We start from the raw sequence: 144179 nt of genomic DNA, 5'->3' as shown, positions 1-144179 counted from the left end.
AAAAAATATTTATAAAGCCTGAATATCAATGGTTAAATAAAACATTATTTTATAATTAATTGAAGATTTCTTATGGATTAGTACTTGTGATTTGGTTTTAGTACTATTGAATAACACTATTATAGTTGGAATTAATATGGTTGTGTCGCCTACTGTTCATTGGAAATCGACTCTGATTTACAGTGATTTGTGGAAGAATTTATAATTTTTGATGCATCTCGTATATCATTGAGAATACCTACTGTTATATTTGGTAGATGAATGTGTACCACGGTTATATTCATAAGAAGAAACCCCGGCCAACAATAGTAAACCATAAGGGCTAAAGATCCCTTGGGATGTTACATCCACAGTTTGTTGCACCTGTTACATCATTAGATAACAAGAAACATAGATAATAGAGCATGTGTGCATGTTCTTGCATAACACTTGACATGCTTGTAATTGCATAGTATATGCTTGTAGTACATTATCTTGCATAATTTCCATTTGCTAGAACAATGAAAATTCTTTTGTCACATGAACATCAAGAATATTTCTAGTCAAGAAATCCAGAGGTATCTTGAATGAATACTTTAAGGTAAAGACAAATGCAATTTCCTCTTATAAAATATCTATTAGAGGCATACTTGTTGTAGGGAAAAGTATCCGATTCGGATGACCCTATCCCACTCTAAGGGTGATAGTACCTCAGCAACAACTGTAAATAAAACTACTTAAGGTTTACTTCTTTATGAAAGCAAGAGAGAATGAAGAAATGCACTAACCGTTGCCTTGCGCTTAATATTTGCTCCAATCTCTTCTCTTTGCTGCTTGCTCCTAGCTCTTTGCTTTTTTGCTGGCCCAGCTACAATGAGATCCTGCAAAATAACAAAGGAGGAAACTACAAGAAGCATGCAATCATAACTGATTCAAGGATTAGCATAAATCAAATATACAATCATCACAATACATCATTGAAACAAGTGCATATAGAAGAACCTCAATAGCTTTTATTAATGGAAGAAGTAAAGTTCTGAGAAGGTTACAACCATTGAAGGCCCCAATCCAGCAACACCTCCCAGCAGAAAGAATTTCTCCTCTTCACCTCCTTCAAGCAATCACCCAATAGTTCTATAGTGAAACCAACAGCATATCATTACTTTGCACAAAATTCCAGCCTCCTGAGCTCATAGGAGAGAGCTCAATATATAGATGAATTGAGAAAGGATGAGTCAGCTTGCAACTGATGTGTAGCTGCCTTGTGTCCTCTCTCTCTTCAGTTGATCTTCAGTTCTTGAGTCCACTTGGAGAACCTTGCTTCCACTTGGAGAAACAGAGCCTCTGACTCATCACAAGGCGAAATCCCTGATCCAAGTGTCATTTTTGGAAGATTCCAGAGCAATGACTCAGTGTGCCACTTGTCCCATCTCGCTCAGCGCAGGTGGCCTTTGTTCTACCTGCTTTGCAACGCAGGTACACCATGGAGGAGTTGAGTTTCAGCGCAGAAGCCTAGTGGAGCACCTGCTTTGATTTCATGATTGCTTGTTTTTGAGTGTTTTCAGGTGGAGAACTGATCTGAGAGCTGTTGGTTTGCTGACCTTGTTCCTCTAGGGGCAGGAACATCATGTTTAGGGACTTTGGATCCCTTGGATTATTGACAATTCATGCCTGATGCTGCAAGGCACAAAATTGTCTATAACAGATGCCCTCTAAAGTATGAGGTCGTTTATCGGGTGAAATGCTTTATTAGGAGGCTCCGAAGTTCATTCAATCTGCTGAGAAGTGTCCTGTAATAAGATACAATACAATACATTATTTTTCATTCTTTTTCATGATCTAGCTGAGGCGGGCATTCCCATGCTCAGCTTTATAAATTCATTTTGGTACATAGCACAGACGATCGTCTGATGATAGACTGATAATTCTCTGCTGAAATTATCATCCTTTGAGAAGGATGATCATCTGCTGCAATGATGTACATATCAAATGTCTTTATATCCTGAATATATATCGCAGCCCGGATGGATGAAACTAGATCCGGGGTCTTCAATCTCTTCCGATCTTCACTCGATGTACAAGTCGATCCATGTGAGAATTTCTTGAAGTCGAACATGGAAAGACATCGCTTGATTACCGGTCAATGATGTAAACCGTTAACAAGCGCGAGAGGAATCACCGATAAGGATGATGACCCTCAAGGTACAGCAGTACAATTCACATGGTGGGAATAAAGGACTTGGCGTTGACCACCATGCAAAATCTTCTGGTCGAAGGTCATTGATGTATACCTGTCGCCGGAAGTGAGAAACTTGCCATTGAGGCATGCAAGCTTCAAAGTACTGAAGGGGTTGTTCCTAGATCAACTCCTTGGATAATGAGCTGATGTCGACAAGGAGCGATCCGTCAAAGGAGGGCCTTAATGAATCCCACATCAGTGACACAGAACGGAGCTAGTGATTGTGATGAGGTGAAAAACAAACTGTGATGTATGATTCAGGGTGGCGGTCATGAATTGGATGAAGGACAATGTATGGCAGTGGATGGGACACGGTTGACTCTTTGCAGAACAACATCTCTTGAACATATAACGACACTGATGTGATGGATTGGTAGCATTACCCCAAATGTGGATGGTGTGGCGAGGACCATGGTGATGAGACCGGTGAATGAAACAACCCAACCCGATGTGATACGGAGGACAAAGTGTCATGTTCAAGAGCGACTTGCTACCATTAAAGCTGTGAGGTTCTCCCAATTTTTCCCCAGTCATTGCTGACCAGTACCTCTTTATTTTTATCAAGCTTGAGGAGGATAACATATGCTTGTTCTATAACCTGCCCTTCGGGCAAGCCCATCGCTATGTTTTAACGAGCCTAGCGATAGGGAAACTCGTTCTCGTCTAAAGACAAGTTTGTCGCTATTTAATGAATTTAACGAGTCTAATGACAAGGATAACTCGGTCCTTTTCATTTTTAGAGAGTCTGAAAAGGTACATAAAGTCAACTCCAGAATTCCTTTTTCGTCATCTAATCCCTTAAGTCCGAAAAAGTATAAAACAATACAGAAGGGATGAATTTTCAATTGCTTTAACGAGCCGAAAAAAACAAGCGCTCGATCTTTTTGTGCAATAATCCCTCAGGTCCAAAAAGATTAAAATCTAGAGGAGGGATAGCTCTTCCGGTCGTTTAACGAGCTGGAAGGCCAAAACTCAGCAAACTTTTCATATTTTACGAGTCAGGAGAAAAGAGCTCAAAGAAGACTCGTCTTTTGAGGAACGAGTGATAAACAGGGATAGCAGCAGATTCCAGGTACAGGTTGGAATATTCCAATCACGACAGTGTCACAAGGATGGCTAAGTGAAATCACTCTTCGCAGCTGTTCCTCAAAATGGGTAAACAAACATATGGAGATGAACGATTGGCCAAATGAACGGATGGAGGTGAGACTGCAAGAACACGACCAAGGGCTTTAATATGGCTGTCAAAGGTTACATTTACCAAGGTTATTTACCGGTTCATTTTTTCTGGGTGAGCTTGAACTCTAGGGGAAGATTGCTCACAACTTATGTTTATTTTTTAACGAGCATGAACTATGTGCGAAAACTGCTCGGATCTTGCGTTTATTTTTTAACGAGCATGAACTGTGTGCTAAAACTGCTCGAATATACCAGTCATAATACAAGAAACGCCTCAGGTGAGATAGCTATTTTTTAAGGAGCTTTATCTCACGAAGCTGTGCTCCTATTTGGCAAGTTTTGACTTTTGCCCCACATCCTTTCTTTATGCAAGCTGGAAACGGCTAATCCTACGAGTTTAACGGGTTAGACCTACAGGTTTAAAGGGAGGACCTAAAAATTTAAAAAATAAATAGTCGTCCCGTGCTTGCACTCCAAAAGGTTCGCATGCCCCCAGGTATAAAGTATAATTTCAAGGCGCTGCCTCTTTCTTACTATCCGAAAAATGGTTATGTTCGCTGCCGCAAACTAAACTCTTTTTCCCGGCAATGTCTATCATTAGGTTGCTAAGGATGGTGACTACTTGTTGCAGCAATTTCATCTCTTTCTTTGGAGGCTGCCCCTACTTATCCTTCAAAACATATGTTTTAATGGGTGAGGCTTGCCTTCAAAGATGGTGGCTACTTGCCGCCACAAATGGATCTCCTCCCTCAGGAGAGCCTACTTTTTAGACAAAGGGAGTGAGAAGCTGATTATCTCACTCACATAACTTTGACAAAAGAACTTTATCCTAGAACAGCCCTCTCTTCCTTCTTTCGGACGGGGTACGGACTAGTCCCATTCTTCTGCGGAAATTAACTTTATACCCAAGGTTTCCTCTGCCCAAGGCAGGCCAGGGTGCATGCCCCCTAGGTCCCAATTACATCTTTCTGAATCACTCGCATTCATCGGGAAGTAGAACCGGGGTGGAGGCATTACTTGAGTGAATAAACCGTTAAGGGATGGTATTTGACTATTTGCGATGCGTGATCCTGGAAATGAAAGTTGGTCTACGAGCTTGACCATTCTTCCTTCGTGCGGAAAACACATAACTCTGAAGAGTGAGGACACTATCGCCTCCATGCAATATATATAGTCTCGTCCAAGGAGTAAGTTATACACCAAGGGTCCTTGGACGACCATGACGTTCATATGAACTGTCTTCCCCTTCAATGTAACGGGAACATTGGGGAGAATCCCTAACGGGCGACTGGTTCCTTTATCAAAACCTGATAGATTTCTCATCTCAGGTAAAAGCGCCGGGGAACCTAGTGCTTTCCAAGCAATAGAAAAAAGGATACTCACAGATGCCCCTTCATCAATGATAGTTCCAGCCATTACCATTCTATAGATTTGGACGATGATTCTGAATGGGATACTGGCTGGTAACCGGGGTCTGCCTAGTTGATTCCAATCAAAGGACACAACCAGGTTGCTTGGTGGTGGGACCGAATACACGGCCGGATACGACCCTGACGATGTTCCTTCCTGCGATAAAGGAATGGGTGTGTTGCCCTGATGCTCATCAGAGTCTGTGTTGATGAAAAGAATCTGGATGGTGTCATCCTTATTCTCTTCAGTGAGGGTGTCATTCGAAGATGAATCTTCAACGACGGTGTCATTTGAGGATGAAACCTCTGAAGGAAGAACCGGGTCAACTGCCGTTTCGACCTTTAGACTTTCGTCTGGTCTGGATTCAGTAGGTTCATTCTCAATGACCGACACTTCAGCTGACCACTTGATCGGGCCAGCTGGATTTTCAACTATCGAGGGACTTGGCACGAGTTTTTGGTATCCAGGAGGAAGTCGTAACGGTGAAACCGGACGATCTTCCAAAACTCTCTTCGCCTCATCTAAGAATGGACAACGGTGGATGGCGTGATCGCCTTCACACAGTCTGCAGGGTGATCTTGGTCTCCCTCTTTGTCCTTCACTCTCGCTAGTTGACGGAATGCAATCAACATGTCTATCAGAGGTTGATGCTACCGGATTGTGCAACCTGGGGGACCAGTCCCTTAGTATCCGGGGAATACAAGGACAATCATGGTGGAAGTGGGTCCCTTTGCAAATGACACATGGCGATTTAGGCCCGGTCGGTGCAGTGTGTGGATTTTTGTCAGATGTCTTTTGCTTGCCCCCAGTCGCCTTCGCCATAGGCCCCTTCTGTTTCTTTTCTCTCTTCTTCTTTTCCTTCTTCTCCATGGGAGGCTGACTTTTGCCGGCTCTACCTTGCGAAGATGAAGGATCAGAGGAAGAATTGTAAGAAGTGGAAGGCTGGTGGGTAGCTCTAGACTGGTCTGACTGTTGATTCGACTGCTCAGGATTTGTGGTGGTCTGAACTACATTAGTTGAAAAGAGCCATACAGGTAGGCCAATTGTCAATCCTGGAAGTGACAATGTGGCCATATGGGGCGCACCAACATCTCCCCAAGAGGAGAAGGGACTGGGACTTCCGCCAAGGTGACTTCCTTGGTTGGTGGGCTCCATACTTTTCAACTGAAAGATCAACGCGGGAATAATAGGTGATTATGTTCCGTTTAAAATAAATTTTATTAACGACGCTTTAGACACAACTTTGCTTTTTCATGTTTTAAGAGTCGAGAAAAAGCTAAAGATGACTCTAGTCTCCTTCGATGTTTTAACGAGCCCGAAGTGACAAATGCTCGGATGGACTTTTTCAGTTATAGAGTTTGAAAAAGGCCAAAAGAAACTGCTCTGGAGTTCTAGGCAGAGGGTGTGCCAAACTTTTCGCGAAACCACAGAATACGTTTTACGGTACGGGTGGTCGATCTTCGTGAATGCTGTGTTCACTGCATCGCGATCAGCAGGGCGGCCAACACGGCTTCCTATGGATAAAGGCTTTGTTCCTATAGGGGTCTCCCAATATATACGCGACGGTACGTGGGAGCACAAGTCCGTATTAGTGCCACCGACTCTCAGGAGGAATCACCCACCTTCGTAGAGATCGACAGTCACTACGTTTAACGACGCCGGAACACGTCTCTACCTAGACCTCTATGTGTTTGTGTTATGTTTCAAAGCATTGTTAAGTAAATTGGATTTATTTTAATGTTGATCTTGCTTAGCAGTTTGCCTTTAAGGATCACCACGAGATGTATGTAACAAATTCCTGAATGCAGTCTAAGATGAGAAGCAAACTTTTCAATCTTTCAACTTTGAAAATCTTAACTACTGAGGAGAAGAAAGGCAAATCTTTTCACACAGATCATAGAGCACACACTAATGCAAAATTTCCTAAATCAGCATGCAAACAGTCAAATGCAAAATGCACAATGCATGTATTTTCTTTTCCCTTTCTTAATGTTGATGTATTACAAAAAGAAAGTTGTTATATAACTTTGATTTCGATTTAAAGCGAAAACAAACAAGCTTGTCCAAAATCAAAAGACACCTTAAGATTTACTTGTTTAATCACTGGAAATACATGAGATCAAACCATAATGACGAAAGTAAAAAGACTAATCAGCTACGGACAACAAACAAGCTAACTCTTTAGACCAGCAAAATGCCTAACACAGGTTCAGATCTAAGAGGCCAAAGCAAGACTAGTTCACTTTCGTTATGGGAAATTGTAAATGATGTAAGAAATACAAAAGAACAAGTACAATTTCGTTATATAACAGAGGCGGAATGATGGAAAGTAAGGTTGGTTTCAGAACAGGTACAAGACTGGTAACTGGCTGCAAAATCTATAGTGAAAACAGGCAAGAAAAAGGGAGGAAACCCCAAATGCACAAGGCAAAATTGGGCCAACGCAGGTGCTGCACAGCCAGTCTGGCTCTCAGCGCAGGTAGCCCCTTCGGGACCTGCGTTGCAAAGCAGGTAGCCTGTGTACTACCTGCTTTGGAAAACGAAAGTTGCGTTTTCTCAGTTTCCGGGTCACAATTTTCTAAAAAATTCACAGTTTTTGCTCAAATCAGAAGCTATCAGTCAAGCACACACTAAGGGATGACAAGGAAGATGAAAAGCTATCACTAAGAGCTTACAAGGATCCTTGTAGATCAGCTCTTCAAATCATGAACATGCTCAGAAATGAGCTAGAGTAGCTGCCCTCTACTTCGCTTTTGATATAGTCAAAAGCTTTTCGATTTGGTACTCTTTTGTTCAGGAAATGAATAGCAAAATACTACAAACAATCAAACAGATACGATCCCCAGCGGAGTCGCCAGTTTGTTGTAGGGAAAAGTATCCGATTCGGATGACCCTATCCCACTCTAAGGGTGATAGTACCTCAGCAACAACTGTAAATAAAACTACTTAAGGTTTACTTCTTTATGAAAGCAAGAGAGAATGAAGAAATGCACTAACCGTTGCCTTGCGCTTAATATTTGCTCCAATCTCTTCTCTTTGCTGCTTGCTCCTAGCTCTTTGCTTTTTTGCTGGCCCAGCTACAATGAGATCCTGCAAAATAACAAAGGAGGAAACTACAAGAAGCATGCAATCATAACTGATTCAAGGATTAGCATAAATCAAATATACAATCATCACAATACATCATTGAAACAAGTGCATATAGAAGAACCTCAATAGCTTTTATTAATGGAAGAAGTAAAGTTCTGAGAAGGTTACAACCATTGAAGGCCCCAATCCAGCAACACCTCCCAGCAGAAAGAATTTCTCCTCTTCACCTCCTTCAAGCAATCACCCAATAGTTCTATAGTGAAACCAACAGCATATCATTACTTTGCACAAAATTCCAGCCTCCTAAGCTCATAGGAGAGAGCTCAATATATAGATGAATTGAGAAAGGATGAATCAGCTTGCAACTGATGTGTAGCTACCTTGTGTCCTCTCTCTCTTCATTTGATCTTCAGTTCTTGAGTCCACTTGGAGAACCTTGCTTCCACTTGGAGAAACAGAGCCTCTGACTCATCACAAGGCGAAATCCCTGATCCAAGTGTCATTTTTGGAAGATTCCAGAGCAATGACTCAGTGTGCCACTTGTCCCATCTCGCTCAGCGCAGGTGGCCTTTGTTCTACCTGCTTTGCAACGCAGGTACACCATGGAGGAGTTGAGTTTCAGCGCAGAAGCCTAGTGGAGCACCTGCTTTGATTTCAGGATTGCTTGTTTTTGAGTGTTTTTAGGTGGAGAACTGATCTGAGAGCTGTTGGTTTGCTGACCTTGTTCCTCTAGGGGCAGGAACATCATGTTTAGGGACTTTGGATCCCTTGGATTATTGACAATTCATGCCTGATGCTGCAAGGCACAAAATTGTCTATAACAATACTTCATCAACATATTTGTATCTAGCAAGGCTAGTTCCTACACCCTAAGCTATGGAGACATAAGTAAAACAAAGGTCAAAATGGTAGTCGAGAAATCAGATGGGGCATCCAGTTCGGATGAATACCACCATATCAAGGCAAGTAAATCTTCTAAACATTTCTTGATAGTGAGTCTTGTAGAAGGAGAGAAACCTACATACACTCTACCCTATCCTCTTCAAGGCCAAGTCAAGCATAAGGACAAACTAGGCCCAAATGTAACACTATGAACTTCTTAGAATTGAATCATATTAACAAATGACAAATTCTCATACAACAAAGAGAACAAGGAAGCCACATAGCATATATTAATGTAACAAAGAAACTTAATTGACCATGAGAATTACAAAAACAAGAAGATAAAATTAGCATGCCAAAAGAAAAGAGAAGAGGGTCAAACTACTAATTTTATTGACATCGAATCCCAAGAACAAATTACAAGTAAAAAGGAGAATAAAACCCCACGATCAAACCTATTTCTCTATATTTGAAGACTAATTAAATAAATGTACCTTCCTTTTAAGTAATGCCCCGTTACCACTCAACTTCTCGCTACATTGAAAATTCTAAAGCTACCATAATCACAAGATCCTAGACGCAACTACTAGGAAAGCAACCTGCTTTGAGCTCAGCAACCTCACCTAGAAATTTGTCTCTATGCTCTTACATTTATGGTTTAGAGTCTAGACTTATAAACATGGTGAGAGTTTCAGCAATAACAAAGCCCCACTCTTCACCAAGAATAGTCATGCATGCTCACTCTGACTGAACCTTGAACATAGTTTCTTATGCAAGACAGAATAATCTGTGTAAGTGGATAACACTATATGCAAGGCACACTTAAATGTAACTAGATAGATAAGATTAAGTTTGAAATAAACTACACATATCCACCTTGACCAGTGTGCCCTCTTGGATATGAGAATTCATTTACCATAAATAATTTCCAACCAATCATCACCCTGCAAGTATGATGCCATGTAACACCTATTTGATTTCTAACTTATTGTACATTTAGATTTTGCATCAATAAATGTAAATTCTAGGTTTGTCACGAGAAATTTTGTTCCCACGAGGAGGTTGGACTTGGTACAATTGAGTATAGATTCTATAACTTTAAGATTAAAGAAAGAAGGTTAGAAGTATCTAGTTGTGTTTATGGGATTCTTAGTTTTTCCAAGTTGTGTCAATGGCTAAAGAGGCAGCCAAGTATGCAACATTGTAGCAAGATTTTGTCCAATAGCCACAAGATGCATAACATTATAAACACTCATTCATGTGTGCATTTTGAATCAACTAAGACTTTTACTTTTGAGGCTCCTAACCAAAATTCCTATTGGCAAGGGAATTCTTAGGTGTTTGTATTCACTCTTGATGTGCTTTGGTTTCATATATTAATTTTATTCTTTCTTACCACAAAAATGTCCCTTTTACTACTACAATCCTTTTTTGCGTTCTATTTATTTTATCTATTTTATGTTGACTATCTTAAACTAATGACATCTACAATCATCAAATCGTGTATCCTCACCCTCGTAATCAAAATCAGAGAAACAAAGACGTGAATTAAAATTTAATTGACATGGACAAAATGCCACATTGTAATGTGACCCGTGGAAAGATACCAAGAACTTACATTAGGAAAACCTAACCACCAGCAACACGCTATCTTCATGGAAAAAAGGGCACCAGAGAAGATGGGCCTAGGTGGAGTTCATTTAGTCAAGTTCAGGGGAAGGAAGTGATCCAATCTAGCTCGACACCATGAACTGAAGACCATGAAAACTCATTAGAAGAAAGGACCATTGTCAAACGAGTGAAGCTCGTCTTGGGTTTCATTATTCATGTGAATAGAAAATGTTGATTTGTAAGATGCTAAGAATGTAATCCCAGAGAATTTTTCACCCCAAGAAATTTTTTGTCCAGTTTTAAAACATTTATTTCCAAATTATAGTGTGAGTCGATTATTAGCTAGCTCATTTACTGCATAGTGGTCATATACTGTAACTGTTAGATGCATGTTGTAGTAGAGTATTTTGCATAAAAGCAGGGGTAGAAGTAATTTAATTGTTGTTCTTAATTATTTTAGTTTGTTTCTCATTCTATTCGTTGTTTATTTTTAGTTTCTCCAGAACACATCTATTGAATCCAACAAGGTTGTGCTTTGAAACCAGAGCCATATTGCAACAATTCAAGAGCGATTTATCCACTGTGTTTTTCAAAATTCTTGTTTTTTCTGGAGAATTTCGAACCAAACTCAGAGACATGAAAACAAAACCTTGAAAACACCCAAATGACCAGAAATGAATGAAATGCATGCTAAGCAAACAGAATAGTTAACGAAATGTATGTGTTTTTATCATGGAAACAGGGGCATTTCCAACATGTTCTGATTTGCAAAGCATATAGAGGTGTGGACAAAAGAAGTATCCTAAATTGTATTAACATATTTAACTGTAGATGCATAAATATTATTAATAAACAAGGAATTGAATAACTCTTGAGAAACAATTATCTATCCATATCTGCACAATGATGTTTCTCATATTGAGAAGATTGGCTAACGTGCAGTTTTCCTTCAAATCTAAATTCCAAGAATGCATATGATTCATCAAATAATTGATCATGCAAGGAAGGAAGTATTGAATCTATGAAATGAGTGGTCATAGAGTAGTTTGTAAAGGACAAAGATCTGGTGTAATATCGATTCCCAAAAACCATCAGATCGGTTTCCATTAATCTCAACCAATTATACTGAAAAAGTTGATAAACAAGGGCACAAAGGGATGTTTCTCCCCAAAATTGGTCAATTTCAAAGGAGGGTCATCAAGAATAAAATACATTAAGGCCAGTAGGTAACTACTTCATTTCGTTTGGGGCATATTGCATTGATTTGGTTCTCCCTAAATAGTAAAGATCGAAAGCTTGATTCAATACCACATTCATTAAGATTCATTTTCGAATAGAAACAAAGAGAAATAATTGAAATTTCATATACCCTAATAATTAGAATTACATTTTCATTGTCGAGGATTTAGAGGAGTGTACATACATGGTCAAACTTGAAGTTAACAATAGCGATGTCCTAGGACGAACCAAAAGTAAAAGCAATTGAGGAACCAGAGCTATGGAAGAAGAAAAATCCCCAATAGAAGAAATTGTGAGCCTTCTTCACACAATCATCCAGCTAGGTGACTCTGAGGGCACCATCAATAGTTGGCCACTATATAATGACCATGTAATGACTCTGCTTGCCAAGTGATTCATCATACATGTAATTTCTTGCCATTCGATGTCAGGGTCGAGTTGAGCTTGTGCTAGTTGGGTTAAGCCTGGAAGACCTCTTGGCCATCATTGTTATTAAATATTTGACCAAATACCCAAAGTAGGTCCACTTGCAAAGAGCTTAATATAATGAATCTCATTCAACGAACTTGCACAACTGATATCATTGAGATAAAAACCTAGACATGAAAGCACAATGATACAACTAAAAATGGAGTAGTTTACAAGTCATTTTTCTAGATAAATTAATTGATTTCTTGCTTGCGGGAATCATAGGGCAGGACATGGTGATGAAAATGAATATGATATGGAAATCTGACTAAGGGGTACAATGAGATTTGATTCGACGTATATTACCTACTCAAATCTATCAAATCTATCATGTATTTATTCAAATATTCAAATTAAGAATATGACACATTAAATTATGAAACACCATGGAACAACTTACTTTAGAACTTATTGCCAAAGCATCTAAGAGTTGGAATAGAGTGCTTAAGTGATCACAATAAAAATAATACACATTGGAGATGTTATATACACATGGATCAATATGTCAAACTAAATGTGGTAGCTAAAGCAACCTTTTCTACACCTAGTTTATTAGATGGGCAAGGCAAGGTGCCATCAAACCAATGATACTTCCATGAATTACATATAGATTCATATATCTTAGTTGGAAAATGATCAATGTCACAAGAATCACAAGGGTTGAAATGACAATAAAAATTTAAAAATATCCTTTAAAAACTCATATAGTAATTTTGGTAATAGGTCCTATGACATCCAACCTAAAATTTGTAATGGGAAATCCTCAAAAGTCTCTCTAAAGAAATATGTCCCATTGAGGGGGTCAAGAAGAGGTATGAGGCCCCACCAATTTGATAGTTGAAGAAGTTTGAATCTTGGTTTGTCAATTTTGGCCCTAAGTAGGAAAGGCAACATGGAAGCAGGTGACCCCCTTGGAAGAGTTCAAAAGGGGAAGGCCACATAAGGATTTATATAAAGATCTAAATCCAAGGACCTCCCTCATAAAAAGAGCTAGACATGTATTGAAAGAATGTAGACAATGACCCATCTAAATATTGATAAAGAAAATAGAACATCCCTTTAATCCCATAATAAATGGGGCATCTACAGATAAGGTGATCCTCTAGCTCTATTTCATGTATATGGAAAAGCTAGTTGATGTTATTGAGAAGCAGAATATCATGATGATTAGTTTCAACTTAACACTAATGTAAACCCACTTTGAACCCACCAAGGGGGATCTAAAGGGAAGCATCTAGTGCTCTTGTGTGTATGTGGGTTAAACAATAAGGCCCCCTCTCATTTGCATGAAGTGTTCCTAGTACAAATCCATCTTAGAGTCGAGGCCATGAAAAGATGAACTCCAAGTACATTGAATTTTTGTCTATAAATAACCTCTTTGACAACCTAACACAAACATATAATGATTTCATCTACATTGGAGGTGTATGTCACTTGAATTGTGTTACAACTTTAATCGTTCCCCCACAAAAATGTGTTATGCTCCCTTGTCATGATGCATCAACCCTAATGGAGAACAAACTTGTGAAGTAAAAGGAATTTAAACATTATGTAACTTTAATAGTGCCCCACATTCACCCTTTAGCTCACCACTAATGGAAAATGTGAAGTTATTTCAAGCATTGATGTGGATAATATCATTTTATTTTCTCTTATGTATAGTATTCTACTTTGACATAATTGCGTTTTTTTAGCAAACAAAATATTTGTATTGAGGGTTAAATCCTTTTGCATTAGAACTAGATGTAGAAATTCTGCAAATTCTCTACAAATCCCGTTCTAAGACCATGTAGAAAATCTGACTGTACATTAACCTGATAATGCAATATAACCAAAGCAAAATACTATAATCTACTTCTACTATCAATTTGCGGAAGCTTAAAGATCGAGTTGAATCAGAGTTGAACACATATAACCAGAACAAGAAGAATCAATGCATAATACACATGAAATGCTTGGGGAAAGCCTTCGCTAAAAAGCCCCACTATATGTATTATCATACAAGGTGGAAATACATCAGAATTATACAAAGCCTTAGCTCTCACAACTAGCCAGCTCTCAGTACAATCCTCCTGGATGCTCACAGGTAATCAAAGCTTCTCACAAGCCTTCCTCTCTGCCCTCCAAGCTCCTATTTCCTTGCACAGTTCCTCTGGGATGATCTCCTTCACCCAGTGGAACACTGTCAGAACTGCGCAATCCTCAAGGAACCTTACCTTGATTGCATGCATGAGTTTCCTTTATAGGAAAACACATGCAACTGATAGTACACTGTCCTTGACATTTAGCTCAACTGGGTCTTTCTCAGAATAGACATGCATGAGTTTCTGATGAGGGAATCTTCAGTTATCTGGAGTACACTGGTTGAGTGCATGCATGCATCAACTGACTGATAACTCACAATTAGTTCCTCAAACAATTTGGAACTAACTTGACTTAACTCAGTAAACTGAGTTACCTATTACAACTCAAATATAACTCAATCTTATCTCCTTAATTAAGGGATAATCTCCTTAATTTAAGGGATAACTGTTGCATGACTTCAGAAAGACTTCTAACTTGAATTTCTCCAGCTAATTAATCCATAATGAATTAATTAATTATTTCCAAGCAGTTGGTGAGACTAAATTTGATTTTAATTCAAGGACAAATTAAAATTGGAATATTCTGGATTCTATTTTTATCATTTCTTGTTGCTATTTTCAACACTCCCTCTCAACAAGAAAGGAATTCAACTCGATCCCGATCGTGAACCTTTGGAATTTTATGCATGCAACACTCCTCTCTAGTGTTGTTGCTCCAACAACTCCAGAAACAAAAGAAAATATCCAACCTGAATCAGTATGATGCATAGGTCATCAAAGTCTCTGACTGCTATTGCCTCTATCAACTGAAAACTTTGCGCTTCAGCTGACTCTAACTTTCTGCACTGTTGTCAATCCTTCTTTGTGCTCTTCAGTATTTGACTGCTCTAGCCTCTGTCACTTTGATCTCTGACTACATCAATCCCACTGATTCCTCCCTCTACTATGTACTTTGGGCTCCCGTAGCAAGGTACGATCCATGAGATAAAGCCTCTCGATGGATCCTGCCCAATTTCAGCCTTCTTGGGACTATCACTTCACATCGCCCCACCTCACACCTGGAGGTATGGCTGCATGTGATCCCTCTGCCCACTTCTCCAATTGTGGCTCCTCCATAATTGTCTGAGACTTCTTCTGGGGCTGCATGTTGAGAGGTAATTTACTCTCCCTCTCAACCACCAAGTCTCTAACATTTTCCTTGCTCCTCAAGGCTTTGCATGCATCTTGAACCTTAAGATAATACAGGTTCTTAACTCGTGAATCGATCTGTTTCACCTGTCTCGTGGTGATGTGTCTAAGGAACGCCTTTCCTTTACTGAAGACAACATCGTAGCCTTTGTCCTCCAACATCGCGACTGATACCAAGTTCTTCTTCAGTCCAGGAACATACTTCACATCTGTCAAGGTGATAGGAGGTCCAAGCTCCCTCTGAAAAGCAACCGTGCCCACTCCTGAAACACTCTACTTTCCGTCGTCACCCATCTCTATGCGCGTCTTGAGGTCTTTCTCCTCCAAGGCACTGAATAAAATTTTATCGCCAGTCATGTGGAATGAGGCTCCATTGTCAAGATACCAAACACAACCCATCATTAATGACACCATGCATGCGATAAGGGTGAAGTCCATTTCAAACTGAGAGGCTAAAACCTCACCTTCCAATCCTTCCGAGGATCCCTTCTTGGACTTCTTTGATGGGCAATTAGTCGCATACTGTCCCATCTCAATTGAAGTATGATATGAATTCGATTTGCACTTGCAACCCCGAACTTCAAACTTCGAATTCTCTTCTCCGTATACTGTTCACAGCTCTGATAAACTTGGCTCTGATACCATGTAGAAATTTCTCTATAGATCAGTCAGCTCCGATACCATGTAGAAATTTTGCAAATTATCTACTAATCTCGTTCTAAGACCATGTAGAAAATTTGACTGTAGATTAACCTGATAATGCAATATAACCAAAGAAAAATACTATAATCTACTTCTACTATCAATTTGCGGAAGCTTAAAGATCGAGCTGAATCAGAGCTGAACACATATAACCAGAAGAAGAAGAATCAATGCACAATACACATGAAAATACTTTGGGGAAAGCCTTAGCTAAAAAACCCCACTATCTGTATTATCATACAAGTTGGAAATACATCAGAATTATACAGAGCCTTAGCTCTCACAGCTAGCCAGCGCTCAGTACAATCCTCCTGGATGCTCATAGGAAATCAAAGCTTCTCACAAGGCTTCCTCTCTACCCTCCAAGCTCCTATTTCCTTGTGCAGTTCCTCTGGGATGATCTACTTCACCCAGTGGAACACTGCTCTCACACACTGCTCTAACACGCTGCCAGAACTGCGCAATCCTCAAGGAACCTTACCTTGACTGCATGCATGAGTTTCCTTTATAGTACAACACATGCAACTAATAGTACATTGTCCTTGACATTTAGCTCAACTGGGTCTTTCTCAGAATAGACATGCATGAGTTTCTGATGAGGGAATCTTTAGTTATCTAGAGTACACTGGTTGAGTGCATGCATGCATCAACTGACTAATAACTCACAATTAGTTCCTCAAATAGTTTGGAACTAATTTAACTGGACTTAACTCAGTAAATTGAGTTAACTAATTACAACTCAAATATAACTCAATCTTATCTCCTTAATTAAGGGATAATTGTTGCATGACTTCAAAAAGACTTCTAACTTGAATTTCTCCAACTAATTAATCCATAATGAATTAATTAATTATTTCCAAGCAGCTGGTGAGACTAAATTCGATTTTAATTCAAGGACAAATTAAAAATGGAATATTCTGGATTCTATTTTTATCATTTCTTGCTGCTATTTTCAACACTATAGAGGCCTTGTCATTAGGAGTGATCTATTCATTTCCAACTCCCTGTGTGGGAGAGTACTACAAGCTCCATCTCAACATGAAGTGTAGATATTGTGAGCAATTATGATTGAGGTTTTGCAAATTACCCAATTGTTCTAATTTAGTATACATTGTAATAAGGGTATTACCTACAAACACATGCTCTCAAGATCAATACCTAGTTATCTAAAATCAAATGGTGCCAATATTCTTAGTTAGAGATGAAGGATTCTCCTAGGATGTTAGTTTGTTGGTTTGAGGTGTTGTTTTTAGCATTGGATGTTAAGTGGTTACAGGCTTCAGGAGTTAATGGTTAAGGACCAAGGTCTTGGGGGTCAAGGGATTTAGGGGTTAAGGGCTTAAGGGTTTGGGGATTTAGGTGTTAGGGGTTAAGGTTTAATGGTCATGGGTTAAGAGGATAAGGGGTAAAGGCTTAGGTGGTTCATGGATTCTAGGTTAGGAGTTAGTGGCTTAAGGTTTAATGGGTAAAGGGGTTGATGAGTTGTGTGTTATGAGTGTAGGGGTTAAAGGATTATGGCTTGGGGGTTAAGAGGATAGGGAATTTAGTATAAACTTCTTATTTACTTTGTCATAGAGATGATATGCTTTGGAGGTATTTGAGTACCTCGAGAAGATACACTTTTGACTCCTTGCACCAAGTTTGTTTCTCCTTTCCTTAGGAATGAAGGTATAGCAGGTGGAACCAAAGATCCTGAGATGCCTCACTAAAGGAATGTGGCCATACCACATTTCATAAGGATTCTTGCTTTTGAGAGCATGAGATGGGAATTTGTTTTTAATATACACTGCACATAGAACTACATCAACCCAGAACATCAACTTTACATTTTTTAAAAACATCATTGAACAAACCATATTTAAGATTGTCATGAGTCTACCTTCATCTACACCATTCTATTGAGCATTATAAGGCATAGTGGTTTGATGTTGAATCCCATTCTAGCGAAGATAGTTTTCAAATTCATTTGAAGTATATTCTTTTCCATTATTAATACAAATAGAGCCAATATGATATTATGTGTCATTTTCAATCCACGCATGAAAGTTTTCAAAAGTTTCAAAAGATTCAAATTTATTCTTCAACAGATATACCCAACACATTCTGGTGTAGTCATCAATAAAAGTCATCATATATTTATTTCCATTTGTAGAAGGAGCAGGCCTAGGGCCACACAAGTTAGAATGAATCAGTTCAATATTTTTATGTGCTCTAGAAACATAATCATGAAATGGTTGTTTGTTATGTTTTCGTAAGATATAAGCATCACATTGCTTCAGTTTCCTAGGAATGGTTGGCAAACTAGTAACAATACCATTTCTCTTCAATAAACGAAGATTTTCATAGTTCAGATGTCCAAATCTTGCATGCCATAAAATACTAGATGGAAATGTACCTTCATTATACTAAGAGTTATATGCATAGTTCTTTGCACAAGCAGACATTCCTTGCAACTTCAAGAGTCTTCCTTCTTCTATTCCTGTCATGACAAGTGAGTTGTCTGATGGTTTTCTCACTTCAACTTTGCCATCAAACATGTGAATGGAGTGTCCTTATTGGTAGATATGAACCAAGGAAAACAAGTTTCTTTGCAACTATGGGAGGTAGAGAACATCATGCAGAAGAAAGTCAGGGAGTCTAGGTAGTTTGAGCTTGATGGTACCAATTCTGGATGGCTTGAGTTTTGACTTTTTCACAAAGTAGACTGCTCCATCTACATTGTCACTGAAATCTTAAAAGAAACATTTGTGAAAAGTCATGTGGCAGGTTGCACCTGTCTCAAGAAACCATTCATATTTCCACAAAGCAAATGAATTATTAAAGATGTCTTCAGTTACTCCAATATTGCAATGTTCCACAATATAATGAGTAGATTCAGGTGCTTTACCTTTCCTTGGATCTAGTGTTTTACCTTTCTCTTCATTTCCTTATTGCTTGGTTCTATCCTAAGAGAGCTTGCATGTGGATGCATCATGCCCATTTCTATTGCAGCATATACAATGAATATCAGGTCTTCCTCCTTGGTAATGTTTGTCCCCCTTGCCTCTGTTATTCTTCTTTCCATGTCCTCTTTTTCCACCTCTTCCTCTAGAAGAATATTGTGTCTGATTCTTCTCTTTCTGTGCAAGGCACACAACTTCTTCAGAAGACTGAGCAATTATCTTCCTCTTCCCAAAATCTTTCTCTCTTTCTACAAACTTCTCCACAAGAGTGTCAAAAGTAATCTCTTTAAGTTGGCCACTAACTTGTAATGATTTAAGATAGTGAGAATATGTGGGATATATTGCCTTCAAAAAATTTATGAGAGGAACATCCATTTTAACTCTAGTGGCTTCTACATCATGCATACTAGCTTTGATTTCAGAGGTTAGGGCAATGGCTGATGGGATCATCATCTTTCAATTATAGATTGAAAAGTTTGATCATTAGTTGGGCTACCTCAAGATTAAAGTGTGAGTCATATAAATCTTTCAACATATTAAAAGCATTGGACGTAATTGGTGCAATGTGACGACTCACCTCTTCATTTATTGATGCAACAATCAAGGCATAGGCATTGTTGTTCTTGTTCTCGCATATGGCGAGCTCTTTATCTGATGTGGGTTTTGTTGGTAGATTTTCATCTTCTCCTTCACATACTCCTTTCCATAATTCATTGAAAATGAGGGTATGCTTTATCTTCTGGACCATTCATGGTAATTCTCTTTGCCAGTGAAAACTACTCCAACAACGGAGATGAGTGAAAGCATCTCTGAAAAATTCTAAGTTGGGCCCTGAATAGTCAAAATACTTGCAACAATAGTCTTTGATAAAAAAAATTCTAATATATATCTACAAACAATAGAGACTCATCATTCAACTTGGTTCCATTTCTCTTTAATCAAAATAACCCAAAAAAAATGATGCAGACTCTCAATCTCAAATAACCACTTTGATGTAAACCAACTCTCATATAAAATAAATCAACTCAATACACCAATGAGTATTCAACGCATATATAAATGGACCAACACCAAAGTTACAACTACCATAAAAAAACATATATATCCTCAAAATAGCTATGATCATTGGGGATTTTTTTTTTGTCTCTTGCGGGCATCTAGAGATGAAGATTCAATACTTTGATGAGGTTTATCCTTCTTCATTACTTCTCATGATATTATAATATAAAACAATGTATTCTTCCATTCAAAAATATGAAAATATATACAGATTACATATGTTTTCAACGTTATATTATTTTATGAAACTATGGAACGACCATCACTGCATAAATGAATGGACCAATTCTTAATTATAATTCAACGAAATGAAACATATATTATTAGTGATACCTACACAATGATTCATGGTAAAGGAAGTTGTGATATTGAGGGACTCTTCAAATCATCACTAGAGATCACCTTATGTGATTTGCATCATTCACATTACACTTAACAAACTTCACAACACCAATGCCAATGCCAACACTCAATACCAATCCCAACATTAACCAATAATTGCAGTGAAATGTAGGGATGTGTAAACACAAGTAAACGTAGGTTTATTTGCAGTACCACCATGGCCTTTCAAGATGGAACTAAGCGATGAAATGTTGTTTGCAACCTTGTTACAACATCCACAATGTGTATCAATTGAAGGAGGGCCTCGACCAATGTGCATAGTGCGTAAAATGATTGCAGAAACGTTATACTCGGGCAAAAGAAGGAGAATTTGTTAAGGTCGATGTGGATGAATTTCATTTTTCCACAACACAAATAGTTCTACCAAGGCAAGGAATGGAAGAAGGACATGTTAGACTAATGGAAAAGGAGTTGCAAAGGAAAAATGACACTAAATTTGGGACCTGCAGACCTGCGCTCTAATACCATGTCAAGCCAGGTATATGGTAACTCTAGAATATTTAAATTTTCTATTAAGAAGACATTAATATATATACATAAGAGAGAGACCCTTGGTATTCACATTCCAAGGTCTCTTCATTTTCTTATTTTTTATTTACATATTTACACCATATTTGGCCAATCTCGGAGGATTAGGTGTTAACAATATATTAAGAACTAAAATCCAAACATAGAAATACATCATAGTATAAATTGAACCCCTAATCTATGTGCACATTTGTTTCATGAAAACCACGACCCAAGGTAAAAGGGTGATGTGCCATCTTAATCATGTATAGAATGTGGGAAGGGTGCTATAATGCCATGTGATATATCATATGATATATGTCCAACAACTATATTAGATCAAAAGGAGTCATATAGTATGAGTAAGTTATCAGACCATATATGCCTAACATAAATAAACTAAGCTGTTTTGGTTAAACATCAAAAAGTCAAATGGAGAATCACCTTTTTTCGAATAAGAGGAGATGTATAGCATGTAGCATGAAGCAAAAGGAAAACTTGTTAGAAGGACATGTTGAGGACCATGAAATATCAGCAGGGGATTAGGAAAAAACAAGAAATAAGCCATGTATTACCCAACCGGAGAGTGATTATTGTCCACTGTATTACAAAAGATTTTTTTTGTACATAAATTGAGGTATATGAAAATTGTGTGTAATACGTATGCAAAAGATGGTGTTGAAACTAGTAAATTCATGAATCCATAAGGCTGTAATGTCATTGGCATCATCATAATCATTGTCATCGTCTTCATTATCATCATCAACATCACCATCATTGTTATCACTATTGTCATCATTAACATTATCATCATAATCACCATTCATGTCATCATCATCATCTTCATCATTGTCATCATCATGATTATTGACATTGTCATCAATTGTTCATAATTATCGGTGTCGTAAGAAATATCATCAACCCAAAAAATGTGATGAGTGTTAGAAAATGGTTGTTTACGACACATGTGATATATGCATGAGAAATAACAACTCTATAGATGATGATGATGATCATCACCACCATTATCATCATCATTATCATTGTCATCATCCCCATCATCATCATTAATGTAATTTCTATCATCATTGTTGTCATCATCGTCATGGACATCATCATCATTGGCATTGTCATCATCATTCATGCCATTATTGTTATTGATGATGACCTAGATGAAAATGATAATAATGATGATCATATGATGGTGACTTTGATGATAATGATTATGATTATGACAATGACAACATTTAAAAATTGGGAAGATTTTCCATGGTCATTAGCTTTTCATCATCATAATCATTGTCATCATCATCATCATCATCATTGTCATTGTCATTGTAACCACCATCGTCTTTATCATCATTGTCATTATCATCATAATCACCATTCATGTCATCATCATCATCTTCATTATCATCTTCATCATGATTATTGGCATTGTCATCAATTGTTCATAAATGTCAATGTCATAAGAAATATCATCAATGCAAAAAATTTGATGAGTGTTGGAAAATGGATGCAAAAGAAGACGCAAAAATGGGTGCAACAATGGATGTAAAATTGGCTACAAAAGTGGATGCAAAAATAGATGCAATAGTCAATACAAATTTCAACACAAAATACAATGCAAACACGGATGCAAAAGTGGAAGAAAACATGGGTGCAATAATAGGTGCAAATTGTGGTGAAACAAAAGTGGATGCAACAACGAACAGAAACTTGGATGCAAAAAGGAGGCAAACTTGGATGCAAAATAAGAAGCAAAAAATGACGTAAACATGGATGAAAACATGGGTGCAACAATGGACACAAAATTAGATGCAAAAGTGGATGCAATAGAAGTAGGTGCAAAAGTAGGTGTAAAATTAGATGCAAAACCTGATGTAAAAGTGGATGCAAAAGCATACACAATATTTGATGTAAACTTGGACACAAAAGAGGATGCAAATGTGAACGCAAAAGTAGAACCAAATGTGGGTGCAACTGTAGGCACAAAACATGGCACAAATCGTGGCGCAACAAAAGTGGATGCAAAAGTAAATGCAATAGTAGACAAAAAAAGATGCAAACTTGGATGCAAAACAAGATGCAAAAAAGGACCACAATTGGTGCAAAGGATGGCGCAAAAACTTGGTGCAAAACCTAGCACAAAATTGGTGCAAAGGATGGCGCAAAACTTGGTGCAAAACCTGGTGCAAAAATCAGTACAAATTTTGCATCATGTTTTGCACCATATTTGATAAATGGATGCAAATAGCACCAAAAATGGGCTCTAGATGCAAAAAAGGAAGGAAAAAGGGATGCTAATCACAGGGTTTTGTTGTAGTGGCCCTCCTTTCCTTATCTGCTTGCACCTGACTCCTCCTTTCCTTTTTTTGCGATCAAATCTTGAGTGAGTTTTTATTTTCTTTCAAGTTTCTTGAACTTTGTTTATGTTTGGCAAAGAACTAATTAATATTTGAATGTGATGGTTGGGATAATGTATATCATCCTTGGATTTTGGCCAACATAAGAATGGATAGGGATTCTAGCTCCACCGTTAACAAAAACATCGTTCCTACCACCACATGAACTGCTAGCGAACAAATCGTTGGCATTGTGAATACATGTCAGGAGGACTCACCAAATGATGGTCTATAAAGACAGTAAAACAAGATTGCCTACCTCATATTATATCACAACGTATTGTAATTTAGTTACAAGTCAAGTCAATTCTATAGTGGCTCCCAGTTCTACTATTCCATACAATGTTCAATGTGTCGTTATGTGCTATTCCATACAATTTTCAATGTGCACGTTGTTGAAAGACATTGAAAGAACATATACTTTTTGTATTTTGGTATCTTTATATACATGTGGGTGTAAATCATTAACTAAATTGTCTTATTAAATGAATTGTTCCACTTTGAGAAATATAGAGGTAATTAAAAAATGTAATAGTTAGCTAAATTATTATTTTACATTACTTAGATTACATACTTTTTAATCTATGGGTTCTTGAAATACCCCTTTTCACTTGGAAAGATTTTAATGATATTTTTTCAAAGTCAACTATATAGTGGTTAGTTAAATTATTATTTTATATTCTTTAAATGACATTTTTAATATCAATTTTCCCAAATACTTTAATCATTCTGAAAGGTCATAAGGTAGTCAATGCAAATGTAATTTTTTATATCTTTTGATAATACATTGGAATATAGTTATGTAAGTGATGGTCAAATTGCTATTAGTCAATTTTGCCTAAGATCAAATATAAAATAATTGAAATATTTTCAAATCATTATGCAATATGCATTCAAAAATACATTATAAAATTTTAAAAATCACAATTTTGTTAAAAATTATAGCACCTAAAATTAATAATGTAATTGTGTCTTTATTACATAAAGCATTACAACATCAACATTTTCTTAATTTATTAGTTCGGTTATTGTGCTTGATAAAAATCTCTTCTTGAACATTTGTTTCACTTGTGTAGAACATATACTTTTTGTTCACGTTTAGTATATATATATATATATAGCTTGAGTGGGCCTAATGGTTAAGATCATGTGTTTCCTCTTAAGAGGTCATAGATTCAAAACCAGAGGGGGTTAAAGTATGTATGTCTTTGTAGGCTTAATAATCAAATCATTGTTTCTGTAGACTTAATAGTCAAATCATTGTGGTAGATTATGCATGCCTTTTAATAGTCAAATCATTGTGGTAGAGTATGTATGCCTTTGTAGACTTAACAATCAAATCATATATTTTTTTCATTTGGAAGTCATTATGGTAGAGTATGTATGCCTTTGTAGACTTAACAATCAAATCATATATTTTTTTTTGTTTGGAAGTCACTGTGGTAGAGTATGTATGCATTTGTAGACTTAACCATTATGTATGCCTTTTAACAGTCAAATCATTGTGGTAGAGTATGTATGCCTTAGTAGACTTAACAATCAAATCATATATATATATATATATATATATATATATATATATATATATATATATTTATTTATTTTTTTATTTTATTTTATTTTTTTGGTTTGGAAGTCACTGTGGTAGAGTATGTATGCCTTTGTAGAATTAATTGTCAAATCATATATATATATTTTCGTTTGGAAGTCACTATGTTAGAGTATGTATGCATTTGTAGACTTAACAGTCAAATCAGGAAAGAGCTAACTAGCCATATATTGGGTATTTAATGCCCTCAGAGCAGCACGCGACTTAACGCGATAACACGGGGCAAATTCGGCATTAAATAATATTTGCCCGCTCCCGTGTTATCGGGCTAAGTGGCGTGCTGCTCGGAGGGCATTAAATACCCAATATATGGTTGGTTAGCTCCAGCCGTCAAATCATATTTATTTTTTTATTTTTTATTTTTTATTTATTTATTTTATTTTTATTTTCTTTTCTTTTATTTTATTTTTTTAATTTTATTTTATTTTTATTTTTTTGTTTTTATTTTTATTTTTTTATTTTTCGTTTGGAAGTCATTGTGGTAAAGTATGTATATATATATTTTTTTTGTTTGGAATCACTGTGGTAGATTATGTATGACTTTTAACAGTCAAATCACTTTGGTAGAGTATGTATGCCTTTGTAGACTTAAGCATCAAATCATATATTTTTTTTCGTTTGGAAATCACTATGTTAGAATATGTATGCATTTGCAGACTTAACAGTCAAATCATATATTTTTTTCGTTTGGAAGTATAGTTTTACAATTTCTGTATGCCTTTGTAGAGTTAACCGTCAAATCATATATTTTTTTTCATTTGGAAGTCACTATGTTGGAGTATGTATGCATTTGCAGAGTTAACAGTCAAATCATATATTTTTTTTCGTTTGGAAGTATAGTTTTACAATTTTGGTTCCATCATCCAAAAAACACTTTATTTATACATTTATGTATGCTTTCATTGTTTTTACTCTAATTTAATTATATTTAAATAAGCAAAAATATCTACAATATAATCTTGAAATATAACAATTAATTCATACTTTTCAAAATTTAATAATTTAATTTCAAATAAAATAATAATATTAAATATGATTTAAATATAATAATTAATTCATACTTTTCAAAATTAAATAATTTAATTTTGAATAAAAAATAACATTAAATATTTGTAAGAAAGTAAAAAATAAGAAGACAAAATAAAAGAATCTTCTAATACGAAATTTGAAAATGAGTGGCCTCCTTGAAGACCAAAAATGTTTGATGTGATGGAGCATTGAAAAGGGTTGGTGCATGTGATTTGAAAGGTTGCTTTTATTGGTAGACTGTACATCTATTTTCATCACGTTGTAAAACACGCAGCAACACTCCCTCCACAAACGTTAAAATGCAGCACCACATACCATACATTATATGCCTTTCATTGTTTATTTATTTATTAAGGTCCTGTTCCCAAGTCACACACATGAAAGCTGCTTGAATTGCACATTGTATCTTATTTTATGTTGCCATATTCATGCAAAGGAATATTCATAAAATATCCTTCCCATTGTCCTTTTTTATTAATACGGTAGTAAATTAAATGTGTGTATATATATATTAATTTTTAAAAAAAGTTATTAGTTATGGAGGTTGCATACTGTAAATGAAAAATAATTTTATAAAATACTAAATTTAATTGGATATAGGAAAATATAATTTAAATAATTAAAAATGGTAATTTTATTAATTATTTTATAATTAAATGGTTAAATTTAAAATTTAAACTATATAATTTTGAAATTTTACCATTTAACCATGTGTATGAGCAATTTTTATTTTTTTTAAACTACAACTTAAATAATAAAAAATTATAATTTTATTTTCAAATTTCAAAAATAAAATATTTATAAAACATTTTAAATATAATATTTAAATTTTTTTATTTAGAATTCCAAATATAAAATTTATTTTAAAATAGTCACAGCTCGTGAAAAATAATCTTTATTATAGAAAATATTTTATTTTATTTTATATAGAAAAAAGAAAAATAATTAAATTATAACTATTAATTAAAATAATAATAATTTACTTTTATTTCAAACTTTATAAATATTTATAGAAAATAATAATTAAATTTATTATTTTTGAAGTTTGAACAAATTTTTAGAAAATTCTATTACAATGATAAATACATAGTTGATTTTAATGAATTTATTCATTCAAAATTTTAAAAATAATGAATAATTTATTCATTAGAGATTTTGATATTTTTATGAAAGTTCCTTTTACCAAGAATAATGAATAATTTATTATTAAAGGTTTTGAAAAAAAGAATAATGAATAATTTATTATTAAAGGTTTTGAAAAAAAGAATAATGAATAATTTATTATTAAAGGTTTTGAAAAAAAAAATATTAGATAACATTAGCGATTAAGATTGTATAATTCAAATGTAATAATTTTTTTTGTGATATTAAATATATTTATATATCGAAAAATATATAATTTAAATGGTGTAAAATTGTAATTTCATTAATAATTATATATTTCAGTTTTAATGATAATTGTTAATTGTTGACAAAAATTAATAATTTTTTTTGAAGTATTAAATATATTTATATATTTAAAATATAATTCGAAACTTGTGGATAAAGGTTTTCTACATGTGATTTCGCCGAAATTCTTCTTATAATAATTATATATTCAAGTTTTAATAACAAAGTTTAGAAAATTTTAAAAATAAAATGTTATAGTTTCAATTCAAAAGCACAATTTAAATGGTAAAAAAAATTGCAAATTTACTAATAATTACCTAGACAACTTCAATGATAATTATTAGAAAAATTACAATATTATAAAAAAATAATAATTGTAAGCTTGTTAGGACCTTTCCATTAATTTTCAATAAAAAAGCATGTTACATCCATATATCTAAAGGTTAGGTGGTCTCAACCTGTCCTGAGGGAAACCAGGTCTATTGGCCACCTAATACGAAAATAAGCCATCTAGAAACAAAAAGTAATAAGTCTTACTAGCCACGCTATATATGTCTAAGAGTCTTTGTTCTTCCTACTAGCTAGAAACATATAAACATAACTGATAATATGCCTAAAAATTTGAAAATGCTTCATACAAAACTATAACTAGGGGTGCACTGTCACTCTACTCATCATTAACTGAATCAACCAGAGTAGGGTCCTTCACAATAGAACCTGGCATCTCCGTGTGGGGAATACATGGGATGTGCTGCTCAATGCGGCTGAGGCGTCCATTTTGCTATTGCAATTGAAATTGAAACTTTTGAAACTCTTTAGTATAATCTGAGTGTCCATGGGAGGACAAATGCATGTCAGGTGGAGAGTGCTCCAAGGCTTTAGCCAGAAGGCTCTTCATCATCCAATATAAGTGGATCATTGCTTATATTGAGTGGATCTTCCACGGGTATGGCCAAGGTCAGGAATCAAAGTTTGCCACTCATCCAAATCAATTTCCAAACTTTCCTTTGTTTGTTTAATCTCTTCTTCTCAATTTGCTATGAGCTGCTTGAATGGGGTCAAACTGCCCAAATGATATGCTTGAGCAGCTTCCTGGATAATCTGAGATGTTGATTTACACCCACGCTCAGTCCCCCTGGATGAGCTAGGTTGATGAACAAAGCACACAAACTAATTTAGCAAGCACAATGGAGGATGAACTCACCTTCTCGACTAGCTTAATGCCTTTGCCACCATCCGGGTAGGCATTTAACCCTCGCATGCAGACCGCCACCTCTCTAAGTGATGCATGCATGCGGAGGGTGTCCTTAGATTTCCTTGGGATTTGCATTAGTCAGTGGGCCAGAATGTACCCATTGGGTCTAGCTCACACCCAGATCAAGGAATTATAATTTAAATTATGAAATTCGTTTACAAATATTTCCTAATATATATATTATTGTTATTTTTGTATCTAGAGGAATCAACAGCGTGGATGGTCTCATACTCATGTGACATGGAGTCATTCCAACCACTATCACTATACTTTTAAGTACCTACATATGACATAGTATCTATTCCAACCCCTACTACTCTAGGTGCCTACATATGCTCTCTCCACTATAACTCTTAGATGCCTACCTATGACATAGGTGGATTCCAACCACCAACACTATAACCCTTAGGTGCCTAAGTATGACATAAGTAGATTCCAACCTCTAGGTGCCTAAGTATGCTCTTTCCACTATAACCTTTAGGTGCCTATGTATGACATAGGTGGATTCCCACTATAACCTTATGGTGCCTAAGATGACATAAGTAGTAGATTCCAAGAACTACCACTATAACCTTTAAATGTTTAAATATGCCTTTTTCACGACATGTAAATTAGAAAATTTGAACCAGCAACCTTCACATACATAAAACTAGGTTTACATAGCTCCCAAACTTTAAAAAAATATTATTAAATTTTATATAAAAAGCGGAAGATTAAATTAAAGTGAAAAATATATTGTTTGAAACTAGGAAATAATCTATTTTTATTTTAAAAAACACGGAGATATGTAAAATTTTTAGTAGGATTCGATGAGTGCGAAATTTTGAGCAGGCTTTCCGAAAGGGTTCAGACTGGTCGATTTTAATGAACAAAGGTTTTGAGTAGATGTACCAACTCTGGAATAATTGAAAAGTAGGTGGCTAACGGCATGTTCCATGTAATGAATTAGTTAAGTGGAATGCTTCGCTATGACCACGTGCGTGGCGTTGCCCTTTAACTCAAAATAGCCACCACACTAAAGTGTTCCCAGGGCAAAAGGCCCGATTACCCAGGGCAAAAGGCTGCCACCTAGGAAGTCAGCACTGGCGTGACGTGGATTATAACAGATAGAACAATTAAATAATTAAAAAAGGACGGGGGAACAAATTATTGCATAGAGTTTACCTTTTTCCTATGCAGATTCCCCCTGTATTTGCAGGGTCAACTGTCCAAAAAAAGCACATATCGAGAGCGTCGACATATACAACAACCCACCACCGCCGGTGGAACCACCGACTTTTCCAGAACGGAGGCGGCGCCGGTTGTGGTTAGTCAGTCGTGACGGCAGAGGGGCCAGGGCTCTTCGCTCCCCTTCGAAACGGCGTGCCGGGGCATGGTACTTCACGCTTCATTTTGTCCGTCGTTATATTTAGAGGCACCGTTGTTGCCGGTGGCAATTTAGCGGTTCACCCAAATCGGTAGCCATCCAGAGTTCCATTTTTTTCTTTGCTTGAACCATCTGTTTTTTTCTTTGCTCGAACAATCTGGAGTAAGCAAAGGCAAAGAAAACAGAGAGAGACAGTCGGAAATGCCGTCGGCAGTCAGGGAAGCGAAAGGGAATGGCACTAAAAGTAATCAGAATGGAAGTATCACAGCAAGGAAAACGATGATTGACGAGAGGGACGTGTTCATTTCATGGATTCGAGGTGAATTTGCAGCGGCCAATGCGATAATTGATGCGCTGTGTAATCATCTGCGGAGTGTGGGGGAGGCAGGGGAGTATGAGTCGGTTATGGCGTGCATTCAGCAGCGGCGTTATAACTGGATCTCCATTCTTCAAATGCAGCACTATTACTCTGTCGCCGATGTAGCTCTCGCGCTTCAGCAGGTCACTTCGGCCAAAAAACACAGAAAGCGTAACAAGAACGGTGCTCTCCGCAGCTCTCAAGCTCCTCTTCAGTTAAATAATGCGTCGCCTGATGTTGATCCGCCCGAAATCCAATCCGGCGGAGAGAAAGATTTGCTTAATAATGGCGTTTTCGTCGATGCCAGTGAGAATAGCCAATCGACAAATGATCAATCAAGTACGGATGCCACAGAGAATCTCGATGGTAAGTCAGTGAGTTGCTTTATTACTCTTACTTGGAAATGTATAGTCCGCTGCTCACGAGTTCAATTCTCCTCACATACTGTGTGACACATGTAAATTGTTTTCCGATTTTTTCGAAAAGTGATGATGATTTTATTGTAAATCCTCTAATATTGTAAATTCCAGTCTTCGTGTAAATGGAGTGATTTTCTAGTATTTTATTGAATTGGTTGGAAAATAAGAAATGTTTGGACTTATTGGAAAGCTTTTACAATTGTTGGCGGAAAATAACGCCAGTAAATAATCATTTTCCAAAACTTCTGCCGTATGTTAACACTCCGTCAGTGTCGTGATTTCGATTCCCCTCGGGTCATCACCATAGCGAAAAAGCTAGAAGCAAACGAAAATACCTGTTAAAATCGTAATGCAACGAAAATATGAACTGTAGAGCACGTGACCCATGTGTCACCCAGGGAACTTAACGTTATTCATTAGGTTTTTGATCTGCCCTTTACATTCCCTTCTCTCTCAATTATAACCGTCTCACCAGGCAAGTTTGCTGTTGTTGATTTATTTGAGACCGTTTTCTCACAGGAGTGAATGTGGATTTATGTGAGATCATTTTTTGACAGGATGCTTCCCAGTATCACTGTAGCGGGTGGGGTGTACGTATGAAACAACCTGTTACTATTACTTTTCATTTTTTCATTTAACTAACTGATACCAGATTACATAATATATATCAAAATCCTTTTGCTGTTGTTTGCCAGATTGGAAACCAGACTAATGGCAAAAGTTAATGTTTTTTAATCCCAAATGTCTATATACTAAGCTGATACATACAAAAAAATCTACTGACCAAGACTTTATTATGCACTATATTATGCCACAGTATTGGTAAATTCCAAGTGAAGTAGAAAAACCAATAGTTTACTGAAGTTTGAAACCATCAAGAAGATGTGGAAATATCAACTGTGCCTGGAATGTCTGGATTAGATCTACTGACCAAGATTTCATTATGTACTACATTATGCCACAGTATTGGTAAATTCCAAGTGAAGTAGAAAAACCAATAGTATACTGAAGTCTAAAACCGTCAAGAAGATGTGGAAATATCAACTGTGCCTGGAATGGCTGAATTGAGCGGAGATACGAAATTTGGTTTGTTGCAGAGCTGCTCGTCAATGCTAGTTAGTCCTTCATGTTCTTCCACCCCAGGCAGGGTAACTAACTTGTCACTTAATCCAGTCTATTTTTTGTATTTATTTATGTCACTCCTATTACTTCTAATTTTTTTGTACTATTTGGTTGGGAATCGGGATATATTTTCTATATGGTGTAAGTGTGGTGCAATGTGAAGTTAGCTTTCAATGAGAAAGTTCTCCTTTAATCTGCTGCACTACAGTATTTTATTGGCTATTTTAATAATGGAAACTCTTTTTATTTTTGGGGTTTTGAATAGTAAAGTCCTTTCTCCTGTTTGAGTAATTAATGATTTGAACTTGGATCATTAACACAGTGACGCTCTCTCTCAACCACTGGACCTTTTAAAAGTCATGGATGTGAATATCCTTCCTTCAGAATAACGCTTTATATATATATTTGTGCATTTCGTTATTTCATGTACTCTTCTCTATCCAAGTTACCATGTTTTTCATATTACAGACCACTGGAGCTCAACTCAATAAACTTTTCTTTGTATGTTTTTAAAAGCCACGAATATGAATACCCGTCTTTCAAAACAGCACTTTGTATAAATATTTATGCTTTTGATTATTTCATGTACTCTTCTTTATCCAAGGTTTCCATATTTTTCATATTACAAAATTTTGTATTTCATATATATCTGGTTTGTGTACTTGTTGTACACTGTTGAATGTCTTTTTCTTGTCGAGTGATTAATCTGATGCACTGTCAGTGGGGTTTTCTTAAGCATTTTTTGGAAGTGGCCCTAACGGTAGTTGCAACTATTTGTTGAAAATAAATTCTTTAGCACAAGGTTATCACTTCCTTTTGTCTAAAGTTTGAACAAGTACAGGCTATGTAAAAGTGGCAACTCAAGATTGGTAAATGATGAAATGTGGATATTGCAATTGCAAGTGAGAAATATTGGTGCAGTTCAACTTCTTTTTGCAATCTTGACAACTAAAATTGCTACTGTAACGTGTCACATGATATTTGGGCCCATGTAGCATAATTTATTTAGAACTCCACTCTGTTATCTGCAGCATGGTGTTTGGCCTATGTACTACGACCACTGGGTGCTCTGTGGTAAATGTTGTTAAGTTGCATGTAATGTGAACTTTTCTGGATACATCCATCCAGATTCCATACAGCTAGGCCCCATGAACTGTTGCTCTTTTAGTTTTCAGTGGCGCTGTTCTGCAATAATCAAATAAATCATGAATCAGTTAAGTTTGGTTCTATCAACCTTATTTTGCACGACGTGGCAGGATTAAAAACTACAATATTTGTGACCAGAGCTACCAATTTTGTTGAATTTGTGGATTGAGCTAATGCATTTGACAGAAAAACATGAAAAGAAAAAAGTAGAATAGAAACATAAGTAGCAAGTTTCCTAACTAGGTGTCATTATTGGCTGCAACTCCTTTTCAGCATATTATGGGATGTGTGTGGCTTTAAGTATATCATTTATTTTTTCCAACGCATTTTTGTTGTCATGCTAGTTTTTTAGCTTGATTATCTTAATATTCCTAATCGTAAGTAAGGGTTTTGAGTTCAGAATTCTCTTCAGAAAGATTTTAACGAAGACATAATAGCTAAACTAGATTAAAGAACTATTACACACATTCTTGCTTCTCAAGTAGCTCATTATCTTTTTGCATTGAGAGCTATGCAGTTTTAAATCCATCAGTGTCAAAGGTTTGGCTGACATGATCCTCTGAGAGTCCGAAAACTATTTAAAAAAAGAAAAAACACAGATTGAACAAACATGCATCAGCAGATTTCTCAATTGCAGCAAGATCCAGTGAAGAGAAGCCTGATCTTGCTTTAGTGTTTGCATTTTAGGTGGTCACAAAGAAAGAGAATCAGGGGATTCAGAGCTATCTGTAAAACAAGAAGATGATGAGTACAGACAGGCAATGGTTAAGACCACAGAAAGCTTTATGGCTAATGAATTAGTGGATGGACAGTTGGTAAGACATAGGATCATATATTTCACCATTCCTCTGAATTTGAAAGTGTTTTAAGAGTGCAAACTGTATATAGTTATATTTCTATAATATACATACAAATTTATTATAGAAATTTGAGAGGGAAGTGTTGATCACAAAATGCTCCTCTTTCTAACAGAATTTTGTTCACTTGACCAGGTAAACATTACAAAAGGTCTGAAGTTGCATGAAAATATCTTCGATAGTTCAGAGCTTTCACGACTTACTAGCTTTATATGTGACCTTCAAGTTGCTGGACAGCAGGGGAAACTTAGAGGTAAGTGATACCTCCCTTGGTGACAAGCAGTTCTTCATGTCATTTATTGTTTGCTCACTCCCTATGCATGAGATCCATAACTAGTATTGGAAATTAAATCCAAAATATTAAATGAAGTTCTATGGTTTACCTGGTTATCAATCCATAGTTGTAAAGGAAATGCAAACATGTTCCTTCATTTTCTTGTTATCGATACCCCCTTTTCATCCTGTTTTACATTTTCCACCTGTTATTTTGCCTCTTCTTTTACTAGCCCATCAGCATCCCATAGGTTCAGGAATACACTTCCTGTAAAAAGGAAACTTGAATAAGCTTCCTTTAATTAAGTGCTGAACATTAGCCTAGTAACCACCTATCAAGAGATGGGCGTTTCCATACACCTTTTATCTGAGCATGTGACCGCTCTCCTGACTTAATAACCATGACAGCTTCCATTATTCAGCTTCTCCTTTTTGGGGGCTGGCTGGTCCATGAGGGGCAAATGTGTTTATTTTTTGAGGATTCGAACATAGTGAGGGCAATGGCAACTCCATGTTTTCGCTGACCTGGCTTATCTCTTGTGATTTCCTTTGCAAAATGACTGGTAGATACATCCTTATATATGTTCTTCAGATATTAAAGAAGTACAAGATCAAGTCAATCTTCTTTTGCGAGTCCCGTCTTCTGATTTTACGTTTTTGAAAAAAAATGATATATTACATAGAATTTTCAGTAATCTTACATCAAGTTTTGCATCAAGGGGCGAAAGAGCTGTTCACATGGCTCTCTCTTCTTACATAAGCAAGGAAACCTATCACATCAGCCTTAGCCCCCATTTCTTCAAGGTCATTATCTTTTCTAAAACCACTGATAGCCTAGTTGCAATCTGAACAGCAAAGTCAGTTCTGAAGGCTGAGATTTTCCCCAAAAATGAAACTTATGGAGCCCAAGAAAAAGCATTGAGGATTCTGCTGAAATCCGTTCCTAGGAGGACTGAACCACTCAATGTATTCTCTAAGAACACCCCTAACACCCCCCTCTTTCTGGCTACCAAAACAGAGGCCTTGGCTACTACTGACAATGGAAATGTGTTTTAAGTTTTAACTGCCAAACAGTGCTTAAGAATCATTTACCCCAAAATATGTGAGTTGAAGGCAGGCTTAGTTTTCCAAATGAGCTGGAATATTCATACAATGCTCACTATTTGTTTCGTCCCATATTAATCTTGTTTTGACCTTCCTTTTTCTGCCTTATAATTGCATCCCTCTTCTTCATTGTTGACTATTTTTTCTTCATGCAAGAGAAATAATTCTCTAGTGTAGTAGTTTTACTCTGAGACATGCTGGTAAGGATATGTCCCTGCTTGATGGACTCAGTTTAGTGCAAGTTTTGATGCTATAGTTGACATTTGGCATTGATGCCTGAAAATTCAAAATATCTTTCCTATCGTTCCATACACACCAAGGATCCTGTAACTTACTGTTCCATCTTTGAATGATTGTAGAATTTTGGATTGGAACCTTTGGTCAACTCAGGATAGTATAGCAAATGCTCTACACGTGCATTGCTTCCAATTTACTGTTTTGCCTTGTTTTGGGAGAGAACTTAGAATAAAGGGGTTTTATGGGGTTTTTAGGTGAAATATGGTATGGCGGAGTTAATTTAATAATGCGCGGGAGGAATTTAAACTTAGGACAAGGGGGGTTTTATGGGTTTTTTAGATAAAATAGGGAAATTAATAAGGGGAAAATGATTTTTTCAAAGGGGAATGGGGTTCACACTAGAGAAAAGGGGTTTTGGGTTGGGAAATGACCTTTGGAGGGTAATTTGCTAGGAAAATGTGTGAAACCAAAGGGCAAGGGTGAAAATGAAGGGAAAAGGGCATTTTAGTAAGAAATGATGGGATAATGGGGAAATTAGCAAGTATGTAGTGGGGGGGTGAAATGAAATGATAGAAAGTTAATTAAATTAGCGTGTGAACATCTTTTCAGTTTCATAATTGCTCCTGCACAATGAAGCATAGGATTTAGCATGATAAATGTGCTTATGCTTTCAACAACTTTGTACTTCTGCAACCTTTCTTCTACCTACTCTTTACTTACCCTAACATTTTTTTTTTACTTAATTGGGTGCATTTAAGCTAGCAAACCCTTTCTTTCATTTTTCTTTTGAAAATCAAACTATCTAATTCTAACCTTATATCTTCCAATGGCTCAGATTAAGCTTATGAGTACATTTTATTTCTCTACCTAACTACTGATCCGCCAAAATTAAACAGTTTGGCTAGATCTTTATTCTCTAACTATAAACATGAAATTTAAAGCATGAACTAGTCAAGATTAAACTATTTGACTATCATGGGTTGTGGCATTTATGACAAGCTGCACACAACCAATATTTTGCACAGTAAAGTAAAAAGTAGTGGCACTTGGACTTGCACACTTTCATGATCTATTTTTGTTTGGGGTTCATATATATTTTTTTCATTTTTTTGATATTTTCTTATTCTTTTTGTCCTTTGATATTTCTTTTAGGACATACTCTCTTTACATTTTTTTATTTTTAATATGGAAAACATTTTGCAGAAAACAAAAGTATGTACAATATTACAAGACTTAACCATAGCCAATTCAAAATTATGAATCCTATTATTATAGGACCCTAACAGGTTCCACTCAATTTCTCTTGTGGATCTCAACATGATTTCCAAGATAGTGTGAACCTCCCTTATTCGATCAATATTCATTATTTAATCCAAAGAAGTTATTTGCTGGTAATATTCACGCTTGCTTGGTGACTGTAGAACCATGGCTCCTTTGGTCTTCTCTTTTTTATGGTTTTAACTCTCTTTCAAGGACACTGCCTCTTATAGGGGGTTCCTCTAGGGTTTTTCCTAGGCTTTAACCCTCTTTCAAAGACAGTGGCTCAGTTTGAGAGTTCTATCAAGATTTCTTTTTGAGTCTATAAAGGCAAGTTGAGCCTAATGGACTCTTACAGTGCACATGTGGTTGTGCCTGCATAGTGGTCCTTCTCCGCTTCACAAGAATGGATTGTTGACTTTGGATCTAGTATCGATCAGTTTAGCGGGATTGTCCAAGTCTTCACAAGGTGCTAGGATGGTACCACATAGGACAAGTGCCCACTATCACCTCAGCGCAAGTCCCCACTCTCTAAGCCCAACTCCTACAAAAAGCTATTGGAGGCTTTCCTAAAAAATATCTCCAGCACAGATGAGTAGACTAGTGCCTAATATATATATGGTGAAGATAGGAATTGGTTATGTAAATTCACTGATCTGTAACTGAAATTAAACACAGAAATTAGGCAGACCAACAAACAAAATGACTCAAAACGTGAATTATTTACCTCGAAGATCAGCAAAAGAATGAGTGATAAATACCGTTGCCAAACAAGAAATTCTTTCCTCTGTTTTGCCCTTGGATAATTGGCTGTGATTAAATAATTTCCTTTCTATTCTGTACTTTTATATCTTCAAAAAATAGTCAGAAAACATAGAAACCAACAAGCTAATGGATCTTTGGATGCCACCCAAAAGTGTAAAAACACTCTAGATTGATAGATCTATGGGTGGGGAAGCTTGGGTTGCATGTAAATGACAGTACTAACAACCCAAAGCCTCATACCTGTGAGTATTTAAGAGTTTCTAGCAATCTGGAAACCACTTGCTGTGAGTTTGGAATGAATCCCCACTAGGTCAAAACCCAGAAATTTATATCAAAAAGGAAATTAATTCTATAACAGCTGGATTATAATTATATTAACTCCAAAAAATGAATTATATGCTATTATATTAAATCTGGAAGTAAAAAAAGGGTACAAGTGATAGATACTTGCTTGGTATCTCCCTTTGTATGAGTGTTTCGCTAGATTTGCTGTAAGTTTTGTTGCAATAAATTGCAGAGATGCAAAATGCTTGAAACAACCTCATAAAATATAAAATTTAAGAGCATAAAATCAGAGGGTAAAATATCTTGGGGCATAAAATTAGATCTAGTGCTTAAATGCGTAGATCTACTAGCTGGTAGGGTAAACCATAAAACTTCAAAAAATTAGGAATTTATTATATTTTTGTATTTTTGTTTTTATAAATTAGAAAAATAAAAGGATTTAATAATTTTTTGAGATTGGTTACTGTAGTGAGGCTGACTTTGGCCTTGATCTTACCTCCCAGAGTCCCAGATTGTGATCACAACTCCTTCCAATTTAGCTACACATTGTAAAAGTTTAAACTAGAGAATGAGATTGGAGTGTAGCTACTATCACATCCAATTCTAGTTTAAAATAGTGGTACTAGATACCAAATCATACTGGAAATATTTTCTCTTTCAAAATGTCTTCAACAGCTGGGCCAGCTATGGCATCAAGTAGGATCTCACCCTTGGACACCTAATCCTCTAAGGGTTGGTGTGGAAGCTAAATAGTTTAAGGAAGTCCAAGAGACATTAGAATACGAAACAAAAGGTCATATGAATGTACTATAGATGTATATCATTTGTTAATAATAGATATACTCTCATGCTTATCTTTAATATTATGTTGCTACCATGTATGTGTTTAACATGGTATCAGAGCAGGCGTACTCCTGCCCTACTCCAATTTGAGCCACTTGTTGTGGCCTCTCTGTGCATGTCAGTGCTGCATTCCTACGGATAAAACTACTATTATTGTGTGCATGCCTATTTCATGCTTCACACTGTCTGGCTGACCTCTCTCAGCTAGATTTGTGCTGGAGGTGTTGTGCTGGAGGTTGAACACTGTGCATTGAAACCAAAACTGGCACGCCATTTGGTATGTTATTGCAGTTGGTATGTTATTACTCATAAGTTGATTGATATTATGTTGTGATGAATTGTTGTGTATAAACATTGTGTATGCACATTTATTACCACATATACGCACAATTATTGCAGTTGTAGTATATTCATTTAACGCCATACCATTTCTTCGCATTACCATACCTCCTCCCATTGCAAACGACTCTTGGCATTCCTCAGTTCCATTTTTGGATTCTCTGCCTCCACCAGCAGCTCTTTTAACGCTATATGCACAATTATTACCACCAAACACTACCGCTCTCCATCCAGTCAGAACGTTGTCTCCATATCCGAGCGTGGTTTCCGTAGCCCATAACACTACGCTCTGTTTATGTTGTATGCTGTGGCTCCCCGCGGTTCTGAAATTTTCGTTATATTGCCTGTCCATAACGCTCCATTAATTTGTTGTCTGTTGGAAATTCGCTCCCTCACACCCCTCAGTGTTATATACTCACTTCGGCCTCACTATGGGTGCCAACAGTCGCACCCTTCGCTCTGAATGCCAACAGTCGCACCATACATCCGCTCTTTCAACATCGCAGGCGTTAAATTTGAGGCCTTTTGTGTCTTTTGAGGCGATTTTGAACTATTCTTTTAATGGCTTTAAAGCTAGGTGCCACGAGGTTGGAATTTGCTCGAAGATCGAAGTTCGAATCTCTAAGGGAGGTGATTCGAGGTCCAAAGCATGACAGGTACGGTTTAGAACTGAACTGATTGAAAGTCTCAGGTTCGAGTCTGAAGTTGAGTTGTTTGAAGTACGAAACGCTGGCTCGGAATTGTCTGAAGTCCTAAGTTCAAGTATAAGCATAAAGATTGAGAGTGGTTTTTGAAATTGAAGTTCGGTTTGAAATATAAGGCTACTTGAACTTTGAAGCTTTAGGATTGGGGAAGCTTGAGAGTCATGGCTAAAGATCGGCGGGAGATTGAAGTTAAAATCTTTGGTTAAGCTTTTTAAGCTGAGAGAATGAGGGCTATTGGTCAAAACAAGTTTGAAGTTCTTGTGTTGAGTGGAGATCGAGATTAAAACAATTGAAGACCGTAAGACGAGAACAAATACACAGGCAAAAAGCCGAATAGGCTATTACACAGTAAGAAACAAAAGAACGTAACAGTGCACAGTAACTGTTGGATCAGTCGGATCAATGGACAGGGTTAATGGAAGATGAGCGACAGAGATCTTATCGCAAGAGATTAAGTTAAGAAATGGATGGATCACATCAAGGCACGTGTCGACAGAAGGGTGGAAAACGTGCAAAATAATGAAGCGGTCTTTGTAGGCGGTAAGAAGTATCTCGCGCGCCCTAAAAGCTGTAAATGGTATTTTGCAAATTCATGCGGTTAACCTTAGCGGGTGACACGTAGCACGAGAAAACCACTTTTCTCGCGCACTCTCGACTTGTTATGCATCATGCAAGATTTCACGCGAGATTACGTGATAGCCGTTGGGTCACGCGGGATTGATCGACAGTGGAGATCGACCAAGCTAGTTGGCGAGCGGGTGACGCAATAGTCGTTCGATTGGACGGGTCAGATCTGACGAGGATCACGATGGAAGATGCATGTGAGTTAATTTAGATTTCGGACACGATGTGGTTATTAAAAAGAGTTTAAGGTTCAGAGTGATCGGACCGTCTGTTGAATGGGTGATCGGACGCATATCGCTTCCGAAAGTGCACGCAGGTTAATTTTAGAAATGGACGCGATAAGGTTTTATACAATGTGATTAAAAACTCGTTGAGTTCCAACCATCAAGATCGTTCGTTGGTTGATTGATCAGACGATAATCGCGCATGAACATGTGCATGGGTTAACAGACTTGTTGTGACCCGATATGTTATCAAAGAGGATTAAATCTTATTTGAATTGCTGTCATACAAGTCAAATGATCGTTTCATTCCGGCTGTGTTTAAGCATATTGCATGCGAGAGGAGTCACACGATTGTGTGAGCTGCGATATTGTGAAGGAAACTTGGGCACTTAAAAGAAAAGCTAGTGTTGATTTCATAGGTTGGTCTATTAAACTTATTAGCACATAAATATCACCAATCCAACTCATACGAAGCGGGTGTTGATATACTTTGTCCTGGAAAGGATCTCTGTTTTGTTGGAATCAAGAGACTTTGGGAAAGGCTTATCAATTTCTGAAGGCGAAGGGTGGAATGCAGTAGCTTTGTTGTCTTCAACATTACCTCTAAACTGGAATGTAGAATATCTACTTAACTGTGCATTAATTCTCTATTGAAGTTTGTACACTCGTCCGTTGGATAAAACGCTAGATTGTGAACGCATATTTTCAAGTTGATTGAAGGTTGGTGTTATATGTGCATTGGAGCTACAATATCCCTGTCTGAATGGTATTAGCACCTGTGTGGATGTGTATTCTAATTGCATATATGGTCTGTACTTTGTGATAGTAAATCACCAAACCCTGTATCTGAGCCGCGGGGAAGAAAGTGAATATCCTCTCCGTGTTCAAAAAATAATTTCTGGCCTCTCTGAAAACTGTTAGCAAGAAAATCAATGAGAATGATAAGATTGTCTGAAATTTCAAATACCTCTGCTATGTCAATGACAATCACAGATCCTTCATAAGTTTTCAGGTACAAACTCCTGAAGAAAGAGTCCACTTGTTCTTTACGTGTTATTCCAGTCAGTATAGGAGGAATATCTCAAACGAGGACAACAAATTGTTCTAGTTGATTCTATCTGTGGCTAAGAAGGATATTATAAAGTCGACTTCCATCCAGTTGAACAAAGGTAGAGGAAGGTTATCGATGTAAGAGCACAAAAGCAGTAAGAACTATTATGCGACTTTCTAGAATAGAGGATATTGCAGTAACATTGAATTGTGAGTGACTGTTGCTTCTTCCTCATTGGTTAATAGTTGTCATCGGTTTCTTTAGAGTGTAATTTTGACATTGGAAAAATGACTCAAATTGGTGAAGTATTAGAGTTCTTGAAAACTCTGATACAATCTACTTCTGATGACACATTCCAAATCAACAAAGGCTCTCTCTCAGAAATTCAGACTTGTCTACAACATGCACAAGAAAACATTGCTTTTTTGCAGCTTGAATCTCAACTACAACAGGAAGAATTACAACAGTGGAGTCATCATTCTAAACCTGTTTTTGTTATGAAGATTGAAACAAACTCCCATAAACAACAAGACAATAATATTACAATTGATTTAGATCCAGTGCCCAATAAAGCAACAAAGTTACATGCAGATGAAGATGTTCAGTTTGCACTTCCCAAGCCCATCATCAGAACTTGGGAAGAGCTTGTCCATAACAAGCACAGAACAGGTCTTGGATATGATAAGGAGGTTTCCTTTCATATTCCAGATTACTCAAAGCCCATCCAGTTTCAGAGTGCTAGATTCCTTCATGACAGTTCACCTTCAGCTGTTCCAGATTCTGCCCCTCTTCCACAGCAACAACAACAGATTGTGAAATGCCAACATTGTGACCGAGTTGGCCATATGAAAGATCACTGTTTTGATCTTCATCCATGTAAGCACTGTCATAAAACCAGTCATTCTTCAAACAAATGCTTCAGAAACAAACCTCCTACAAGAACAAAGATTCATCTTGGATGGATCGCTTCTTGGCAATGGGCTTCAACAACCAAGAAGATATTTCACTCATACAATAGGATTTGTTCACGAATATTGAATAGTCTTGCAGTTGAATTTTCTCCATCATCTCACCTTGTATCTGACAGGGGGGGAAATGATGGTCATCTACAAGCTTCAAAGCCACATCAAGTGAGCCTAAGCCACAACCTGCCATACGAGATTCAGAGTTGTAGCCAAAGACAAAGATGCCCCTGAGCATGCCTTCAGTCGGTGATACCTCTTCAAAGAATTGGGGACACTTCCTCTAGCAGAAGACTCCAGCTTCTTGCCAGTTTTGGAAGAGTTCCAGGAATTGCATTAAGCATTTCAGAGTTGGTGGTAATCGTTAAACCATCACAGGTTGAGACCTCCCTTTTCAGGTTGAGGTTTTCCCTTTTATGCGGGGTGAGACATCTCTTTCATGGTTGAAGGTTTCCCTCTTCAAAACATCAGGAGCACTTCCTCTAGCAGAAGACTTGAGTTTCATGCCAGACTTGGAAGAGTCCTAGGAACTGCACTAAGCGTTCCAGTGTTGGTGGTCATCCTTAAACCACCTCCCTTTATACCAACATTTCAGAGAGCACATTTAGCCTAGTGACGCCATGCATTTTTGCACATTTTGTATTACAACTCTCTTCTTGGACTCATACATAACCCTTCAGATTAAGGGAGGGAATGTTGGACACCTAATCCTCTAAGGGTTGGTGTGGAAGATGAATAGTCTAAGGAAGTCCAAGAGACCTTGGGATACGAAACCAAAGGACATATGAATGTACAATAAATGTATATCATTTGTTAATAATATATATACTCTCATGCTTATCTTTAATATTTTGTTGTTGCCATGTATGTGTTTAACAGTTCAACAATTAGGTTTGACTACCTCTTAGCACCAACAAGGGGCAAGATGAGGTCTAGGGCCTTAATCTCCCCTTCCACATGACTCATTGTTCCTGAATGGATCAACCCAATCACCTTGTGGAAATTTGGAATACCTATATCTACTCTATGAAACAATATTGCAACAAGCTAAGAAGAAAAAGCGTAGAATAATCAACCCACATAAAATTGTTTGCACTTGGAAAATAATTTTTATTGAATGGCATATGATCTTATTGTTCAACAACTTCTAATGGGAGGGGGATCTAACCTTACATAATTTTTCCTGTAACGACTAGTTTGACTTTCTTCCAAAATAATATCATTTGACTTGTATCCATATGTTGGAGATTAAGTCACTAGATAATAATAATTTTGTGCATTAATATAATGAATTAACCCACAAAGGGACTCGACTTGGATTGGAGAGGCAATGTTGGGTACTTGGATTCCAATGTGTGGTTTGATTTGACCTTGATAGAGCTAAATGAGAGGAATAGTAGCTCAAGGACTAGCTTTGGTGGCTTCAACAACTAGTTTGACCTTTCTTTGACCCCCATGTGTGAGTTTGCATGCATTTTAACCAGTTTGAAAAAATGCCTTGTGGAGAAAATGCTCAACAAAATTAGCCCAATGTTTTTCTTGAGGAAGGTGAGCCACGTCATGAAGATTCCAACGAGCTATCACTTTCCCAATTTGGACTTGGGATGTGACCTCTATGCCCACTTGAATCTTGCCACGTGAACTAGAAATGAGGTCGATTTTTGCTTGCATGGGTAACACCTTGCTTGACTGATGGATTTTAGCCTCTGGGTTTTGTCCGAGCATGATTCATTTCAACTTTGACATAAGGTTTGTCCATGCATGTCAAGAATTGACCTTCTTTGGCCATTTTTACCCCCAACATGGCTAGGAGAGAGAGTGAAACCAACTTAGAGGAGTGATTTTGCTTGAAATAACCTACTTTCATCAAAATTTCAATGTGGCATGTTAGGTATGCCTCTTGATGAACATTTTGAGCCACTACTAAATTTTGGTCTTGGGAGCCCTATGCATTGGGATTCGTTCACTGCCCCTAGAATGCTATGAATTGAGACTATCACGTGGAGAAACTGAATTATACTACACCATGGCCAAATGAGATGCATTGTCTATGATACATGATGTTATGAATAAAATATATTTAGTATAAATAATGATGATAATTGTAATAATGATTAGTTAATTAGTAATTAGTGTTGAAGAGGCATGTCTAAATGGGACGACTTTCCATAAAGAGGCACATGCCTAGTATATAAGCAGGCTCCTCACTCTCATTTGTAACATCATTCTTATTCATACATTTTAATATATATTCTTGTATCCTAAATGGAGATCTACATATTCCAAGTCTTCTGGAGTATTTAACTTGAAGAACGAACTTTGTTCGTTCCACATGACCACGTGGAAAAGACATAGGTGCGTTCCTAACATGGGCTAGACAAGTCCTACATAGTGTGATCACCCCCACAAAACCAATGGCTCCCCTAAGTAATGTGTCCCAAGAGATCCATTTCAAGGCCTCCAATCCTATTTATAATGAAAGGACTTGAGAATAGAGACTAAAGGGATTGGGCATGGCCAACCATCATAGGCGTAGCATATCATATACATAATCATCACATGTCCTAAAAAGCTTTAGACTTGCATCTCTCTGGTCTTACAATGGTGTTGTCATGAAAAGTACTAGGGTACCCCTCAAGGGGTAACAAGACCCACTAGGCATTTGATTGAGTTTTAGTTCGACAATGTTGAGATACAGTTTGAGTTTGAATTTCCTGATGAGATTAAATAAGATTCATCATCAGTTTCATCCATATACATATTTTAAAACTTCAATATATTTTTTTTCTACAAAAAAAAGGTCATTTATTACTTCAAAAAGATGAACTTACATCACATTTAGGATTCATGCTAAAGCACAACATAACTATCTATTCCAAAGGATATCTACATTAGGATTGAGTCCAATTACATTAGCTATATAGACAATCCATATTGCAAAAATACTATTACTGTATTGCCAATTAATTTCTTTTTCATAATTAGACTCAAATTCTGATCCCTATATAACCAAAAAAGTGGTAGTCCCCTACCTATCCAAAAAGATCCAAAACTAATGATATCCACTGACAAGATAAATAACAATACAACAAGAAGATTTTAAAGAAAGGAAAAGAGAGTTGTGTCATCGATAACACCCACATTATCCTCCGTTGTCTTTATCTTAAAACCTCCAATTAAGCTCACAAAAGATATGTGAGAACGTAATCAAATGAGACTTTTTCTTCATAGCTGAGATCTGATCCATGTGACTTGAAGCCCATATTTTGCAGTGAGGACTTTCCATTTACCTTATCCATAGTGATATTGAGTCTCCATAAACCTAGAGGCTCCTCACATTCTTCTCAATTTCTATTTGAAGAGAGCCGCTTGAGATGATAATTCAACTAAGTTATTAGTCCATTCTCTGAGACCCAATGAGAATGAAAGATGAGAATATTTTAAATAAACACATCCCCTTGCACCACATCTTCCAGAATTACCTTGTGAAACACCATCAAAGAATCTGCATGATCAAGATTTATTGATCACTATTGATCCAATTTTTAACTATGGCATCTCCGTCACATTGCCCCTATATTCCTCAAAACAAATTTTCACTTAGTGGAAAACTTGCTTTGGAGAAAAGGATGCATTTTGGAAAATTATATTGTTTCTAGATTGCCAGATAACCCAACTGACAACAATAGGAAAGGCTCTAAAATTTCTTACTGCTTGATCTTTGAATCAAGTTTTGAAGGATTTTGGTAAGGATTCCCTTTCTCATTTTCTAGACCTTTCAATAATGTTTTCAAGGCTACGAGTACCTCTCTTGAGAAATGGTAGCCCACTAACATAGAAGCAACATTCTCCTCATGCTCTAGGCACATTGTACAAATGCTTTGCCCCTATCTAACCTTCTTTTAAAGGAACTCCCACGTGGGCACCTTGTTAGAAACTTGGATAGTGCTAACCAAAAGAATAATTTTGCCGTCATTGCACCTTTGAGTTTCCAAATTATATGCCACCACCATTCCCTTCAAATATTACATTCTCTACAAATAATGTAGCATATCCCAACCACGTTGTATATACGTATGTGGATGGAATATTAGACCAAAGGATATCGTCCTCTCCTTGCTTTAGCTTTTGTTGACATTGCTAGACCCGCCAACATGTCAGGGTATCTCCCCGGTAAGAAGTCCCAACTAGACCTTAGACCGTTTGGTGTAGGAGTCCCAGCAATGGGTTGTACGGTATCGCCTTGACCGCAGTTGCGCACAGAGGCAAGCAAGATGTCCCTGTTGGTAGCAAGGGTGTGACATGTGCAACAAGCCAAGGAAGGTGCATGAATGGTTCTAACACACAGAAGGTGGAATGAATGTGTCCCTTGGAAACCTGTGTAAACACGTAGCTTGAAAGATAACACACTAGCAAAGATGCATCACAAGCTGGAAGGAAGGTGAACCAACAATCCAAATTGATGGTTAAACCAACAACACATTTCAGTAAGATCCATACACACATGTACAAAAAGAGTCGATACATACATGCGTAAGCAAACAGATACATATATCGTTAGAGTAAACAAGTTAACTGAAATACAATAACAACATATGCATGAAACATGCTGGCTCTGTTATATTAAGAAGTGAAAGTTCCAATCATATAGTACAACCATGACCAACCACTAGTCCTGATAACGGAATGTTACAGTCACTGCCGCCTGCTCCTCCAAAGAGATGTACTAGCTCTGCACTGTGGAGAAGCCAAGGCTTGTTACAATACTCTCCAAGCTTTCTCTAAGATACTCCTATCGGAAGCTTGGCTGACCAAAAGCCTATACAATGAGTTATGAGGTACTATATATAGCAAAGGGTGGGGTGACCCTTGACATTCCCCTTTGTGACTATTCATCTACCCTCATGACTCTTCAACTACTCTATGTTTGTTACATTCAACGATCGACAATTGAACTTCCACTTGACAAGATGTTACATACAATTTGCACATGTACCCATGTGAGACAAAATAGGCTTAATCAAGCCCTACAAGACATCACTATGACTCAGACAACTGTGGGAAAACCAACTCTTCGACATCCTCATGATGGTCAACGATGGCGAACTGATGCCAAGCTTGGTAGTCCGCGATGGTGTCCATGTACTCTGTGGTGACATTTTTGTAGAAACAAACTCTTGCCTCAGTTGCATCCGGGTACACTGCTTTGGCTCCTTTGTCCAACTCGTTTGATAACATGCACATCATTGTCTTGGGTGCGGCCGGACCAGCGACATGCTGATGCATGGTGTCAACATTATTTGCCAAGTCTGCACTGGTGGCTATGCGCATCAACTCGTCAAAGTACGAGTCTAGCTCTAGTCGGACTTGTCCCTTTGTCTTTGCCTCGGTGAGTGTCCCAATAGATGGGATTGCATGTGCGTGCACAACAACATCCATGCTTCTGAACACTCGTGCATGGGAAGCCTGCAAACTAGTGATGAGCTACGGGAGTTCTTCATAGTTCCAGATCTGACTCTGGATGCGTGCCTTCAACTCAACCGCTCTGGGCTTCATCATCTTGGGCAAGTGTAACGGGGCTCCCTTGTATCTCATTGTCCATGTTTGCATGCGGTCAACAACAGTATGCAAGTTTGACAAGATACGTGCTCTCCTAGCACATCGCTGCTGCCAACCGTTGAGATGGACAACTGCCTTATGCATGGTACCAAATCTGGAATACAACGCTCGCATGATTGTCTCAAGGGACGATACTTCATCCAGTATCGCCTTCTTCAACTCTGCTCAGGCGGATGTTGTAACCAATTCTCCTCCCTTCTTGGCCGTCTGTAACTCCTTAGCCATTCGCTCGTTCTCTGCTATCAAGAAGCGAACACTCGAGCTAGTGGCTTCGACATATGCTCTGGTAGCATCAGCCAATGCTGCTGGATGCTTGCGCACATCAAATACGATCACTCGTTCCTCAAACTGCGTAGGAGATGTGTGGTCATCTGGAGTAGACACTCTGCATGATTGCACAACTCTATGTTGTGACTCGTCGAATGATATGTTGTGCATATCTTCTTCCAGATTGTCTCCAAGGATCTCAGTATCTCCTTGGTTGCTTGGGACCTGCTCTGCTTCCGGATCCGGTGAAGCTGGTGGATCGACCTCTTGGTGGTAAGGCATGAGGTCGATGTCTTGCTCTAACTCTGGCTGCTCCATCTCCGTATCCATCTGCTCAAGTACTCGTTCAATCTCTTGAGCGAAGTCCTGCTCCTACGACTGCTCACTTTGTTTGCTTTGAGCTAACTGCTCAGATGAGTCTACCACCTATGTGGGTGTAGTTTCTTCAATCTGTGCATGTTGCGCCCCCTGCTGTATCTGTCCCTACTACGCTTCCTTCTCCTGTCTGCGTAGCTCCTGTTCCTTTCGAAGTTGCTCCTTCAATTCTTGCAGCGCCTTCACTGTTTCCTCCATCCTTTGTTTTTCTCTCTGCCTTTGTGCGGTCCTCTTGTCGCGCTGTTGTCTCTTCGCCTTTATTGCCAAAGCTGCTTTCTCCACAAGTGGGTCTGCTCTGAACTTGCAACTTTGTTCTGCCTCTGCGTTGTCGACAATATTTCTCTTTCCTTTGTAGCACGTCGATATGTTTCCCTCTGCTACTGCTGTTGTTGGTTCCCTCCTAGATGCTGCATCGTGCTGCTTCGCTAACCATTCCATAGCGATGCCGACCAGTTCATTGGGCTTGGAGAAGCTGTGACAATATCTCCATGGGTCTTCCTCAGCCCAATGACATGCCTTGTGGATCCACGGAAATTGCACTCTCGTGTAGTGATCCTTCACAAAGCAATGCGGGTCATACGGATTGAAGCTTTTGGTGTCGAAAGTAAATTTCTTGAACTCTTTTGTCTCGACATCCGCATGCTTGAGATTTCGTATCTCGTACAACCCGATCTGCAATAGAAGAGTGGGCCAGGGTGCCTTCTTCTTCCGGTGCAGCCTAGCTGACAGTCTTGCCGAGATGTGGTATGACACTTCTTACATGACGAGCTTGTCCATGGCAAACTTCGGCAAAACATGTGGAGGCTTCTCTGCGCTGTACATCCATATGAAGGTGCCAAACGGTGAGGTATACCAATCCACTATGTCAATCAATGCCTCCATTGCTGCCTTCGACATGCAAGGTGGATCGTGCTCAAATATCATCTTGTACATGGGGGTGACAAAATGCTCTGACAACTGTGTGATGACTCTGCGGAAGCTGCATTCAGTAAACAGTTTACAATAAGTGTTCATAGAGGTTTTTGCTGATGTCGATGCCCACTTCAAGCCCAGGAACTGCTGACAGGCACAGATTGCATCCAAGATGTAAGCGAACATGTAGATTTCTGCTTGTTGAACTTTGGGCGGCTGCCGAGCTCTTGTTACATGTTCCTTCAGCCTGTGAGCCAACATGTCGGACCAGTTGCATGCTTTGCCTTCACTAGCCAGTTGGTCCAACGCGATCACCCAACTTTGCAGGAAGGTATTCGTGCTCTCTTGGCTGTACAAGCGGCTTGCAAAGATGACAAAGTACTGATACGCCTTTTGCAGTATCTTCGTCTTGTAAATCTAGTTGGGTGTCATCTTGAATTTGGCTGGCTCCTTCACCCAGTTCTTCAAGATATCCCTGGAGTTGGCATTGTTGTTGGGTATGCTGAAGGGTGTCTCCATGGTGATCACTAGCTTCGGCAAGTGGTACATCTGCTGATAGTCTTGTGCCCTGAAGGTAGCAATCTCTGTCCCGCTGACACTGCTCAATACCATCGTCTCGGGATCAGTGTGTGAGACGATCCAATGTATCATGTCCGTGCATGGGAATGTGGGATACCTACATGCAATCCGGTACAAGCTGGACTTGTGAATGTTCACATAGACTTTGCAGTCTTCAAGATCTTCCCCAAATGTGCCTGAGAATGCATCATTGACCTCCTGCCATTTCAGCTTGATGTCTTTGTCTACGATCAACTTGGTCTTCATAAATCGGCAAACTCATAGACACTCGCTCAACTGCTTCTCCAGTTGCGCTTCCGTCGGTGTCCTTTGATCTTGCTCTCTTGGAGGCCATTGATCCTGAACTGCTGAGAGATGGATGAACACCTGCTATATCTGGAGACATGGCAACATGCATGGCAAGAAATCTGTCAGTTAAAACCAAAGCAAACTTGAGGACTGACATTCAACAAACTTGGGAGACTGCAGGCAAGGATTGCACAATTTTCACTGGGAGGCTAGGAGATTGATTGCCGGAACTGCACGAAAAGCAGTCCGAACTGTTGGGAGGATGGTTGGTTGACTGCTGGAATTGCGCAATCTGCAATCTAGACTGGCCTGCTGGTTGCTAAGATTGTGTAATGTGCAATTTCAGCTGGCAAGTCATGCATGCCCAGGACTGCATTGCGCAATTTTTTGGGCCAGCAAACATTGCCTCTCAAAATTGCGCAAAGCAAGACTGGAGGACACTGTTTGGTTAGATTTGTGCATTTTCTAGGATGAAGGCAAATCCTTCCCTCTCAGAATTGCGCAATGTTGTTTGGGCAAGGCAGAGTCCGGGCCAAGGTTGCCTAGACCCACCGACGGGCAATTGAAAGCGTATGAAGATGTGAATGCATGGCGAGATTGAGTTTAAGCAGGATTGAATGATCATGCATGCAAACAACGAATGCAAGATTCAGAAAACGGAAAAACATTCATGTGTGAAACGAGTCGCCGAATTGGTGACTGTTCGTGCAAAACAGTGTCATGCATGCGACAACAGTGAGATGAAAACAAAAACTGAAACGGTGCTTGTTCAGGCTAACATGCATGCAAACAAGAACACTCACACAAGCCAAAACACAAAAAGTGACAAAAATGCTGTAAAAGACAAGTAAAGCGGACTTACCCAGAAATAGCTGAGCTAGATGTGCTGATGACTCCTAGATGTGTTGTGGGATGTCAGAGCTCCAAGATCGATGTGAAAGATGAGCTCTGAAGTGTCGAATAAATAAGTTTGAGACTCATGACGCGCATGCCACAAATCTAGGAAAAAGTGACACTTGGAGGAAATTTTCTAAAACAATCTTTGCATGTAACCTCCCACCGCTAAAAATAGATCCCTAAAATTTAGGGATGCTTTTTGCATGTTGCTTTTTGTTATTTCGAGAAAAAGCAACCCATGCATGCAAGTCAAGTTTGCTGGGTCCCGGGTGGAACCAGTCAACCTGAAGGCACATGCAACAGCCTGCTTGACTGAGAGAGAATTTTGCGCAATTTCTGGGAGGAGCTGGGTTGGCTGTCCCAAAGGGATTGCACAATTTATGGGAGGAGCAGGTGACTGCAACCCAAAACTGCGCAATTTCTGGGTTGAGCTGCAGTGTTGGGCTAGATTGCGCAATTTTCCTGAGGAAGGTTGTTTGACTGCATTGCGCAATTTCTGAGCCCACCGGCTTCCCAACATATTTGCGCAATTTCTGGAGGGAAGGTTGGTTCCCCTCCAGAATTGCGCAATTTTCTAAAGGAGTTGCTCAGCCAGTAACTAGCTTAAGTTTGGAGTGGCAGCCTGTGAGGGGGGTGAAGAAAACTAACATGCACAGGTTGGCAAGCTGCTGAAAAACCAATGAAGCCTATGTACTTGACAATGCAAGACATGCTGTGAGGATGGTTGGTAGGGAGGCTCCAAACCGAAGCTAAGGCAAAATTTTGAAGGGTGATTGTAGCCGCTACAACAACTTTATAACACTATTGATTAATACCTTTGCATATTTAGACCATTCTTGAGATCAATTCGCCCCCCTCCCAAGCCTAACACCTCTGTTGATTACCCTAATCTTTCTAAAGTTTTACCTGTGAAAATGGTAAAGCATCACTAAGAGCATAATATGTGACTCAAGAAGATGATCCCTTAGGCCTTGTGATAAATTGAAATTCCCATTAGCCCCCATGCATGAATTTGCACCCACTTGAACCTTTTTTCCATCCACTATCCGCTAAACCGGCCAAGATCCTATTAGTAAAAAAGCTTCAACAATAGCTATTGAAACAAGTGAACAAGTTTGATGTGTTTTCGGCTCCTTCCTTCTTTCCTCAAAGGTTAAGGGCTTGATATTCATAATATCGTGCCATGGTCCTTCTTCTTAGAAAAGCTCCCTTAAGCTCTTTGTTACTAGAGCTTGTCCGAAACACTATATATTACTCAAACCCCATCCCCCAAGTTTCTTGAGTTTTGAGAGTCTACACCAAATGACCTAGACAATGGCATTTCTTTCTTTACTCCCTTCACATAAGAAGTCAAAATATTTCTTCCTAATCTCTTTTTGGATCACAATTGGAGTTTGTGTTATGGAGTTCTAATATATGGTAGTTTCCTCTAGAGCCAATTTTGTAAGAGTTAATCTCCCCCCTTAGAGATAGCAATTTGTTGCACTAGATCTCAATTATTTGAACTATCTTTTGTATATCCAAATCAAATCTTTGAAGACATATGTTCTCTATTCTATCTTAGTGTATAACCCAATCCAATAATTGAACTCATATTCATTTGCCTTTAAGTTCAATCCTAAATATTTTATCCCCTTTTGCATGGGTATCTCTATAAACTATAGGGCATTTTTGAGATGTCTTCTTTGGTCCTCTAGGATCCTATGTATAACAATAAATGATTTTTGAGCGTCCTCTAGGATCCTATGTAGAAAAATAGATGATTTTTGAGCATTGATTTGCATTCCAGTGGCCTTCATTTACAACGCTAAGATCTCTTGAAGCTTGAGTTTATTCCTGATTGTGCCATTCCAAAATAATAATGAATCACCAACAAACATCATATGTGTTAGAATGTATTCTTCCCATTTTGATGCCTTTAAGGGCCACCTCTTTCCCTTGAGTATATCAAATAACTATTTGAACATTTTAGCCACAAGAGGAGATGAAAGTGATGACAGGGGCATGCATATCTAAGCCCTCTAGTGGGCTTGAGAAAAGGACTTGCCGATCCATTAATCAGTATAAAGAATGAGGTTGAACTCAATCTTCCCTCTTTCCAATTGACTAACCCACGTATTAACAATAACTTGATGTATAACTATGATACTCTGTCATATGCTTTTGAGAGGTCTAATTTTATAATAAAGGCCAACATGTTTTGTCTAATAGAATGAAAATCTTCCTAACCCACCCCTATTGCATTGTGGTTTTGATTTCCATTCAAAAAGCCAAATTGTTCAAGGGAAAATTGTTTGGAGAGAATTGGCTTGATCCTCCTTGTTATCACTTGGCAATGATTTAATAAATTGAGTCACGTAGATAGATTAACCAAAAAACTTGTGTTTCACTTTTTTAGGAATCAAGTATAGGAATGTGCAATTGAAGGCCCCTAAGGCTTTCCTTGAGATCCTAGATTCGTCTACCTCTGCTAGTAGATCATCCTCAATACAAGCATAAAACCTCAAATAGAATTCGATGGGCCAACCATTGGGCCTTGGAATTTTTTCTCTTTGGAATGAGTACACTATTTCCTTTAGCGCCTTCTTAGTTAGATGGCCCATCAAATGGTCATTTTTGTTGTCCTCCACAAATTGGGAAGAATGAAGCTACTCTTGCAATCTCAATGATATTGGCCACTTCTGTCTCCTTTAACAAATCTTGAAAGTGTGTTGTACCTATCTTGGATATTGTTAAAAATGTTTTATTCTAACTCCAAAAACATTTTGAATATCTAAGATTGTGTTCATATTTTTTTTTCATATTTGCAAACTTATCAAAGAATTGTGTACATCACCATTTTCAACACATATTGCACCATTTTCAACACATATTGCTCGACTTTTATCTCCACTAATCACTTTCCCAGTTTAAGGGAGACCACCTCGAGTCCTCTAGTCTCTTCAAGGTTAACTATTCATCGTCACTAAAAATACCACTTGCACTCTACTTATAAATCTACGCAATATGTTCCTCTAGTCTATGTAGATCCATATGGGAGCTATTTTGTTTTTCCTACAATCATTCAATTGTTAGTTTCTTAATCTCTTTTAGAGAGTTTTGAAATTGGAACATTATTGATTCTTCATTGGTTAGACTGACATGCTCCCACTCCCTTAAACCATCCTTTTGTATCCTTCATATTGCAACAAGTTGTGATTAAACTTAAAAGGCTTGGGAGGTTTTAGATCACCATTCTCCATTTGAAGGAAGATTGGAGAGTGATCTAATATTCCCCCATGGCCCACCCAAGATATGATATTGGCTACCTTTGTCACGTTTCGATTAGAGACAACAAAGACCTACCAATCCTTTTTGCTTATTCCATCTTCCCTTGATCATCTATTCCTCCATGTAGGATTTAACTTAACTGGATCTACATGAGGGAGGTTGGCCTCTTCAAAATTATGGATGGAGTCAGTTAAGTAACTTGACCTACCATCTCGTCCCCATATTTCTCCTCTTTTCATGGTAAAATTAAGATCACCACCTACTATGACGTTCCCCCTCTTACCTACTATGACGTTCCCCCTCTTTATGCTTTCCCACTCAAATTACTTCTCCCAAAATTTCTTCGTATTCTCATATGGCCCATACACATTGAACACTAAGTAGGTATTACCTAAACCCAATGATTGATGTTCAACTCTTGTTATAGATTGAATCATTTCATAACTATCATATACCTCTTATTCCACCTAACCATTAATCCACGTGACCTGCCTAGAGAATCTAAGGCCACAAAATCCCATCCCCTAAGTGTCCACTTCAATGAATCAATGGCCACACTACTTGCCACCATTGTGTCCTGCAAACAAATAACATCCACATTGTGATAACTAACTAAGCTATGAATTGGACTCTTCTTATGGGCTGCACCGATCCCTTATATATTCATTAATAAAAGGATTATTTTTTAGTCTTTTTGGAGGCCTTCCTTGCTTTAAGGGTCCTTGGAATTGTGTTTTGTTTGGTCGCCTTTACTTCACTTTCAGCTTTTTATTTTTCTAGATGTATATAGGACTTCTTGCACTGGGAGGTCCTATGCCATTTTCACCAACATCTAGCTAAAGCCAACCTTCCATGTTTACATCTTGAGATTCAACATACAAATATTTAGAGGATCTCAAATAATACCTAGTTCTTTCTTCTATTCATTTTATCCATTTAAGGTAATGATCTCATTAAAACCCAACCTTTGTAAATAAACCCCATCCCCACGTACCTCATTGGAACACAATCTAAGATTTTCTTTTGTTCTTTTACCTTTTTCCTCGATCTAATGCCGCTTTCACTGATGTCTATATACCTCCTAGTGTGGGGTGTTGAATTTTCTACAAGGTGGCAGTAGAAAACAATTTTTACGATCTAATAATTACTACCTAATGATATTCAATAAATTTATCTCATGCCAATGATATCATTGAGCAATTATACACAAAAAAATCAATAGTAAATGCAACAAAAATAGTAAAGATCAGAGAAAGATAATCATGCACAATAGAGACAATTTTTTTACTCTGGGAAACCCAAACTTGGGAGAAAACCCAACAACTTTTCTTATGGCAAATTATTTTTCAACAAGGTTTACAAATCATCAATTTGTCTAGAAATTTGTGTCAAGTACAAATCATAATACTAGTCAAAATCTGGTCAAAATAGTAGTAGGTCAACGTTGGTCAAACCAGCCAAAATGCACAGAATTCAACGCTGGTCAAACAGTCAGCTTGCGGTCAAACTTCGGCCTTGCGGCTCTTGTTGTCAAATTTTGGCCTTGCAGCTCCTATAGCCAATTGTGGTTGACTCTGGTCAAATTTGACCCTGTGGCTCCTTCGGTCAATTGTAGTTGACTGCGGTCAAATTTGGCCCTGCAGCTCTTGTGGTCAATTGCGGTCAAATAGAGAGAGAAACACTTGTTCAAAACAGTCAACTCGTCCTCCTTTTCTCCACACGTGTGACTGTCCAAGACGCCTCAGAAATATGAAGAAGAGATTCGGTTGGAGAAAAATGAGATGTCACATCCTCTATATATACTAGTCAAATGGGGGTAAATTAACCCAAGGGACACACCCTTTCATGAGTTGGGCCGACTTGTCTCCTAGGCCATGTTGGTGCCCCAATTTATTTATTTATTTTTTTTTTTATTTCCTCTTAGGTTGACTGGGAAACCTCTTTGGCATGCGGGAATACCTCCTAATGCTACACAAAAATCAACAATCCTTCTTAGCGAGGGAGGTATTCTCCTTAGTTGCAACAATTTTCCCCTTAGCTGAAAGTTCTCCTCCATAAGAAAAGTTCATGAGCTTGCTATGTGGATGCATGTCTATAGATCACTCCATCATGGAGTAGGCAATGTAATTCTTCACATGCACGTCTATAGGTCACTCCATCCTAGAGTAGGCAATGTGAGTATCTTGGGCCATTTACCCTTGGCCAAATCAGCATTGGCTCCTCAGGTGAATGTATCAAGCTACTTTGGTCAAATCAACATGACCCAGCCAAAGTCCTTCATGGCTTCTCAGGAGAGGATATGCCCTTGGACCATTCGCCCCTGGCCAAATTAGCATGGCCCAACCAGAGTCCTTCATGGCTTCTCAAGTGAATTAACATGACCTAGCCAAAGTCTTTCATGGATTCTCAGGAGAAGATCTATCCAATCTTGCACTTGCCCTAGGGCATTCACCTCTTGTCATATCAGCATGACCCAGCTAAAGTCCTTCATGGATTCTTGGGTGAATGTATCCATCTCCTCTTGTCAAATCAACAAGACCTAGCCAGATCAACATGGCTTCTCAGGAGATGGCCCTCCCGATCCTACGAAGACATCAACACCCCCTCTCAATGATGGAGACATTCTACATCACACCAAGCTTGTCTTTGAAATATACAAACTTCACTCTAGACAGAGGCTTGGTGAGAATGTTCACAATCTTCTTGTTGATATGTAATAGAGCTTCATTTCTCCCTCTACAACATGTCTCGAATTAAGTGACCTGATCAAATAGCCTTGCAAGAAGCTTCTATAGCTACACTGTTTCACGATTTGCGACACTCGCTACGATATACTCTGCCTCTGCTATATTGAGTGCGACAAAAAGTCTACTTCTTGCTAAGCTAGGATATCATAGCAGATCCCAAGTTGAAGCAACACTTGAGGTGCTCTTTCTTCTGCACTCTTGGACAAACCTGAATCCGTATATCCCTGTAGCCTCACTTCAGCACCTGAGACATTTATCAAACCATATCCAACTGTACCACACAGGTGCCTCAACACATGCTTCACTACATACCTTGGCTCAACCATAAATTGGCTAGCTTCCTTCGCTGGATCCATCACGATAACTGCTTTCTAGTCACCCTGACTGGGTGCTCCCTTTGACACTGAAGCGAATCTTGTTGTGGCAATCCTAGTTGCCCCCTTTGCCACTACTGCTCCTATGTCAGTGAAGCATATCCTACTGTTTGGCATGATCCCCTCATAGAAGACATATTTCTCCTAGAGACCTCCCATCTCTGAGCATCTAGTCTGACAATCTCAACCCATGACATCCTCTTGGAAGGTTTCTCCTTTCATTCTTCCTAACTTTCTGCTTCCTTGGAATTGGAATCTCTTTGGGTCATTTGGCACAATCCTAGATGTCCTAACAATCTGTACAATCCTCCCTCTCAAACATCAATCACTCCCGCTGAGTCTATGCTCGAGCTCTTATCCCATACAAGAACCTAGCCATCTAGCGATTGGAGCAAAAATCTCCTCATGGTCCACTCCCTCTTTCCAGGAGAACCCTCTTGGCACAAACTTTTCTTTGTATTTCTCAATGCTAACATCCACTGCATGAATCATTGCACCGACTGTCTCTACAATTCTTCCTTTCTACAAAACTCCATTGAGGAGGCCATGGAAGAAAAATTTATAACAAAGCAAAATACAAGGACAAGAGGCCGACCAAAAAGTAAAAATAATAATAATAATCAAGAAAAAAATATGAAGTACTTGTATCTTGATTAAGGAAGAAACTACCAAGGATAGTCAACTCCCTCTCTTACAAATCTATAAGAGAAACTCAGAAACTTGTCATGTGCCTAGAGGCACAACTGTCCACAAACATTATTGGTAACAAATCCTAAAGTGAGAATTCCTTTGACTTCTTTTGAGGTGGATGATCATGATCATCATCATCAACATTGGTTGTTAATGCATGCTTCTTTTCCTTCCTTTTCTTCTTTGGACATTGGGCATAATGCCCAAAATCATGACAAATGAAGCACTTGACCTTTGACATATCCTTCTTCTTTTGATCCTGAACGGGTCTTCTACTTGTATTCTTCTTATCAAAGTTTCCAAAGTTCTGTCTTCCTTTTTCTTTCCTTATATGAGCTACAAGGGCTTGAGTTCATCCTGTGGATTCTGCAAGTTATTCTTGGACAACAATTTGGCCTCCTCTTCGACATAATCATTCCATAGTTTATAAAACTCGGGCAGCTTTTCTCATGCACAAATTCCCTGAATAAATGGCTCCCATGAGGAAGAAAATCCATCGAGAGTCATTGTAACTAGCTCTAGCTCATTTATAATCTGGGAGATTCTCATAAGATACGAGACAACATAATCTGATCTAGTCATCATGACATTACAAAGATGATTTCTCAAGGTTAACTTCTCACTAGTGTTCCTACTCTCAGACAATCCTACCAGAGCATCATATACTTCCTTTGAGTCTTCAATGCAACAAAATGAGGAATCAAGTGGTCCTTTATGGAATCTACCAATATTTGCATTGCCTTGGCTTCATTCTTCTTATACTTGGTTTTCTCCTCAACTCCCTCTGGCTCTAGAATAATTTTCTCCACATGATCCTGAAGCTCATTCTCTTCCAAGATAAGGAGTATCCTGATCTTCCAAGGTTTAAAGTTGATGGCACCATCTAACCTATCTTCAACTCTGAGACTATTGAGAAATCTAGGGGCAACACGTGAAAGTGATTTCTCTATTGATGATAACTGGTTGTGAAGACTCTTTATTTATCTTAATTATAATATTCTTTAGCTTGATTATTATTGAGTTCTTTTCATCAAATAGTTACCAAAACATAATGAACAATGAGACAAAGGACACCAGACCTCTCCAATCTTGAGAGGAAAACCCACTGAATTCTTCTTCTTATAGAATCTTCAATTGATGAATTCCAAGACCAAGGCCCTTGACCTAAGAAACCCTCCAAGACGAAGTCACAAGGCTTCCTTGAACAACTGTTCTTCTTCTTCGAGTCAATGCTAGTCAAACTGACTTCTACACTTTTGATTTCAGCTTCTCTGGAATTTCAACCTCTTTTCATAGACCTGTAATTTTTGGCCTACTTGCAACTGTCAAGATGTCACAAGTGTGAGCCTGATTAAGTAGATCTATGTGGCTCTTCTCCTTTGCTATGCTTGCACACTTCTCCTTATCACTTTGGCTAGAAATGGTGCCCTTTTCTTGACCTTTATCTCAACTCCTTAGAGGACTGATGTAACCCTACTGCAGAAACCCTAGCCATAGTCACACGTGCGAGTAGAGGGACCCAAAAATAGTGCTAAAAATCTTCGATCTTCTTCTTCTTCTCTTTGCTGGATGAGAGGCTTCCTTCCTTTATTCTCACTTCTTTCTCCTTTTTGGATGCTTGAATGATGTCTCCTCAAGAGTGGTCGAGTCTTCCTTTATATAGACTTTTCACCCATGTAATTAGGCTGACTTGTCATCATGTCTAGGTTGACATCTCTTTTTAGATAGGTCTATAACTTCTTTTGAAGGCCGACTTGTTGTGCACTTGTGATGAGGTCTTGGAGGGTCCTTTTGACTCTTACAATGACTCAAATAAATTTCCTTACAATATGTAACATGCCCAAGAAGGGTCCTTTATACATGACAATTACTCCTTAGACGTGTAGACTTAATGACAAGCCCTAGAAGCTCTCAATGGGAGCTTAACCTAAAAATAAATTTTCTTGAGCATGAAACCCCTGCCTCGAGATCAACAATAATAAATTTATTTTTCTAATTACATTAAATACATAAAATCATGATTATATCTGTCATTATGAAGACCGAATCTAGTTACATATTTCAACACTCCCTCTTAACTAGGGAGGTATTCATAATCCATACAAGTTACTTGGACATTCTCAATCTGAAGAATTCTCATAAGAAGAGTCGGATTGGTAACCCATCTGTATAACATCATATCATCCAGCATTGCCACATAGCAAGGCCTTGACTAATAACTCCATCTCTCCACAAGATTAGAGCACAATGCTAGTGAGACCAATGATTTATAGACACCACCATTATTGTCTCTCCAAGAGAATACCCCACCCGAGGGTTCATAGGGTATGTGCTTCCAAAACTGTCCCTATCTTGGATTCCCAATCCTTAAAGAATATCAGTCCTCTACGACTACTCTTATCTTGGATGCCCTACCACACCCTCAAAGAGTATCGAATGCCAAATGCTTAGCCAATCCTCCATTCTTTCTTCCCAAGTGAAGACAAGAATTATGTATCTCTCCCTCTCAACTAGGAAGGATATACCCATTCTAATGAAGGAATATACCCATTCCTATAAAAGGAATGTACCCAAGCTCCATCTTAGTTAGGGACCTGTTTCCAACAACAACACTTTTGTCATTGGTGGAGATCATGGGACCTTCAACTGCTTGTAGTGCTCCTCCATTCAATGTCATGAACTTTATTTTTAACATTATGGAGCCTTCATCTTTGGGACTTCTTCGTAGGGCATCGACCATCCATCACTTTCCTTCTCAAATCAGGGTAGTCATGTCTTTCTTCCTTTTATCGAAGAGTGATCCATTAGACCATATCTGGATTTTCCTCATACAACTACCTTTTCCACATCATGTATCCTTTAGGATCTTCCATCCCACCACATGAATACCAGTTATAGATGACATCCATGCCCTTCTTTTGGTAGCCCTTTTGTGATGGCCCTTCATCATGACATCTACTTTCTGCAATATCAACATCCTACATTCATATTGACACATCTCCAAGATATTCATTTGTCAAGGGTCTTCTTTCTTTTCAGACTTTTCCAAGGTCTTCATATCTTTCCCATGGAGATATCATAGTCAATTCTTCTAGTCATAGGATGTTGATTGCCTTCTCCATAGTTGCATTTTTCATGATCTCTTCCTTTCTTTTTATTCACATATTACTTCCCAGGAACTCCCAATCATAGTTCCTTCATTTTGTCAACCACCTCATATTCCATATGAGGACATATTATGTTGATTTCATCTAGTTAATATGTGACCCATGCCTTTATGCATCCTTTTAATGAAAGAGATTATTTTTCCCTTGATCATGCTCATGAGGTAGAGCATGCATCCTTACTATCTGCAACTATATAATGACATGAATTGACTCATTGAACATATGCATACATACCTCTTTTCTTCTTTGGTCATCTAGGCTTCCTTTAGTAGCTTCCTGTCCTTGATTGAGATTGCTTCAATCATCTTTGACCTGCTGCATTCTTTTTGTTGGAAAATGTAACTAGGTTCGGTCTTCATTTAATGTATTTGAGTCATCATGTAATGTACTTGCCAAAAGAATAAAGAAAAGAATTATTATTATTATTATTATTGTGACTTATTAAAGCATGGGTTTCATGCTTGGGTCACCTTGTTTTAGGTCAAAGTCCCCATTGAGGACTTATAGGATTTATTCTAAGTTAATAGAGTCATTACACTTTTAAAGAGACCCTTCTTGGGCTTTTGAATCATGTAAAAAGGTTAAGTATTGAGTCAAATATAATTTAAGTATCCTCCACAACAAGTCGGCCTAGAAGAGAGATCAAGTCGGCCTAAGGACCCTAATTCGACCGACAAGAAGCCTATACATACAAGCTAGTCGAAGTCATTTGGAACATCACACTCTCACAAGAAGTTTGATATCTCTTGTAGCTGGGAAAAGTGCGAAGTCTGTTGTCGGGAAGCTAAAATAAGTGCGAGTTTGGAGAAGTCTAAAGATAGGAAAAATAAAAATTTTGGTGCCTCTCTCTCTCTGTTTTGTATCCTGGATTGGGAGATTGAAGTCTTCCAAGTTTCTTTGTTGCCGGAAGCTACAACCTAGCCGAAGTTGCTGGAAAGGGGTTGAAATTTTGGGAGGCTGACTTGGTGTGGAGGGAAGGTCTAGTCTTGGTCTAGGGTGAAGAGTCTCAAAGAATACTATTGAAAGGAATAATTTCTTGATTGGGTTTTCCCCTCGAGGGGAGTTTTGCCCTGGCATAGTGCCTACATCTGGTGTCTATTGTTTTATGTGCTGCTGATTCGGTAATTACTTGATGAACTAAAAGAAAGAAGATATAAAGAATCGTAATAATAAGAAACATCACAAGTAATTATCAAGAATAAGAAAATCTTTCTGCCTTTCTGATTTTCTAACATGGAATCAGAGCTTTGGTGAAGAAGGAAGAAAAAAGCAATCTCAAGCACTTGATCAAGGAACTATTCAAAAGGAAGGAATCTACTATTCAAGGAAGATGTCTAACACAATCAAGGGAGAGAACAAACTTGAAGTTTGAATAATGAGCTAAGGACTACAAAGATGACTAAAGAAGACACAGTGGCATCCTTCTTTGTGAAGATAACAAGAATCAGAGATGAAATTTTGGCCATTGATGAAATTGTTCCAAATAAAGAACTTGTGATCACTGCCCTATTAAGATTTCCATCCTCTTGGGGTGCATTTGCTGCAGGTCTTAACAGTTGGAAGGAAACTCCCTCTTTTGAAGAACTATGGACTGCCAAAGGAGGGTCACTACAAGAGTGATTGTCCCGACAATCCAAAGAATAAGAAGAGAGATGGAGATTATGATAACATTGTTGAAGGAGACCCAAAGAAAGCAAAAACTGAAGAATTTGATATAAGGGACTTACACTATTAAGTCCTTTGCTTTTAGTCTTAGATATTCTAGTTTTGTATTTATGATATTTTAGAATTTATAGGTTTTAACATATTTTGGAAATTTATTTTTAATTCTTTTTATAAGTTTGTAGGTATCCCTCAAGCTTTGGAGGGAGCCCCCAACAACTCCCACATATATGTATCTCATCTCCTTTCAGTTTTTGGTTTTATGTACTTGTTTAAGTTTTGATTATATTAATACTAATCACTATTCTCCCTCTACTCTCTTGATTAGGAAGACACTTGCTATATCCTCAAGGAGTTTGAAGAGAGCTACCCAAAGAAAGGTTTGTCAAGAAACAAAGGTATGCCTTAAACTATAATACATTGATTTCTTTATGTTAAAGTGTATTCATTTGACAGTCTATTACTAACACTGTTATGTCTAGCTATATTGAATCATAATGATTCTCATTTTGGGTGATTCATCTTTTTGATAAATCCACCCACCCCACTCACATTCTTAACTGATTTTGTAGAACCCTAGACAGGTTCTGGAAAACCCTAATTGAAGGGCATGCTAATGTGAATGTATGAAACCCTAAACTGCTTAGGGATATTGTGAAATGGTTGAAGTTTATGTTGATAATGTCATGTTTGGGACTTGTATGATCAAGAAAACCTAACTTATTAGGGTTGAATGATAAGGTCTAAAATATTCCACCTTTGAAGTTTTGGTATTGTTGGGTTTGCTATGTTTCTACTTTGAAACCCTAACTCATTAGGCTTTGGTGGAATATGTAAGAAAGGCCCTTATAAAGTCTTAGAAATGACTTCCTTGATATGTGTGTGTGTGCTCGATCAAACCCTAGAGTAATCAAGATTGTTGTGTATTGATATTTGTGAAGTTGGGTTTGACTAACACATGATATGAAATGCATTTGCATGATGATTAAACCCTAGGTATATATAGATATGTCCTTTTGGTCGAAACGCTAGCTTGGTCTAGGTCAGATGTATTAATGTTTTCAGACATATGATATGCTTATGAATGATTATGAATTCCTAGAGATGTGCGTTGACTTGGTTATTGATGGTCATAAGTCTTGGGATTTAATATAAGTCCTTGTCTGAGATTCTAGGATGATGATATTTGGAAATCTAGGGTTGTTGCAGTTAAACCCTAGTAATAGTTAAATTGTCTAGTATGTGTGAGATAGCAATCTGAGATCTATTTATTTAATGATTGTTGAGATTGTGAAAATGGAATTCTAAGGTTTTGGAGTTGAACCTTAGTCGAAGTAAAAATCTCTGATGTATGATGACAATATGATAATCTGAGACTTGTGTAAGATTATTGAAATTTGAGTTTTGGTTGGTATTGATGGTTGATCGGAAATCTAGGGTTTGCAACCAACCTTAGTGGAAGCTGGTCATGTTAATTACTAAGCTGTGATTGATTTTGATTGATTCTTTTGTATGAAATCTAGGATTTGTCTGAAACCCTACTGAGAAGTCTAACATATGAATTTTGAAAAGTTGTTGGATGCTTTATATTTGTTTGAATTGTTTCTAGGGTTTGCTATATGTTGTAGTAAGGTATGTTATACCTTTGGAAGAAACATTGAAACCCTAAATGAAATGAAAGTTGATTATGATGTAGTCTAGGGTTTACGATAAAGTCCCAAGCAAGATGTTGAAGATTATATGTCTTTTGTTTGCAATTAAGTCTACATATCTGATATGCATAGAGTTGAAATGCTTCCATGATTTTGATATGGCTAACTTCATGCTTCTATAGATTTGGTTGTACTTGCTATCTAAGTTGTGCGGGTACACAATCTTTAACTTGGTGAAGATGCTGGATGTGACAAGCATGATGAGGATGATAATAAATCTGATGAAATGGTTGGAAGCCACGAAAGATTCTCCGATGACAAAAGAAAGAAGTTGATCTCCTTGAGGAAGCTTTCATAGAAGAGATCTCCCTAAGATTAAGAGGGAGTCTTGATGAAGAAGTGCTTCCTGGTTGAGAGGGAGGGCATAGCTTGGTTTTAATTGAAGAATGAATTTTAGAGGATATGTTGCTACATGGGAAGTAGGAAAGGAAAGTGTATGATTGAGGAATCTTCTATCAAAGATTCACTTGATAGTCCTACTATGAAAAGTTGAGAAGCAACATCAAGTTGTCTGGAAGACCCCGGACGTTTGTATTGGATTATGTACATGTGAAAGTATATTATTGATTGGAGTTGTGACTGTATAGGTGTTGGCTTATTGGGGCTTGACCTAGGTTCAGAGGTGATTTAGCCAAACAAATCCCGGTACTACTAGCTCTCTCGGCAACAGTCCGCGGAGCGCGGACTGAGGTCTCACCAAAGTAGTATGGGAGGGTGCTAGAACCAGGTTTCCACACCCTGGAGATGTCTGATGAGTTCAAGTGGTCCGTGGTTCGACCCTGCGTGCACATCGCTACGCGTTCTTTCCCGTACCTTGCAGCTTGAAATGCTGCCTCCGCACAACCCTACTCAGGGGCCGAATGCTGTTATTACCCAAGTCCTTACTAGTATTCCATTGTTAGTTGATTAACTTTGCCTACTTGTATGTGTTAAGTCATACTTAGCAATATAAATCATTCATATAGGTGTGTGCAGTAAATAAACAATATATTTGCAATTTATAACAAACATGCATTAACCCAAGAACAAATGCACAGAATTATGATAAAACTTCTCTCTAATATTTTCTTCCTCGGTTACAGACTCGACTCCACCCTGCGCACTCAGCTGCGGACTACTAGGCCTTTGCACACTCAGCTGCAGAGCCTTCTCCTACTCTACGACCCAAGACACACTTAGACACTTCGACTCTTGCTCTTCGCTTCTACTTCCCTATCTCCTTAGTTATCTTTTACACTTAGAGCCTCGCTCTATTTATACAATCCCATGGTCCGCGGACCATGGGTAGGCCGACATTACATTACAAAACTAGGGTGGACAACCCTGTGACTCTATCATACATTTCGCGCTCCGCGCCTGCAATTCGCGGAGTCTTTACAACAATATTGGGTCAAAACTTGGGCTTTGAGCCCCAAAACATGCCTTGGGGGGATTCCATGCCCAACAGACCCCCAACACAAACATCGTGACTTGCCCTCGAGTCACTCGGTTGGCGCAGCGATCTTGGTGCGGAGTCCCTCCAACTGTTCTCGAACTGTGCTGAGGTCCGCAGCGCACTGAGCTGTTGCTTGCTGGATCTGTTGCATCCGCTGTTCTGAGACCTCTGTGCCTGAACTATGTATCGGTATTTGCTGCATATATTTATAGTCCCGCGCCTTTGTCTGACTCCTTGGAGCACGAGGATTGTGCTTCTGCTGGCTAGTCAGATATTCGGCCCACCCGTGTAGGGCTTCAAGCGGCTGCCATTCACTTTGTCTGGGAAGGGTTCTTCATTTAGTTTGACTAGCTGGACCGCGCCTCCGTCTCTGACCTCCTTAACCACGTATGGTCCCAACCAATGCATTCTAAATTTTCCTGGAAAATTTTCAAACTTATTGTCGTACAACAACACTAAGTCATTTACCTTGAACGTGTGCAACTTTATATGGTGATCATGCCAGGCCTTTTCATGCTGCTTTTGTACCTGCTGATGAAAACCAGCCAAGAACCGTTCCTCCTCAAGTTCTTCCAATTGCGCGAGCCTTTTCTCCAGAGCTTCGCGGTCCATCACCCTTGTGAGTGCTACTATGCGCAGACTAGGTACGATATATTCCATCGGCATGACAGCTTCCATGCCATAAACTAACCGGAAAGGTGTTTGTCCCATCAGTTTCTTGCACGTTGTCCTGTAAACCCATAACACTGTAGGTACGTGCAGGTCCCAGTCAGTGCGTCTCACATGGTGGATCGTGTTCAGTACTTCACATACTTTGTCAAAGGCTTCCCCGCAGATAATTTGCGGCGCGCTTGGTCTTATCATACTTCATTGTTCGCACCATTATCTTGCCTGCTCTTGCTTGTTGGTCCTGTGTCCTATTGCGAGGACGGTGTGTGTTCGTGCAGGTTGCGCACCATACGCCTGTACCCATTTGGAGAGGTGGGCGCGCAGGCTGTTTTGTCCATCATACCTAACTTTCATCCGCAGCTGAGGTTTTCCAAACCACTTGAGCATCATCCTTCTGCATTCGCGCCAATCCTCAAAACTTCCTTGATGCGTACCCCACCATCTTGCGGGCATAGCGCGCAGTGCCCATTTCAGAGCGTTGAAACGTTGCTATTCGGGTACTTTGCTTTCAAATTTGTTCAGGAAATCATCCACCTTGCTCAACCCATCATACATAGGTAGATCTCTTACCTCTGTTGTCACGCAACACAGTGACCTTATCATCATGTTGCAGTTGAGCTTGATTACCTCGTGTGGTTCTGCCATCGTTCTATTTCCTCATTCGAATCTGAGGTGCAGGAGATTTTGCGCTCCCACGAAATCCTGCCATCCGCTGTTGGATTCACCCAGTGTTGCTCTCGCGCGGTTATCTTGTAGATACAATCTAGATCGTCGTCGCTCTCGTTGTCGTGTACTGACTTTGTGTAGTGCGATCCTTCCACAGGGTCTAAAGGTACCACTACGAGGAGAGACTTTTTCTCAAAAATCATCTTGCGCTTCTTTAGATTTATCACTTCATTCATGTCAGTGGCCCAATCTATTCCTAGCAGCGCGAGATAGGGATTGTTGTGATCAACAATCTCTATCACTTCGAAATCTGCAAGCACGCTCGCACCTTTGATATCTACCATTATTCCTTGCAATCTTCCCATCGGTAGGATCTTTTGTTGGTTCGCGTTCAATCCTTTGTGAAGCTCTTCTTAGCTTCCATGAATGTCTCCTTTGCGCGTTCCAAATCGAACTTTGGTTCCTTTGTTGGAGCCTTGAGAACCCATGCACTCTCTTCGGGTTGTTTGCCCTTGTCATCTCTTGTCGTGATGCCGCTTTGGAGCACGGTGTTTACATTCGGGTCCTCCTCGCATGGCTCAGACCCTCATCATTTGCAGGTTCTGAGTCGGGGGAGGTTGGAGTGTTCATTTGTCGCGCAACCTCACTATTAGTGTGGGGCAGTCCTCCATCTCATGATCAAACTGGGTACAATATAAACATGATGCTCTCGTCAGATTTGTACAATCGCGGGCATAATGCCCTGGCCCTCCGCAATTGTAACAAATCAGTTGTCCGTGACCCCTTCTTGGTCCCATTCCACCTCGACCTCATCCGCACCCTTGAAATCCAATGCACGCCATCCTTGCATTTTGATCGAGGGCTCGTGTTTCAGTCTGAACTCTGTAGGTAGGAGTCTGATCCATCATCAGTTCATAACTTCTACAGGTACGCTCATCGTGGCCTACTGACCTGCAGAAATTATAGAACAATTGCTGGGACGTCTGCGTATACTTCTGTAATAGATGGCAGTGATCTATAGCATGCTTCCATCCTATCTGACAAATCGCGCACCATAATGCAGGCGCTGCGCTCGATCTTGCTTGTGCCTCTGGTCTCAATGGCATTGGCCCTCCTCCCGCCAGGTAGTTCGCGAAAACTGGAAAATGGTCCTTGTCATGTCCCTAGCCTTTGCACTTTATGCACCATACCTCCTCGCACGCTTCTGGGTGAGTTGTCCTATCTTGTTTCAAACTTTGTGTCTCCAGACATAGGTTTTTCGATTGCGCGTGGATTTGTTGGACTCCTAGGTTAGGATCTTGTATCGGGCTCTCGTGCAGTCTCATTGCGATCTCCAAAGCTCGGCCTGAGTGGATAGCTTCTGCTGTGACAACGTAGTCCTTAGATGCGGCGTTAGTAATGCTACAAACCATGCGCGGTGTTGTCCATCTGTTAAGGTCATGTTGGCTTCACGAATCATACCCTTCAATCTTTGATCTATCTATGAGGGGGTCTTGCCTAGAAGCATCGCGATTTCCTTAAACCCGATAATCGATTGTGTCTCTAATTTTGGCCTGCTAAATTCCCGGTTTAGCGCAGCTTGGATATCCGCAATCCCTGTGTTTGGATTGTCATTGGAATGCTTAATGTACCACGTCAATGCGTGATCCTGCAACGCACTTACCAACGTTGCCTTCTTTATATTGTCATCAGTGACTCCTTGTTCTTCCCATACAGCGTTTACCACGAACCAAAATTGGTCCCGATATTCGTTCCCTACTCCTTTGAACACCGAAAATTTTATCGCGCTCGCCATATTGAACTGTGGTGGTGGCGGAGGTGGTGTGGTCAGAGATGGAGGTGAAGATGGTGAAACTGGTGGTGGTGTAAGTGGGGGTGGTATGCGCAGAATTCATTGTCTTATCAGACTGATCGCACTTCTTTTCGCGAGCTCTTTCTCGCTTTCTCGCCGAGGTGAAATCAAGGGGTTAGTTTCTATCTCTCCGCTACTTTCATTTCTATAGATCCTCCCACTTTGTGTAGCCCCAAACATCAATTTATTCGCATAACCCGCTTTTCACACAGTAGTATTTTAATCCAAGTGTTCAAAGATTTAACGTACTTACCTCGTGGGCCTTTGAGGAAGCGTCGTTCTGCTTCGCTGTAGCTGACTGAAGTATTTACTGCGAACTCGGTGATAAACCCTCCTATAATCTGATCGAGCCAATGGTCCACAGCGCGCGCAATCTTATCTTCCGATGCTTCCAGTCTGTGCACCAACTTTGGAGTCCACCCAATAGGTTTGTTGAGCCTACACCTTCCTTGACTATCTGCTAACTTTGCGTTCCACTCATACAACTCAGAGGGGAAGGACGCAAAGAAAATTTCGTGGATTTCCGTATATAAGTAGCGCTCTAACCACTCTTCCTTCAATACTCGCAAATTCCTGTTTTCCTGCGCCGCGAACTCGTGAATTTTTTTGTCCAGCCACTCTTCAATTTATTTCTTTGTTGGATTCTAGTGACACGACATTAGACATCTCTTATGCAGATCCCGGTCCCGACAACGAAACCATTTGTTGGTTTATTGGGGCCTAACCCATGTTCAGAGGTGATTTAGCCAAACAAATCCCAGTACTATTGGCCCTTTCGGCAACAGTCCGCGGACTGAGGTCTCACCTGAAGTAGTATTGGAGGATGCTAGAACTAGGTTTCCGCACCCTGGAGATGTCTGATCAGTTCAAGTGGTCCGCGGTTCGACCCTGCGTGCAGGTCGCTACGCGCTCTTTCTCGTACCTCGCAGCCTAAAATGCTGCCTTCGCGCAACCCTACTTCGGGGCCGAACGTTGTTATTACGAAAGTCCTTACTAGTATTCCACTGCTAGTTGATTAACTTTGCCTACCTGTATGCATTAAGTTATACTTAGCAATATAAATCATTCATACAGGGGCGCGTAGTACATAAACAATATATTTGCAATTTATAACAAACATGCATTAACCCAAGAACAGATGCACAAAATTATGATAAAACTTCTCTCTATTATTTTCTTACTCAGTTACAGACTTGACTCTGCCTTGCGCACTCAGCTGCAAGGGTCCGCGCACTTAGCTGCGGACTACTAGGTCTTTGCGCACTCAGCTGCAGAGTCTTCTCCTACTCTACGACTCAAGACACACTTAGACACTTCGACTCTTGCTCTTCGCTTCTACTTCCTTTTCTCCTTAGTTATCTTTTACACTTAGAGCCTCACTCTATTTATACAATCCCATGGTCCGCGGACCATGGGTAGGCCGACATTACATTATAAAACTAGGGCAGACAACCCTGTGATGCTATCATACATTTTGCGCTCCGCGCCCACAATTCGCGGAGTCTTTACAACAATTTTGGTTCAAAACTTGGGCTTTGAGCCCCAAAACATGCCTTGGGGGGATTCCATGCCCAACAATAGGTGAATCTCTCGAAGGTGTTGATAGCATGCTGGTTACCAATCAGTTTGATTGGGAGAGATTGGTTATCCTTGATCTTTTGGATCTAGGAGAGTTGAGGCTTTGTGAGTGAAACATTGCATGGGAAGACATCTGATCGACACTTTGTGTTGATGTTTAGGTCCCGAAGTTGGAAAGGTGGCGTTGGTCATTGAGCTCTGTCACACACCTGGATTTCTGGGTTGATGGTTAGCTAGTAATCCTGATGGTACCTAGGGGGGCTGACTGCTTGAGTCCATCTTAGTCCCACCTGGATAGCTTGCCCTGGTCAGAAATCTAGTCCGTGTCATTGCAGTGCCTAAATTGTTGAGAGACCAATGGATAGATTGCCCTGGTCAGGAATCTAACCCATGGCATTGTGTTGCCTAAAGTTCTTCATGGTTCATATAGTTTGAGATCTTTCATTGTACTTGTATATGATGAATACCTCCATAGTTAAGAGGAGTGTTGGAAAATGTAACTAGGTTCGGTCTTCATTTAATGTATTTGAGTCATCATGTAATGTACTTGTCAAAAGAATAAAGAAAATATTTATTATTATTATTATTGTGACTTATTAAAGCATGTGTTTCGTGCTTGCGTCACCTTGTTTTAGGTAAAAGTCCCTATTGAGGACTTCAAGGATTTATTCAGAGTCAATAGAGTCATTGTACTTTTAAAGAGACCCTTCTTGGGCTTTTGAATCATGTAAAAAGGTTAAGTATTGAGTCAAATATAAGTTAGGTATCCCCCATACCAAGTCGGCCTAGAAGAGAGATCAAGTCACCCTAAGGACCCTAATTCGACCCAAAAGAAGCCTATAAATACGAGCTAGTCGAAGTCATTTGGAACATTACCGTCTCACAAGAAGTTCAATATCTCTTGTAGCTAGGAAAAGTGCGAAGCCTGTTGCCGGGAAGTCGAAGTAAGTGCGATTTTAGAGAAGTCTAAAGAGAAAGGAAAAATCAAAATTTTGGTGCCTCTCTGTCTCTGTTTCATGTCTTGGATTGGAAGATCGAAGTCTTCCAAGTTTCTCTGTTGTCGGAAGCTGCTGCCTAGTCGAAGTTGCTGGAAAGGGGTCAAAATTCTGGGAGGCTGACTTGGTGTGGAGGGAAGGTTTGGTCTTGGTCTAGGGTGAAGAGTCTCAAAGAATACTATTGAAAGGAATAATTTCTTCACTGGGTTTTCCACTCGAGGGGGGTTTTTCCCTGGCATAGTGCCTATATCTAGTGTCTATTGTTTTATGTGTTGTTGCTTTGGTAATTACTTGATGAACTAAAAGAAAGAAGATATAAATAATCGTAATAATAAGAAAAGTCACAAGTAATTATCAAGAATAAGAAAATCTTTCTGCCTTTTTGATTTTCTAACACTTTTGTCATCATGCCATTATTCTTTTAAACAATGAATCCCAACCCAAGTGGAATTCTTAGCGAGGCATCTTTCAAGAGATGAATCTTATAATGAAGATTCCAACAAAGGATCTTGATTATCCTCATCTTGCAGATGCTCCTTCCCAATGATGTATGATGAGTTTTATACTTTATACTAGATGATTTCCTTCTACCCATAAGTGCTACTTATGCTTCTAATGAGGTTACCAAGAGCTACTTCCTTCTAATGATGATTGTCATAGAATCCTACTTCAACTATCTTTCAAGCTTCTTATGATGATGTCTTGAGCTCTTGCTTCAGTCGTATGCTCCTATGATGCCATCTCCTAAAATGATGCATCTTATCATGCTTCTAATGATTCCTACCATGATAGCCATATTTTACAAAAATTGAAAAGAACTAGGTGGAGAAGACTTATCTCAATCATAGTAGAGATCTTTATTTCTTCCTTCTTGTATTTCTTCTTCTCAACTTCTTCCACTTCTTCGGTGACATGGGCTTCTTCTCTTCCTCTTTTGATGTTGTCTTTCTTGAGTTTGGGACAATTTCTCTTATAGTGCCCATATTCTTGACATCCATAACATTGAAACTTCGCCATATTCTTCTTCCTTTTTTGAGGACCAAATTTCCCGAACTTTCCTTTCCTCTTCGCCATGCCAGCATATGCTTGAGTTTGCCCGTTTGATACTATATCAATTTTTGCCTTCAACCTGGTTTCTTCAATTTTGCGTAGTGACCAGAGATCATCGAATGGAGTAGCTTCCTTCTTCCTGTAAATGCTTGATGTAAAGTTACCCCATTCCTCTGGAAGTGCATTGAGCACTATAATAGTCATTTCCTTGTCAGACATTATCTCTCCCAACTCTTGTAGTTGGTCTCTTATTTCAGACACCCTCATAAAGTATGAGGTTATTCCTTTTTCTTTTGATATCTTCATCTTGTAGAGTTCTTGTCTTAACAAGATCACTTCTCTTGCAGTGCTTATGGAGAACAATTCTACAAGTTTGTCATATATTTCTTTTGATGTTTCTAATTTTGATACACAGGGAATAAGGGGATCTTTAATAGATTCTATGAGAACCCTTTGAGCCCTTACTTCCACTTTTGTGAATTGAGGGGATCCTTAATAGATTCTATGAGAATCCTTTGAGCCCTTACTTCCACTTTCGTGAATTTTGCATGAGCTTGAGCTTCTTCCTTTGGAGGTTTAGTGATTGAGCCCTTAACATTTTTCACAACTTCATTTTCTATGAGGTTCAGGTCTATCCTTTTCTTCCATGCAAGAAAGTTTGAGTCGCCAACCGACTTGTTGCTTTCCTTGCAAAAAGACATTTTGATAGATTCAGATGTAGACATAAATATACATACTTGTGAAGATACCTTCTTTAACCTACTTCCTTCTTGATTTTGATGATGAAATTGGTAATAAAGGGCTTCTTCTTGATGAAGATATATTTCTTCAAAAGATCACTTTGAATCCTTGATGATGGTGAAAACGCCTTTAATCTTGTTTTCCTTGGATGAGTAGACTTCAAGATGCTTCAATTTGTATCCTTTCCTTGAGTAGAGGTAGGGTCTTTGAGGTCTCGTCCTTTGAGGTGATGATTGAGTGAGGTTCCCAAGAGTGTTTTGTAGAATCCTTCTTTGAATGAACTAGGATTTGTAGGTCTTCTTCTTTTGACTTCCTTCAAGATGATGATGTAGTTCTTGACCTTGAAGATGCCTTGGAGATGAGAGGATCTTCTTGATGATTTGATGCCTTCTAGAACTTCAGTCCTTTGATGAGCTGCCCTTGTCTTGTCACCTTAGCTCTGATACCGTGTTGAGAAATCTAGGGGCAACAAGTGAAGGTGATTTCTCTATTGACGATAACTGCTTGTGAAGACTCTTTATTTATCTTAATTATAGTATTCTTTAGCTTGATTATTATTGACTTCTTTTCATCAAACAGTTACCAAAACATAATGAACAATGAGATAAAGGACACCAGATATAGGCAATTAGACAAGGCCAAAACCTCTTCAATTTTGAGATGAAAACCCACCAAATTCTTCTTCCTATAGAATTTTCAATTGATGAATTCCAAGACCAATACCCTTGACCTAAGAACCTCTCTAAGACCAAGTCACAAGGCTTCCTTGAACAACTCTTCTTCTTCTTCAAGTCAACGCTAGTCAAACTGACTTCGACACTTCTCATTTCGACTTCTCTGGAACTTCGGCCTCTTTTCACAGACCTGTAATTTTTGGCCTACTTGCAATTGTCAAGATGTCACACGTGTAAGCTTGATTGAGTAGATCTATGTGGCTCTTCTCCTTTGCTATGCTTGCACACTTATCCTCATGACTTCGGCTAGTAATGATGCCCTTTTCTTGACCTTTATCTTAACTCCTTAGAGGAATGATGTAACCCTACTGCAGAAACCCTAGTTGCAGTCACATGTGTGAGTAGAGGGACCCAAAAATAGTGCTAAAACTCTTTGATCTTCTACTCTTCACTGGATGAGAGACTTCCTTCCTTCCTTTATTCGTACTTCTTTCTCCTTTTTGGATGCTTGAATGATGTCTCCTCAAGAGTGGTCGAGTCCCCCTTTATATAGACTTTTTACCCATGTAATTAGGCCGACTTGTCATCATGTCTAGGCCGACATCTCTTTCTGGATAGGTCTATAGCTCCTTTTGAAGGCCGACTTGTTGTGCACTTGTGACGAGGTCTTGGAGGGTCTTTTTGACTCTTACAATGACTCAAATAAATTTCCTTACAATATGTAACATGCCCAAGAAGGGTCCTTCATACATGACAATGACTCCTTAGACTTGTAGACTCAATGACAAGCCCTAGAAGCTCTCAATGGGAGCTTAACCAAAAATTAAATTTTCTTGAGCATGAAACCCATGCCTCAAGATCAACAATAATAAAATTATTTTTCTCATTACATTAAATACATAAAATCATGATTATATCTGTCATTATGAAGACCGAACCTAGTTACATATTTCAATAGGGACTTGGTGCCATTTTGACAAGATATCCAAAAGCCAATCAAGTTGTTGACTTCAATGGTTGCTCTTTCAACAAAGCTCTGGTACCATGTTGAATTTTCTACAAAGTGGTAGTAGAAAACGATTTTTTGATCTGATAATTACTACCTGATGATCTTCAATCAATTTATCTCTTGCTAATGATATCATTGAGCAATTATACATAGAAAAATATCAACAGTAAATGTAGCAGAAACATTAAAGATCAAAGAAAGATAACCTTGCACAGTAGAGAATATTTTTACCCTGGGAAACACAACCTTAGGAGAAATCCAACTTTTCTTAAGAGAAATTATTCTTCATAAAGGTTTACAAATCAACAATTTGTCTAGAAATCTGTGCCAAGTATAAATCCAAATATTGGTCAAAACTTGGTCAAAATAGCAGTAAGTCAATGTTGGTCAAACTAGCCAAAATGCTCAAAATTCAATGCTTATCAAACAATCAACCTGCAGTCAAACTTCAGCCCTGTAGCTCCTATGGTCAACTGCGGTCAAATTTGGCCATACGACTTTTGCATTCAATTGAAGTCAACTGTGGTTGACTACAGTGAAATCCGGCCTTGCGGCTCTTACGGTCAACTGCAAATGACTATGGTCAAATTCGATCAAACACTAAGAAACAACTGGTTCAAAATAGTCCACTCATCTTCCTTTTCCCCACACATGTGGCTGTCTAAGAGGCCTAGGAAAGATGAACAAGAAACTCACTTGGTTGGACAAAAATGAGATGTCACATCATTTATATTTGCTAGTCAAATGGGGGTAAATTAACCCAAGGGACACACCCTTTCATGAGCTAGGCCGACTTGTCTTCCTGGGTCAACTTGGTGACCCAAAAAAATATTTTAATTTTAATTTTCCTAGGTCGACTTTGAGACCTCTTCTCCTAATGCTACACAAAAATCAACATAGGGTACTTTCTAGCAAAATACTTCCCTAGATCAACTTCAGTTGTGTTCTTTGAATCCTTCTTTGATAAATGGGAGACTCACTTTGATCCTTTATAATATATTGAGTCATATCTACAGTAGGATGGGACGCCTCCTTACCTTCTAGATCTTTCCCTTTAACTTGGTTATCAATTTCTATGGTAGCTTGCTTCCCCATCAGAACAAAAGAAGTTGGCTTCTGTGCTCCTAGGGTTTCTTTCCCCCCTGATTTTACTCCTAGGTTTCCCCCAACACTTTCAACATTCTTAGAAATGGAGGGAGATCTCTCATCCTGAGCCACCTTCCCCATCAAAGAATCCCTTTTGTCAAGCCTGAAAGGGTATACATATTTACTGTGATCATGTTGGTGACACCAATGACATTGAAAGGGGACATTTTGATAATTAACAATTTGGATATAGTTTCACTTTTCATATATAATCTCCGATGAAATTGGTTGTGCTTAAATTTATATCAACATAAATTTTTGTTACAATCCTGTTAGAATTTGAATAATGATTGGGGTCAAAGCATATGAATCTATCTAGTGTGTTACTCATATCCGTCATAGTTTTCTCCTTCCATGAATTGAGTAGTAACCTAGGTAATTTAACCGAAATTCTTGGGCAGTGATTGGTTCCCTGTTAGGGTCGAAGATAGGTTTCCACTCTTGTAGTGCCAAAAATATATATTACTCTAAATCATTGCCTCATTCTTATACTCTTCATATCCTTCTCCTATCGAAACCCAAACTCGATCTATTCTTTGGAGAATATATGAAAAGAAGTGACATATGGTAGCCAATTCACCCATTTTTTCAATGTAGCTTCAAAGATATACCCCTCGTGAAATTTCCCCACCGATGCCCTACCCTGGTAGTGTCTTATCTCTTCGAATGTTACTCCTTTCCCAACTATCAGTCTCAGTCTCTCTTCTCTTTATTTAACTACCCTTGATATCTTCTTCTTGGGCTTATCCTCCTTCAATTCTCTAACTAGCTTCTTCCTTATTGAGGATTTCAACTGAGGGTTCATGCCTTCCATAGAGGATCACCACTTTACATATGGCTTTTGAGGTTGTTTAGGTTACATAGCCTTGTTTTTCTCCATATATATTGGCTTTAGGGGATTGATATTATAGGGGATGCCACTTTGCATCAATGAGATACTACATTCATGGTGAGAAAGGGTCATTGATTTCCATTGTGATCCCTTGTCACATCGACATATTTGCCATTTTGGATAAAATTGCACTATTGGCATGTATGTTGAGGTTGAAATCTCATTTTTGATCTACGGAAGATGATGAAAGGAGAATGGGGGGATTGAAAAGTCTCCTTTTCTTTCCCAGCTGGAAAATCTCTAGATCCCCTCAAAACATTAAGACTAAAAAGGGATCTAGGGTTCCCCTCTAAGCCTAGTCCAAGGTTCCTATCTAAATACAATTTTGGAGCCAAGGAAAAATACTTGCAATATGATATCCTACAACAAAAGTACCAAAGGTTGGGAAAATGAAGTTTGGTCCCAAGATTTCCAATGGATCCCTCAAGTAATTTAAAATTTCTCCATCCCCCTCCCTATTCTGCAGATCTTTGGCCTCCATCTCTTGAAGCCACTCCCTCTCTCTCTCATCAAAATTTTCAATATATATTTTTTAATTTTAAAATGAATAATAGCATAAAAGACCAAGAAATCATGATCAATAAACATATATGAGTAATGAATCATGATAAAATACATTTCATCCAAAGAAAATTTAAACATATAGTGCAATTGCAAATTGCAAATATAACATATTCAAATTTCAAATTTTAAAAAGATGTCCATGATGTCAAATGTTTATAATCTCTCAAATTGTTTGACAATATTCAAAATAAGATCAGAAGTTCTATTCCCGTGGCCTACTTGTAACATTGTAAATATCTAAATCATTAGGAGTTGGCACTAAGTGAACTGCAATTCTGATCATCATATTCATCAATAAATGAAACTCTATTATCATTAGCACCAGATTCATCACTAGTGTCACCATCAATGCCAAGATCATCTTTCGTTGCATGTGGAATAGGGTCAAACCATGGGTTAGCGGAACTAGATGAATTTTGGTCACAAAGACACTGCCTAAGGCCAAATGCAAATCACTGTGAACATAAACAAAGTCTGTTTCTTTTCTTCGATTAAATATGGTTAATGCTACTCTAGTTCTTTTCACAAGGAGAGGTACTTGATCCTTGGCTCAAAATACAAATTGCAAAATGTTGCAATTTACGTGAAGCTGATCCATAAAAGCCTCATCATAACCCTAGAATATTTCTGGCCCTATCCTCCATGGTCAAAGTGCTTCCAAAATCCAAACATCCCCTCTTCTAATCTGTAAGCTCAAGGTTGTTCTTTAAGCCTCCCAGATTATTCTGGATTTGGAGTCAACCACCCAATAGTTGCATAAAGGCTGCTCATGATTTCTCTATCGTTATTTATTTCTAACCCAAACAAGAAGTGTATGTCGAGATGCTGTCTAAGCCCTAGAAGAGTGATACTCTTGATCGACCTTTGAACACACACTGCTAGCAAGTTTTCACACATATGTAGCAATAACATAGAATTACAGTGTAAGGGGGAATCATTGTCTAATGGTCTCTAAAGTTGGATAACTTTGGAGATGTTTTGATTTACACAAACTTTAGCAATTGGATTAGATGAAATGTGCACAGTGCTCTATTGAAGAAACTTTAAAGACCTATCCAAGCCAACTTGGGCAAGATGAAATAGAATAGGTTTCATGGACACTACATTACAATAGGCAAAACTTTAGAAACTGGGTTGTGTCAAAGAATGCCAAGCAACCCCCTTGCTTAAATGAATTAGATACAAATAAATTATAGTCACAATAGCCCTAATAATTTGTTGAGTACTTTTTAGTACTATAATTAGTTTATGTATTGGTTATCTATTTGTCCAAATTTAACCAATATGTATTGATAAACTTGTTTCTTGGTATATACTATCAAATGTTTGTTTGTTGCTTGCTTTATCCTGCAAAACATAAAATGTTGCATGCAACTCTCATATGTTATGGGCCATGGTTTTTTTTTTTTTTTCTATTCCTTTTTAAGTGAAGGCCTTTAATACTATGCTTACATACTCATACGGGATTGTTTATACAGTATTTGCAAATTATCTACACTAATTACTCAATATTTAATTATCTTTGCTCCTTTGTATATACTTGTAATTAGTCAATTGACTTCCAAGTATCTTGAAATTTTATGTGCATGTTAGACAAATAATATTTTACCTTGCTACAAAACAGACTCTTTTCTCTTTTGCCTATCTTTTTTCTTACTGCTATAGTGGTTTTTCTACTTATACTAATGGGGATTGCTTTGCTTCTTTGGACTCTTCTTTATGCCACATACCCATGACAACTTTGTCATTTTTAATTTTGTTTTCATAGATTTGTGACATGTTCTTCCTTTTGTCTTTGATTTTCCATAGTTAACTATGTGGATCTATGTGTGGGGCAATGTTTCTTATAGGAAGATATTTTCCATACAGGTCAAACATTTATCACTTCCAAGAGGCCCATGAAAGGCAATGGAAGAGAAATGATTCAACTTGGGGTTCCGGTAATCGTTAAACATTTGAAAGATCAAGATGCAAATGAAACTCCGAAAGGTAAGAATAATTTTCTTATCTTAAACTTTTAAGTTTTTCTTTATTTGCTTAAAGTAAAGGACTTTCTTATTATAATCATAAAATTTCTTTAAATTTTAGAAGTTAGTGATTATGTATATTTTATTTTTGGGAGTTGCAGTGATATAATAGCACTGTTGCCTTACCTTACAGCAATTTCTTCTTGAGTTGTGTTATAAAGGAATGAAATGCTTTGAAGGGATTGAGTTGCATTGTAAAAATAAAAATAAAATATTTTTTTAAGAGCTTATTTTTTTACTTATATTATTAAAAAGAAAATATATAGCATTGATGTGGTCATGTGCATTCATCATCTGTGCACAACTTGAGTGGGCCTAATGGCTAAGAACATGAGTTTTCTCCTTGGAAGTCACATGTTCAATTTTGGGGGATACTTGTGTATAATTGTGCAGTACTAGCAAACCTCGTTCTTGCTTATGGGTAGAAGAGTGGGATGAATTTTGTTACGACCTTCTAGAGGTCAAAAGATTTGACTTTTGAGAGATGCTCCTGCATCAAAAAAGATAAAAGAACACTATGAAATATGAGAATAAAATGCTATATGCAAATACATGTGCAAATCAATGAAAATTAAATATAATAACCTCCTATTTCTGCATGAAAAGCAAAACCAGAAAGAAAGATTTGTTTTTTACAGAAACACTTCAAAAAAAATGCAACTTAATGATTCTAAGAACTCTTAAATGCACTAAACAACTACTCTACATTCCTAAATTTGTGCAAAAACATGCAAACCAGCAAAGTATTTGGGGCTAAAAAGCGCAGAAAACACCTAGGAAAAACCTTGGAAAGTTGAGCCCAAGTACTCACCTTGCAATCTAGTCCAAAATAACTAAGGATGTCAAATACTTAATATAGGTACTTTTAAGATGATTAAACATGATAATCAAATGACCAGTGCCTTGTATGAAGTCATGATTAAATGATAAAAAACAATTAGGACAAACAAAAACTATTGGAATCCTACAAGCTCAAGTTCATATGAAGATGAGAAGATCACAATTAAAGCAAGTTAGAGTCTACATTAGAAGATAGAAATTTCTCACACTTTGAACATCCATCTCCCAATGAAGCAGTCCATCTACAAAGGGAAAGCATCCTCATGAATGTGCAAGGAAATCTCCAAGGATGCGCCATTGGCCCACGAAATGCTAATGCATAAAGATAGAACCCCTCTCTTGTATGAAAAATGACCAAGTATGATGCCTTCATCTTAAAGAATAGACCAAATCACCAAAACTTGTAATAGACCTTTCAAACTCCAATAATACACCAAGAAAAGTGCTTCAAAATGGGAGAATGAGTGATGAAGTGAAAGTGAAAGAGAAAGCCAAAAGCCTCCATAGGGTGCACGTTTTGAAGCTAAATGAGGCCACTTGCTTGAGAGTAAAGTTAATTCTCAACTTGGAGTAGAAGATAAGTCAAAAATAGGATAAATTTGGAATGCAAGTTACCTCAAAAAATCAAATCTTATCCTCAAGGTGGGGTGCACTTCCTAAGGCCCAAGGCCCCAAAATAGTAATGAAGCTCCCATTGAGTGATGACGAAGGTTCCTCATGTGGTGGATCTTGAGGCTCCAAGACTAGCAAGTAACCAAAAATAGCAAAAATCTTATATTGAAAGTCAACTCTAGTGAAATAAGGTATAAGTGGAGTGAACTAAAGTGAAGTGCATGTCCTAGAATAGAAAGTCAAAGCCCAAACTTGGCACACTTCTTGAGGCTATACATAGAAAGTGTGAGGTCCAACAAACGCCAAGGAAGCTTCCTCATGTATTGTTCCATAGGTCTAGGTCCAAAATAGCTCTACATTAAGTGTTGACCAAGGAAAATGAAACCTTCTAGTCTAGTGAACCCTAAGAGCCCCTAAATAGAAAGTCTCCAATGCAAGTGAACTAAATAATGATTAAATAGAATGTCCACCTCAAGTGGCTCTGGTTAACGCTTGAACTAGCACCTTTGTAACAAGTCCCAATACAGGTGCTAACTAGAGGCAACAAGATGTGAAATGTATCACTACCACTTTAGTACCATTTCCCCTTCACTTTAGGCTACCTCCTAGAAGCCAAGGGGGGTATTCCTATTTGATTATGTAAGCCTCTTAGTGAATTAATTACCATGCAATATTATGATTTACTTCAAAGAATCAAAAAATGTGTAACAACTAGTTGCACAAGCATTCCAAAAAGTGATTAAATTCAGATAACCAATTAGAAACAATAGCGTAAACCACCAATATATTCACTTGAGAAAGAGGGCCAAGATCTAGTGAATGTGTATGTCAGATCTGATATCTAAGTAATGATTTCTAGTGCTAACATTGGAATTAGATAAACAATGTAAATAATTTCCGATTTGCAATTACATGGTTACCACTTGAGGAATCAAACCTCAAAGATGCACAAACCACATTTAAGCTATCTTAGGGCACAATGAATGTAAGCAACCAGCATAAATCAATGGTGCAATATGCACTTTGATTACCAATTGATTATATGCCAAAACAAGAACAAAATTAGGGCTGGCCACAACTTCTAGATATGTTTTATGATCAATTAACACAGAAATTTCATATTAGAAGTGAAGAAAGAACCATCCAAGAGAGAGAATTTCCACTTAAGAGCAAGACATTGAATGTTTCCCCTAGGGCAAGAGATATGCTATGAAATAAAACCCCAACCAATGTTAGAATCAAGTTCTCAAGACATATAAAAATGAAATAAACAAGAACTTGATAAATTGATGGTGAATCCACCTTAGGTTTCCAATGTTAGCACTAGAATTCACTATTTACACCTCCAATAAAATATAATCAATTACAAACACTTGGGATATTAATTTCATTATTGTATATGTAAGATAAACTTACCTTCAAATAAAAGATAATCAATTACAAACACTTAGGATATTAATTTCACCAATGTATATGTAAGATAAACTTTTAGAAATAATCTAGAAATGAAGTAGAAGTTAGGTATGGGTAGAAATGAACCTTTAGACACCAAACCGTAGCCTTAGGGTTTCTTTAAATTTAAATTTTATTGTTGTTATGTATAGTGTTCCACGGGGACACGTCCCCCAAGGTGGGGTGCTCGCACCTGGGACGGGGGAAGGCTTGGGGAAACATTTTCCCATGTCCCCCTTTTGGGGAGATACGTGGAGGTGCGAGGGGAAACGTTTCCCCAATGTGGGGGATGTGTTTTCCCGAAAGGGGTACCCCCTCCCCCCCCCCCCCCCCCTTTTAATTTGCTTGAAAACAATGAGTGGGGAACTTAATATTCCACCCTAGGGCCTTACTAATACTATGTAATTAATGGTAATGCTAAATTCTTAAAGTAAAAGTGACACTCATTTATCTTGAATTTTTAACATTACCATGAAATGACTAAGGATGTTTGAGAGTGGTTCCGACCTCATTGGATTTCATATAGAGAAAGTAGAATTTTAGATCTCATTTAAAATCCAACATACTTAATAGTTTTTCAGGATTTCAAGATCGGGGAGATTGCAGTGCATAGAAGGTCAGCGCAAGGGTTTGGACCACCAGTTTTTCTAAGGCAATTTGTGTCGGGATTGCTCGTGGAGGAGGGTAAAATTCCCTCAATAGATTTTGTCAGATTTTCTTATTGATTGGATTGCCAGTTTGGGCATCTAGAGATTGTACTTAGGTTATTTACTGTTGCATAATAATAAAACCGTCATCTGCTGCATTGGTTTTCCCACATTGGGTTTTTCTGGTGACATTTGTCCAAAAATAACGGTGTCATTTTTATTGTGTGTGTACATTATTTTCTCAGTTCCTATTGTTGCTTCCGCAATATTTTTTATGATGAAGAAATTGCAGTGTGAATGATTTGTTGTTTGTCGTAGCAAATAAACTGATTAATAATTAATCAATTAGAAGAATAATTTCCAGTTGTTGCATTTCAAGGTATTTTCACATAGATGAGACAAAGGATACAATTATAATAAAATGGGACCATGAGGGCTTATTGAGCCTACCTAACAATATAAAAATAGAAATGTAATCATTGAATATCTAGGGTTTTTTGGGTTAACGTGGGGCTTATATAGGTCTTAACAAAGGCCATGTTGGATGATGATGTGAAAGTGTATCCTAGATCCCCAATGGTGGATAGTCATGACCAGTCTTCTTAGCATCATCTTCATGGTGCCTGATTTTATGGCATTGCTAACAATACGTTGGTGGGTGGTAACTCCCTTTCTTGATGGGCATTCTTATGTCCAAGGTTGGTATGTAGGCATTATGGAGTTGGACCTATTTGAACCAGTGTTTTAAAAATAAGTCGGTTTGAATCGATAACCGGTCAAACCGGTCGGTTCACTAGCCCACCGACAAAAAAACTTGGTTTGACCCCTCCCTTCGCCAAAAAATTAGAAAAACTGACCCTAACCGGCCGGTTTAGGATGGAACTGCCCAGTTCATAGTCAAACCGGTCAGTTCCATCATAAACCGACCGGTTTATTGCCAGGGCAACCATACACCCCATAGAATGCATTTTTTTTCTTCAGTTTTGAAGCTGTTTTGAGGGAAATTTGGGGTTGTTTTCCTCCAAATTTTACTTAAATTTTTAACATTACCATGAAATGACTCAGGTTGTTTGAGAGTGGTTTTGATGTCATTGGATTTCATATGGAGAAACTAGAATTTTAGATTTCACTCAAAATTCAACAGACTTAATGGTTTTCAGGATTTCATAGTTTGGGGGTTTGCAACGTTTCCATTTGATTCTATCATGTGTGAGGGTATGAGATTGGCATTTGATCAAGAGCATGAAGCCCTTTAACAACCTTGATGTTGGTGGCATTGATTGTTGAACTTTGTTGATGTTGGTGGTATTGATTGTTGAACTCCTCTACCATGTCCTTAACAAGAATGCGCTCTTCACTCAAAGGAAAGCCATTGGTTAGGCATGTTAATCTTTTTCTACCACATTATAAGGTTGAGGAGATGAACCCTTCACTCAAACCAAAATCATTGGTTAGGCATGTTAAACCTTTTCAATTTCTATCATGTTATAAGGTTGAGCAATCCAAGCCTAGAGAGTTTGAGCTAGATGATGTTTATGTATATCTTGTTGATGATTTTTATGTATTTCAAGTAGCGTTGAATCAATGATGACTTTCATGAGTGACCATGTTGATCAGTGATTTGTAGTTTTGATGTCTATTTTTGCTACTACTACTAAAGTTGTAGAGTTTGAGGAGTCCTCAAACTCTGAGCCATATTATTTATGTAGCTCATGTTGATGATCTCTTGTCTAGTAGTGGTGATGAGTTTGATCATGATGAGGAGTGATCATGTTGTTGATCACTGATATGTAGACTTGTAGTAGGTTAGTTACCCCATAGCTTAGAGCATTGTTTTCGAACTCTAGAGGCCATTTAGAGCCTCATTTATTTTGTATTTTGTTGCGGATATGTATTGCACTCGATGCCATTTTGATATATTCACCTTTACATGGTACATAGATGAGCAAACCTTGCATATTTTGTTTCTATTGGCTTGAATCATGGTTTTAAATCTTAAAATTTTTCTTTTTCATTAAAAATTAATTATTTTAAGTATTTTTTAAAAACTGGTTCGTTTAGACCTGACCAGTCCCAGTTCATTAGGTGGACCAGTCCGATCACCAGTTCCAGTTTTTAAAACATTGATTTGGACACATGATTTATGGGAATACTTGTTGTTTAAGCCTTGTAAAGGTGATTGCTTCTTATAATTTCCCCATTTTCCCTTTCTCTTGGTTCTTCTATTTGTTCCCCACATGGACAATCTTATTATGTATTCACAACATTTTGGCCATGGCCAACATTCTTCATAGAAGTGAAAAGGTTCGTTGTAGCTTCCAAATCAAGACAAATCATCGCCAAGTTGAAGTACTCGAAACTCCCTGTTAAAAGTGCCTTTTCTAGCTTTGGGGTACCTTCTTAATAGGCCGACTTCTTCTTTTGGGAAACTATGAGGTCAAAGGGGCACCGTGGCATCATTGTTGAGCAAGCAAAGGGTCAAATCAGGCAAATGACACCTACAAGGATTAAATAAGACCCAGGAAGAGATGTTGTCTACCTCTGCTAGCTGTTGGAGGAATTCAAAGTCAAGATAAAAGAACATTGAGCAAGTTTACAAAGTCATTTGGCTCCCCAAGCCTTCCTAAGTTTTCTCAAGTTAAATCAAGTGAATATCTATGGGAACTTTATGGTTCTAGGCCAATTGAACTTCTATACATGTAAATCAAACCTTTTTATTAGGACATCGCCTCAATTTTTAAGAGTTTTAAGCAATGAAAAGACGAGTTTTGTTATTTGACTTAGTCTTCAAGCATTTTGTGGATGAAAAGTCGCCTTTTGTTTTGGGAGCAAAAGGAGGATAGATGTTGAGAGCCTCATCTATAAATAGAGATATATCCTTTGCAAATTGTTGTGAATGGTTGAGTTCATTATGCCATAATGTGATTATTTCATGTAAGCTTTGGTGTTCATCCTAGAGTTATTGTTTCTTTGTTGATTTCAAATATTTTTCTAAGGCAAATTGTAAATAACTCGAGACTACTACAAAAACTATCAAGATTGATCCATTTGAAGGGAAACTTTGTCACTTGGAGAGGGATGTCTAGGGGTTGTGCTCTCACTTCCTTTTTGTTGGTTTGAGGTGTGTTTTGATTCACCTTGTTGGCCTATGCTAATGTTCCTTGACAAGGGTTTCATTTTATTTCATGCAATAGTTGATTTTATGGTTGAAGGCTTTTCCTTGTGTAATCCCTTCTTGTAGGGTTTGATTTCATAACTTGTTTGATTAAACTTCTAGGGTTCCACCCCTTGCCCTAATCCACATGCATTGATAAACCAACTTAAGAAGGGAATCAATTTGACCCCAATAGCCCTAATGGATACAAGGTACTCAAACCCTAATCCAAAAACCAACCATAATTTCTTATAGATTCTTGCAGTTGTCCTTATTTATTTTTATTATTCAAAATATCCCTAAAAATAGGAAAAATATAAAAAATAGAAAAAGAAAATCCAACTATCAAAAATAAAAAGTAAACTAGTGAATTTACTCGTTTTTTTGTCTAGATAAAATTTGATGAATTACATTTTGATTCTACACTCATTTTCATGGAATACATGCCACATTGAATATCTCAAAGGCTAGCGGTCCTTATTATTTTTCCTCGTGAAGGTTATCTAACACATTTTTTACGGTTTTGAAAGTGGTTTCGTCAATATGATTTATTTTCAACAATTCTAGCTTAAAGATTGGTGAGATTCCTTGCCTAGGGTTTTGTGAAAGATCTCTTCTAACCCTTCTAACTCTTAGTAACATTTTTGAATTATTTCAATTGAATATTATTTACATTTGGATGTGTTTTACTGATTATTTCATGTAAGCTTTGGTGTTCATCCTAGAGTTACTGAGAAGTAAATTCCAGATTTTGATATCTCTCTTATTGCTTAGTATTTTGAAGTGTTTTAAAGTTCAATTGATTCATATTTCAGTATACTAACACCTCCAACCCATAGCCACACCTTTCTTAGTCATTTTAAGGCTTTTGGGTGGCCTCAAAGTGGGATGTAGCTTGCTGGTTTCTGCATTTTATTGCAGATTTCCAGTTCTGAATGTTCAAAACAATAAGATTTATCTTCATTTCCAGCCACATACTAGGGGTGTTAAAATTGGCAACTAGGACCAAACTCCATGTGGGTCATCTTATTAATGGAAGTTGATATTTTTCTTGGATCTCCTCATCGAGAGGTGTAGGATTGATCTAAAGATCATCTGATTCCGATAAGTATTCATGGAGATATGAATTTATTTGTGTTATGGGACGATTCGTCAAGGTCGGCCAGCAACCAAATAGACCCCACTTGTGCTCAGCGTTTTAGTATAAATAGAGGTGGCCTTCAAGTCATTTTCAACACACTTGGGATCTCTTCCTTTCTACTTGTCTTTGGGTTTTAGTAGGAGGAGAGATCCTAAGGGATAACGTTGCCCTAGTTTAGAGGGCAGAAGTCAGAACTGCTGGAAAAGCCAGAACTGTTGGAACTGTCGGGAATTACCAGAATTGTTGGAATTGTCGGGCATTACAAGAATTGCCAGGAACTACCGGAACTATTGGGAAAAGTTGGAACTGCTGGAACTGTCAGGAATAGCTGGAATTGATGGAATTGCCGAGAACTGCTGGGAATAGCCGCAATTACCAGGGAACTATCATAATTTTCGGGAAAAGTCGGAATTGCCGGGAATAGCCGGAATTGACGGAACTGCGAGAAACTGCTGGAATTGCCGGGGAACTACCGGAACTGCTGGGAAAAGCCTGAACCGTCGAGAATAGCCAGAACTGCCGGAATTGCCAGAATTGCCAGGAATAGCCAGAATTGCTAGAATAGCTAGAAACTGCCAAAATTGCCGGGAATAGCCAGAATTGCTAGAATAGCTAGAAACTGCCAGAATTGCCGGAATAGCTGGGAATAGCCGGAACTGTCGGAATTGCTAGAAATAGACAGAACTGTCGGGAATAGCCAAAACTGTCGGGAATAGCTGGAACTATTGGGAATTGCTGGAACTGCCGGGAACTGCCAGGAACTGCCGGAACTGCTGGAACTACTGGAACTGCTGGGAACAGTCGGAACTGCCGGAACTGTCGGGAACTGTCGGAGCATCTGTCTCTGAAGGAGAGCAGCATGCAAGGGACAACTAACTAACATTAGGACAGTTGTATGGTACTTAGGAGCATATACACCAAGCATGCAATGTCACATCTAGCATGCAAGGGACAGCTAGCATGCAACAACAAGCAAGCTAGGGACAACAAGCATGCTAGGGACAACAAGCAAGCAAGGGACAACAAACATGCTAGGGACAACAAGCAAGCAAGGTGCAGCCAAAGCATAGGTCAGTACGGCAACATGGTGTAGCAATGGCACATAATGCAATACAGTGATGGGTACAGTTATGATTAATGAAGCGTGATGAGATGCAGCATAGTGATGATGGGTGTAGCATGGTGCAACGTGGTGAGGTGCAGCATGATGACAAAATGCAGCACAACGATAGGTGAAGGAGTCACCTTGGAGAATTAGTTGAAGTAGCATGTCTTCAACTGATCTCATGTATCATCTTCTTAGAGATGATCTATGCTCTTATCTAGATAAGTCAAAGTGTTGACTTCTGTTGTAAACGTACTATCTCTCTCTGCTGAACTATTGAAGAACATATGAGAAGAATTGATCAAGGGTTTCCCCACATTGGGGTTTGTCCTTGACTAGCGTCACATCTTGTGTCCACTTGTCTTGGCTTGTCTTCTGCGATTTATGTTTATGTTCTATCTGCAGTTTACTTTAATGCTGATGTGATTGCTAATCTGGAAAAGATATTGAGCTAACTATGAAAATTGAAATAAATTGCTCTAAGCATAGAACATACCTAAAATTAACAAGGGGTAATATCAAGATATTTCATCCATAGATTGGTAAAGGCTCTTCACACTCAATTTTTGTGCTTTTCCAAAGCTTATTATTTCACTTATTGAGTGTTATTTTTGTTGTTCTGAATTTTCTGCCGTATAATAACTTACATTGAATCTGATATTTTAGTTTCTTTAACTCCTAACCCCCATCATTTGAGTGTTTGTAGGTGCTAGTCATTCTGTTATCATTGGTTAAGTGTGTATAGTTTGGGATACCTCTCGTGGCATTCTAGGAGTTGGTCAAAAGTGAGAGAAGAGTGTGCTGAGGTGACAGTGGATGCATCTCCTGTGTGCTGACCATTTGGCACCTTGACTGGGCTTTTGCCAAGGTTAATTTGGATGGAAACACATACTTACTAAACAACAAGCTATTAAGCATGTCAATCTCCACAACTTGGGACTCTTTCTTATGCTTTGGTGCTCATCTTTCCTAACTCGCTACAGCAAAGGAAATTTCCATTTTGAGTTTCAAATTGAAAGAATAAATATAGTTAGTAGTGACAAATTAATCAATTGTGTAGTTGAAAAATAGATTGTATTGAAACAAAATGAGAAACTGGTGGGGGGAGGATTGATACGACAAATTATCGGAAAAGCTGGATGGCAGAATGTAAAATGATGGGGAAATGACACGATGCACACACCAAAACATCTACACACATGTACGCAAAAAAACCATGAAACACAAAAGATTCATATTTCCATTTATCAATTACATTTAGAAGCTTGAAACTTATCTAGTTGTTGAAGTCAACAAAACAAATTTTCACAATGGTTGTTGATGCCAGTAAAGCACAATTGATGAAATTGTTGTCGATGACGAGGATTGTCTTGGATGATAGTATGCTGCTCATTTTACAATTTGAATGTATTCCTTAACATATGTTTGCATTGTATTTCTACAACTTTGAATTTGTAGAGTAGAATTCATTGTTTCATAATACTATATAGTAGTGATGATGATCCAATAGATCTAGGCAGATCCCCATTGTCAACAAAAACTTCATAATTGTGCTTTCATTGGCGTGGACAACCATGTTGATGATTGTAGCATCATGTTGATGATTGTAGCATCGGATAGGAACTTCCGCACAGGTGCAACTGTCTAGATGTGTGGAAGTCGTCCAAAGGCATCAACCTTAGCAAATTCACTTTAATTAGGGGATTTTTTAAAGTGAACTGTTTTTAAAAAAAATTGAGTCTGATCTAATGAAATATTAATGTTTTTGCATTAGTGAATTAGAATTAGAGTTATGTATTAGGTTAATTATAGAAGCAAGGCTTGGTGAAGGAGAAAGACACAAGAGAGACATTGAGTGTTTGAGACTCGAGTCACGAAGGACAAGGATTCAAGGAGATCTCAGTAAGAGTGAAAAGGACTTTCATGGTGAAAAGGAGGAGGGTGCAAGCAATGTGGCAGCAAGAGGAGAAGATCCATCGGCCAGAAATCGAAGGATTGATTTTCTAAGCAGCCATACAACAGGGTAGCAGTAATACTGGGCTGCGGCTGAGGCTGTACAGCAGACAAGGGAGTTGTCTATAATGAGACTTTTTGGAGATTCCGGTGACGGAATCCGGCGGAAGAAATTGGGATTAAATCATGATTTGTTGCAGTTAAAATGGTTTTTTAACTGCATATTCAGATTCAGCACCCTGAAAAACCCTCTGGACGCTTTGATTGTGCAGAAATTAGTTATCAAACTTGCGATTCCAATAAATTGCTGCCGGATTTTCACCGGAAAAACCCGCCGGAAAGGCTTTCCAAAAGTCGGGTTATAGACAACTGCGCAGACAAGTAGCAAGAACAGCCTGCGGGTAGGCCGTACAGATGCACAACCAGATCAGAAGGGTGTGTGGGCAGGTCATAAAGCCGGGGGAAGAGTTGTACGAATGCGTGGGTTGCAGGGCTGTACAGATGCAGCAGTGAACCAGCAGGGTTGTGGCATTGATCTAGTTTAAATTCAGTGGGCCATACAGCCTGGACAGGTGCCCAGAAAATCTCTGAATTTGCTTTAGCTTGTATTTTGTCTCAGTGGGTCATCTTCCCAGTAACGGAGCACTTGTACGCGTGGATATTATTTTAATGAGACAGATTTTGAAGGGCAGTAAAATTTCTGTACATTTGTGGAAATTGGTTAATTTAGCTTTTGCTGAAAGTTATTTATTTTACTAGTTAACATCCCAGCAGTTCATTTTATTCAGTAAGCCGTAATTTAATTAATTCACAGCGAGGAAATTACTAGGAAATAATCTTCCTGATTGTTGGGGTTAAGGAAATTTAACAAACCACTGTGGACATTTGTTTAGTTGAGGTTGACAACACTATTGTCAACATCTTGCTTGTTGACAACACTCTTATTGATAGTTCACTAAGTTCCCGACTATGTGTACGCACATTAGGAGGCCGTGCATGCCAAGACTTTCAACAATCATGAAGATCATTACACCTACATGCCAACAACAACACACGATGCATTGGGAGGCAAACAGTTATCTTGATTGATGGATCTGAATTTCCTTCTGCAATTAAACAATTACCCATGTAGCTCAATTGTAACCTTATATATACAACATGTATTACACACCAGATAGCAGAGCAGATATCGAAAGTCCTTTCGTTTTTTATGCTCTCTCATAGAGCAATGCACACATCTTTATGCAGTACTACAAACACTATTTGATCTATTTGCTCACTGTGCATTTTGCTTCAATTTATTCATGCTTCCGCTTCTCATAACTCAATCAGTCCCACACTGTTAAGTTGTTCTCTGATTGCATCCTAGAACTGGGGTCAACAAAACTAGTAATTTATTTGTAATTTCATTTAACGCCCACAGTCGTCTTACACTAATTTCTTATCGTTTTGTTCCTTGAAACAGATACAACTTTGTCTGATTTGAAAGTAATGTATTTATTTTCCAGAAATTTTGGAAATTTTGGAAATTTTGGGAGGGAAAGCCGAAGAAATATACCTTGGAGTAGGATTAGATAACATTGATTGATTTTCAATATGGTATTGCGTGTGTGTGTGAGAGAGAGAGATTTGTTCAACGATCCAGTATACTTGTGTTAAAACTTAATATCTGGTAAGTTTGAATGTATGATACGATTGAGATACTGAATACTGACCCTTTTGCAGATGTAGTAGAACCAATTCCAACAATTTTGGAAGCCATCATTGATCGCCTGATTCGATGGAATCTGATTTCTGGAACTAGGAGGCCAGATAGTTGTATTATCAATTTCTTCAATGAGGTAAGGCCTTGCTTTTAGCTTATGCAGCTCGGTCTTTTGAGATTTCATACTGAGCAATAACAACTTTGGAGGAAAAAGAAGATATCATATGAAAAACTTTAATTTCATTTCAAAATTATAAAGTTCAAGCATTCAAGTCTAACACTATAATTAAAGACTGTGAACTAGCCTGATTTGTTATTTTCATGTTCCCGTTTTAATAATCCTGTTTTTTCCTCATCTCTAGTTGTTGTTCCCAATTAAACAAATTTTGTGCTCTTCATCTTTACAGGCTTGACTAAAACAATGAGATAAAATATATGTGCAGGGTGATTATTCGCAGCCTCACATGCACCCGTATCATTTTGAACGGCCCTTCTATACTCTTTCGTTGTTATCTGAATGCACAATGGTGTTTGGGCGAGTTATCTCAATGGATCATCCTGGTGATTATAGTGGTCCTTTCAAGCATTCTCTTGTTGCAGGGTAGGTACTTTCTAATACAATAACTATCTATCAACAGTATTTGTGCTTTGAGTTCGGCATTTCTACTGCTGGAAGTTTGATATCAGCACTGCCCAGCTGAAGTGTGTTAAAACATGCGAAGATACATGTAGAGGGACATTTTGACTGGCCTTTGAGTTTTAGAAACTGAATACAAGTGATAAGTAGAGCAGGATGAATTCTACCAGTGGATGCATATCCAGTATTAGTAGCTCTTCAGATTGGCAAGTCATTGTGTTTAACTGATCCTGCAAATTGATTGGATAGTTTGTAATAAAAGCATGCGTACTTAGAGACTCAAATTTGATATAGTTAATTTTCTTGTGCACTGAAGTGATTCGTTCTTTCAAGCAGGTCATTACTGGCCATGCAAGGGAACAGTGTGGATATAGCAAGGCATTCAATCTGCTCCTCGCCCGAAAAAAGGATCATTGTTACATTTGTCAAAGTACAGCCTAAGAAGCCCCATGATTTATCATCCTCACGCACCAGCATTCCACATCCTCCATCTCTCCCAATAACATCTCGGCTAGTTGGTCAGCAATTAAGTGGGAACACTCCAGTCAATCCCCTTTCTTTTGGAAGGACAAATCCTGCAGCATTTAAGCATTATAATATATTCCCAGCATCGGGAGTGTTGTCAATTCCTCTAATGCCTCAGCATGGAGCCATTCCAAGCATACATCCTTTATTTACAGGTATAGCAGGGCGTCCAGCGTCTTATCCACCTCTAGCTGTCTTGGCGTCAGGATGGTCAGCAGTTACTAGGCCTCCACGGATGCCTTGTTCTGGAACTGGAGTATTTCTACCATGTGGAGAGTCAGCGAGTGATCCAAGTTGGCCAATAACTTTGTCTCAGCAACCCCAAGGCCTGATATTTCTTTCACAGATGCAGCCAAGGAGTGATTCTCCTGTGACTGATATAGCGTGTGCAGAGTCTCTTGTGCCATCATATTCTACGGGAAGGTTGTTGAAGTCTAACCAACCTGATAGATATATGGAAAAGCAATGCACCGTTTCATCTTCACAATGTTGTCCAAGTTCGAGGGGTTCTTCGAATCCTGCCAAAGCGGCTAGTAATGACGTTACGAATAGCAATCCGAAATTGGATCCGAATGGCAATGGAGTAAGAAAAGAAGACCAATTGAAGATAAACAAAAACTCAATAACAGACACAGGGACATCAGCACAATGTTGTCCAAGTTCGAGGGGTTCTTCGAATCCTGCCAAAGCGGCTAGTAATGACGTTACGAATAGCAATCCGAAATTGGATCCGAATGGCAATGGAGTAAGAAAAGAAGACCAATTGAAGATAAACAAAAACTCAATAACAGACACAGGGACATCAGGATGAATGCCTCGATGCTATTTTTATCAAAAGAGTTATCATTGGGGGCTTTAGCTATAGAGAAAACTTTCCCAATTTGTGAAACCGCGTCTTTTATTTATTTTAGTGGGGTGGCCTTATTAGCAGAAGCTACGTCCACCTGCATAGAAGATTAATTGAGCTTTGTTTAAATTAAAATTGTTCACATAAGCAGTCAGACCAAGTCTCTAGACATCCTCAGTCTTTGAGGTTATTGGCTGAAGCAGCAGCCAGGATCACTGAATCGATCAATTTTGCGGCGTTTGTTTCATTCCTTATAGTTGATCTGCGACGAAAATCCAGTTAGTGGTCAACAATTTACTAAAATTTGCTGAGAAAGGATGCACTTGAGATTAATCAAATTGCTTTATTCTATTTAATTTGAAGTTTCTGGGAGTATTTATTTTGAAGCTTCACAGAAAAAAGGCTGGATCCAAATACATGAAATGAAAAAGCAATTTGTCTTATAAACTATCTTTAGCATACATCAAGCTCTATCTTACTATACATGAAGCAAATGAAGAAGCAATCTATCTTATAAACTATCTTTAGCCAAACTAACCTATATATATATATATATATATATTTTTTTTTTTTTTTTCTTTCTTCCTTTTTAAAGGCTATCTTTATACATGAAGCAAATGAAGAAACAATCTGTGTTATAAACTATCTTTAGCCCAACTAACTTATATATATTTTATCTTTATACATGAAGCAAATGAAGAAACAATCTGCTTTATAAACTATCTTTAGCCTAACTAACTTATATATATTTTTTCTTTCTCTACCTTTATCCTCTTAAATAATTTCTTTTTTGTTTTCCCTTTTTTTTCTATTGATAGTGTTCTTGTGCTTGTGTTTACTGGTAGACTGAGAAAGGCTTTGCATCCCACTAAAAAGATCCAAGAAAATTACGGCTGTTGATCACGGTGTCAGAAAGTGCTTGCTGAGGGAACAATTCATGTTCTTTATTTTATCCTAATTTTCTGCGTAATTCTTTGGTCATGTAATTTTCTTGAAAGAACATTGAAAAGAGGGATTTCGTTGTCGTTTTTTTAGCTTTGAAAGCCCGAAATTCTACTGCTTTTTATAATTGGTTTCTTTATAATAAATTGGTCTGTGATGGAAGGTCCACCTAAAGAAATCAGAAGCTTCAGAATACGTACACAAATTCAGTTCCATAAATTTGATTAACTGGTGAAAGGTCGCACCTAAAAGAAATCTACACGTTGAAAATATATATGCAAATTCAGTTCCATAAATAAGAACGGTCAAAAACCTCATCAGCATTCTGTGCAAATTATGACACTTCGACAGAGAGATACTATAATGAGATAGCCATCTTTCTTTGCGCTAACTGTACTAAGTATTATTCATGCAAAAGTCATCAATGAAAAATGACTATTCCAAAATGAAAAACGAGTATTCCAAGATTCAACTGGTAGATGAGAAATGAATATTTCAACATTTAAGTAATTAATGAAAGAAATGAGTATGAGAAATTAATGGATGTTCTTTAGTGAATAAATTACAAGATGTTTTGATAGTAAATTCAAATAAATTTTAGATGAAAGTCATCCATCGAAAAACAAGTGTTCTGAGATTCAAACAAGTATTCTCAAATTCAAGAGAAATGAATATTTCCACATTTAAGTAATTAATGAAAAAAATGAGTATGAGAAATTAATCGATGTTATTTAGTTAATAAATTAAAATAGATTTTGATAGTAAATTTAAATAAATTTTAGATATATGAATCTTTGTTTCAAAAATATTATATTATATATTAATTATTAAAAAGTAATATATTTAGAAGTGTATAAATGATGTGTGATTTTGTTGTGTGATTTTGTTGTTAGTGAGAATTTTTGGAGCACAGTGTATTGTGATTATTGTTTTGCTTAATGTTTCAGCTGAATTATTCATCCATTTTAAATAGGATAAACATGTAGATCTTTTAAAACTCAATTTAAAGAACATATAGCTGGCACCTACCATAACCACATTGCAAAATCTGCCATCCCCTAACACTCTCATAATACTAAATATTTTATTAGTTTTGATAAAACTAAAATCTTAGCCTCCTACCATAACCACATTGCTATATCTGTCATTCCCAACACTCTCATAATACTAAACATCTTATTAGTTTTGATAAAACCAAAATTTTAGCCTTTGCACCCTTCCATACCAATCGAGTTATTAGGGAAACCCTTGAAATTGAAAAACACCTTAACAATTAATCGGGATGATAGGATATCATTTAATCCAATCTTAGAAACCCATTATTCATTTCTTGTCTTCTACCCACTACTCATTTCTTGTCCTCTAAACCTGATCCTCTAATTTCAAGTTCTAACCCTTCTTAACCCCTCTCTCCCTTTCCTTTTCTTCCCTTTTTGATCCCTTTGACAGTTTGCTTCTATCTCCCTATAATATGTCTTTCTTCTTCCCCTTCTATGTTTCTATAATTTGTTTTTCTAGTTTTATTTTAATTTTTAATTTAATCAGTTTATTTAAAAATAATAATTTAATTTTTTAGTTTATTTAAAATAAATTAAAAAGAAGTTGTCTCTAGTGCTACATTTTGGAAGCTTTTCCGCTTGGTTTTTTCGGTCTAATTTCTCTAAAATCCGACAGGAATTTATTGAAATCACAAGTTTGATGGGTAACTCTGCAAAATAGAAGTGCCCTAGGGGTTTTTCAAATCCATATATACAGTAAAAAAAACCTGTTTAAATAACTCTGCAAAATAGAAGTGCCCTAGGGGTTTTTCAGTGCTGAATCCATATATACAGTAAAAAAACCTGTTTAAATAACGCAAATGAAGATTTCACCTCAAAATTTTCCATCGGATTCCGGCTACCAAAAAATCCAAAAAATCACACTAAAGACAACTCCAATTAAAAAATATTTTAATTCAATTTAATTTAATTTTTAGTTTATTTAATTTATATTAAAAATAAATTTGAATTTAATTTGGTGTAGTGTATTTTTTATTTTCCTTTTCTGATTAGTCTTTGTAAATTTATAAATTTTAATTTAATTTAATTTAGTTCTATTTTTATTTATTTATATACATTTTCTAATTAGTCTTTAAAAATTTAAAATTTAAATATTATTATTTATTTATTTATTTTTAACTTTAAATCAATTTAATTTTAATTTAATTTTACCAATCTTATTTTATTGATTATTATATTTTCAATTATTACTATATTATTTAATTCATTATTTCTAAATATTTGTCAACTCTTCATTAATTGGTTTTACCAAATTTGTCTTTTTAATATTTTGATATTCTTTAGATGTTTTTACCAAATTTGTCTTTTTAATATTTTGATATTCTTTAATTTCTTTTGACCAAATTTATCTTTTTAATATTTTGATATTCTTTAATTGAAAAATATTTTTAATTAATAATTTGTTATTCTTTAAATATGATTAATCATTATAATTAACTTTGACTAACCTTTAAAAAAAAATTATATTTCCAATTTTAAATATTTTTACATTCTCCTTTGAATTGACCTTTTCAACTAATTCATTTTTTCTATTTTATTTAAATTCTTTAATAATATTATTCTTGTTTCGGACAATCCTTTAATTTAATTTAATAAAAATATCCATATCTGTTATAAATTTCCTCCTATAATGACTATAATTCTTTCTCCTCTAAGGATTATATTTCAACACCTTCCTCTATTTATAGAGGTCCAACACTATTTATAGAGGTCCAACACTCTTCACATCATTAGCAAGCTTAAGTCCTTGAAGATTGGTGAAGGTTCACCCGAAACGTTGGGCAAAACAATGATCGCAACACACATTTCTCAATAAGTCCTTATGAACAAAATTTCCTACTATAACGACTATAAGTCTACCTCGTCTAAGGACTATATTTCAACACATTCCTCTATTTATAGAGGTCCAACACTCTTCACATCATTAGCAAGCTTCAAGTCCTTGAAGATGGGCGAAGGTTCATCCAAAACGTTGGGCAAAACAATGACTGCAACACACATTTCTCCATAAGTCCTGGTGAACAACAATTCATTGAATGTGGAAATGCTAAAATGTAATCTTGCTATTAGATATAAATAAATAGATATATAAATATTTTTTTTACAAAAATAACATTTTATATATGAGTTATAAATAATTTGATGGGTAACTCTGCACAATAGAAGTGCCCTAGGGGTTTTTCAAAAAGCTGAATCCATATATACAATAAAAAAACCTGCTTAAATAACACAAATCAAGATTTTACCTCAAAATTTTCCATCGGATTTTGGCTACCAGAAAATCCAAAAAGTCACACTAAAGACAACGCCAATTAAAAAGATTTTAATTCAATTTAATTTAATTTTTAGTTTATTTAATTTATATTAAAAATAAATTTTAATTTAATTTAATGTAGTCTTTTTTTAATTTCCTTTTCTGATTAGTCTTTGTAAATTTATAAATTTTAATTTAATTTAATTTAGTTATATTTTTATTTATTTTTATACATTTTCTAATTAGTCTTTAAAAATTTAAAATTATAAAATTTATAATTTAAGAAAAAGCAGTATAGTATATATTATGTGCCAAAAAACAGTGTTGTATTTACAAATATGGTGGCCATTGTCCCGAATATGTTCTCCTATTCAACAGATATTTGTCATTTATATGTCTTTCGTTGCTACATATACAAAATTTTGGACAGCATATAGAAACCTTTTAAACATAGAAATATTGCAAAGGATTTTCAGAATTAAAAATTTGGACCATTTCTCGATTTGTGCATGTCATCCTTGCGCAGGGGCCATGCTAATCTTATCGAATGTCTCCGAAGAGACATCCGATAATCCATTATTATTACTATATTATTTAATCCATTATTCCTATTTATAAATTTTAATTTAATTCTATTTTTATACATTTTCTTATTAGTCTTTAAAAATTTAAAATTATAATTTTTTTATTTTTTTAAATCAATCTCTATATTAATTTAATTTTACCAATCTTATTTTATTGATTATTATATTTTCAATTATTACTATATTATTTAATTCATTATTCCTAAATATTTATCAACTCTTCATTAATTGTTTTTACCAAATTTTTCTTTTTAAATATTCTTTAATTGTTTTTACCAAATTTGTTTTTTTAATATTTTGATATTCTTTGATTTCTTTTCACCAAATTTATCTTTTTAATATTTTGATATTCTTTAATCAAAAATTATTTTTAATTAATAATTTGTTATTCTTTAAATATGATTAGTCATTATAATTAATTTCGACCAATCTGTAAAATATATATATATATATATATATATATATATATATATATATATTTTAAGTATTTTTACATTCTCCTTTGAATCGACCTTTTCAACTAATTCATTTTTTCTATTTTATTTAAATTCTTTAATAATATTATTCTTGTTTCGGGCAATCCTTTAATTTAATAAAAAAAATCCGTATCTGTTATAAATTTCCTCCTATAATGACTATAATTCTTCCTCCTCTAAGGATTATATTTCAACACCTTCCTCTATTTATAGAGGTCCAACACACTTCACATCATTAGTAAGCTTAAGTCCTTGAAGATTGGTGAAGGTTCACCTGAAACGTTGGGCACAACAATGATCGCAACACACATTTCTACATTAGTCCTTGTGAACAAAATTTCCTACTATAACGACTATAATTCTTCCTCCTCTAAGGACTATATTTCAACACCTTCCTCTATTTATAGAGGTCCAACACTCTTCACATCATTAGCAAGCTTCAAGTCCTTGAAGATGGGTGAAGGTTCACCCGAAACGTTGAGCAAAACAATGATTGCAACACACATTTCTCCATAAGTCTTGGTGAACAACAATTCATTGAATGTGGAAATGCTAAAATATAATCTTGCTATTAGATATAAATAAAAGATATATAAATAATTTTTTTTACAAAAATAACATTTTATATATATGAGTTATAAAAAATTTATTACTAGCACAACCACATTAAATAACTTGGAAAGTTATGGAAATTTCGATCATATTTAGAGAAAATCCAGCGAGGATTTTTGTAAATCCAAGTTATAGTTGTTAAACCTCAAAATTTTAGGTGTCCTAGACATTTTTGATGGTGCTGAATCCATTTCCACCATCAAAAAAATGATTCAAACACTGTATCTACAAGTTTTTTTGATTTTTTGTTGCCCGGATTTCGGCCACTTTTGGTTGTCTGGGCAATTCCTCCACCTCTTTAGACGACTCCCATTAAATATCTTAATGTGGTTGATATAGCCGAATGCTTCATTTGTGTCTATCCACAAATAGTAATAATCATAATAATAATAATAATAATTTTTTAATAAATAAAACTTAATTTAATAGGTTTTCTCTAATTTTCTTTATTATAAAACCTAATTATGAACTCCAATATTAAATATTAATTATGTATTGAAAATTATTATATTAATGTAACAATTCATATTATTAGGGTTTAATATTATTCTCTTGTGTTTTTAGTATCAATAATATCAATAATCCTTTGGTTTTATAATGTTGATCCGAAGGGCTTATAATAATTATCCTCACAGTGTTTAATATTATTCCCTTTGATTTATAATATTACTCCCAAATGTTTATAGTGTAAATCCCTTGAATTTAAATCCATTGAATTTCATATTGAGACAATCTTTGTTACAATGCGACGTTGGACCATGGTTGACCATATTTGATGTTATAAACCCAAGGGAATAATAAATCCATGGGATTAATATTAAAAACCCAAGGGATTATAAACACAAGAGAATAATATTAAACCCAAGGTCTATAAACACAAAGATAAATATTATAAGCCCTTAAATAAACATGGTTGACCATCATTGACAATGGTTGATTTTCATAATGAGACAATCTTTATCACAATGCAACATTGGACCATGCTTGATTTTATAAAACATGGTTGACCATGGTTGACATGACTGACCAAGGTTGACTATGGTTTACCATGATTGTCTATGGTAGACCATGATTGATATTATAAATCGAATCAAATAATAAACCAAAGGGATTAACACTAAAAAAACAAGGGATTATAAACCCAAGGGAATAATATTAAACCCTAGGAAAATGAACCTATATATTAATAAACCTAAGGGATTGGTATTATAAACCCAAGGGAACAATATTAAACCTTAGGAATATTAACCCTTTGATTAATAAACCCAAGGGATTGTTATTACTAACCCAAGATAATAATGAAACTGAGGGATTAATACTGAAACCCCAAGGGATTATAAACACAACAGAATAATATTAAACCCAATGGATTAATATTATAAACCTAAGGTATATAAACCCCAAGATAAATATTATAAACCCTAAAATAAACATAGTTGACCATGGTTGATTTTCATATTGAGACAATCCTGGTCACAATGCGACATTGGACCATGATTCATTTTCATATGGAGACAATCTTTGTCACAGTGTGACGTTGGACCATGGTTGACAATGGTTGACTTCCATATTGAGACAATCTTTGTGACAATGCAACGTTGCACCATCGTTGACCATGATTAACCATAGTTGGCCATGATTGATTTTATAAAACATGGGTGACCATGGTTGGCCATGATTGACCATGGTTGACGATGATTGATGTTATAAACCCAACATATTAAGATTAAAAACCAAACGATTATAAATCCAAGGGAATAATATTAAACCCTAGGGAATAATATAAACCCAAGGTACATAAACTCTAAGATAAATATTATAAACCCTTAAATAAACATCCTTGACCATAGTTGATTTTCACAATGAGATAATCTATGTCACAGTGTGACATTAGGCCATGCTCGACCATGGTTGAACCCTTAGATTAATAAACCTAAAGGATTGATATTATAAACCCAAGGGATTAATACTAAAACCCCAAGGGATTATAAAACCAAGGGAATAATATTAAACCCAAGGGACCAATATTATGAACCCAAGGTATACAAAACCTAAGATAAATATTTTAAACAATAATATAAACATGGTTGACCATGGTTGATTTTCATATTGAGACAATCCTTGTCACAATGCGACATTGGACCATGGGTGACCATGGTTGATTTCCATATCGAGACAATCTTTGCCACAATGCGATGTTCGACCGTGGTTGACCATGAATTTATTTTTGGTTATCATTCAAATAGTTGGACATAATATTTATTTATTTGTATTTTTCTTTGGCTAGTGATTATTGCATTTCATTGCAAGGTTTAATGAGTAAACAAATCATTTATATTTATGTTAATTTAGAATTTTTTTTTAATAACTTAGATGTCTCCTCCCAACGCACGTGCTTAACAACTCGGTGAGGTTTGAACACAAACCGCTTTACTAACAAAAACCTTTCTCAATAAATTGTGCTACTAAGACTCAACTAATTTAAAATCTATTTAAAAAACTAATAAATTTTTTATTATTATAAAAATATATATATATTAATATACATACAAATCTATATATCTCTACATGTTCTCGAAAATATTTTTTCCTTATAAATTTATATATCACAATTTTAATATTACTCTTTTTATTTGTTATAATATTCTAATATTATTTTTTCCTTATAATTTTATATATCACAATTTTAATATTACTCTTTTTATTTGTTATAATATTCTAATATTATTTCAAATAGAATATAGTGACTTAAGGATTATTCATGTAGTATATAAAAAAAATTAGTAGGCTGAGAATTATTGCACTCAATTTTGCAACATGGTCAGACTTTTCTTACACTTCTTGTACTTAGTTGCTTTTTGCAGACATTTTCTTTAATGAACATGCAATAAATTAATAAGCACACTCATTCTCATATTATATTATTTAATAAATATTAAAGCAGTAATTCAGTGACTGGGATAAACGCTCCTAGGCATTCTCATAATATGTATTTACTAGCATTTGCATCGTGAGTGCAAAGAACCGCCGATAATTTGCGGAGGGTTTTTTTTTAAGGATGGAAAGAGCCATTGTAGACTAAGTAGTGTCGTTAGAAATTTTTTTGGATGATTCGATAACAGTGAGAAAATTTTTCAATGGCAACAAGAAATTTCAGTTTAACAGTGAATTAAATTCGAATTATATTCTCATAGCAACTTAAAATAGTTAAATTAAGTTTATTAAACTTATTTAACTTAGGAAATTTGAGTTGGAAGTCATGTATCCTTGAAATTGAAAAATACCTTAACAATTAATCGGGATGATAAGATATCATTTATGCCAATCTTAGAAACCCATTATTCATTTCTTGTCTTCTACCCACTACTCATTTCTTGTCCTCTAAACCCGATCCTCTAATTTCAAGTTCTAACCCTTCTTAATCCCTCCCTCCCTTTCCTTTTCTTCCTCTTTTCTTGTTTTCTTCCCTTTTTGATCCCTTTGACAGTTTGTTTCTATCTCCCTATAATAGGTCTTTCTTGTTCCCCTTCTATGTTTCTATAATTTGTTTTTTTAGTTTTATTTTAATTTTTAATTTAACTAGTTTATTTAAAAATAATAATTTAATTTTTTAGTTTATTTAAAATAAATTAAAAAGGAGTTGTCTTTAGTGCGACTTTTTGGAAGCTTTTCCGCTGGGTTTTTTCGGTCTAATTTCTCTAAAATCCGGTAGGGATTTATTGAAATCACAAGTTTGATGGGTGACTCTGCACAATAGAAGTTCCCTAGGGGTTTTTTAGAGTGCCGAATCCATATATACAGTAAAAAAACCTGTTTAAATAGCACAAATCAAGATTTCACCTCAAAATTTTCCATCGGATTCTGGCTACCAGAGAGTCCAAAAAGTCACACTAAAGACAACTCCAATAAAAAATGATTTTAATTCAATTCAATTTAATTTTTAGTTTATTTAATTTATATTAAAAATAAATTTTTATTTAATTTAATGTAGTCTTTTTTTAATTTCCTTTTCTGATTAGTCTTTGTAAATTTATAAATTTTAATTTAATTTAATTTAGTTCTATTTTTATTTATTTTTATACATTTTATAATTAGTCTTTAAAAATTTAAAATTTAAAATTTTTATTTTTATTTTATTTGTTTATTTTTATTATTATTTTTTTAAATTTAAATCAATCTATATATTAATTTAATTTTACCAATCCTATTTTATTGATTATTATATTTTCAATTATTACTATATTATTTAATCCATTTTTCCTATTTATAAATTTTAATTTAATTCTATTTTTATACATTTTCTAATTAGTTTTTAAAATTTTAAAATTATAATTTTTTTTTTAATCAATCTTATTTTATTGATTATCATATTTTCAATTATTACTATATTATTTAATTCGTTATTCCTAAATATTTATCAAATCTTCATTAATTGTTTTTACCAAATTTTTCTTTTTAATATTTTGATGTTCTTTAATTGTTTTTACCAAAATTTTCTTATTTTATTGATTATCATATTTTCAATTATTATTATATTATTTAATTCGTTATTCCTAAATATTTATCAACTCTTCATTAATTGTTTTTACCAAATTTTTCTTTTTAATATTTTGATGTTCTTTAATTGTTTTTACCAAATTTTTCTTTTTAATATTTTGATATTCTTTAATTTCTTTTGACCAAATTTTTCTTTTTAATATTTTGATATTTTTTAATCGAAAATTATTTTTAATTAATAATTTGTTATTCTTTAAATATGATTAGTCATTATAATTAATTTTGACCAACCTTTAATGAAAAAAAAAATTATATTTCCAATTTTAAATATTTTTACATTCTCCTTTGAATTGACCTTTTCAACTAATTCATTTTTTCTATTTTATTTAAATTCTTTAATAATATTATTCTTGTTCCGGACAATCCTTTAATTTAATAAAAAAATCCGTATCTGTTATAAATTTCCTCCTATAATGACTATAATTCTTCCTCTAAGGATTATATTTCAACACCTTCCTCTATTTATAGAGGTCCAACACTCTTCACATCATTAGTAAGCTTAGGTCCTTGAAGATTGGTGAAGGTTCACCCAAAACGTTGGGCAAAACAATGATCGCAACAAACATCTCTCCATAAGTCCTCGTGAACAAAATTTCCTACTAACGACTATAATTCTTCCTCCTCTAAGGACTATATTTCAACACCTTCCTCTATTTATAGAGGTCCAACACTCTTCACATCATTAGCAAGCTTCAAGTCCTTGAAGATGGGTGAAGGTTCACGCGAAACGTTGGGAAAAACAATGATTGCAACACACATTTCTCCATAAGTCCTGGTGAACAACGATTCATTGAATGTGTAAATGCTAAAATTTAATCTTGCAATTAGATCTAAATAAATAGATATATAAATATTTTTTTACAAAAATAACATTTTATATATTTGAGTTATAAATAATTTATTACTAGCACAACCACATTAAATAGCCCGGAAAGTTATGGAAATGTTGGTCATATTTAGAGAAAATCCGGCGAGGATTTTTGTAAATCCAAGTTATAGTTGTTAAACTTCAAAATTTTAGGTGTCCTAGACGTTTTTGATGGTGCTGAATCCATTTCCACCATCAAAAACACAATTCAAACATTGTATCTACAAGATTTTTTGATTTTTTTTTGCCCGGATTTCAGCCACTTTTGGTTGTCCAGGCAATTCCTCCGCCTCTTTAGACAACTCTCATTAAATATATTAATGTGGTTGATATAGCCGAATGCTTCATTTGTGTCTATCCACAAATAATAATAATAATAATAATAATAATAATTTTTTAATAAATAAAACTTAATTTAATAGGTTTCTCTAATTTTCTTTATTATAAAACCTATATTATGAACTCTAATATTAAATATTAATTATGTATTAAAAATTATTATATTAATGTAACAATTCATATTATTAGGGTTTAATATTATTCTCGTGTTTTTAATATCAATAATCCTTTGGTTTTATAATATTGATTCGAAGGGCTTATAATAATTATCCCTCACCGTGTTTAATATTATTCTCTTGGATTTATAATATTACTCCCAAATGTTTATAGTGTAAATCCCTTGAATTTAATTCCATTGAATTTCATATTGAGACAATCTTTGTTACAATGCAACGTTGGACCATGGTTGACCATATTTGATGTTATAAACCCAGGGGAATAATAAATCCATGGGATTAATACTAAAAACTGAAGGGATTATAAACACAAGAGAATAATATTAAACCCAAGGTCTATACACACAAAGATAAATATTATAAACCCTTAAATAAACATGGTTGACCATCATTGACAATGGTTGATTTTCATAATGAGACAATCTTTATTACAATGCAACATTGGAACATGCTTGATTTTATAAAACATGGTTGACATGACTGACCAAGGTTGACCATGGTTTACCATGATTTTCCATGGTAAACCATGATTGATATTATAAACAGAATCAAATAATAAATCAAAGGGATTAACACTAAAAAAACCAAGGGATTATAAACCCAAGGGAATAATATTAAACCCTAGGAATATAAACCCATATATTAATAAACCGATTGGTATTATAAACCCAAGGGAACAATATTAAACCTTAGGAATATTAACCCTTTGATTAATAAACCCAAGGGATTGTTATTACAAACCCAAGATAATAATGAAACTGAGGGATTAATACTGAAACCCCAAGGGATTATAAACACAACAGAATAATATTAAACCCAATGGATTAATATTATAAACCTAAAGTATATAAACCCCGAGATAAATATTATAAACCCTAAAATAAACATAGTTAACCATGGTTGATTTTCATATTGAGACAATCCTAGTCACAATGCGATGTTGGACCATGGTTGTCCATGTTTGACCATGATTCATTTTCATATGGAGACAATCTTTGTCACAATGTGACGTTGGACCATGGTTGACAATGGTTGACTTTCACTTTGAGACAATCTTTGTGACAATGCAACGTTGCACCATCGTTGACCATGATTAATCATAGTTGGCCATGATTGATCATGGTTGACGATGATTGATGTTATAAACTCAATGGAATAATAAACCCAACATATTAAGATTAAAAACCAAATGATTATAAATCCAAGGGAATAATATTAAACCCTAGGGAATAATATAAACCCAAGGTACATAAACTCTAAGATAAATATTATAAACCCTTAAATAAACATGCTTGACCATAGTTGATTTTCACAATGAGATAATCTTTGTCACAATGCGACGTTTGGCCATGCTCGACCATGGTTGAACCCTTAGATTAATAAACCTAAGGGATTGATATTATAAACCCAAGGGATTAATACTAAAACCCCAAGGGATTATAAAACCAAGGGAATAATATTAAACCCAAGGGACCAATATTATGAACCCAAGGTATACAAAACCTAAGATAAATATTTTAAACAATAATATAAACATGGTTGACCATGGTTGATTTTCATATTGAGACAATCCTTGTCGCAATGCGATGTTGGACCATGGGTGACCATGGTTGATTTCCATATCGAGACAATCTTTGCCACAATGCGATATTTGACCATGGTTGACCATGAATTTATTTTCGGTTATCATTCAAATATTTGGACATAATATTTATTTTTTTTGTATTTTTCTTCGGCTAGTGATTATTGCATTTCATTGCAAGGTTTAATGTGCAAACAAATCATTTATATTTATGTTAATTTAGAATATTTTTTTTTGTAAGTTAGATGTCTCCTCCCAATGCACGTGCTTAACAACTCGGTGAGGTTTGAACACAAACCACTTTACTAACGAAAACCTTTCTCAACCAGTTGTGCTACTAAGACTCAACTAATTTAAAATCTATTTAAAAAACTAATAAATTTTTTATTATTATAAAAAAAATATATTTTAATATACATACAAATCTATATATCTCTTCATGTTTTCGAAAATATTTTTTTCTTATAATTTTATATATCACAATTTTAATATTACTCTTTTTATTTGTTATAATATTCTAATATTATTTCAAATAGAATATAATGACTTGAGGATTATTCATGTAGTATATAAAAAAATTAGTAAGCTGAGAATTATTGCACTCAATTTTGCAACATGGTTAGACTTTTCTTACACTTCTTGTACTTAGTTGCTTTGTGCAGACATTTTCTTTATTGAACATGCAATAAATTAATAAGCACACTCATTCTCATATTATATTATGTAATAAATATTAAAGTAGTAATTCAATGACTGGGATAAATGCTCCAAGGCATTCTCATAATATGTATTTACTTGCATTTGCACCGTGAGGTGCAAAGAACCGTCGATAATTTGTGGAGGGTTTTTTTTAAGGATGGAGAGAGCCATTGTAGACTTAGAAGTAGTGCTGTTGAAATTTTTTTGGATGACTCGACAGCATTGAGAAAATGTTGAGAAATGGCAACAAGAAATTCCAATTTAATTTGTCCTTGAATTAAATTGTGAATTAAATTCGAATTATATTCTCATAGCAACTTAAAATAGTTAAATTAAGTTTATTAAACTTACTTAACTTAGGAAATTCAAGTTGGAAGTCTTTTGGAAGTCATGTATATGTTCTCCCTAGTTTGTAGGAGTTCAGTGTTAGTTAATTGTGGGTTGTAAAATAGAAGACTCAGTTTCATGAGTCAGTTAAATTAGTTCTCAAACTGATTAAGAGAACTAACAATGAGTTAATAGTAAGTGGTGACACTAATGAACTCCACTAGTGCTACTCTAGTTAATTGAATATTTACTCATCAGAAACTCATGCATTTCGATTCTGAGAAAGACCCAGTTGAGACTAGAGTGCAAACAATGTACTATTTGTTTTAGATTTTTCTGAGTTGCATTGATAGTGCATGCATTTAAGAACTGATCCATAAGGTATTGCGCTAATTTTAGAGGCTTTATTTCCTTTTAAATACAAGCTATCCTTCATAGGAATTACACAAAGGAATAAAGACTTGGAGAGCTTGTGAAGAGGTTACGATTTGGCCTTGAGCTTGCTTATGAGTTGGATATTGAATTTTTTGAGTGCTGGGATTGTTCTTGAGAGAACAAGCATTGTAATTTCATCTTGATTTCCCGGATTAATACAAAACAGATAGTGGGATTTTGAGTTGTGGCTTTCCCTGGATATTTATTGTGTTATGTGCCTTTGATTCTCTTCTCTATTGATTATTATTTCCTCGATGTTTATGGGCTGTTGTTGTAAAGAGTATAAGTAGATTCTTGTCTCTTGCTTTAGAAAATTACATTAGCTCGTGAATCTACAAGATTTTCTACATGGTATCGGAGTAAGATTGTTTTTTGGGCTGAGAGTTTGTAGAAAATATATGAGAATTTATATGCAAAATTTTTAGAAACAAATTGCATATCTGGATTCCTTGGGAAAAGATACCCAAATTAAAAAAAATCGGCCGAATTGGAGTTCGGATGAGGGAGATATCGTTGATTTAAAATAAGCTCTCTAGAGGATATTTCGAAGTTTTGAGTTTCTGGGTTACATGTGAAAGTCGAATTTGCAATACATACGTCAGGATTGGTAGATGAAATTCCATGGGCTGAGGCTTGAGTATGCCTTGGAAGGTAGCTCGAATTTCATAGCCTAGAGGGACAGGATGGAGGCTGTGCTAGAGGACAATGGCTTGAAGGAATTTGTTAAACAAGCAATTCCTAAGCCAACTACTACTGATGCACAAAACTTGGCTGAGTGGAAGAAGTGTGTGGCGAAGGCAAGGCAGATAATCCTTGAGGGAGTTTGAGATCATATTGTTGCAAGTCTCCATGGAAAGAAAACCCCACATGCTATGTGGAAAAAATTGACGAACTTATATTAGAATAGCGATGATCAAAGGAAGTTGGCACTGAAGGATAAGCTTCATAAAATCAAAATAAAGGCGAGACGATTCCAAAGTACTTGACCAAGTTCACTCAATTTTGGGATGAACTTGGAAGTTTTGGAATCATGGTTGCTGAGGAGGATATGGTGAGCCTTTCTATTCTTGGACTCCTAAAGAGTTGGCATAGTTATCAGGACTCTGTTAATGGTCGGGAGAAGCTGCCAGATTGGGAATGACTATGTTTGGATTTGATGCAGGATGAGATAAGGATGAACACCATGGATGAATCTTCATCAAAGACTGATGATGAAGATAATTGTGCCTTAGGATTAAGGAGAGGAAGGGGAAAGGTTAAATTTCTTGTTCCAAATCAGATTCTTATCATGGAGGTAAGAAGAAGGACATGATGAAAGTTAAATGCTTTCATTGTCACAATATGGGTCACTTTGCTACAAAATTTCCATTGAAGAAGTCCAAAGAAAGTCCTTAGGAGGAGCGGTGGGTGAGGCTTTGGCCTCCCAATTCAAATTGGACTTTCCCCTAATTGCATGCATGGTTTCTTCAATGATGGGAAGTGTCTGGTACTTAGATAGTGGAGCTTCATTCCACATGACTGGCGAAAAAGAGTTATTCAGTGAGCTGGAGGAGAAATGTTAGGTCCCTATACTACTAGTGTAACCCCTTATTGTTATTAGTACAACCCCTTTATTATATTGTTGTGCCCATGTAGTCCCCATATTGTTATTATTGTGCCCCATAGAAGACCACTATTGTTATTATTGTGCCCTTACATTATTATTGTTATGTCGGCTCTGATTATATTATGACCCCTTAGACTCCTATATATAGAAAGGAGGTCTTGTCATTTGTATCATCCAAGAATTATTCATTTATGTAATGTAAAGGAGGTTTCCCCCTTGAAGAGGCTTATTTCTAAGGCATTGATCTATCTTTTCTATCTTTTTGTGAGTTGGTTTCATAACATGGTATCAGAGCTTTGGATTCTAGGAATTCGCTGCTCCAAATAGGTCATCGTGGTATTTTTGCTATAGAATTTTTTCTACGATATTTCGGAAGCTAAATACAAAACCCATTTGAGAAGAAATCTTGCTGAACCGCGCGTCCGAATTTTAGATCTTGTCTCACTATATTTTTGGAGATATGATATAAGGAAGTTAGGGTTTTTGCAAGTTCCAGAATTTCATCTAAAACAAGTCATTGTGGTATTTTCGCTACGAAGTTTCAGAAGCTAAAGAAAAAACCCATTTGAGAAGAAATCATTCTAAATCTCGTGTCTGAATTCCAGATCTTGTCTCGCTATATTTTCGGATATATGATTTGAGGAAGTTATGGGTTTTGCAGACTCCCGAATTACATCCTAAACAGGTGACCTTGGGAAAATCGTCTTAACTTTTTTTTTTCTCGATAAAAACTATGCTAATATATTTTGTACATTAGACAAAATTTACATCATGATAAAACATAGAGAACCAAGCTCTGGGAATATCATCCAGGAGCAGTTGAGGCTAATAAAAAAACTAGCCCACACAGGGGCGCCAAACAGAGAAGCGAAACCATCCAAAAGAGCTAGCCCACGCAGGGGCTCCAACCAGAAATCCGGATTATCCCACGCAGGGGAGACTAATAGTAACCAGGCCATTAACGAAGTTTCGGAGACATAAAAACAAAGCATTGAAGCCAAAACTAAGCCAAAACAGACAACAAGAGAGACCAGAAGACCAGACAAAAGAGCCGTGTGAACCTTGAGCTCGGGCATCACTATTCGTCCATTTGCACCTCCTCTACTCGGCACCAACCGTAAGCTTCCCTTTCAGCAGCAGTGGGGGCAGCGTCTTCTGCTTCGCTGGTCCTCTCCCTCTGATCAAGCCTGCTTTTCGATACATTTTCCAGGTCTGAGGCAGGATCTTTAACCTCCTTCTCCGGATTAGTTTCAGGAACCTTTGCTTCTTGCATCTTTCTGTCAGCCTTCCTTTGCCCATGTTCATCCAGGGAGTCATTGTCTTCCTGGGAGTTTTCAATGAACAGGACCGAAACATGCGCACTAATCTGTGGGTTATTCATGGAACTGCTAAAATTGAATATAGCAGAGCCGAAGGCAGGCAAGGCAGCCGAGCTCGATGCACCCGCGTCCATGAATTGACTGGAGTGAAGGGGATTAGCTCCAGTGGAGCGTAAGTTATTGCAATGACAGCAATGGACAGAATTATCCGCCTCGTGACTGCGAGAGGTTCCTCCTCTGGAAGTGCCTCGACGGCTAAGCAGACGCTGTCGAGGTCTCACCATTCTCACAGGGGTCAAGGAGAGGAAATTCAAAGAGACCATGGAATAATCCAAACAACCAGCTGCCGGAACAGACTGCGGAATGAGCCAGACAGATAGAGAGGATATCCCGGCGGAGACGGAGAGGCAGGGCAACCGGAATTGCAAAGACCTGCCTGAAGGAAGAGCCACCAACATTCCCTGACCATACACTGCAACATTGTTTATAGCCTCAACTGCCTTACCTTGGAGCTCACCCGCCATAACTGCAACCTCCGCTTGAGCCGAATTGCCGTGCAGGGCATTTACTATGCTCTGCAGCGTCACCTTATACCAGCCGCTTGCATTACCTATGCCTCCGACGTCTGCCACGTGATGGCCTATGGCCGGCATGTGGCCTGCCGCCCACGCCCGTCCCATCCTATCTAACACCCGCATCCGGGGAAAATCGTCATAACTTTCTCTCTGAGCAACAAATTGAAATTTCGTAAGAAGTTATAGAAAGAGGACAGACTGTAGTTTTCTGTGCATAGTTTTCAGATCCAAAGGTCGAAACAGTGACACGTGGCACGTCATACAAGTTTTCTCTACTGAAACATTATATAATCAGGTCATCTTAGGAGATTGGGCGTAACTCTTTCTTGGAGAATCAAATTCTGATCAGACTTGCGGGGTTAGAAAGAGGACTCAGAGGGCTACTGCAAGAGGCAATGTCAGAACTTTGAGATCTGAAAGTACAGAGTTACAACCATTTCAAGATCAAGCTCCTGAAATCAGAAAAGGTGATATGAGGAAGTTTGATGGAAAGGATCCAGTAAATTGGATACTACAGATGGAGCAATATTTTGTTCTACATGGTGTACCACTGTTACAAAAGGTATGTATTGCATCTTCATATTTAGAACTGGATCAACTTTTATGGTATAAAGGGCTTTGTTCTCATAAACAACTTGTTACGTGGTCAATTTTCAAGGAGGAAATGATAGCACATTATGAGGATACAAAGAGCAACACCTTTAGAGCAACACCACAACAATTGGAAGAAAAAAGAGAAAAGGGGCTTTGTTACAAAGTGGAAAGCAAACTTATGGCAATGAGGAGGTCGACCCCTCACAACTATAAAGATGGAAGTGTTGTTTCTCCTAGCCTTCCACAACCTACAAGGGTTACACCACAATAATTGGAAGAAAAAAGAGAAAAAGGGCTTTGTTACAATTGTGATAACAAATACATTAAAGGTCATAAGTGTGCTGAGAAGAAATTATTTTACATTGATTGTGGAGAGGAGGAAGAAAATGATCAAGAAAAACTAAAAGAAGAGTATATAACTAGGAACCAACCCCAGAGAAAGAAGAAATGAATCCGACCATATCTTGTAAAGCATTGGAAATAATTACCACTCCTAAAACTCTCAAGATAGAAGGACATATCAAGAAGAAAAAGGTTCAAGAAGTGAAAGATCACATTGAGAAAGAAGAAATGAATCCGACCATATCTTGTAGTGCATTGGATGGAATTACCACTCCTAAAACTATCAATATAGAAGGACATATCAAGAAGAAAAATGTTCAAGAATTGAAAGATCACATCGAGTCTCAAGAAATCAATCCGACCATATCTTGTAATGTATTGGAAGAAATTACCACTCCTTAAACTATCAAGATAGAAGGACATATCAAGAAGAAAAAGGTAAGAGTATTGATTGATTCGGGCAGTACCCATAATTTTATTAATTGTAAGATAGCCAAGGAATTGAATTGCTTCCTATATCCAGCACCGGAGTGTCAAGTGATGGTTGCAAGTGGAGGAACCATAAATTGCTCTGGAAAGTGCCATAATATCAAGCTATCCATGGGATAATATGTATTTGGGTACAATAGCTTTTAATTTTCAAGAAATTTTCTTGAAATTTTTTTGGGAAGGAAAGGAAGTTGAATTGAGGGGTATCGAAGGAAAACCTGGAAAGATAATAAACTCTAACAGCATGACAAAGCTTCTAAATAAAGAAAAATGGGGTGTAATTGCACAATTATGTTCACTAGAGGATCCCACATCGAAATCATGTATTTCTCCAGATCTCCAAAACGTTTTGGACAATCATTCCAAGGTATTTGAGACTCCCAAAGGCCTCCCACCTATTCGTGATCATGATCATGCTATTCATTTGATTCCATGAAGTGTTCCTCCAAACATCAGGCCTTACATATATCCATATGCCCAAAGGAGTGGGAACTCATTCAAAAGTTGCAGAAGATCCCAATTCAAACAATATTGTGAGAACTTGACAAGGAAGGAAAAATCATATTGGAACCTGAAGCAGTCACAGAACCGAGAAATCAAAAGCTACAAAATAGATCAATTTCAGAGTATCTCATCAAGTGGAAGAACTTACCTGCTGAATATTCCACATGGGAGGATAAGAATTTATACAGAAGCATCGAGAACTACTCAAGCGTTGAGGACAACACTTTTTGAAGGAGAGGGGCATGTTAGGTCCTTATACTACTAGTGTAACCCCTTACTGTTATTAGTACAACCCCCTTATTATATTGTTGTGCCCATGTAGTCCCCATATTGTTATTATTGTGCCCCATAGAAGCCCACTATTGTTATTATTGTGCCCTTACATTATTATTGTTATGTCAGCTCTGATTATATTATGACCCCTTAGACTCCTATATATAGAAAGGAGGTCTTGTAATTTGTATCATCCAAGAATTATTCATTTGTGTAATGTAAAGGCAGTTGTCCCCTCGAAGCAGCTTATTTCTAAGGCGTTGATCTATTTTTTCTATCTTTTTGTGAGCTGGTTTCATAACAAGAAATATCTCAAGATGCATATTGAGATGGGTGATGACGGTAAGTATAATGTTAATGGTGTGGGCACAATTACTTTTTCAGAAGGAGCATTCGGCTCCACTCACCTTGAAGAATGTTATGCATGTACCCAGACTGACGAAGAAATTGGTATTCGTTGCCATGCTTGAGGATAGAGGCTATGATGTGATCTTTTCGAAAGGAAAGGCGTTCCTTCAACACAAAGCCATGGGTCAAGTAAAGAAGATAGGGATTCAAGTTCAGAATCTCTATAAGATAGAGGTAGAGGATTGTGCTGCTTTAAGTTCAAAAGTGGAAAAGATGTTGAGCCGAGACATCGACGAGTTGTGGCACAGATGATTGGGCCACTTGCATCATGGGGCTTTGAAGATATTGCAAAAAATCTCTACCGGTCTTCCCCAAGGTACGCTTGAGAAAGTTGATACAGGTAAGGGTTGTATTTTGGGAAAATACACCAAGTCTTCCTTTCGAGACAGATACAGACGAGCAAAGTCTATTTTGGAGAGAGTCCATGCAGATGTGTGTGGATCATTCTCGACAACATCCATGGCCAAACACACGTATTATGTTATATTTGTTGATGACTATTCTCGTAAATGCTGGGTATTTTTTATGTAGAAAAATGATCAAACTTTGACAAAGTTTTGTGAGTTCAAAGCATTGGTAGGGAAAGAGTCTGGCAAGAAGGTTAAAACTCTATGGAGTGATAATAGTGGTGAGTATGTCTCCAATGATTTTAAGAACTTCTGTGTAGCGGAAGGGATTAAATGAGAGTTGACGACACCCCATAACCCTCAAGAGAATTGGGTTGCTGAGATGAAGAACAAGAGCATAGCTGGGGAAACAAGGGCGATGTTGCATGATCAAAGCATACCACTACACTTGTGGGCTGAGGCATGAAACACAACAATTTTGTTCAGAACCGTAGCCCACATCGGATACTTGAGATGAAGACACCAGAGGATCTTTATTTTGTTAAGAGGCTAGATGTTGGCCACTTTAGGATTTTTGGGTCATCGGTTTATTTCCATGTGATAAAAGATGCACGGAAGAAGCTTGAGCCAAAAGTAGAGGTGGGGATATTTGTGGGGTACATTGATACACCTCAAATCTATCAGGTGTACATGCTGACCAATTAGATGACAGTGGTTCGCAGGGATATCAGGTTCAATGAGGAGAAAGCCATGCGAGTATCCCTTAGGAGGGAGATTGAGCTACATGTGGATAAGGAGATTTTGGCTCCTAAGGTTGAGGGGCCTCAGATTGATGTGGAGAAGCTACATGCAGAGGTTTAGAGAGTGGATACATCCACTCAAGAAGAGTCTTCCAGAGAGGGAAGAAAGTGCACTAAAGAGGCTAACAAATTTTTGGATGATGCATGGGAGAATGTGGGAGCACCCTCTTCTCAGCGCAGATAGAGGAGGTCACTAGAGAGGTAAATTGGGTACATGGCACTTATGGGTGCATGTGTTGTTACAAAGCCATCTTCCTTTCAGGAAGTAGTGCAACAGTCGGTTTGGGTTGATGCGATGGTGGAGGAGTATGACTCCATAGTTCGAAACAGTGTTTGGGATGTGGTCCCGAGACCGGAGGACAAGTCAGTTGTGAGCTCCCATTGGCTTTACAAGGTAAAGCAAGTTGTAGATGGTAGTGTGGAGAAGCATAAGGCCAGATTTGTGGCCGTGGATTTTCACAAGTAGAGAGGATTGACTATGATGAGACCTTTGCTCCTGTTGCAAGGTACCCATAAATTAGATCTATTTTGGCACTATCAGCACAGATGGGTTGGAAGATCCATCAGCTGGATTTTAAGACTGCTTTCCTCAATGGAATGATTGAGGAATAGATGTACATAGAGCAACCTGAAGGTTTTGAAACCTTGGATTGTGAGTTGCATGTGTGCCGACTCAAGAGAGCATTGTATGGGCTGAAGCAAGCACCTCATGCTTGGTACACCAAGATAGATAGCTATTTCACTAGGTTGGGCAGTGAAGCGCATGAAAACTTGTACCACATAGTGGTGGAAGGTAAGTTGTTTGTCATTGTAATTTATGTAGATGATCTCATACTGAGAGGTAATGAGAAGCTCATCAAATATTACAAGGAGGACATTGCAAGAGAGTTTGAGATGAAGGACATGGGGCTCATGCATTACTTTCTTGGCATGGAGGTATGGCAAGGAGATGGGGAGTTGTTTGTATCTCAGGGCAAGTATGCCAACAAGATGCTCAAGATATTCCACATGGAGAGCAGTGAACCCATGGAGACTCCTCTAGATGGTAACTGGAGGAAGGAGGATGCTACTTTAGGGGAAGTAGTGGAAGCTACTATTGATAGGTAGCTTGTGGGTTCACTCATGTACTTAGTGAACACATGACTAGATATGTGCTATGCAGTTAACCAACTTAGTCAAGTGATGGTTAGGCCTACCAATATGTATTGGAAGGCGACAAAGCATGTATTGAGATACCTTAGAGGCACTACTCAATTTGGGTTATGGTATAGACGGATAGAGGGAGTGAAGCTTTAAGGCTTCACTAATGTAGATTGGGCAAGGAGTCCATCCAACAAGAAGAGCACATCAGGAGGGATCTTCAATATTGGGTCATCAACGGTTGCTTGGTACAGTAGGAAACATAGATTGGTTGCACTCAGTTTGGCAGAGGCAGAGTACATGGCTCCAAGTTAGGCAGCATATGAGGCTATCTGGATGAGGAAGATCCTGGTTGGTTTGTTTGGTCAACAGATGTATCCGACAATGATTTATTGTGATAATTAGAGTTGTGTCAAACTCTCTAAAAATCCATTCTTTCATGATCGGTCCAAGCATATTGATATTCGTTATCATCATCTCAGATATTGTGTATTGAGGCGGATAATGTTGTTAGATTACATTCCCACGGAGGAGCAAGATGCTCACATCTTGACAAAGGCATTGTTAAGATGTAAATTCGAGTTTCATAGAGACAAGATCAGGGTAGTTGATAATCCCTTTCTTGTTGAGAGGGAGTGTTGAGAAATGGAAACAAGAAATTCCAGTTTAATTTGTCCTTGAATTAAACTGTGAATTAAATTCGAATTCTATTCTCATAACAAATTAAAATAGTTATATTAAGTTTATTAAACTTACTTAATTTAGGAAATTCAAGTTGGAATTATTTTGGAAGTCATGTATATGTTCTCCCTACTTTGTAGGAGTCCAATGTGAATTAATTGTGAGTTGTAAAATAGAAGACTTAGTTTCATGAGTCAGTTCAGTTAAATTAGTTCTCAAACTGATTGAGAGAAATAATAGTGAGTTAACAGTCAATGGTGACACTAATGAACTCCACCAGTGCTACTCTAGTTAACTGAATATTTACTCTTCAGAAACTCATGCATGTCGATTCTGAGAAAGACCCAATTGGGACTAGAGTGCAGGGACATTGTACTATTTGTTTTAGAATTTTCTAAGTTGCACTGATAGTGCATGCACGCAAGAATTGATCCTTAAGGGATTGCACTATTTTTAGAGGCTTTATTTCCCTTTAAATATAAGCTATCCTTCATAGGAATTACACATTGGAATAGAGACTTGGAGAGCTTGTGAAGAGGCTAAAATTTGGCCTTGAGCTTGCTTATGAGTTGGAGATTGAATTCGCTAAGTGTTGGGATTGTTCTTGAGAGAACAAGCATTGTAATTTCATCTTGATTTTCCAGATGAATAGAAAATAGATAGTGGGGTTTTGAGTTGTGGCTTTCCCCAAATATTTATTGTGTTATGTGCCTTTGATTCTATTCCTATATTGATTATTTTTTGCTCGATGTTTATGGGCTTCCGCTGTAAAGAGTAGAAGTAGATTCTTGTCTCTTGCTTTAGAAAATTGCATTAGCTTGTGAATCTACAAGATTTTCTACAGAAAACCATTCTAGTGTTCACAAAGAAATGAACCAAGAATCAACCAATATGAATAGAACTTAATAAGGAGATAATAGCTTGGAAAATTTATAAGACGTAAGAAAATAATTTTATTCTCATCAGATATTTCCCTTCTAAGTAGCACATTAGCAGGTTGTTGTTTTTTAATTGGTAAACATTAGTATTATAATGTTGTTTGAAGTGTTTGTTCGAAAACAAGAGAATTACAATGGCTTTTGCAATCCCTGTGAGTGTGTCTGTCAATCACAGGCAAAATGATGGAAGTTTATAAGAATTGCTTGAAGATTCTGATTCTTGCACCCATGATATGTTGGAATCCTCGAAGATCAACATTGTAAGAGTTGGATGTCACATCAACCAAAAAAAAGAAAAAGTACTTTCTGCCAATTCATTGGAAAAAAACATGAGAAATGACAATGCCATCCAATGCGATGGGAAAAATGAAGTGAGAACTGTGTTATACAACCTTAAGGCTTCATTTAAGAATTCTAAATTGGTTACAATGCATTTAATCACTTTAAATATGACACCAATTATGTGTCTAGTATTCAAACAATTCAGAATGTTTGATTGAAGTAACACACCTGCTATGTATTGCATTTAAGATGTCATATTAGATTGAGAAAATGACCATATATATACATGTGCTAGAAGAAAAACCAAACAAATTTAATGAATAATCCAACAGGATCAACAATTCCTCCAAGGACAAGAAGAATCAAACTTAACGAAAATGCCCCAGGTATATATGAAAAATTGATTAGCTAAGTAGAAATTGATTTTCAAACCCTTATGGTTTATAGTTGACAAAGAATAGAAGCAACAATACAATTGTTGTGGGCATGAACTTGCACCCGAAAATCATCCATATATATGACAATAAAGACTCCTAGCATTTGCAACAAGAAATTTGTTATTTATACGAAGGTTAGAAATAGAGATGAACATAATAGTTTGTTTGCAAGTATGGAAAAAAATTTATGGGGATATAATAAGTAACCTATTTACTTAGCTGAGGCAAGTTGGTTACAAAGAATGAAAAACCTTTTATTGGATTCCCATATATTGCTACCTTCTCAATTGGGGCAAGCATGTTTGGTAACAACATTGTTGTATTGGATGGAGTGTTGTATAAATATATAGGCATTGCTTGTATGAAGCTGAGGGTTAACAATGAACGACATTCAAGCAATTGCATTTTTTTATAAGCGTTCCATTGAGTGGACCATGACCTTTTTAGCATTGCTAATCCAACCATTAGTGTCGAGGTTACCATATATAATGTTGTGAGCCGAGTTTTTTTTGTATTGTGGTCACACGAAAAGGAACAAGACAAAATCTATTGAAACAATACTAAACAAAATCAGAAGAGTGCAATTCCAAGCTGCATAATCACACGAGTCAGCTTAAGAAGTGGGAAAGAAACCATATTTAATTTTAATGTGTTATTTTTTTGGTTTCAAACTGAGAACATATTCAAATGTTTTTTCTGTAGCATCTGTTAGAGCATGTATAAGATGAAATTTTGGAAAGAATTAATTGACATGAGCGAATTCAAGTGTTTGAAAGGCTGCAGTCTTCAATGAAACACATTGACATACATTTGTAGGAGGGTTGAACATGCTTCCATCTTGCATGAATAAGACTGAAGAGGTAAATATTATAAAACTTTTTAGGAATGAACATGGTTGCATGTTGCATTAATAATGAAATAGCAAGAAACAAGGGGAAGGTTGTCATTAGAAGAAAAACATGGGGAATTTTGGTTTGCATAGTCATTTCATGGGTATTTCACAAAAGCTAAAACTGGTTGTGATATGTAAGAAACACAACCATGGTGTTGTGAAAGGTTGCAAATGTAAGTACACATACTTATTTTGGTAGCATATCCATGCAACAATTTGTTTTTCAAGAAAGAGTAAACATGTGCATAGAAACCTCTTAATGACCATTTAAATTGAAATGTATAGTAGAAGAGGTTCATTGGAAATGCATTCAGATTGATGGGTGGACAAAAAACTGTTGGGCAGTATGGGTTGTTCCATATTAATTTGAAGAATTTAATTGTTGGTTATCTTTTCCATATAAAGTTCCAGACTATAATTGTTGGCTATCCATGACATGAAAAAGCAGACAAACATATTCTATTTAAGAATGGAAAATTTTGTTGGAAAATAGACAAGGAAACAGGGAAAGTAGGTAGTACGAATGCCATGCAAGTATGGTACTATTCTATAAGAGTTATTGTAGAGTGAGTAAAATTTGACGAAAAACATGTATTGTTTGCTATAAAAGTAGAAGTATGTAGCAGAGTGGTGAAAAAAGATTGAAGTCCTTCAACCAAAGTGCATGTTGATTTTGACTATTTTTCCTGTAGGGCGAATGCCTAGTCATAAATACAAGGTGATGTGTGGCATCTACAACACCATTTGACATTTAGATTTGGGACGCGATCGAGGTAATATATGTGAAGTTGTCTGTTTTCATCCCTTTCATGTACATGGATGAGGACATGCATGAAATCTTTAATCCTTTTAAGTAGTTGGAGAGTTGGGCACAACCAGTACAGTGGTACAGTACGAGAACATAGGAACTGGGTCTATATATCCAAAAGAGAAGCCTCTTGTTCATGTATTTGATGGAAAAATGTGTAGAGCTGAGAAAGATATTGTGGATCCATCTGTTTTTGCAAACAAGGGGAAAGCATGTAAGTGAACATGTATAAATTCATTAATTGAAAGGGAAAGCATAGAAGAAAAAAATATGACTAACATTTTGAAATTAAAAGTATAGTAGAAATAGAATATATTAAAAAAACTTACAGATTTGAAGGTGTTAACATGAGAGAATAGATGAAACATTTGCAAGTGGAATGCAAAGGAAGGAAAGTAACCAAGAAGAGAAGGTCTTCAAGTAGGCCGATTCACAGATTTGGAGGCAAGGTATGCTTCTTATTTTTTCCTATGAAGGATGTACGGATTTTCTTGCATGCGTGCATAGTGGGTGAAGGAGAAAGTTGGAGAGATGCAAAGATCATTCAACAATATAACTCTAGAGATGGTTGTGAATCTAAGCCCTTGATGATTAATGTTGCCCTTGTGATTTATGGATTGTTAGGGCCCATGCCATGCGTAGGGGAAGTTGTCTCCGAGATTCCCTTGTTACCCTAGAGATGGGTACACATTTCGGATTTGAGTTATCCCATGCTGGACCTTTGTAGTGCATGAAATCGACCACAACAAATGAGGGGAGTTTTGGAGGGTGAGAACCAGTTGTGTAATGAATAGCGATAACTTTCCCGAGAGAACCATTCACGAGGCCTGCTTCAACCCACAAGTTGCTTGTTAGAATGACATGTTGACCAATGCAGAGAAGCACTTGTGCAGCAAGTTGTTCATCTTCCTGGTTGGAGGAGGGAATTTGTTTTCTTTGCTCAACACAACAACGTGCAATAGGCAAGTTCAATTTCTTGAGCATGGTTTTATTGTGTAGCACAACAGATTCATTAGTTGCATAGAGGTGCATAGAATTGGCGAATGTTGCCAGCTCGTCTTCTAGAAGTTTGGATTTTGAACACGTCATTAGAAGGTTCCAATCATCCAATGTGGGGGTTGCATTGCGAAGGTTGGAAAGGATTTGACGGAATAAAACCTGCATAGGATCTCTACCTTGTTGGCGGAAAATTTTGGAAAGTGTGACAACAATATCGAAGCTCTGCCAAAGAGAATTGCCATGGGACATGCCTACATACATTGGTGTATCTTTAACAAGTGGCAATTGGGCAAGGTCCCCCACAAGGATTATAGATCGGCCACCAAATGGAGTGTTTCTATTGGATGGGAAGGCCTCTCGTAAACGTTCATCAATTTGAGCAAGCATTTTAGGACCAATGAAGCTCATTTCATCAATGAGAATGTATTTCACATGACGAAGTTGTTATTGATGTTTTAGGATGGATTGACCTTCTATACAGTGCATAGGGGAGACAGGGATGTGGAGGCCAGAGTGTATGGTCAGAGCATTGATGTGGAATGCAACAACATCGATCGGAGCAAGTAAGAGCAATGGGTTTTTCCCATTAACAGAGTTGGATAGGAAGGAATTTTTGAGGCAATCAATTAGGAGAGATTTTCTAGTGCCAACAGTGCCTTGGATAAGTATCATTAATGGTGTGGTGGAACCACGGTTAGAGAAGTGGGAAAAAATGATATTGAATTCCATGAGCTGGCTTAGGGACAAGGAGGAAAGGGAATCTGGATTTGGAGAGGGAATTTGGTGGACTATTGTGGAAGAGGGAAAGTAAAGGGTAAGCAATGGTAGAGCCATACCTACACCAAAAATCCTTTACAAGGAATCCTTTTAGTAGAACCTCTTTTAAGAAGATTGTGAATCTACAATGGATGTATTGAGATGCATGATGTGGGTTTGCAACAATGTTTTGGATTCTCCATCGAGATTGATCTTGTGCATTAGATGGAGGATTGGAAGGCATGGCCATATGCAAGTCATGCCATTTGGTATCAGCTACACTTAGTGTGAAGAAGAAGGTAGGGTTACCGTATTGAATGATCATGTCGCTTAGCTCCCCTCTAGCCTTGGTCCAAAAAGAATGGCTCCTGTGAAGGGATGAGCCGAAGCGCATAATTTGGTCTGGAATTGTCGAAGGCGAAAGTTGTTACAGGTGGAGGTGAAGGTCTGTTATGGTTGTCAATAAGATATTTGCAAGGTCCCTTTTAATGAAGACAAAATCAGTTGCCTGGCTTTGATGTCACATGATAAGGTTGTATAGGTAATAGCGAAACCTAGGATGTTGGCCAAAGTGATTGTCATGGAAGCGCATTAGATGCAAAGCATATTCTTGCATATCAACTTTTTAAATTCTTGGTTGGTTAATCATGGCAGCTCTGGTGGGGAAGAGGGTGGGGAAGGCCATGGAGAAGAGGCCCTCTGTGTTGTATTCGTTGACTGGAGAAAGGTCAATGATGGGCCATTGAAGTGAATGGGTGGGTGTGGAATTAGAGGATTCTATGTAGGCAAGTATCTCATCAATTTTTGTATGAGAATTTGGTAGAGTTGCAACAAAGGAGGATGGATGAAGGTCAGACAATTTGGGTGGAGAAGTTCATGGTTAAGATTTCTAGAGAGGGCTTATTGGGGGCCAAGGGAGTTGGGGGAGAGACGGCGTAACATACCAGAACATTTGAAGGGGAATCAAGCAAAGAGAAAAGTGAAAGTGGGTTAAGTTGTACATCTTTGTAGTATGGATGTTTGCTAACATGAATTGCAAAGCCGCGAGAAATTGAAATATGTTGACAAAGAATTCATAGGATATGTGGTCATTGTTGGTTTTATTTACAACAAGGATGTATATTTTTGAGAGGATGCGAGGAAGGGAGGTGACAATGTTAGTTATATCTTGAGGGAAGCTAATAGTATGGCCATAATATTTGAATTGGCCTCCATGTGCATGTGTTACTTGAAGAATGGGGTTGACATGGGCAATGAGCATCTCTTCACCTTGTGTTAGGCAAGCGAGCACATGGGGTTGGTTTCCTAGGTCCATGTTGTTTGAGGATGAGAAGCGATAGATAGTTCACTCAGAGGCACAACGGAACAAACAACGTTGGCATTTTCTTTTTTCATTGATGGTTAAGCTTCACAATAGGTGGAGTAGACTTGTATGGGGATAAATGCATCAATTCTTTCATGAAAGCGACGATGCGCATGATGGATATGGTTGTTGCGGCATTGTTGAGTAGTTAAAGAGGAACCCACATGGGGGGATGATTGCACATGGAAAGTGGGAGGTGACAAAAGGGCATTGGTTGGAATTGAAGAGGAAGTCTCATGTGGGGATGACTGCACATCGAAAGTGGGAGGTGACGAAAGGGCATCGATTGGAATTGATTAGGAAGCGAGTGGACATGGAAGGGAAAGCGAAAGACTTTGGGTGGATGTTAGGGGATGGAGACGAACCTGGGAAGGAAGAGGCATTCGGTTTGGGTTGGTTTGAGAGGGAAGGTTGGATCGACGATTGTTGTAGAGAAGACGATGACGTGCATTTATTCTATCCTTGTTAAGTGCGTAGTGGTGTCGTCGTTGTTCCTTTTGTGCACTATTCGCTGGGGTGGGTTTCATAGTTGTTTCAAACAAGAAAAGTTGTCTCAACATCAGAGGTGTAAGTGAAGTAGGAGCAAAGGAAAGTAAAGCATGCATGACAAGTTTGTTTTTTTCCTTGTTTGTTTAAAATTTGTGTTTGTTTTTTTGTTTTGTTGTTTTTTGTTTTGTATTACAAAGTATAGTAGCATATATATGGTGTGCATGTTTCTTTAAGGGAATGTGTATGCATTATGTAACATTATGAATTTTAATTGAAGGTGCATTACGAAGACATGTGCGAATGATATTTGTTTTGTTTGGTTGTTAGACTTGTTCAAAGTAAAGTAATCCATCATGGGATGTTCAAACAATTATTAGTAATTGTAAACGCAACCACATGATGCATATTTGGCCTAGACTAAAGGAAGCCCATTTGTGCATGTGACCATAATTAGAAGCATTAGGTGTGTATTTTTTTTCATATATAGCATATCATATTCATATGTGCATTTGAATAATGTGTGTGTGTTGCAAAGAATCTTACATGATGAACAAGGATAGTGAAAAGCAAGTGACTGAATGGCCATGTATATAGAAGAGACATTACAAGTGAGAAAATGGGCATGTATGCATTCGAGAGAAAAAAGTTGCCTGCCCATTTGTTCATGAGAACCAATACACTTGAGAGAGGGTGCATATAGTAATGAGAAATAAATACAAAATGCCAAAGCATTGTTGAAGATGAGTTTTAGAAAAATTAAAGTTCAATTTGTAGACAAGAGAGTTCAACAAGGTGCAAAAGGGAAAGTGGGGATTAATGAGAGTGAAGGGTGGGAAAGGAGTTGGCAATCGGGAAAGGGAGGGGCATAATAGGGAAATTGTTTACAAGGTGAAGGATGGGCATCAATGCAGAAGAGAGGAGGGGGGGGGGAGGAGAGTATGGGAAGAAAAGTGTTAAAGGTCAAGGGTTTATAGAGCAAGAGATGGGGAATGGTGAGGGAGAGCGGAGAAAGGTATGTTTATAGGCGGTGGGAAATATTTTTCGAGGGGGAGAAGTGGGTTGAAGATCTTGCAGGAGGAGAGTAGACACAGAGGCATAAGGTAGTTCTTCAGAGTGCATGAGGGTTCGGCGAAGGCGTTCAACACTGTTGAAAGTGTATGTTTTGATAGCTAGCGTGAAGAGGAATCGACGTGATGTGACATTTTAGTCAATTTAGTATGTCCTAAATTACTACATTAGTTATCAATCCGGGAGTCGTAAACTGATGAAGTGTGGCGCACTATATGTGCAAGAAAACCTCTTTCTTACTTTTTATTGTTTTCAAATTTATTTTGTTTTTGGGGGTTTTATCTTGGTTTGTCTCCTAATGCAAATGGAAATCCTATTCCTAAGTTTTAAGAATACTTTAGAAGGCAAGTATGGATATAGAATTTAAGACAATTACATCCTTTACGATGACTTCCATAGCTTAACACTTCAGAGGATCTCAAAACATACTAGTGATGAAATTAGTACTTGAACAAGAGTGTAAATGTGCAACTATTCAAATCAAACAAATGATAAACTACTGATCATGAAATCACTATCTCTGCTACTCATCTAAATATAGAAATAAAAGTTAAGCTATTGCACTCAAACAAATCAAAAACTGCAAACTAATAAAAGTAAAACCAATTCACTTCACTTATAGTTCGATATCTCGCCAAGTAGCTTTTCGGGGTTAAGCCATGGCTCTGGAGATAACGTCAATAACACAAGGAATTGATATCTAAATTACCTACTTGCGAAAGAAAATAAAATCAAGTCACGTCACTTATAGTCCGATAGCTCACGAAGTAGCTTTTCGGGGTTAAGCCATGGCTCTGGAGATAACGTCAATAACATGAAGAACCTGATATCTAATTGTAGAAATGAAAGTAAAATCAAATCACCTCACTCATAATCCGATAGCTCGCTAAGTAGCTTTTCGGGGTTAAGCCATGGCTCTGGAGATAATGTTAAGTGACATGAAGAATTTGATATCTAAACTAACTATCAACAACAAATGAATAAGACTGACATCAAAGCATAACCGAAATTGAAAGCTAAGAAAAACAAAGTCAGCAGAGAGGCCAATCTCATGTCACTATTTATTGCAAAAATTGTATGAAAATGCCCGAGCCTAGCCTATCCTGAAACATACTCATCAGTGTTTGCAAAAATATACAATACTTGGAAAATCATGTATAGGAATGAAACATTAACACCATAACCAAAATATGAAATATACAGAGGTGAAAAAACTATGAAATATCTACAATGGAAATAAGATAACAACATATGACAACTTTACAGAAATAAAGAAACAAAACCTTAGCCAGCAGGGGCCCTCTGCATGGCCTTGGTTAACACACTATCAGTCCGAAATTACGCTCACTCAGTCATATAAAACAGAGTCTTGTTATATTGCAAAACAGAGGAAGGATCCTCTCGTTACAACAGCATCATGTCACGGCACAGTACATGAACTAACAACAAGACTAAATAAAAAAACTAGCTACATGCGTTTGCAAACGTGTTATTTATAAAGGAAATTACATAACTGTTTTTCCTATGGAACACCTTCAGCAGAGGACATGTAAAAAGACAGCGCCCGTGAGCTTGGCGTGTTGGTTGCCATGATCATTCAATCTACCAAAAGGTGGTTGTTGGATTTGCGTCATGGAGGCAGTCTACAGCTGTCAAAATGAATCCATGGATCTAGGAACGGTCTCGGACCCTTCACGTGTTGAAAACAGAGACCTGTTTGTCGTAGAACTCCTCGTTTGACCACTATTTGACCAAGGCTTTCCTCTACGAATCTGGCTAAACCAATAGGACCTGGTCCATGTCCAGATCATTTCTGAACTGCCCACGTGCCTTGTTTCGCTTGCTATATAACCTAGAGATAAACAAAAATAGCTGCGGAATCTCAAGTCAGTTGCGGAAAGTGGCTGCATTCCACAAATGATGAACAAAATCTAAGTCAAATAGCAAACACAAAAACATAGTTAGAAAACCACTTAAATGCACTCTCAGAATCAATATGTAATGATATTTGATAGCTTATGAGGCACTGGTGAGGGGAAAAAGTCTAGAAAAGTGTGTAGAAGAGATGTAGTTTCAGGGCTCAACATACCCCCACTGTGAAGGTGTTGCATGTCCTCATGCAACCAAAATTGTGACCATCCTCCCTTCAGTTCATGTGTTCCGAGACCTCTGCTAACACATCTAGCCTTCTTTTCTTCTTTCTTGGTACCATTGTCATCCTAGGCTTTCTCATTAGGCACCTGAATTTGAGGTTGATAAGAGCTCTGCTCAACCTCCTGCTCTTTTTCTTCAATTTCCTATTTTTCTTCTACCACAGCCCAAGATGCAACATGGTGTTGTCGTGAATAATCTGATCCAACCTACTCTGTTCTTTCAATGTTTCATTTTCTCTTTTGATGTGTCTATTTAGGACTTCTAGTTCAAAAAATTCCTGTTTTAGTGATTGGATTAGAGCTTCCTGGGTTGTATTAGGCTGGGCAGATGAAGTGCCTTGATCTGTGGCAGTCTTCTCCAACGACTCAGTAAAATCATACATTTCTTGCTGGGTTGGATCTATCTCAGGTGTAGCCTTTCTTGGGGTCGAGCCCCTAACGGACCTCACACGACAGGCTCACCCTTGGCGGCACTTTGGTGAGGAATCGAACTCTCGACAAGGGGGAGAGGAACATCTTTCCCCTGCCTCCGGTCATCTTCATTACATTCTCCCTACGAGATTGGCCCTTTTACCGTGGCGGAGGTTCTTCAGAATGACGGGGCTAGCTCCCCAAAATTTGGCTGAGAAGGACTAATCTCAAAATCTGGTTGAGAAATAGGAGTATGGTGTGGGCTACGGCCAGGAGGGATTGCAGGGGATTGTTCTGGTGTTTCCCCTCCTAAATAAATGAAGTGGGCCCCTTTAGTTTGTACTTTCCTAGTTTTCCTTTAAGTCTGGAGCTCCTCCTTAGATTCTGTGAGCTAGTGTCTCCTTTCTCCACACTCTGTTTTTCTTTCCCTTTTCTCTTTGCTGCAGCTGATTGTTCCTGAAGGTAAATTAGTCTTTCATAAAGTATTTGGTCCTCTTCTGAGGAAGGTTCTGGGGTTTGATAGACGGCTTCAACATTTCTTTTCCCCTTTAGTTTTCTTTGCTTCCTAACCTCAATTCTTTCCTTCCTACTTTCAGACAGCTTCTATTCCTTATTAGTTTCTTTAGCTATGTTAGTAGGAGTGTCCTGAATGTTCACACTTTTTTTCCTCCTACTTTTCCTTGCTGAGCTACTCTCGGGTGTTTCAGGTGGATCCTGAAAGAAGTTTCTAATCAAAAACTGTTCCCAAGTGTCCTTCCTTTCCTTCAACTGTTTTTCAATCAAAATTTTTACAAGGCCATAATGGTAAAGGTGGGGTTCTAAGTCCTCCAGATTCTTTTGTACAATTATGGACATCTTTTTTAGGCTATTCAATAGAAAGTAAGGCAAATTAATGGTTTGATTTTCTAGAAAATTCATTAGCAACTGGATGTGGTACATGTACATGGACCCAAACCGTCCTTCACATGTAATAAACTTTTGGATTCTCAATAATAAACTAGTCCAATTTTCCTCTAGAGCAGAGACAAGGATTCCACGTTTGAAAATGGTTATATCCATACCTAGATTGCGTAAGATAATCCTCCAGGCCCTCTCATCAAAGTTTTTATTTTTGAACCACCGTTCCCCCTCCTGTGGGAGTTCCGTTGCTGCTGCGATAGATGCCTCTGTGACTAAAAATTTAAGATCTCCAACCTCAACTTCCACGCCATTAAAAGACCTTGCAAATGTCTTCGTGACTTCTCTATTGTGACCTCTGAATTTCTGGATGAACTGCAGCTACCATGCCTTCCTTAATATGCTTTTCAATTGTGGATACCCCTCCTTGAATTTAGGCCCGTCCGATTCTACTCTTAGCAGAAGACCCATTCCTTCCTCCTGCCTTAAAATACGTTTGTGAGTGATGGAATGTGAGTAATGGATTGACGGAGGTGAAACAGTTGCGTTAGTGGGGAATGGAGAAGGTTTGTTGAGAAAAACTAGTAGTTGTAAATGAAAGAGCAGAGAACAGGTAATGAGAATGAGTTCACGGAGATGTACACAGGCTAGAAATAACAAACGCAACTTCAATGGGATAGTATGGAAATAGAGTGAGCCCGACTTTTGAACTAGAAGGCTGCGGAATAGGCGTGAGCATGTTCTCAAAATGACTACGGATTTTTACGGCGGGAAAGAACTGTGATCAAATAGATTACGTCCTCATAATTACCTGGTTCAGCAGGTGGAATGCCAACGTACAAATAAACACGAGTTAAATTCGGAGGCGGATCATGATGCCGTTAAAAATTAATGCAAAGTTCGTGGTGGAATCATGTAAAGGCCATGGAGCGGTTATGAAAGCTATTAATGCGAATCATTACACATAATGGAGCCGGTGGTTTCATGACTATGTAGAATGTGCTTTAAAATGCTATTTGAAATGAATTTTGCTTACCTTAGAATCTTACCACTTCCGTCCACTGACCTTTGATTGGCTGCTTCCTGTTGGTGCTTTAGGTGCTTTATATCTTCAAAATATTTTCCTTTTTCATACCTGCATTTCGTTCTCATCATTATTTGGCTAACATCCGACTGTCAGTGCTGAATAACTGAGTGTTGGCTGCGGAATCAACAATCAGTAGCGGAATCAGTTTTTAGCTGCGAAAACATAATTCAGCTTCAAAAACTGATACAGTGAACATATGACTGAATGGAGACGGATGGAAATGAATGATGACTAAGTGAATGATATATGAAAACTGGTCATAAAAAGGATTTTATTGGCAGAATGTGACGATGAAATGAAATGAAGTGAAGCGAAATGAAGCGAAATGACATGAACTATGAATAAAATGAGAGGAAATCTTTTTTGGAAAATATAGGGCGACATAAGTTTCTGATTTTCGCCCTGTATTTTCTGTATAAGACTACCAATTAGTGATTGGTTTTCAGGCTTATACAATTTATTTATTTATTTTAAACATAAAAGAACAAAGATTAGGCTGGTGGAGAAGAAGTATTCTTCTTCACCAACCTTATTGCAGAATTATCTTGAAATATTTTGACAAATTCCTTCTTTGAGAGGCTTATGATAGATCTTTAATCTGTGACCATTCACAATAAGAGGAGTTTGATATTCATCAATGGTTTTGATTCTTACCGCTCCATTGCTAAATACTTTTTCAATCTCATATGGCCCAAGCCAATGAGTCTGAAATTACCTTTGAAATCTTTGAACTTGGAATCAAATAGCAATGCCCAATCTCCTTCTTGAAACTTTTTCTCCTTGATGTATCTGTCATGCCACTTAGCTCTTTGGTATTGAACTAGATCAGTTCTTAGGATTGCTTCTTGTCTGATCTCATCTAGTTCATTCAACTGCTCCATTTTATGCTTTTGGGCTTTTGATATATCCATTCCCAAATGAACTGCCATCTTGAAGGTTCTAACTTGGAACTCAATGGGGAGCATAAATTCTTTCTCATAAACAAGTTCATAGGGAGAATGTCCTGTTGTATTCCTCCATGTAGTTCTGTAGGCCCATAAGGCTTCAGGAAGCCTTTCTACCCAATCTCTTATGTGTAGATGAACAGTATTAGTAATGATGTCTTCAATAACTTTGTTTGTAGACTCCACTTGACCATTTGATTGCAGATGGTAGGAGTAGATTTTCTGTGCTTGACCTTGTACTCTTCCATTAGATTCTCCACCAGTTTGGATGTGAATTGACCTCCCTGATCTGTCACAATTTCTCTTGGAACACCAATGCGAGTAAAAATATCCTCATAAAGAAAACTAACAACTAAATGCTCAGTAGCAGAAAATAATGCTTTGGTTTCTACCCATTTAGTGACATAATCAGTACATACCAATATATACTTTCTTTGTTTAGATGGTGGGTTAATAGGTCCAATGAAGTCTAAAGCCCAATTTTCAAAGGGTTCGATGAGTACCTGTGGTTGTAATGGCATTTCATTTGAGAGGGTGGGTCTCCCTACTCTTTGGCAGCTGTCACATCTTTTAACATATTGTTTTGCATCTTTGAAGAGGGATGGCCAATAATATCCTAAAGAGAGGATTTTATAGGTTTTCCTTTTGTCAGCAAAGTGTCCGCCGCATGGTTCATCATGACATGCTTTGAGAATATCAGGCATCTCATCTTCCCTAACACATCTTCTGATCACAAGATCTGGCCCTATTTTAAATAATTCGTTAGAAATCCACGAATATTTTGAACTCTCCTGAATAATCTTTCTTCTTTCACCAGGAAATAAACGTGGAGGTAGTTTTCCTATAACCAAATAGTTAGCTATATCTGCATACCAAGGAGTCTTAGTAGTTACTGCAAATAAATATTCATCAGGAAACTTGTCCTCTACAGGAGAATCTTCTTTAGTATTCTGAATCCTAGACAAGAAATCAGCTACTGTGTTTTGTTTCCCTGGTCTATCTAACATAGTAATATTGAATTCCTATAAAAGTAGGAGCCACCTTGTAACTCTACCATTAGTAATGGGTTTATTAATTAGATATCTAATTGCAGAATGATCAGTATGAATAAAAGTTTCATATCCTGTTATATAATGTTTGAACTTATTGATTGCATGAACAACAGCTAAGAACTCTTTTTCAGTCACAATATAGTTCAACTCAGTAAGAGTTAAATTTTTACTGGTATAGTAAATGGCATAAGGAACTAAATGTTTCTATCCCAATACAACCCCTAGAGCTGTATCTGAAGCATTTGTAGAAAGATAGAAAGGAAGTTTCCAATTTGGTCCTCTCAAGATAGGCACTTCAGATATTCTTGTTTTCAAAGTTTCAAACGTTGATTGGCAATTAGGACCCCATTTGAATTCATAGTCTTTTGTAAGCAGTTTGAAGAGTGGAGAAGCTATTTTGGTGAATTTTTCTATAAATCTTCTATAATATCTAGTAAATCCCAGAAAACTTCGAACATCTTTTTGACAATTTGGAATAGGTAACTTGGAGATGACTTTAGCTTTTGATCTATCAACTTTAATCCCATCCCTTGAAATATGATGTCCTAAAACAATACCTTCAGTAAACATCATAAAGCATTTTTCATGGCTTAGTGAAAGGTTTGTTTCTTTACATCTTATAAGGACATTTTCCAAATTTTCTAATGCCTCTTCAAACAAATCACCATAAACTGTAAAATCATCCATATATACCTCTACACAATCATGGATTAGATCGGAAAAAATTCCTAGTACTGCTCTTTGGAATGTTGTGGGTGCATTACATAATCCAAAAGGAAGCACTCGATAAGCAAAAGTTCCCCATGGACAGGTAAATGTGGTCTTATCTTGATCTTCAGGTGCTACCTGAATTTGATTATAACCACTAAAACCATCCAGAAATGAAAAGTACTTTTTTCCTGCTAATGTATCTAATACTTGATCGATAAAGGGCAAAGGAAACTGATCCTTCAAAGTTGCTTTATTCAATTCCCTATAATCAATGCATACCCTCCATTTACCATTCTTTTTGGGTACTATAACCAAAGGAGAAACCCATCGGCTATCTGAAATTGGGTAAATGAAATTTACATTGAGTAGTTTTTGGAGCTCTTCTTTCACTATCTCCCTAAGATTTGGATTCATCCTTATCTCAGGTTGTCTGATTGGTCTACTGTTTTCCTCGATATAGATATGATGGATGCAAGTCTTAGGGTCAATGCCTTTCATATCAGTATACTCCCATGAAAATGCAATAGAATGTTTTTTCAAGATTTTGGTTAGCTCTTCCTGTTGTGACTTTTCCAAATTTTTGTTGATATTCAGTGTTTTTCCTGGAAAAATTTCAATGGTAGAGCTACCAAAGTCTTCCATAGAGTAAAGAGACGTTTGTCTTGATGGTAAATATTCAATATCAGAATCTAACTGAAATTGTGTGTGGTCATATTCTGAAGATGTTTCAAAATTTTCTAATGTGTTCAAAATTTGACTATCTTCACTAATTTCAAAGACAGTAAAGACAGGTTGTATAATATCTTCATCGTCAACCCATTCATTGTCTCCTACTTCTGTAATTGTCTTTGTTGGAGGATACAAATTGAATTTCTTTGTCGAACTACCATCAGAAATATACATATCCCCAGATATACAACTAATGAAAGCATCAACTATGGCTAACCAAGGTCTTCCTAAGATGAGTGGATGCCCTCCTAAATTACTCTCGGGAGTCAAAATCATGAAATCTATTGGATGTTCCCAATAATCTAAGGAGACTGAAATATCTTCTAGTACACCATCTGGTTTGATTATTGATCTATTTGCAAGTTGCAGTAAGGTGGGTGTAAAAAGAAGATTAGGAAGTTTACGTTGTTCCATAGTCTATCTACTCATAATGTTGATAGCAGCCCCTAAGTCAATTAAAGTGTTTGGAATTTCTATCCCATTTATATGTGTTTTGACAATTGGACTACCTGGATCCACATACTTCTGCATAGTAATTTTTCCCATCATGATATCTGCAATTTTTCCTACCAGGTGGATTCTTCTTATATCTCTTGGTTTCCTTCCTGGTCTTTTAAGACTCAACTCCTTTATTGTTTTTGCTAGAATAGGAATCTCTCTAATGGCTTGTAGCAAGGGAATCTTGATACAAACATTCTTTAATTCATCTAGAAAACCATAGTTAGGCAACAAGATTTGTTTTTCCACCCCTTTGTCAATTTGTAATCTTTCAGGGAAAGGAGGCGTGGATGAAGATGCAGGTTGCTCAACTATAGGAGTTGTGGGGGTTGACTCTTTTTCTTTGTCTTTTTGAATGATTGGGTTTTGAAGAGATGCTTCCTCAGAACCTTTATTGACTTTAAGAGAATCCTCCTCAGAGGTACCTTACTCTTGAACATCTATAGAAGGTTTTTCTAAAACTCTACCATATCCGAGTTGAACATCATTAAGAGGAACAATCATATAGGTAGGAAATTGTTGTCCTTCTACCATGTAAGCATTCTGAGGAATTTTGTTCTTGGGATTTGGCAATGGCTGGGCTGGTAGTTGATTTGTCTTTTGTTGAAATGGAAGCAAGAGTTGAGAATTTGGATTTTGTTGAGAAGGTTGTTGTTGTGGAAATGGCAATGAAAGTTGTGGGTTTTGATTTGGAAGTTGTGGATTTTGTTGATTTTGAAAAGATGTAGGATATTGATAAAATTGAGCAAATATCCCATAAGGATTTTGCATCCCTTGTGCCCATGATTTGTATGGATTTTGAGGTTGGGGCCAAGGTTGTTGCCAAGAATTCCAATTTGGCAGGAGTTGAAAGTTCATAGGATTGTTAAATCCTTGATTTTGTTGCCCCTGCCACGGTCTTCTTGAAACAAAACAAAGGGACTCTACTGAATTTGGATCTTCCTGAAAGACAACTTTGAGCCCAGGAATTGAAGGACAATCCTTGGTCTCATGACTTTCTGAGCAAATCATACATGTTTCTACAACTTTTGCATCCAAGGGAAATTCCCTTAGAGCATGTTTCTTTCTACATTTTGGACAAAAGATGGCCAATGCATCAGCTTCTGCTTTCTGCTTGTTTGTAACTTAAGGGTGTCTAGTTGTTCACTAAGGCTACCTAGAATATCAGTTTTGAACTCATCAAGCATATTGCCAATCTCTGCCCTACTTACTGATCCAGTTGCCGATTTATTTGCTCTAATAAGAGAAGGATCTCTCAGCCCTTTTCTAGTTTTAGATTTTCCCCTTGAGAGATGGACACATAGTTCTGTTATGTCACGAAGTGGAAGTTGGGAAATGTCTCCCTTCCCCATCATGTTTAAGATATCTATCCATTCATCTCTAATGGCTTTCAATAGAAGGGCTTTCAAGGTTTCCTCATCTAAATTACTCATATTTGCTCTCTTTAAGTTGTATTGAAATCTTTCAAGTAAATCCTCCAAGTTTTCATCTTCTTTTTGCATCATCTTGAATACCTCATCCTTATGATTGGTGGGCATACAATAATCAAGGTATCTATCCAAAAATGTTTGTTTCCTATCATTCCAAGTCCTAATAGATTGAGTGACTAATCCCATGAACCATTTCAAAGCAGCTCCTTTCAATGTTAAAGGAAAGAGTTTGATTTTTTGAGAGTCTTCCATATAGTCATAGGTTCGACACAAGACTTCAAACTCAAATAGAAATGTTTCAGGATCCTCACTTCGCAACCCATAAAAGTTTGGGAAAACAGATGGTGAAATGTTTTTCATTGTTGTAGGAGTTTCCTCATCGGCTATAGCGAATCCAAATGAGTTATCTCCTTCCCTACTTCCCCCATTGTTACCTCTACCTCCTCCATTATTTCCTCTTCCTCTACCTCTACCCCCTCCTCCAAATCCATCTACTACTTCCTCTGTCATGATAGTTTCCTCGGAGTCTTCTGGTTCTTCTATTAATGGTGAATGAGGGAGAGTTTCTCCTTTCCCTCTTCTTTAGGTGATTCTACTTCTTTGATTACAATATGTTCCCCTGTAAAAGTGAAGAAAGGTTCTTCTCCTAGATCATATTTAGTAGATAGTGTGGGAGAATCTCCTAATTCGGCTGCTGCCCCTTGAATTCCAGGAATCCTAAGGTTGGGAGTATGAGTCGGAGATGGAGGTGTATTTTGTCTATGCCTTGAAGTAGCTGTAATTGTGAAAATTGAACTTTTGGCCCTAGCTATAAACCTTCCCCTAGAATCTCTTTCTCTATGCATGTCATTTTTTATTTTTATTTTTTATTATTTTTAAGTTGGGCTAATAATTCTCTTTTCTGATCTTCCAGGTCACACTAGGTGCAAGAAGATAGTATAATCAAGAAATTATTGAGCTAATAACTCTCTTTTCTGATCCTCCAGATCACACTAGTTACACTTCCCCATCAACGACACCAAAATGTTTAGTCAATTTAGTATGTCCTAAATTACTACATTAATTATCAATTCAGGAGTCGTAAACTGATGAAGTATGGCGCACTATATGTGCAAGAAAACCTCTTTCTAACTTTTTATTGTTTTCAATTTTATTTTGTTTTTGGGGGTTTTATCTTGGTTTGTCTCCTAATGCGAATGGAAATCCTATTCCTAAGTTTTAAGAATACTTTAGAAGGCAAGCATGGATATAGATTTTAAGGCAATTACGTCCTTTATGACGACTTCCAGAGCTTAACACTTTAGAGGATCTCTAAACATACTAGTGATGAAATTAGTACTTGAACACGAGTGTAAATGTGTAGCTATTCAAATCAAAAAGATGATAAACTACTGATCATGAAATCACTGGCTCTGCTGCTCATCTAAATACAGAAATAAAAGTTAAGCTATTGCACTCAAACAAATAAAAAACTGCAAACTAATAAAAGTAAAACCAATTCACTTCACTTATAGTCTGATAGCTCGCCAAGTAGCTTTTCGGGATTAAGCCATGGCTCTGGAGATAACGTCAATAACATGAGGAATTGATATCTAAATTACCTACTTGCAAAAGAAAATAAAATCAAGTCACTTCACTTATAGTCTGATAGCTCGCCAAGTAGCTTTTCGGGGTTAAGCCATGGCTCTGGAGATAACATCAATAACATGAAGAACCTGATATCTAATTGCAGAAATGAAAGTAAAATAAAATCACCTCACTCATAATCCAATAGCTCGCCAAGTAGATTTTCGGGGTTAAGCCATGGCTTTGGAGATAACGTTAAATGACATGAAGAATTTGATATCTAAACTAACTATCAAAAACAAATGAATAAGACTGAAATCAAAGCATAACCGAAATTGAAAGCTAAGAAAAACAAAGTCAGCAGAGAGGCCAATCTCATGTCATTATTTATTGCAAAAATTGTATGAAAATGCCCGAGCCTAGCCTATCTTGAAGCACACTGATTAGTGTTAGCAAAAATATACAATGCTTGTAAAATCATGTACAGGAATGAAACATTAACACCATAACCAAAATATGAAATATACACAGGTGGACAAACTATGAAATATTTACAAAGGAAATAAGACAACAACATATGACAACTTTACAAAAATAAAGAAATGAAACCTTAGCCAACAGGGACCCTCTGCACGGCCTTGGTTAACACGCTGTCAGTCCAAAATTACGCTCATACAGTCATATGAAACAGAGTCTTGTTATATTGCAAAACAGAGGAAGGATCCTCTTGTTACAACAGCAGGACCAATGTCACGACACAGTACATGAACTAACAGCAAGACTACATAAAAAAAATAGCTACATGCGTTTGCAAACGCGTTATTTATAAAGGAAATTACATAATTGTTTTTCCTGTGGAACACCTTCAGCAGAGGACACGTAAAAAGACAGCACCCGTGAGCTTAGCGTGTTGGTTGCCATGATCATTCAATCTACCAAAAGGTGGTTGTTGGATTTGCGTCGTGGAGGCAGTCTACAGCTGTCAAAATGAATCCATGGATCTAGGAACGGTCTCAGACCCTTCACGTGTTGAAAACAGAGACCTGTTTGCCGTAGAACTCCTCGTTTGACCACCGTTTGACCAAGGCTTTCCTCTACGAATCTGGCTAAACCAATAGGACCTGGTCCATGTCCAGATCATTTCTGAACTGCCCACGTGCCTTGTTTTGCTTGCTGACACCTGTAACCTAGAGATCAACAAAAACAGCTGCAGAATCTCAAGTCAGTTGCGGAAAGTGGCTGCATTCCGCAGCTGATGAGAAAAATCTAAGTCAAATAGAAAACACAAAAACATAGTTAGAAAACCACTTAAATGCACTCTCAGAATCAATATGTAATGATCTTTGATAGCTTATGAGGCAGTGGTAAGGGGAAAAAGTCTAGAAAAGTGTGTAGAAGAGATGTAGTTTCAAGGCTCAACAGTGACCCCATTAGATATGGCCTGGACAATTTATGGTTCGCTTTAAAGGAGGCAAAGGTCCTTTATAGATATGCCCAAAAGGCCATGGGTGGCATCGTCGAAAGAAACCACATTTTTGAGTTGGCCAATGTGGTCGTGCAATTCAAGTCGGAGCACATAGCAATAGTCACATTCGAGGAAGGAGCCTTCACATTTTGAGCAATTCCATGTCTTGTCAGTTTGCTGAACAACTTTTTTCATGCATTGAAGCCCATCAATGGTAAGGGGGCATGCGAGGAAGTAGAAGTCATCCAAGTCAATTGTTGTAACAATAGCATAGAGGGAAACCCATGAAGACGTCTCGGTGTGGGGCATTGCAAGAATGGCATAAATTGTTTTTGTTTGCATGGGCATGCTGGCTGTGCCAATGTATTTCCGACTAAGTGATGGCGAGGAAGATTTGACTCCTTCTTCTTGAAACCATTGCTTGAGTTGGTTTGTTTCAGAGATATCTGGATCTATAAGAAGGAAAGTCGTCAGGATAGTTCTGATAGTTCACCCATTAAACTTGACAAGTCGGCCCCCTCTGATTGCAAGGACTGGGACATCATGTTCCATGCGAAGTTCGGAGAGCACGTGAACTTCGGTGTGGTAGTGGTCTCCCCACAAGGTGATGTCGATGCTACTATCAGATATGTCACACAAGGAAATAGTTTTGTTGTGAGTTTCAGAACCATCATGTTTGCGAGCGATCGAGGCAGGAGAGGTAGAGGTAACAACACCGATAAAATAACAAGAAAAATAGATTCGAGGGAAAAATTGTGCCCTCGGTAACAACAACCAACAAAAATCAATACGTTTAAAAAAAAAAAAAAATCTAGCCGATCAAGCACTTTCCAACAAGCAACCACTGCAAGCTATCGAGACTATCATTATATATGCTGAAAATTTGATCAGGCACATCTTTTTCAATGATACCGGTTCTCGTAGATAACTATTTGATCACAATATCTGCTTGAATTGTGCCATTTCTTGTCTTTCTACTTGAAATATAATAATTCTTTTGACATTCTCAGTAAAGTGATTGGTATCGATTTTTGCAGTATAGTTATGGATTATGTTTCTCAATCGACCATCGACAAGCTCTTCATAGTAACCAGAACCATCCTGAATAGTATGGTTTCTAACAAATCTTCCTGCGAGGAACTCAGACAACCTTTCTCTCGCCAAGCCTAGCATTGATGAAATTTCCAAGCTATCTTCTGAGTCAAGCCCCGTGCCTCACAGAGGCCACCCATTCAAAGACATTCAAGCACAGATGAAAGATGCCATTCACCTCGTCGAAAAACTAGAGCGTATGAGAAACTTTAATTTATACGGAAGGTATCACTATGGAAAGAAAAACAAAAGATAGAAAAGAATGTCAACGATTTCTTGCGTACCCTGGATGTCCACATCTAGATGTGGATTTCAAGGGTTTTAGCGAACAATCTGAACTTATTGAAGAAATGGGTCGGCTTATAATGGAAGGGATTAAGATGACTAATGATGCCAGCTCCAATTCTTTCATGCTTCATCAAATGAGCACAACTCAACTATTTCAGAGCGCCATTGATGGGTTGCATGATACTCCAATGTCTGAACAGTCTGAACAGTCCACTGGCAGTGAGAACTCCCAAGTCCCGAGTATGCCAAACTTCATAGTGGGTTTGAATAATATTGTCAATGATGTCAAACAGCTCCGATTCCAGAAGGGAGTTAGTATCATTGGGGTTCAAGGGGTGGGTAGAAGCAGCAAAAATACCCTTGCATTAGCTCTTTGCAATGATCCCAACGTCAAAGGTAAGAAAAACTCCCCTGTTTTAATTGTCACACCATGCTTCCCTTTTATTGCTTCCTTTTGTTTTTTTGCAGTGCTTATTCTGTTTGTGATTATCAAATTTCTTCCAAAACAATATAGTTTTCATAACTGTTGCACCGTCTCCAAACGTAAAGGCCCTTTTGGAGATTATGCGGGATAAAATAATTGGAGGTCGAAGGCCTATTTTTGAAAGCATCGAGGATGCGCACAACCAACTGCAGAAGAAAATCGGGTTAAAAGGAAATCCACAGTTGTTGGTGTTTTTGGATGATGTTTTGTCAAAATAAGATTTGGAACAGTTGTTGTTTGAAGCAGAGGGATGCAAAAATGGTTATCACAACTAGACAGGATCTCACAATTCCATGTTGTAGAAGGCTGATGCCCTGCCTCTTTTATGTTTATGGGCCTTTGGACAGCCTTCGATTCCAACAACAAAAGACGAAGTTGTTGTTAAACAGGTATGCATATGACATACTATTTAAAATCTCATACCCTAACTGTTTGTTTCTCTGTCTTTCTCGAATTCTTTGCATCCTATTATACACTGTTCAAATTTAGATTGATTTTTGCCCTTTTGACAGATAAATGGTTTTATAGGTCTAAAATCATAGAGTTGACAACCATAATGTGATGTGATATAAGTCAAGCAAAAGTTTTAATGCTATATATTTATGCAGAAGGTTAACATGTTTAACTGTAAAATATTTGTAGGTTGAAGTAGTGTGTATGGGTTTACCACTTTCCCTCAAGGTAATTGGAAGCTCTTTGCGCAATGAGCTACAATGGGCAACCAGAAAGGACACAAAAATCAGCAACATCTCACTGATTGGGCAACCAAGAAAAGGCGTACTATTTCATTGGAAACATCCAAGAATAGAAAAGAGGGAAACATCTGAAAAACTAGGAAAAAGGAAACATCTAAAATATCTTGGCTTTATCTAATTATGCAGTTTGATTTTATCTTTTGTAATAAAGAGAATGATTGCATTGTTTTATAAAATGCTCATCTCTTCTTCATAATAAAGTGGTGGTATTGTTTGCAGACCTGTGTTATTCCAGTGTTTGTGTCTACAACCTGTTTTGTTATTCTCTGTTTTTTAATTTTCAGATCTGCAAGTAGATCAATTGGTATCAGAGCATAAGATCTTGGAAGCCATCCACCTGTTCGAAGAATTTTTTTTTTTTTTTTTTTTTTTAGTAAAATCGTATAGTGCATATTCAGATTGCAATTACAGACGTATTAGAACCAGATTTTCCGCTTTGATACAGCTCATCGAGAGCAACAGAGATCCAGATCAAAAACCAGACAGTTAACAGAACATCGAAATACCAAGCCCAGGGACAGTTACCAGCATATAGCTCTACCACCAACAGGATTATTACAGAACCAAAACACAAGACCACTTGCAGACACAAAAAAACCCTAGCGCAGCATCATATTAACTACCTCACTGAAGGATTAGCAGCTTCTCTGCACTTAGTTGATCCTCTTGGAGCAGAGGGTGGCCATCCAATTGGGTTGGCTCCAAAAGATGACCTTGTTTTTCTACGCCTGGTTTCTCTTCCCAAAGGGAGAAAACTTCTATCAAAATACCTTCAGCTTCTCACACCTGGAAGTGAACTTGCACGAATTGTCTCCATGGCAGTTTTTCGTCATTTGTGTTTTTTGTTTGGTAGCTTAACTCCAGATCCCAGTGCTACAGTTGGGCTTGCTAAGACTGTGGCTATGTGTGTTTTCAACATGGATTTAGATGCCCTTATTGCTTGTTTGACAGCAGTAGTTTGTTCTTCAGAACAACCACCACTTCGTCCTCTTGGAAGTTCTATTGGTGATGGGGCATCGGTGGTTCTAAAAGCTGTTCTGGAAAGAGCTACAGATATCCTGACAGATCCACGTGCTAGTTATACCATTCAAAAGAGAAATATTTGGCAGGCATCATTTAATTGCTTCTTCAAATTATTGACAACAAACTGTACTAATAAGTACGATAGTATCATGCAATCCCTATCATACCATTCTGAGGCACTTGCGGATGCTAAGCTCATGTACAACACCTATGACAAGGAATTCTACAGTTTAGTGCAAGCTTTGAAGCAATGGCGCCATTACATTCTTGGCAAAGAGACCATCCTCCATACAATTCATCATCCGGTTGATAATATTCCATATTTTCAGCCTCCTCTGCTCCAAGATACAATTCTGGACTTCAAGAAACGGGATACACGACATCAGCCATACTTCTCATATTTGGTTGGTAGGAAGGGACACACACCAGCACAGGCAAAATGGATCAATGCAGAAATATTGCAACGCAATTTCCCTCAGTTGGCGGAGGAAGCGGG

General features: G+C 37.2%; 1 protein-coding gene and 1 pseudogene across 1 annotated transcript; one reads left to right on the top strand and one right to left on the bottom strand.

Moving 5' to 3' along the window:
• The first annotated feature begins 29910 nt into the window (after nt 1–29910).
• Nucleotides 29911–95456, top strand: LOC149168744 (RNA demethylase ALKBH10B-like). Its single transcript, XM_089428408.1, has 7 exons — nt 29911–30758; nt 33767–33894; nt 34072–34189; nt 80304–80423; nt 93091–93206; nt 93514–93671; nt 94044–95456. Exons 1-7 carry the CDS (start codon nt 30236–30238, stop codon nt 95041–95043), a joined length of 2163 nt encoding a protein of 720 aa, XP_089284534.1. The 5' UTR covers nt 29911–30235; the 3' UTR covers nt 95044–95456.
• Nucleotides 95457–99813: 4357 nt separating this feature from the next.
• On the bottom strand, nt 99814–99896 carry LOC149168743 (U6 spliceosomal RNA; annotated as a pseudogene).
• Nucleotides 99897–144179: the final 44283 nt, after the last annotated feature.

This window comes from Pinus tabuliformis, chromosome 4_2 (genome assembly GCF_031772625.1).
Source record: "Pinus tabuliformis cultivar Carrire ecotype Pingquan chromosome 4_2, CPIR1, whole genome shotgun sequence".
Classification (NCBI taxonomy): Eukaryota; Viridiplantae; Streptophyta; class Pinopsida; order Pinales; family Pinaceae; genus Pinus; species Pinus tabuliformis.
This window is presented reverse-complemented; position numbering and strand designations above follow the sequence as displayed.

Coding starts and splice junctions, on each gene's coding strand:
- LOC149168744 (XM_089428408.1), top strand. CDS start 30,236: ATGCCGTCGGCAGTCAGGGAAGCGAAAGGGAATGGCACTAAAAGTAAT. Junction 33,895..34,071: donor AATTAGTGGATGGACAGTTG/GTAAGACATAGG, acceptor TCACTTGACCAG/GTAAACATTACAAAAGGTCT. Junction 93,672..94,043: donor AAGCATTCTCTTGTTGCAGG/GTAGGTACTTTC, acceptor TCTTTCAAGCAG/GTCATTACTGGCCATGCAAG.